Source organism: Crinia signifera, chromosome 4, assembly GCF_055691185.1.
Source record: "Crinia signifera chromosome 4, ASM5569118v1, whole genome shotgun sequence".
NCBI classification, from domain to species: Eukaryota; Metazoa; Chordata; class Amphibia; order Anura; family Myobatrachidae; genus Crinia; species Crinia signifera.
In genome coordinates, this window is record NC_139220.1 from 157432128 (window position 1) to 157552076 (window position 119949).

Sequence of the window (119949 nt, forward strand, 5' to 3'; positions counted from 1 at the left end):
AGCCGCATGAGGCTCAAGAGCCACGGGTTGGCCACCACTGCTCTAGATGTTTGAAATTGTACCAGGTTGAGTCTGTAATTTAGTATCTCTTTAATGCAGCTGCCATTTTCTGTTTAATACAGAATTTTGTCTTTACACCTGAAAGGTTATGTCAAAATATGTAATGCATCTTATAAATGCCATGCAAAACAGGATTAATGTAACACTTGTTGCTCTTTGATATGATTTCAAGCAATGTTTTTCTAAAGGTTGCTTCATCTGATAGATGTCAAACATAAAAAGACCAATCAAAAGAGGTTCATAAAATGAATAACAAATAAGAGATTCATAACAGTGTTTCACTGAATTTCAAATGGGAAGCTTTAGTGTAGAAAACCCATCTGACAACAATGAACTATATTTACCATGCAATAAATTCACATACAGTAACTAGAGTTCTGCAAATGATAGTTCTGATATTTCAAAATGTACCTGCAACCAAGAAGCTTTCACGCAGATACAAATAAAGGACCTTATTTGCTGGGTCGCCCGTACCCCTCCACTTCACACGCTGTGGTTGTTCGCAAGGGCTGCGAATGGATGCTGATGTGGAAGGCCCATGCACATCTAAGGTTACTCTCAGGTATCCTTCATCCGTGAGGAAGTGGGCGGGCAGCTGACATCTGGTGATGTCAGCTGCCCGCCCCCGGCACCCATATCACTGGGCGATTACCATGGGAACGCCCAGGGTTTTCATGAGAATGCCCAGCGTTTTCATGAGAATTCCCATGAATCGCTGGGTGTTCCCATGGGCCCACCTTTCCACTGCAACCCCCCACCCGCTATCTTGGATGCGTGCACCCGGTGAACACCCTGTTTTCCGTGGCAGCACGCAGCCGGCGAATGGACATGCGCAGAAATGCACCTGTGCATACGCCCACCATCGGACCCCTTGCGAACAAAGGTCTAAAAGACCAGAATAATCACCAAAGATTATTGAATAAAAAAAAAAACAAGCTAATTATCACTAAAAATTATGAGATTCCCAGGACTAAATGGAATGATTTTATAATGAAACAATGCTTTCTTTTATTAAAAACATACATACAGCCAGTCATAGATGGTAGACTTGCAGACATTTTGGAAAGCTGCATCAACAGCGGCTTCTGGTTCGTTGCAGGACCACCAGCTGTGATGGCTAGCGGCTGGTGCTACATTTAAAATGCAGCTGGCTCTGTATGTATCTCTATGGCTGGCAGCTATTTCTCCACCACCCCCTCTCGCTGGTCTCTCTACTCCCAACATCCCTTACTGTTCCCTGCTGCACTCTCTCACTGCTACCTACTCCCTCTCTGACTCGCTGTAGCCTACACCCACCCCACCCCCCTCACTGCTCCCTACTCAGCTTCACTTGCTGCTCCCTACATCCTTCTTCACCTCTTCTTACACCCACATTTCCTACTCCTTACAGCAATCCATTCCAATTCCTGGAATCAGGGGATTTAACGTTTTTCAATGCCAAATCTGGTGACTCCATCTGCCGAATATGGCTAAAAAAAACCCTGGGATTGGCCTCACTAGTGGTAACCAGTTATTTTATTTGCACCAAAGAAGATAAGCATGCCCTGATGACTACCATGTACAGCTGTTGCACATGTGTCATGCTTATGTTTCAGCAGTATCACCTTAGCTGCAGTAGTGTTGTTTGGGTAAATATGGTACCTAAGCAAATATCCATTTCTTCCCACAATGTGTGCCATCTCCCTTGGTAAACAACGTACATGATGCAGAAAACATGATTTATTGGTCCAGACCGTGCATAAGATCATGTACATTGGGACAAGCCAGGAGGTAGGGTGCAGCACATCACCAATCAACACTAGGCTGATACACTACAGAGCTTTTTATGGACAATCTATTGTTACAACGTTAATCATAATTATAATTAGTTTACATCATATAGTGTGTACGCATGGATGTAAACTACATCCTCTGTCATCCATACATGCAACTCAATCTGAGTATATCAATATCCTTAACGACATCATACACCCAGCTGTGACCACTGACAATATATTTTGCAAGATCTACGCTGGAAGACATAGGGCCTTATTCGAGTTCACTCTTTCTGACAAAATCCTTCTTAGATGGACAAAACCATGTGCACTGCAGGGGGGCAGATGTAACTTGTGCAGATCTAATTAGATTTGGGTGGGGTTTTACTTTAAAGTGAGATCTATATTGCAATGTAAAAATAAAGCAGGCAGTTTTTACCCTGCACTGAAACAAAATAACTCACCAAATCTAATTCTATCTGCACATGTTACATCTGCCCCCTGCAGTGCACATGGTTTTGTCCATCTAAGAAGGATTTTGTCAGAAAGAGTGAACTTGAATAAGGGCCATAGTGAGTATAATTTGCTTTCACAGGTACCCTAATGGATTACTACTGCAGAAGAGGACAGGCCTATAGTGGAACCTATAGGTTAGAAGGTATGGATGAATGTAGTGTGTATTAAACTTTTATTCTCTACAGTGTGTGTAATTTATTTCACTATTGTTTAAGTTGTAGAATTACAAGACCCAGCATTAATGCCAGCATACTGGGACTTGTGGTTCCGCAACTCAAACCAATGGGTTTTTATTCTATTTTTTTACACATTAATGGCTATTTCCCGGTACTCACAGTAAAGGGGCACCGGGGACAGCTCCAGGCTTCAGCCCAGGCAGGGGGTGCCCTGGAGGTTGTACCCCTTTATTGGGGAATCCCTACTCCCCCAGGGTCTCAGCCCAGGCTGACCAGTCAGGAGTTAATGCTTTGGACGGGGGAAGCCTATATAAACAGTCCCCTACCTCCGGCTGTGGAATTAGCTTGCTGGCTGTTTGAGCCCGGTGATGGTTTACAAAATAAGTCATTTTGTCCCCATATTGTGGGTACCTGGACCGGCCCATAAGCCTGGTTATAGAAATACAGGGGAACCCCGACTTTCCCCCCCTGTATTTCTGCAACCAGGACCAGGCTCAGTAAACCCAGGGCTGGTAATTGTCAGGTGGGGGGACCCCACACCATTTTTTAAATTCTTTATTTTTACTATTTTTTACACAGAGAAGCCTGCAACGGATCTGATTCAGCCAAATACTCCTGGAAAATGAGGAGTATTTTCCAGGTGTATTTTCAGGACAATTACCGGCTGTATATACCATGTGGCCTGATAGTACATTTGAATTCTTGGTGAAAGTATTCTTTTGATGGTGTATTCATTCATATTTGAAATTAATATATATGATTAGTCATATACCGTCCTTTGTAAATTACGAAAAATATGAATTTACAGCCTATATGGCTACAAATATGGGCATTTGTAGCCATTCGATGTTAGTAAATTTCCCCCATTGTATTGTTTGCATATCAAATAGTGTGTGCCCAGCTTAGGAGGCAAAGCAGGAATAGCTATGTATTTATTACCAGTTATTTATATGGCACATATATACCACTAGGCTTTACTGAAATTATTTGGTCATTAACATCAGTCTCTACCACATTTTTTTTTTTAATTCAATAATTTTTTTATTGAGATTTTTTGCATATAAACATACAGCAACAACCACCCACCCATATATAAGAGCAGTTATGGCAACAAATGTAAATTACAAATTAACAGGAGCAAATACAGTAGAAGTGTATGGTCATAGGTAAACGAACAGGATATACACAATGTAAAGATGCAGGATATCTCCAAGGAACATGATTAAGGAACTTCTTATCCCGAAGGCGCCATTCGGGCATAACCAAATAAAAAAAATGTAGGATATATAGTGAAGCAGTAATCGTACAGTTATGTAATTAATATCCTCCCGTTTAGTGGGAATCTTTTATAATATAATCAACAGTGCCTAAGTTGGCATAAATAAAGAAAAATATATGCCCAACTACCCTAAATAAAAAATAAAAAAATTAAATCCCAAAGCAAACCTACCTCAGAACCCCCCACCCTGCATAACCTACCCCCAACTCAGGCATACCTGGAGCCCCTAAACCAACTATCCCCTACCCCACTAACCAGGGGCAGATCCAGGATAAAATGACAGGGGGGGCACCATGATAAAAAAGGGTTTGGGTGGGGGAGGGGCGGTGTTAGTGGTGCCAGTGTACATGCTAAGAGAGCGGTAGGAGAGGGTGGGAATGGAATTAAAAAAAGGCCCTGGCATTTAAAGTACGTAGGCCCACCATGGCGACAAAAGTGAAGGATGTAGTTGTGCGCGCGCCAGAGGCGCGCTCCGGAAAAGGGTGTGTGGCCACACAACAGGGTGCGTGTCAACACCATATACAACTTCTACACATTATGCAACAAAATACTAGACCCCATTATACTTGCCCCTTACACATGATGCCAAATGGAATGAGCCAAAATTCAAATAATGCCACATGGATTGTGTCAAAATTCACATAATGCCACATGGATTGAGCCAAAATTTACATAATAACACACACAGAATTGAGCCAAAATTCACATAATGCCAAATGGATTGTGTCAAAATTCACATAATGCCACACCGATTGAGCCAAATGCATAAAATGCCATATGGATTGAGCCAAAATTCACATAATGCTACATGGATTGAGCCAAAATTCACATAATGCCACACGGATTGAGCCAAAATTCACAAAATGCCACACGGATTGGGAAAAAATTCACATAATGCCACACGGATTGAGCCATAATTCACATAATGCCACACAAATTAAGCCAAAATTCACAATACACTTCATAAACAGGGACATTGTCCACCAAAGGCTCGCATTAAACATTTACACCATAATGTCCATTACACGTTAAGATACACACCATTATGTCCATTATGTGTTATGCCAAACACCATAATGCCTATTAAAAATTATGCTACATAAGTGCTGCTTCTCTACATGCTCATTGCCAAGGGTTCTATGCTCATTGCCAGAGGTTCCATGCTCGTTGCCAAGGGGGAATACATGCTCGTGGTAAATGGGGGACAGCCACCGCCAGGCAGAAGTGATAGCCACTGACAGTGGCAGAGCCTGGCTGTATTCAGAGCACTGCAGGTCCCGGCTATTTCAAATAATACCCCTTTCACACCAGAAAATGCATTCCCGGGTTGGCCCCTTTTACACCAGCCTAGTCCCTGCATTTTCTGGTGTGAGGGGTAGAGAAAACCACCCCTCCCCCCTTTAACCAGTTATCTCATTTAACCGGCTATATCTTCGGAATCAACTGACCCATTTACATGAGACAAGTATTATATTGAAGAACTTTTGAGTGGGCTTTGAATGATTTTGGTCAAGTGAAACTGGAACGTTTGGTTCCAGTGCAATCTGTCCTCAAAGAACATGAACAGCCATGAAATGACATTTCAAAAATAAAAAAATCGGTTTACATGCAATATCTCTGGAACTGATTGACCGATTTAGACCAGCCTGGTATCATATTGAAGGCCCAGCGATTTGGAATTGAATGAAATCAACCACAAGCTTCTGTGATGCCAGGGCGGGAACTGACAGCCGTCGGAATTGACGGGTCCCATATTATCCTTTGGGGAAAAAACGTTACAGGATTGCCAGGCGATATCTCCGGTTCCCGGGGGGCTAGAAACACGGGGCTGGGCTCGTTGGAAAGCCCTGGTTCTCAGCTACAAAATAAATGACAGGGGGGCACGTGCCCGGGTGCCCCCCCCCTGAATCCGCCACTGCCACTAACTACACTTACCTTAAACTAAACTAACCTAATTAACCCCTCCCACCCCAGTAAGAAAGCGGTAAACTAGTGGTCCTTAGCTAGACTAGTGATACCTGCTGACACATCAGGATAAATACAACAACATCGTAGCTAAACTATACCAAACTAATTAACCCTTCCAACCCACCCAATTGAAGGATAACAGCAGTATGGGCTGATTGGGGCAACAGAAAGGATAATGGGACACATATCAAATAAGAATAATATACTAACGGCTCAAATCTAGGCTAGCCCCAGCTCTCCCTCAAAGTTCGGATATAGCAGCTATTGCAGATATAGTGTTACGATGACGAATATATCCACGCACTTAGAAATTAACTCAAAATATAATAGCATTTAAGGAACACAACAAAAGACATATAATGTAAAATAAGGGCTTCAGCAAAAAGTAGCTACTGGAAAACATTAAAAATAACAGAGAAGGCAGTGCTAAGAATATCAAATTAAATCAATGAAAACTATTTAATGACAATGATACACATTAAAATACATATATTAAAAAGAATAAATGAATAAATGATGGACCCAATAGTTATAGTCACCAATATATGGATAGTCCGACCTGCACTGATCCTAGTTGGTGTATAAGATGGAGTCCTTATTAGCCACTTTATGGTATCCTGATGATGTTGTAATGGACTAATTTGCCAACTCGGGAGTCCTCACTACTGGTGTCCATATTAATTTGGGCAAGGGACTTCCAGAAAAGAGCAGAGTCCAATCAGATGGATAAGCAGGTAAAAATGGTCCTTTGGTGTGGAGGAAATAGTATTTAAACCAAATTTGGTCCAGAAGGCAACAATTCTGCTAGGGTATGTAAACTTATGAGCACAACTGTAAAACTATGGCAAGACATTCTCAGATGTGTAGTTTCACAACAGCTGGAGGGCCACAGTTTGGCCATGCCTTGTCTAAGGCCAACGAGGTTAGGAGGCCTATATTTAAAGCCTGTCTGTGCTGTTTTCTGAAGGGAGTAGTACACACCCTTGTAGGAAATGTTCAGTTTCTATAGAATAGACTGTCGAGTTTCACAGGAAAATTCTCTTTTTCTGGTAATTTGAGAGTATAATTGAACCCACAAATGTGATGCTCCAGATACTCAACTAATTCAAAGGAAAGCCAGTTTTATAGGTTATCTAACAAGCAAACCCATTTTCCGCTGGGCTAACATAAAAGGGTTTTCTAATCATCCATTAGCCTTCTAACGCGATTCGCAAACACAATGTACCATAAGAACACTGGAGTAATGGTTGTTAAAAATGGGCCTCTATACACCTATGTAGATATTCCTTTAAAAACCAGATGTTTGCAGCTAGTATAGTCATTTACCACATTATCAATGTATAGAGCAGGCATGTCCAAACTACTGCCCTCCAGCTGTGAAACTACACATCCCAGCATGCTTTGCAATCATTTTAGCATTCCATAATAATAAAACTGTGGCAAGGCATGATGGGACTTGTAGTTTCACCACAGCTGGAGGGCCATAGTTAGGACATGCCTGGTATAGAGTCTATTTCTGATTAATTTAATGTCATCTTCATTGAAATAGGCCGTGCTTTTCTTTAAAAAATAACAACATTTCTAAGTGACCCTGCACTTTTGAACGGTAGTGTATATCCATAAGTATTTTGACTATATCAATAACTTTGGGGACAAACAAAACAAAGTGTATTATTTGGATCGATTTCCACACTGTATTGGTGATGTAAGTAATGAACATGTGGCCTGATTCTGGTTCACTTGCAAAAGCAAATTCTCTTTCTAATGGACAAACCATGTGCACTGCAGGTGGGGCAGATGTAACGTGCAGAGAGAGCTAGATATCAGTGGGGTTTGCACTTCAAACTGAGATAGAATTTGCTTTTGCAAGTGAACCAGAATCAGGCCCATGGTTAGAGATTTCATAAAAAAACACGTACAGATTTTTCTGTCTGATCTATCTGGTGGGAACAAAAACCTGGAAATGTAGGGGAGGATATGACAATCAAAAATTTCCACCCAAATGCAGGAAAACAGAAAAAAATATATTCTTTGATGCATTTGTTATATCAGAATAATTTAAACAATTTATCTGACTGAACACTGTCTGTTTTCAAGCAATTGGGAACAATTTTTTGATTGTCAGTTGCTCCCATACATTTCCAGGTTTTTGTTCCCACCAGATAGGTCACACAGAAAAATCTGTGCGTGTGTATGCACCTTTATCTTGATAAGCAGACCTGATGGATCAAAAATAAGTAATTTTCAGAAATTGTGAACTCAAAATACACCATATGTTGTGTTCCACAGTGTAATACTTTGGTTTATATATTTTTGTGTATGTGTCTAGCTTTTCATTTCATATAAGAAAGTGTCAGCATACAGTTCCAGCCACAGTATCTTTGTAGTTATTCTTATCATTATGATTTTGGCACCAACTTATGACAGATCATTAACACCAAAAGCATTGGCTCTTTGGGAATGTTCACAGCTTATCTACTTACAGGATATTTTGGCTATTTGTGCTACATGGGTGGTAATGAGTGACAGAAAATTAAGCTACTAGTTAGCACTATCTACTGCCTTGTTCATTATCTGACAACACAATCCACAACTGGTCCACTTTTTTGTTTTCATCATACAAATAAAAAGTATGAAAAGGGTTAAGGTGCCCATACACATTACATTTATTGTATACAATATTGTATACAATCAGTGGCATAGCTACGTTTTGGGCGCCCCCCGCCGTTAGGGGGGGCACCCCCCCCCCCCGCCGACGCCCTGCCAAGCACCCCCCGCCGCCCATGCAAACCCCCACCAATCCCCCGCAGCCTTACCTATCTCGCTGGTCCCGGCGGCTCCGTTTTTCTGCTGAGGACCACCACAAAATGGCCGCCCCCATTCAGCAGACAGTTTCAGACAACTGTGTGCTATATGGGGGCGGCCATTTTGTGGTGGTCCTAAGCAGAAGAACGGAGCCGCCAGGACCAGCGAGATAGGTAAGTCTGCGGGGGATTGGGGGGGGGGGTGTAACTATAGCACCGCAGCCCCCGGCGCCCCCACATGTGGGTGGCGGGGGGCTGCGGTGCTATAGTTATGCCGCTGTATACAATATCGCATCTCATCGCATCTCGGTTTTGCGATAAGATCATATGAGGTGAGATGAGATCTAGTACAAAAAGTATGTGCTGCACATACTTTTGGTACTAGATCTCATCTCATGTCATCTCATTGGGGGAGCCCGGCAGTGGTAATCAGCTGGTCACAGGAGCATGTTCCTGCGACCAGCGATCACTACAGGCGTAAAAACGGGAGCGCGCACCCGGCGATATATCGCCGGTGCACACTCCCATCGTGGGCAATATGGTCGCTTAGCGACCATATTTCCCGCGATATTGTACAAAATCGCCCCCGTGTGTACGCACCTTAACAGTGTAATTTGATTGACTGATATGGACTAGTATCGCAAGAAAATAGACTGTCCAGGTAGCACGATTTTGACTAGAAAGTGTATCCATAGTACAGTATAGTCATAATCGCTGTGTGTGTATGCACCTTAACTTTTGGTGTAGAGTAGACCTATTGACTGTCTAAACACACAGTCCAATAAAATGAGCAATATCATTCATCTTTAGCCCTTCTGAACAATATGGTTCATTTTATTGTACCGTGTGTGTGTGCAGCACCTGACAGCCGATGCACACTACTCTGGGTCATTTACAACCCCCTCCGCTGTCTGTACATGCATAGTTAACAAAGGGCCCCGCCCCCCAATCGACAAGCGTGAATGCACTTGCCAATGCCAGCACCCCATGGGCGCTAAAATAGGCGGCTGCGGGATCTCAGGTGTGTATGCGCCTTTACTAGACATAGGGCCCAATACAGACCTGATCGCATGGCTGCGAATTTGCAGCAGCCAGCGATCAGTTAAGACACCGCCCTACTACAGTGATTTTTACACTAGGCTCATCCAGGCTGAAGCTGATGTCACAAACCCTCCACTGAGCCGGCTTGGCACGCCTGCGGTTTTCCCCCAAACTCCCAGCATTTTTTTTAGGCACGTCCTGTGCATTTCTTAGCACACCCAAAAAAGGGTCGGTTTCTACCCCTACTACCTATCAATCTCCTTGCGAACAGAACTAGTTGCACAAGTTCATCACTGGACGGCCTCCACATGCATACTGTGAATCGCACACAGGCACAGTGTATTGATAATCGCTCACTGTCCCGAATTTGCAGGCGTGTAATCGGGTCTGAAGGGGGGTGTGTGCAAAGTGTGGGGAACGGAATCACCACAAATTACACTGTGCCTCTGGCGCTGTTTTTGAGGTTAGAGGGTAATGTGTACAAGACACATTTATTGCATTCCAAAAATCCTCCTGCGAACTTTTATTTGGATATGCGAGTGAGAAGGTACGTTCCTGTTTCAAAAAGAACGCTCCTCTTCTCCGCTTTCAGGTCAATACATGTATGGATAAATTTTCACGATGGGTGTATAAAATAGAGAGTAACGTCCCTGTATAATAGGGAACGCTCCTCTTCTCCGCCTCAAAATAAATGAATATATGGGCTAATTTTCACAGTGGGTGTAGGGATAGAGAGTAACGTCCCTGTGTAGTAAGGAACGTTCCTCTTCTCCGCCTCAGGAAGGTTTGAATGAATACAGATAAATTCACCGTGTGTTCTTATCTCATGCACTATCAAAACGAAAATGTGCACCCCTGCACCTCACTTTCTAGGAGTGGAAGAGATACCGTACGTCCCTTGTACGGGATTTAACGTCTCCTCTTCTCCGAAGTGATTTAACTTGGTCATACACTTGTCCGCATAGGTCACCTTTTGTCTCCCATATATATAGCCATGGATCGGGATACCATATGGAAATGAGATATGGTCGGATATAGTGTAACACAGTTTTATTTTAATGTAAACACACAAAATGATTAAAAGACAAATCGAAAGTACTGTGATGAAAATATTAAAAAAACAGCCGTTTGGGGAAAATCGAACAATTACCGGAATACGTGGAGAACTCGATGGGAAAAGTTCTCAAACAGGCGTGGAGAGAAGGAAGTCCCGGAAACTCCCTTACTTCAGGCAGGTGACACACTCCGTTATTCCGGCAACCGGTCCCCAATGCGGTAGTCAAAAGGATCCGACGCGTTTCAACCGCTTGCTGCGGTCTTTTTCAAGGATATGGTGGTGTGTTGTCGTTTCTTCTATTTAAGATGATGTGTGGCCAATCAGGAAAGTCCATCTGATCGCGCCGAAAGACAGTTCCTAGATGTGAGGGACGGAAGTAGTCGGCGCTGATGATGCCCCACTTCCGTCCTGTCTGGATGTTACGTCTTTTGCCACACTTCCGGTGTACGCTCTCGTAGCGCCTAAAGATCTCTGGATACGTCCTCTCTTTTATCTTTCACACAAATGTCCCCATCGGAGTGGGTGTTCATAAGAAGTCAAAACGATGTGAAGTTATATCATGCGGGAAGTTGTCCTCCAGAGCAGACGCCTGACAGCCCCAGAATCAGAACGTGCACAGAGTTCTGTGTGTGACTGGGTGACAGTGTTATACATGATATCAGCGTCTCTGGGAACTTTCTTCTGTTACTGGTCCAGGACCCGCCCAACATATCACCCACAGGAGGGTGTCCCCCAATATATCACCCACAGGAGGGTGTCCCCCCAATATTTCACAGACAGGAGAATGTTCCCCCTCTTCCTGCTGATTCTGGGGCTGTCAGGCGTCTGCTCTGGAGGACAACTTCCCGCATGATATAACTTCACATCGTTTTGACTTCTTATGAACACCCACTCCGATGGGGACATTTGTGTGAAAGATAAAAGAGAGGACGTATCCAGAGATCTTTAGGCGCTACGAGAGCGTACACCGGAAGTGTGGCAAAAGACGTAACATCCAGACAGGACGGAAGTGGGGCATCATCAGCGCCGACTACTTCCGTCCCTCACATCTAGGAACTGTCTTTCGGCGCGATCAGATGGACTTTCCTGATTGGCCACACATCATCTTAAATAGAAGAAACGACAACACACCACCATATCCTTGAAAAAGACCGCAGCAAGCGGTTGAAACGCGTCGGAACCCTTTTGACTACCGCATTGGGGACCGGTTGCCGGAATAACGGAGTGTGTCACCTGCCTGAAGTAAGGGAGTTTCCGGGACTTCCTTCTCTCCACGCCTGTTTGAGAACTTTTCCCATCGAGTTCTCCACGTATTCCGGTAATTGTTCGATTTTCCCCAAACGGCTGTTTTTTTAATATTTTCATCACAGTACTTTCGATTTGTCTTTTAATCATTTTGTGTGTTTACATTAAAATAAAACTGTGTTACACTATATCCGACCATATCTCATTTCCATATGGTATCCCGATCCATGGCTATATATATGGGAGACAAAAGGTGACCTATGTGGACAAGTGTATGACCAAGTTAAATCACTTCGGAGAAGAGGAGACGTTAAATCCCGTACAAGGGACGTACGGTATCTCTTCCACTCCTAGAAAGTGAGGTGCAGGGGTGCACATTTTCGTTTTGATAGTGCATGAGATAAGAACACACGGTGAATTTATCTGTATTCATTCAAACCTTCCTGAGGCGGAGAAGAGGAACGTTCCTTACTACACAGGGACGTTACTCTCTATCCCTACACCCACTGTGAAAATTAGCCCATATATTCATTTATTTTGAGGCGGAGAAGAGGAGCGTTCCCTATTATACAGGGACGTTACTCTCTATTTTATACACCCATCGTGAAAATTTATCCATACATGTATTGACCTGAAAGCGGAGAAGAGGAGCGTTCTTTTTGAAACAGGAACGTACCTTCTCACTCGCATATCCAAATAAAAGTTCGCAGGAGGATTTTTGGAATGCAATAAATGTGTCTTGTACACATTACCCTCTAGACTCTATTTCTGTGGTACGGGGTTTACCACACGCATTCCATACCCACCTGCAGAACTCTCAGCGCTTTGGTTCGGTTCACCGCCTCTGTGTCCATTTGCTGTTTTTGAGGTGATTAGTAAAAAATAAAATAATAAAACAATTTAATGGCTACTGCTGCTGCATGTGATTTATGTGAATTAGCTAAAATTCACAAAGAAGGAGAGGAAAAACTGCAGTGTTTTTAAACCACCTTGCGCTGCTAGTACACCAATTACACACTAATTTACCACTGGACAGAATGATACTGGACACACTGCTGAAAATGTAGAAAAATCTTTTTATATAAGAAAAAAAGAGTAATAAAACAATTCATACATATAAATTAATAACATTAATGAATACAATACAATAAATACCTAAATGGCCATTAGGTTTACGTTTGCAAACTATGGAGTACTCCGTGATGGGTTAAAAATAATAATAGTCACTGGGGATAGCCAGAATGATAAGGGAATGAAAGGAAAAAATGATGCAAATGGATGAGCAGCACAGTTAGTGGATGAATGAAATGCACATGCGAGGTTAGTGAAGCAGATAGACTAGTGCCCGGAATGAAGCACTGTAAGCAGTAGATGTTATCTCACCCTCCGTTGTGATGGTGTTGGGAGGCGTCGGGGAGCTTTGGTTGGTATCAGCTCATACCCGGTAGTTGTCACTGCTGGCGGGGAGCTTAAGTTGGAAAAAGCTCTACCCGCTATGTGCTGGGTCTGATGGTTTTGACCAGCTGTGTGGACGTAGCCAGAAGGAACTGCGGCTGGATATAATTGCTGGGTAGCGGGAGGGACGCTCGACCGCTGGGTGAAGGTGTAGTAACTGCTGCCAGATGACGGTGGCTTGTAGGCTGAAGACCGCGGCAGACCAGCTAGAAGTTGTGACTGGAAGGCAGGGGAATCACGGAGGTTTGCTGACGTAACCGGAAATGACGTCGACGCGTTTCGTCTCTATGGCAACGGAGACTTTTTCAAGACGTGTAATCGGGTCTGAATCGGGCTCTTTGTCAGCTGTCCAGATCCTATATATAGGGCCTTATTCTGATCGGAGCGGCCAAACGTGCGTACGTTCACAATTACCGCACGCTAGCCGTACGCGGCCGTTAGGGTTAAGTCCACCCACAAATCGGCCGCTTGCGTACGGGCAGATATAACGTAGAAGGGGAGTGGTGTACAAATGAGCGTACGGCAACGTACGCGGTCGGCCCAGCCCTTACACTCCGTCGACTAGCGTACGACTGAGCGTACGGCGCCGTCTACGGCCGTCTTTCCTCCGTCTCCCCACCGCCTTCTTGCGGCGATCTGAGCGTACGCCAGCTTGCACGGACGGGTCCCTATTGTTTTCAATGGAAAACTCAGCTTATGTCACCGCTCGTGAGAGTGAGCGTACGTCCGTGCACGCTGGCATACCCTTCACATATATGGACCTGCAAATCTTGCCTCTCAACTACTAATCTGACAATTGATTAATTAATCTATTTGTTATTCACTTATTGTTTTCTATTAACTCAATTGTCTACCTTAATAAAGACCTAATAAAACTACATTTTAAACCACATTACATGTATATTTGTTATGTTCTAATGTGGCATTTTAATCACTATCTATGTGTCCCCATATTGCTGTTACTTTTAAATCAAGTTATGTTGGTGTTTCTGTATATGTACTAAATTATGTCCATAATTAGTTTGTCCAAAATGTGTAACATGTATACCTACCCTGATGTTATGTGTGATGTTTTAATCGAAAAACATTAAACATTCATGCATTTTCACTATGTGTTATTTTACTCCAAAACACACACATTTACACATCAATCATTACCCCTCACCTCAAATTACTAATATAACTTACATTACACATCTGTATGTACCTACCCTTACAAGCCCTCTAACATATTTATTATTAAAAACACAGGCAATTTATAATACAATATCAACTTTTATTTATTACAAACATAATAAGGGGGGGGGGGGGATAAAAAAAAATTAAATGCGGGCCTCCAGTAGGCCAAAAAGAAGTTGAAAATAAAAAAGGGTCAGGAAGATCTCCCGAATAAGGGCTGCCACCTCCTCCTGCTGCTGTTCAGTGTCTGTAGTGAAGGGATAAAAAAAAAAATTAATATATAACATAAACAAATGTTTGTTGTATTTGTACATAATAAAAAGTTGTGAGTTATGTGTGAAGGGCACATACATTTTTAAACTACATTGAAGATGGGTCTGCTGTAAACACAGTACTAAAAAAAAATATGTTAACACACACATACTGTACATAGTAAATAACATTAATTCAATTACTCCTTCATCAATGAATGTATGCTGTATCCCAATTGGTACTTTGTTTTTGGGGGACTGTCCTCTAACCTCACAATTAGCCTGTGCTATTTAAGGGTTATGACATTGTTGTGGCTTAAGCACTCCTTACTATTTTAAATTTAGGACATTGCTGTACAAATTATAGGCCTACAGCTATGTTTGTAAAGCATGCATCCGCATGGCCTCACACACTATTACCAAAACAATCTCGACATTTAAGTTGCACCAGTGGCAGATTAAGCCTTTGGGGGGCCCGGGGTACTTTAGAGCGGGGGGCCCCCTTGCACTTGTCATTACTGGCCGCACACTGCATGGCCGAATATTATACTGTCAAAACATAGAGTAAAGGCAGAATAAACTTGGTCAATGGTTACCCAGGGGGTTGGCGGCACTCGGAATAATAATAGACACCATATATATATATATATATATATATATATATATATATATACACACACCACATGAAAAGCCTGTGTTTGTCCCTCTGCCCCTTACTCTGGAGGAGACCTCACAGTCCTAGTGCTGCCTCTGATTAAAAACCCTCCTATGACTAAGCTGCTGCTGCTGTTCTCCATGGACCTGAGAAGTATGTAATGAGCTCCACCAATCAGAGCTCAGCACAAACTTCTCAGCCTCTGTCCTCTGGTGCAAAGTGTCATGGGACTTAGTCAACTCCCAGAAAAGCACTGCACACTTGTGCAATCAGTGTGCCTTGCCTCCCGATGCTCAGCACCATAAATCATTGTCACATTGGCAGATAGGTGAAGCTGCAGCACTACCCCACCCATGCACAAAACATTTAGCAAAAAAAAAAAAACATAACTTAAACATTGTCTTTTTAAAAAAAAAAAATGACAACCACAGGGGGCCCATAGCTAGAGGGGGTCCCAGGGGCACTGACCCCTTGCGCCTCCATTATAATCTGGCCCTGTGTTGCACATCATGCTGGGAACTGGAGTTACCCAACACCACATAACTACCACACCACTAATGTCGGATATCTCATTGGTACTGTTATGTCAATTATTCAAGGGGTGAGGCATGGCCACACTCAAAAAAACCACCAAGGGGACCCTTGTTCCTGGAGAAGGACAGGACACACCTCATGGTCGCCCTGCAGTGATATGTTGCAACTAATGTTGATGTTGGATACACATATGTGGTTGTTGTGATTGCTTATGTGTAGAAATGTGTAGGTCAACATTAGACACATTATTTACTTACGGCTACTTGAGCCATCCTGGGCGCCGCTGGTTGGCTGTGGAGTGGTTGGGGAAGGCAGGAGCAAGGAGGATGGTCCTGGTCTTTGGCCCGAGGTACTGGGTGTTACTGGGGAGTGGAGAGGTTTGGGGGTGGGTGGTGGAGAGGTGTAGGGGGGTTGGAAATGGGGTGGGGAGGGGGGGGGGGTGGGGGTTGTGGAGGGGGTGTGGGTTGTGGAGGGGGGGGGGTTGTGGAGGGGGTGGGGGTTGTGGAGGGGGTGGGGGTTGTGGAGGGGGTGGGGGATGGGGAAATTGTGTGGGTGAAAACTGCACCCTGGGTCTCCTCTTCTTCCTCCTCCTCTTCTTCCTCCTCCTCCTCTTCCTCCTCCTCCTCCTCTTCCTCCTCCTCTTTCTTCTCCTCCTCCTCCTCCTCCTCCTCTTCTTCCTCCTCCTCTTCCTCCTCTTCCTCCTCCTCTTTCTTCTCCTCCTCCTCCTCCTCCTCCTCTTCTTCCTCCTCCTCTTCCTCCTCTTCCTCCTCCTCTTTCTTCTCCTCCTCCTCCTCCTCCTCCTCCTCTTCTTCTTCCTCCTCCTCTTCCTCCTCTTCCTCCTCCTCCTCCTCGGCTGCCTGGTCCCGGGCTGCCTGGTCCCGGGCTGCCTGCTCCCGGGCTTCAATGCGTGCCCTTGCCCGTGCTGAAATGTTCATGTTGATGGCATAGAAATCGAAGATTGGGTTTCATAAAAAAGGGGGAAAGAAAAATTCACATTAGTCATGCTCATAACCTTCAAAATTATCATTGCTGTGAAATTTCAGACATTTATCATGCAAACTATTTGATATCCTACACCCAAAAACTGATCAACTACTTAAACCCCCCTATACACCCCCATATACACCCCCTATACACCCCCTATACACCCATATACACCCCCTATACACCCCCATATACACCCATATACACCCCCTATACACCCCCTATACACCCCCTATACACCCCCATATACACCCATATACACCCCCATATACACCCATATACACCCCCTATACACCCCCTATACACCCCATATACACCCCCATACTCAGGAACATATTTATAAAAAGTACACCAAACATTGCTAAAAAACGCTGACATACTAGTAATCAAAACTTACATCGGGCAATATGGCGGCGAAGGCTGCTGAGTAGAACCGGCTGCCGCCGGCGCAGGTCGGACCAGCGCCGCTCAACCTGGCCCAGGCTTCTGCGGACGCCGGTTGTTGAAAATATCAGGCGGCGGGCAGCATTATACGCCCGCCGCTTGTCCGCATTAGATACATATGGGCCCCTGGGCCCCAGGTGACGATCCATCACTTCCACCAGGGCCAAAAGCTCACATGTAGAAAAGGGCCTGGCTCTTGTAGAAGTCATATTGGCAATGGCGCAGTTATTAATTGCAGGTACATATATCACTTTTGGTGCTTGCTGATTGGTCGAAAAAATTGTTTGTTTGGTATTAACTTTATTAATCCCTCTTATATTAACAAACTGGATGCGAATAGAAACTTACGCGGACCGTTCCGATATACACACCACAACCAACAGCATGCATTCAATGAAGAGAAGTACTGTATTTACAGTGTGCGGAAAATAATACACGCACCCCGTCTACTCCTAACTACGCTGCTTAAAGGGGGCTCAATACACCAATTGCCATGAAGAGAAGTACTGTATATATAGTAAGCGGAAATTAATACACGCAACCGTCTACTTATAACTACGCTGCTTAAAGGGGGCACGATACAGCGATATGCATGGGGAGGAGTACTGTATATACAGTAGGCGGAAAATGATACACGCAACACTCTACTTATAACTACGCTGCCTAAAGGGCCACAATGCAACATGTTGCTGTATGACAATTTCATACACATTACATATGTAAGGAAAGCATTATAACGTGATGTTTTGAAATGTGACTCACAAAGCATACACGAACTCCAACAGATACCAGCTGACAACACTCATCATTGGAATGACAGGTGCACACATTTCACGATGTAGCCCACAATGCTCCACAACCTGTGTAGATACATATACGGGTGATTGATCAGGTGCATTGAGACCTGCGTAATTTAAGCGGCAAATATCGGCGGGAAATATCGGCGTAAATTTGCATCTACCTTGCGGGGAAAAATATACGCCCCCTTGTTCGTGGCGGGAGATTAACATATAAATATTCAGTCAGATGCAGGCCACAATTGCTGCAAACATGTCTGACTCTGACGATTCAGCAGCAGAGGACGCTCTGCAGAGAGCACAAGCCGAATCCATGCTTCAAGCATTACAGAAGAGGGAAGAGGAGCGGAGAAGGAGGGCCCAAGAGAGGAGTCGCCTGCAAGATCAAGCGGGCCCCTCAGTAACAGGCCCTGGTGAACCTCCACCAGCTCCACAAGGGCCAAGCAGCCAGCCAGAACAAGAGGTTGCATCTCTCCAAACAGGTGTGACCCAGCAGGTGCATGGTGAGAGAGCTGGGGCCACCAGAAAACGTGCTGCAACATCTAGGGTGATGACTGAGCAGGATACCACCACCAGAAGGAGAAACCCTGCATTTGTAGAGGCCGAAATGCGAATTCTCGTGCCCAGGGCACGCGAATGGATTGAATTGGCAACCAGGAAGCCAGGTGCCAGTGCAAGGAGAAACCTTTGGGACAAGATCACAGAGGAAGTGAACCAGGTGTCACCAGTGGTCAGAACTTGGGACGCGGTGAAGAAAAGGTTAGTGTGTTTGTCAGGGCAATTTGTTCAGCAGTCTCCAGCAGGAACTGAGGCCCTTATTCTAGTTCTCTCTTTCTGGCCAAATATTTCTTAGATGGACAAAACCATGTGCACTGCAGGTGAGGCAGGTGTTACTTGTGCAGAGATAATCAGATTTGGGTGGGGTTTTACACCTGCCTCACCTGCAGTGCACATGGTTTGGTCCATCAAAGAAATATTTGGCCACACATGGCACAAAAGATCACCCACACTAGGAAATGTCACGTAGCTAGGGGTACCACCTAGTCCCTTTAATTCCGGACACATATTAATTACACAGGTTCTGTGGCTGGCTGACTTCAAGACTCCACTTCACCTAATTTTAAACTGCCACAGAACCTGTGTAAGTAACATGTGTCCAGAATTAAAGGGACTAGGTGGTAACCCTACACGTAGCACAGTGGTGCACATATCTCATGGTGATATTTGTATTTTTAAACTTGTAGGTGGACTGACTTCAAAAGTGCCCTGAAGAGGAAGATGACTGACCGGTACAACCACAGCATGTCCACCGGGAGCGGTCCTATGCCTGACCATTTGGAGTTTACCCCCCTGGAGCTGGACTCCTGTGACGTGATCGATGTGGGGGAGATCAGGGGGATCTCCAATATGGACAGTGAGCTCCCGGTGGAGGTCTTTGCTGCTGCTTTTGATGGTAAGTCACAGTAATGCATTGTATTTAGAAAGATATTTTTTATTGCGTATGTGATGGTGACATTGTTTTCAATTCTTATCCTAGCAGAAGCAGAAAGTCAGGATGTACCGGCAGCATCGGCCTCTGCAGAGCCACAGGTGGAGCAGGTGGTCCAGCCTCCAGCAAGACGTCGCCCCCAGCCCCAGCCACAGGAGACATGGGATGAGAGCCTGTTGGTGATGCTGGACAGGATCGAGCAGCAAGGGGTGGATGCTGCGATCCGTCAGCAGCAGGTGGCGGATTTTCTGGCGGAGTGGAAGGCCACAAACCAGCTGCAGGTTGAGGCGTTGAACCGCATTAATGAAACTCTGGCGGCTGGCATGCTAAGCATTGGCCAACACCTCAGCCGCCAGAATGAACTTCTTGCGGAGCAGCTGTCCACCGCCAGGTCCCTAAGGGACAATCCCCCATCTGCTGCCCCACCCCAAGCTGCTCCCCAACCTTCCACCTCGGCTGACCCTCCTGTGGCGACTAGGGGAAGACGCCGAAAGCCAGCTGACCCAAAGGCCCCTGTCCCCAAGGCCCCATCTAAAAGGGGCAAAAAAGGGCCCAAATGAGACCTGGGTCACTTCCTCTGTGGTTGGAGGCCAAAGGTTTAAATTGCACTGGACATCCGCTTCCTGAGTTGCCCATCGATCCATTTGCGTGCCATGGGCATGAAAGTTCGTATTTTGACCTCTACAAATGCAGGTTTTTTTTTTTGGTGGTGTGTATCTTGCTTAGTAGTCACCCTGGTTGTTGCAGTACGTATTCTGGTGTCCCCATTTCTTTCACCATTGCATTTGCAGGGTAACACATGTTTGGAGATATGCAACCTCTTGTTCTGGCTGTTTTATTATTTGTGTGTATATTTTTTTTTTTTTTTTTTGATTTCTCACATTAAAGTGTCAAGCTGTGATGCTGAACAGCAAATAAATTAATTTTACAAATTAAATCTAAATGGTGGTATGTGTAATTTCTTGTGTGAAACAAATACTAGATTTATGTGTACTTACTGACCAGGGTATTTTTGAACATTTGTTGAAGTGTGGTGGAAGTTTCCCATGTGTAACCCTCTCCATGGCCATTCCCATGTTCCTATCCAACTTTTCCCTGCTAATTAGTTTGTGTCAGCACATGTGCAGAGCAACTTAATAGGTGAGAAAGCAGTTTGTGTGCAGGTGAGGTAGCTCCTACAGTAGTAGGTAAAAGCAGGTCCAGAACAATGCTTTCCTCATGGAGTGGGTGAGGCAGACAAACAAGGGTGAAAAGGTACATTTGTGTAGGAATTCATATGTGTCCTCCCTAAAAAAAGATGTGTGAATGGGCCAAACATGATAAATTAGCTTGTGAACAAACATGCATAACTTTTAAAATATATATGATTTGACAGTGTCATAAGCAGATGTAAAAAAAGTTTTATTGTTCCTCAGTGAGAAAAACAAAATAGCAATCTAGCAAATATGATACCTTTTAATGGCTAACAAAAATAAATGTTGTTAAAATGCAAGCTTTCGAGACTTCTTAGGTCTCTTCCTCAGGCATGGTATAACAAGGTGTGTGAAGAACCACATATATATACACAGCAGAGTAGGAACAAGATGTGATAGATGGACATTCTTAAGATCAAAACAAAACAAAATAACAGAATGAGCTTGTAAATTGAGTCCTTAATTGGTTTGTAGATAAGTAGTGTGAAAGTTTTATTGTCTCTAAGTTGATGACAGACCAGAGTTAGAGCTCCGATGCCCTCACTCTCTCTGGGCCAGTGTCCTCAGATGTTGTAATGGGCCATAAATCCCTCGGATAGATTCAGTCCTGTGTTAAGGGTGTCAAACGTTGTCATTAATTTGTATTCCCAGACCCTCCTGTCTCTTTGTGATTTGAAATTTCCTTTTAGTATAATCACTTTCATATGATCCTGATTGTGTCCTGGGCTGCAGAAATGTTTGGCCACAGGAAAGTGTGTCTTTTTTTCCTTTATTGTGTGGCGATGGGACCTCATCCTTGCCTTAACTTTTTGTCCTGTTTCTCCAACATACAGACCCCCAATAGGACATTTGGTGCACAGAATCAGGTACACTACATTGGTAGTAGAACATGTGAATGTCCCTGGGATCTTATAGTCCTGTTGTGTGTTGGGGATCCGTACACTGTCTGTAGTGAGGATATGGGCACAGGTTTTGCAGCTCCTTACATTGCAGGGATAGGTTCCTCTTTGTGTAATGGATGGCAGTGAACTTCGGATTATAATATTTTTCAGGTTTGCAGGTTGTCGGTAACATAGTAGTGGAGGGTCTGGGAATATTGTTTTCAGGCGGTCATCTTTGTGTATGATGTGATGTAGTTTTTTTGCAGTTTTTCTTAGCACCTCAAGCTGTGGGTTGTAGGTGACTACCAGAGGTACACGGTTGTTTCTTTCTCTTTCTTTATATTGGAGAAGTTGATTTCTGGGTATCCTGATGGCTCTGATAATCTGATCGTTGATTGATGTGGGATGATATCCCTGATTTAAAAAGGTCCCTTTAAGTTGTTTTAAGTGGACATCTCTATCTGCTGGGCTGGAGCAGATGCGATGATATCTGATGGCCTGGCTGTAGACAATGGATTTTTTGATGTGTTTCGGGTGGAAGCTGTCCCATCTGAGGTATGAAGGCCGATCCACGGGTTTTCGGTATAGGGTTGTCTGTATTGCGTTGTTTTGAATTGTTATAGTGGTGTCAAGGAAGTTTATCTCGGTATATGAGTAATTCATTGTCAGGTTTATTGTTGGATGAAATCTGTTAAATTTTTCATGGAAATGTATGAGTTCTTGTTCAGAATCAGTCCAGATGATCAGGATATCATCGATGTAACGGAAGTAAGCCAAGGGTTTGATTGAGCAGGATGCCAAGAAGTCACTCTCGAGTTTGGCCATGAACAGATTGGCGTATTGCGGTGCCATTTTACTGCCCATGGCGGTCCCGGTGCGCTGTAGAAATATTTCTTTGCCAAAGGAAAAATAATTGTGTGTAAGGATGAATTTTGTAAGCTGTGTTGCAGGACCAGGAGCAATCCCATTGGACTCAAGATATATCTGGCATGCTGTCAGTCCATCTTCATGGGGGATATTGGAATATAGGGATTCCACATCCATGGTGGCAAGGATGGCTCCATTAGGGAGGGGACCTAGGGTTGATAATTTATTCAGTAGGTCCGTGGTATCTTGGAGAAAGCTGGTTGTATGTCTCACCAGTGGTTTCAGGACACCCTCTACCCATCCTGAGATTTTTTCAGTGAGGGTTCCCACGCATGAGATGATTGGCCTCCCTGGGTTGCCGGGCTTATGTATTTTGGGAAGCATGTAGAATATTCCAATTCTGGGACTGTCGGGTATCAAGTCCAAAAGTTCAGTGGACTCTGCTGACAGCCCCCTGATAAGCCTTCTCAACTCCCTTAAATATTTTTGAGTTGGATCTTTGTCTAGTTTGGTATAGTATTGGATATCCATCAGCTGTCTATTTGCTTCCTTAGTATAGTCCGATGTGTCCATGATGACTATGGCCCCACCTTTGTCTGCAGGCTTGATGGTGATTTTCTTGTTGTTTCTTAAGGTGTGAATATTTGCTAGATTGCTATTTTGTTTTTCTCACTGAGGAACAATAAAACTTTTCTTATCAACTGGCTAACACGGTACCAAACTTTTTTCTTTTGAATAAGCAGATGTAGGAATCCTTTGTTAGAGAGATGAGAGTGCAATAATGTGATTGGTGGCATCTTACATCCAGAGTGTAGTGAAATCCAAATCATAGCAGATGAGATAGTGGTACAGGTCATAATTTGGGGTACTATACAAAGATTGTGTTGAAAATAGTGGTCATGTGCTTCAAACATTGCAGAAACATCGTTTGTAGGTGTTAGATGTGGTTTATGTTATTGTATCCTAAATACAAAACCTATGTTAGTATTAGAGTGAACACGTTGACACATGTCGACTTGTGTAGATTGAGTGTGCTACTGCGTAAAGTCTATGAAAGCAGGTAGTGAATGTGTCTGTTTATCAAATACCTACCTTAGCGTATAAAAAGATTCTTACCTTAAATTAAACAAACCTTTAAATGTGGAGAAGTATAGAAACATAAGCTTCCAATGTGTTTGCGTGCTGCATGTGTGGCTTGCAGGCAGTGAAATCATGGTTTGGAGTTAATAGACTGCAGCATTGCTTATTACATTCAGGTGTATGTGTTTGAGTACTAATCAGCGTTAATTAGCCAACTCAGGCGCACGCTGGCAAGCGGTATCTGTAGGAGTGGTTTTAGCTGTCGGTTGGCGGCCGCCTGTTTGGTGTCCGAAACGAACGGTGCCTTAGTCGATCGTGCGGTAGTAGCACCGCTCATTTCTGGTGCACACCCCCGTGTACGCCCATATTTACGCCCATTTTCCCTCATTATTTCGGCCGCTCCCATCAACACGCCCCTATGCCGCCCCATTACCCGTACGCTCGCGTACAGGTTTTTTCGCACGTTGAGACACCGGCCGTAAGCGTTGTGGAGTGCTCGCGCCGGCGCATTAGCGTATCTGCACATGCGCAGATCGTAAAAAAACCCGGGACGTACGCGTACGGCCCGGACGCTCCAACCAGAATAAGGCCCATAGTTACAGTAAATATATTGGTTGAGTAGTGGGTATACAATATGTCAGTGGTCTGAGGAAATGAGCAGCAGCCAGTGTGAGGGAGTGAAAAGGCTGCAATCTAGTAGTACCACACACACACACATGGGGGTAGATTTACTAAGATGGGCGTTCTATTGAATATGGGATGTTGCCCATAGCAACCACTCCGAGTTCACTTATTTATTTAGCACTTTCTAGAAGCGAATAGAATCTGATTGGTTGCTATGAACAACATCCGATCTTCAATAGAACTCCCAACAAGTTGGACTCCGCAACACCCGGTTCCCGCCTCATTTCCAACTTTTCATACTAAACCCCTGCAAACTAATGTGATATTGATCAGCACATCTACACCTGCATTAAAAATGCCTGTCTTAAGCAGCTGATAGGCAGCCTAAGACAGGCATTTTTAATGCAGGTGTAGATGTGCTGATCAAGGTTTTTGTTTGTTGTTTGTGTGTTTTTATTATGTATCTGGCATGTTTTTATTCACATTGAGAAATTAACATAAATGTATTTTTCTACAAAAAAAAAAAAAAAAAAAAAAAAAAAAATGCCTGTCTTTACATAAACCTTTTACAGCTGGTCCTACATTTTCTGAAGCCTTGGCTAAAGGTTCACAGCAAGCATACAAACAGGGCCGGCGCTATCCACTCAGCAGCTCCTGCAAAGCAGGGAGGCGCCATGCTGAAAAGGTGCTGTCTCCCTTCTCTGCTAAAGCTGCCTCATCCCTCACTGCCACTGCCTCCTGTGCGCCGCATGCAGCACCTGTCTGACATCGGGCGGGCAGCAGTATAAAGAGCTGCTCCCTGCACCGCGAGTGCACACAGCCTGCAAGCCACCCACAGTGCCTGTCTGACAGCGGGCGGGTGGCAGTATAAAGAGCTGCTCCCTGCAATGTGCACACACTGTCCTCCTCCTGTGACCTGCCCCCTCTTGCTCACAGACACTTGCGCTGAGGCATGAAGCACTGTCTGTGAATGCCAGGATGACATGTCCGGATCCGCCCCCTACCCATTGCTTCCTGCGTCTGTCAGCTGTCAAACAAATGATGAACAGGCAGCAGCGACGCCCTTCCTTCCCTCTTCTCAGTGTGCTGTTCCAGTGCCACTGCCAGTCCTGAACACTCTGCCCCCTCTATCGCCTCTCCTCTTTTTCATCACCTCCTTCTCTCCCCTCCTTTCCCCTTCAGTCACAAGTGGGGTGTAATGGCTTCCTCCTCAGCGTCCTGCCTACACAGATAGAGTAGGAGGGACTGCACAAGAGTTAAGCAGCAAAAGAACAGTGAGTCTACATGTTTATAACAATTTTTTTTATATTAATTTAGACACTTTTTAAATAATGGGCTGGGTTATGTGCCTAAAGGTGGTCATACACGCTGCAATAGCAGCATGCGATGCAATGTGCGCTCCTGCGGGCATCAATGCGATGCGCACAGTACAAAAAGTATGTGCTGCACATTTTTTGTACTGCTTTCAGATCGCATCGCACATACATTGCATGCATGCCGTGCGATGCGATCTAGCCCATAACGTATGCGATTCCCATACCTCCCAACTGTCCCGCTTATCGCGGGAACGTCCCGATATTTTGGGACATTCACGCATCCTTCCCGCCGCCGGCAGTGTCCCGCGGAGGGGGGGGCTGTTGGGAGTCCCCCCTGTGGTCTGTGCATGCTTGCAGGCAGGGGGGCTGGCCATGCCCCACAGCGGTGAAAAACGTGGGCGTGGCCTCACGGCAGCGCCGTGATTATAGACCAAGCCCCCTTCTCGGTAGGCCACCCCCCCCCCCCCGAGATGGTGTATGATGCATACACCACAATCGGGCTGCAGCTTGTTGCAATGGCAATGTGAAAGGGCGCAAAATTTATGGTTTGCAGGAAGGCGCGGGACACCCTAGCACCGGCCCTGCATACAAACATGTTACAGCTGTGCCTCAACTCAAGTAATAGTCTTCTGTTCACATCAACAGTTACTTCTACCTCACCAGCATATTCCATTGTGCTATGCACTTCTATGTACAAAACCTTTGTGCATCTCTGGCATACAACATTCGTGACATTTTGCAAGCGAGGCGAGAAGCTGCAGTTCAATGAACACAAGTGTAAATAATGACAGAATTTCAGGAATATATGGATTGAAGGTGAAAGAAGGTATCTGTTTGCTCAGGCATTTAAATACGAACTCCACAACCTTGAGCCAGTATGTCTTTAGATGTGCTCTTTTGTACAATGATTTTATTTCACCCTCTACTGATGCACAAAGGAACGACAAGAAAAGGGGCCAGAGCACATGCCATTTTCTGTGGCATGTCAGACAGGAGCTGATTGGCTGGCTGTTTATCACTCTCCATTTTATCACTTTTAAAGCTTAGTGCATATGGCCCAATGTGCTTTCATTCCAAGGACAGAGCATTATCGGTCAGTTGTGGACAAAGTGGATGAAAATTTACTACCTGGTTGGTGCAAGAGATTCAAAATAATTTACTCACATCCCAGGTGCTGGTGTGGACTAAAAAATGAGCTGTTTAAAAGGACACAAACTGTTATTTTATTTAAATGGTTGTTCCTAAAACAGTGCACTTGGAGGTGTTGTGTGTATACCAAGAAAGAAAGGGACTGTGTCACGGGGTGCTGTCTAAACAGCTGTTCTTGAGGGGTGTGAACAAAAAAAAAAAAGATTAAGCAACAATAGATAAACAGAACTGGGTTAAAACAAATATATTGTAACATATACATGTGTGTTCCACAATTTATTTATTTACAGTTTCTTATATAGCGCAGCATATTCTGTTGCGCTTTACAATTGGAAACAACCGTGATTAAACAAACTGGGTAGAAACAAACTGACAGAGGTAGGAGGGCCCTGCTCGCAACCTTACAATCTATAGGGAAATATAAAAAGACTTGTTAAACCGGCATATAGTGTTGTTCCAGACCAGCTTACCAGTTTCATGGTCTCCATCCACTCACCAGCTGATAAAAGGTAAACTTTCTAATGCACTGACCACTTCAGACAGGGTTGACCTCTTCATTGGGTAAATACCAACCCCTGCTGGGTATTTTACCGGGGGAAACGGTCATCTGTCAGACCACACTTAGGTCGACAGTCATTAGGTCGACCCCGGAAGGTCGACTGGCCCCAAGGTCGACAGGGTTAAATGTCGACATGGGTCAAGGTCGACATGACTTAAGGTCGACATGGGTTTAGGTCGACAGTCATTATGTCGACATGAGTTTTTCACTGTTTTTTGAGCCGACATGTGCCGACAGGCGGTATTTCATGCCCTACCATCCAATAGGGCGTGGTGGGAGAATAAAATAGTGTGCCGAAAGCATCGCGAGCGAAGCGAGGGGCTGCGGTTCAACTCCAACTGTGTCCATGTCGACATTCTGGTAAAAAAAAACAGTGAAAAACTCATGTCGACCTAATGACTGTCGATCTAAACCCATGTCGACCTTGGCCCATGTCAACCTTGGGGCCAGTCGACCTTCCGGGGTCGACCTAAGTCTGGTCTGACAGATGTACCGATTCCTTTACCGGAAGGTTTCAACCCTACTGCATACCCTCTCAAGGAGGGACACAATGCTCTGCTCCTGGACTTTCCTCTTAATGGGGCAGATGTATCATAGCAGTGCTTATCGCGCCGCTATGATACTTCCTGCATCGCCTCAATAGCGAGGCGAAGCAGGAAGGGACATAGTCAAGATGTATTAACATCTTGTCTGCCGAAGCGGGGGAGCGCTAACTCCCCCCTCCGGTGATGTCCCTTTCTGGAGATAGCGCATCAGTATTAACTGATGCGCTATCTCCTGTCCACCGGCCGGCCGCACTGGGCATGCACGGGATCTCGCTGTTCACGCGAGATCCCCAGCGCAGCCCAGACCTAACAGCAGGGACAGCGCTGTCCCTGCTGTTTAGATAGGGCTTCGCCAGCCTGATGCTGGCGAAGCCAAACCCGGCTTCGTGCGGAACGGTCAGCGATGCTGACCGTTCATACATTCGGCCTGCTATCATTTTGATAGCAGCGCCGATATGGACAGGGGCGCATCCCGGCAGCTTCATACATGGGGGAGAAGCGGTATCAGTGCACATAACGTGAGCTGATACCCTTCTCCCCCATAGCGACCCATCATACATCTGCCCCATAGTATGATAACTAGTTCAAACAGATGAAGGTAAATTGATAAGAAAGGTGTTCCACCAAAGGTGATGACAATCATACATTACCAGGAAAGTGCAGGAGCAGAGCAATGTGTTTCTCCTGAAGAGGGTAACGTTGGGAGGTATGCTACTCGGCTACATACCCCGGTTCTCTTACAGGTTTAATCAAATACGAGTAAGTCTTGAACACTGACTGTACATTGGCCTTCCATCTCACCCTTCACTATAAGGGGGAGTATTTTCCACCCTTTTCAGATACGGCCAAGGAGCAGGGCTCCATTCCAATACCCGTATCTTAATATATGTGTACAAAAATGTTTTTATCTGTGAATTGCAGATTTTTATTTTATATATAATAAATATTTGATTGTGGAACACGTGTATAATACACTATGGGCCCAATTCGGGTTGGGTCGATAAGCATTGACCGCTTAATGCCGCACCACTGAACGGCCGCTGCCTTTTCTGCCATGTGTGGGGATGTGTTCACTAACACATCCCCTAGCATGCGGCCGCTAGCTGGAGATATCATTCGATGGTCACTGACCATCGAATGATTTCTCCTGCCTTCGGAAATAAAAGTCAGTCTAAACTGACTTATTCTCTCCGAAGACGGGGCAGGCGCTGACGTCACATGACATGAGCCGCCGACCCCGAGCAGGCATCGGACCGCCTGTGTTCCAGTGTTTTCATGGGGATGCCCATAAAATGCTAGACGTTCCCCATGCTCCAGCCCCGTGTCCACCCCCAGCCCGCCCCGCAACGTGTGTGTGAATTTGCTGAAGCCATTTGCTGCTGGGGTTTGCACATGCGCAGAAAAATGGATGCGCAAACCCCGCCCAGGGCTGGGGCCGAATATGGGTCACAATGAGCGATCATGAATCGGCCCCTATATATGTTTTGTGTGTGTGTTTATGTACAATAAATGTCACATGCATTTTCATATTTGTTTACCAGATCATTTGGTGCAGTAATGTTTAAAGGTGCGTACACATGTACAGATTTTTCTCTCCAATCTATCTGGTGGGAACAAATACCTGGAAATGTATGGGAGCATATGACAATCAAAAATTTCCACCCAAATACAGGAAAACAGAAAAAAATATCTGCTTTGATAAATTTGTTATATCAGATTGATTTAAACAATTTGTCTGACTGATCACAGTCTGTTTTCAAGCGTTTGGGAACAATTTTTTTATTGTCATTTGCTCCCATACATTTCCAGGTTTTTGTTCCCACCAGATAGATCAGACATAAAAATCTGTACGTGTGTATGCACCTTTATCTTGACACTCCAGCTGTTGTTGAACTACACTTGCCCTGCTACAGTTTTTCTATTTGGCCAAGCTAAACCGGATGCAAGGCATGCTGGGATGTGTAGTTCAACTGCTGGAGTGTCAAGGTTAGCCATCACTGATTTAGTGTGACAAATTATTTCGATTAAATAAGCAATTAACATTTTACATCAGTGTAGATACAGGTGATTGCCACTAGAAGGCATAATAACACTGTACACAGTGTAGCCATTTAAATAACAGGATCATTTGACACCAGATTTGTTTCTAGGTTGTAAACAATATTTGTGTAGACATTTAAATCATGCACAATGGACTGAAGACTCAGTTTCTCACTACTGTAGCTCTGTCCTAAAAGGAAAGTTAGCAGAAATGCCAGCAATGGCTTTCATGAAAATATTTTTCTGATAAAGACAGCATTTGCCATTAACCAATGTTGACAATAATAGATTATCAGTGTCCATTTATCTACACTGGTCCAACTTGTCTAAGACAAAATTCGGACGCAATTTCCCTTGAGCTTCCGGGAGTGCTTACATCAAATTTGGCACTTGAAGCGCCAAGTTTACATGCGATTTATCGTACGTAAAAGACTGCCATGGGAGTACAAGGAAAATCAGTACATCACTGGAACTAAAAAGCACCGGACGGCTGGACATACATTATTGCTGATCCGTGGACTTTCTGTCACTCGACAGCCGGACCATTGAATCCAGCTGCCGAGTGACTGTCGGACTAACGGAAAACGGCCTGGGATTCCGACTGTTGGAATGTTCAGATAGTCGGAATACCGGATTGAATACCCCCTTAGACCATGATTATTTCAGATTTTAATTAGCCATACCTGATAGTAACATTAAACATTGATAAATGCGGCATTAGTAAAGTAACAACTAGTAGGCTTTCAAACTATAGATACAAAAGGTGCCATTAATATTTCTAATGGCCCACAGAATTAAGTATCTAAGTGGCCATGATCTGTGGCAGCAGATACAATTCCTAAACTGCTAGTTTGCCAGCGACAAAGGCTTGTAATCACTGAGCAGTGCTACTGTGTTCGGGTGACCTTAGGTAACACAAGCACACTGCCTCCTTACAAGGGCCAATGTTTTATCGTCTTTGTTTTGACTACTGAATGGTCCTGTGAAAAACACATTTCACAACAGTACTCTGATGTGAAAAATGCATCAAAGAAGGGTTTCAGATTATTTAATGAATTCTTTTATGATGAATAATAGGCTTGAAAGTTTTGCATTACATTTAAAAAGAAAAAGCATAAAGAAAAAGCACACTCATCGAATACATTTTTTGCTTTATTATTTTAAATTGGGAAGACAATATAATAACATATGGCCCTTTTGACTTTATACAAATATTTACAAGTAGCAATGTCTATATTGGCCACTTCCATTGATTAGCAGGTGGTTCCTCAATTAGTGGCTCCCAAGGTTTCCATTCCAACATTTTCTTTGCCAGACTTAATTCATTTTCAGCCTGTTAAAAAATAATAAAATGAAGATTATAACCATTGATAATCTGTATTTCAGTACTATCTAAAATGTTAAGACAAATTGGTTTTATTTGCATAAGCTAAAATCTGGGTAATTCGCATTGCCACATAGATATTGGAAGCAGTGCATGAATATCAATAAGACCTGTTTCAGGATGTGCACACCTTACCTCTGACAGCAACAGCACCTACAGAAATATACTGCTGACAAGCTAGGCACACATGAAACATGAAGCGTCATCTCAGACGAACATGAATTTTATTCATATACCAAAGTGATCTAAAGTTACATAATCACTGGTCACCTACATTCTGCTGAAGGCCATTTGACAAAACTTAATGCCTCAAAATATCCACTGGATAGTACATCTAATTGTCTTATCCATATTCATTTTCTTTGGGTTGCGACTCTGTGAGAAACAGTGGGCCTTTTGCAAGGCTAAAAATGCATACACATATGCTTTAATGCTGGGGTAGCCAACCCTGGTCCTCGAGAGCTACCAACAGTGCATGTTTTGCAGGTCTCCTCACAGAATCGCAAGTGAGCTAATTAGCTCCATCTGTGGATCTTTTAAAATGTGTCAGTTAGTAATGAGTGCAGCTGTGCAGCAGCTAGGTTGTCTGGAACATGTGAACTGTTGGTAGCTCTCGAGGGCTAGGGTTGGCTACCACTGCTTTAATGCATATACAAACACACTATAGTTCTTTGGCGGTCCACTCAGCACTCCCTTCCACCTAGGGTTACCACCTAGTCCCTTTAATTCCGGACACATGTTAATTACACAGGTTCTGTGGCAGTTTAAAATCAGGTGAAGTGGAGTCTTAAAGTCAGCCAGCCACAGAACCTGAGTAATTAATATGTGTCCGGAATTAAAGGGACTAGGTGGTAACCCTACTTCCACCACACTGTAATGAGGCAAAAAGTCACACTGCAGTTTTATCTGGCAGATAACGCAAAAAACTGCTTTCTGATTAAGCCTCAGATGAGAGAAGGCAGAGAAATGTTTGCTTGGTACCAGGGCCGCCAATTACACCACCTGTGGTATAATATTGCAAGGATGGTCTCCAGACAAGGTGCGGTGGAGCACTAACCAGCATGGATTTTTACACCCGGGTGTCCCCTTTACTGAAGGCACTAATGCTTTGAAAATCACAGTGGAGCAGTACCTATGTTAACACCGATTAACCTTTAACGTGCATTTGCCAGTACTGTGCATATTGATCCGAACATCTACTAAATAAGAGGAAAATACTGTCTCACTTTCATACCAACGGATTGTCTATCTCTAATCTGTCTAACCTACTAACAAACTACAGCCTGAATGAGTAAATGTGCCCTTCATTGAGTTTTAACTTAGATATTGTTTTATTTCAATATTATTTTGTATTATTAAATAAGTCATTAGAATAGAGATCAACCAAAACCTTGTTTCATGTATGGGACACATAAAAGTCAATGGGTATGGATCATTAGGTCTCCACCAGTTAGGTCAACATGTAGAAAGATCAACATGGGTCTAGGTCAACACAAACATTAGGTCGACATGGGCATGGTCGACATGTCTTTTTTTTTTTTTACCTGAATGTCGACACTGAACTGTAGCACCACGTCCCCTGGCATGGCTTGCTGTGCTCATTATGCTTCGGGCACGCTGCCTCGCTATGCTCGGCACATTATTTATTCTCCCACCATGCCCTAGTCAATATTAGGGCATAAAATACCGCTTGTCGGTTCAAAAAAAAAACCATGTCGACTTTTTGACTGTCAATTTTGCCCATGTTGACTTAATGCTTGCGTCGACATAGACCTGTGTCAACCTTTCTGCATGTCGACCTAATGCCTGTCGGCCTAATGACCGTATTCCAAGTCAACTATGGCCTGCCTCTTTGGGACACGCAAAACACCTTCAGCCCATTCCCAAACTAATTTATGGTAATTTTATAGTAAAAAAGTCCAGGATTTAAGGCTATCCATGCTTAGGCAAGGGTGACTTCATTTGTACCTCAGTAAGCTTGATTATACCATCAGTGCATAAGCAAAAAGAAAGCCATAAAACCTGGACTGTTGGTGCCTTGAGGACCACTACAGTAAAAATATGAATAAGGCATATATAGCTAAATCGATTTCAATTTTAAATTAGTTAACATAAGATTTATTCAAATAAATCTGAAAAAGGTGTGAGCAACACCAGAACAGGTTGAGTAGCATTTGCACATCAGTTGCGGATTAGCGACTGCATCCAGAGGCCTATTCCACCACCATCTCAATGCCATTCCAACCTATTGCAAGGATGGCTTGCTAATCATTCGGACTATTGGATGGACTCCCATCATTTGTGGGCAATAGATCAGGATTATACCCTATTGAAATAATTTACAGAACACTATATTCCCCTTACCCCCAGGGCATTGGTTTGGACCAGTGGTAGCAACCCTAGCCCTCGAGAGCTACCAACAGTTCACATTTTCCAGACAACATAGCTGCTGCACAGCTGCACTCATTAATCACTGACACATTTTAAAAGATACACAGATGGAGCTAATTAGCTCACTTGTGATTCTGTGAGGAGACCTGCAAAACATGCACTGTTGGTAGCTCTCGAGGACTAGGGTTGGCTACCCCAGGTTTGGACTATGCTTACTCACCCATCAGAAAATTAGTGGTGGCATAGTGATAATACCACTAACAAGGCATTATATATGGATTTTAATATGATTGTTTTTTTGTATGTATTCATTGTTTTCTTTATAAGACTAGCTATTCCATTTTATTGTGATACATTTTTATTATGAAATTTTGGTGATATATTTTGTATTCAGTGAAACCGTGCACTATTCTACCATTCTTTCTTTGTTTATTCTGAATAGGGGAGCTTTACACACACACACACACACACACACAGCAGCGACAGCGCCTTAGTCCAGTATGCTCATTTTGTCTAGTAACGTAAGAGAACATATATATGAAAACCAAGAGAAAACGTAAGAGAACATATATATATATATTTTTACATTGAGTAATTTTTAGTAATGTTTCGAAACACAGAAAAACAGAGCAAACAAACAACTTTATCAATAAGAAATTAAAAAAAAGGGGCATTTATATCATTGCAATAATAATATCTAACTTACAACAGCAGTTATAGTTTTCCCTTTTCTAAGTATTCTTTATCTTCATAGCTATAAATATCAGAGGCTACATAACATATATTGAGTCCATCACATAACGAACAACATTAATCGATAGGGAACAATATAGTACAAAATTGTTGGTACTTGTGTATTAGCAGGGCGCCCGGCTGCGCTGACAACATACCCTAGCGTAGCCGGGCTCCCTGTTAATATGTGGCTTTATACTTACCTGGCGGTTGGTGTCTGGCGGGGCACTGAAGGGCGGGCGGCGGGGCTTGAGCAGAGTGTGGGCGATACCGCCAGGTACCGAAGTGTGGTGAGCACAACACTTTATAAATTAACTCCAGGCCCGCGTGGATACTGGGGGTATGACGTGGATAGAGGGGATATGAACTATTGTGTGTTATCACAGCTCCTGAACAAGTTACGTAATTTACGTAGTTTACATAGCCAGCATAGTGGTGTATTGGTATTCTCAATACACCGCTACGCAAACTACGTAATGGGCACCGTGATAATACACAAGTACCAATTTTTTTTCTTAAAACACAACGCACATCAGATTAAACTGGGCCGCTATTTTTAGGATATTTTATAGACCAAACATATGGCATTATTAAATTAACAGGAAAAGAGAATGATTTACAAGTATCTCTCCATGAAAGCAAAAAACTATACCTTAACCAACTGTATAATGTTGTGGAGATGAATATTTTGCCACCGAGACCAAATACGGTTAAACTTGAATTCAGCCTTAATGCTGTGTACACACGGGGGAGATATATTGCTCAGCCATATATGGCTGAGCAATATATGGCTGAGCAATATATTGCTCAGTTTCTCCTGTTCATCAGCGACCAGAGATGGTCGCTGATGAAAAAGAAACTACCGGGGGGAGCCCGGCAGTGGTAATCAGCTGGTCGCAGGAGCATGTTCCTGCGACCAGCGATCACCACACGGGCAAAAACGGGAGCGCGCACCCGGCGATATATCGCCGGTGCACACTCCCATTGCGGGCAATATGGTCGCTGAGCGACCATATTTCCAGCGATTTTGGACAAAATCGCCCCCGTGTGTACGCACCTTTAGAGTAATATATAAATATCTCTCATGCTGCACTGTTGCATTGACCAAGGAAATCCAGGCCTTAAAAAAAGCATTTCATTTTAAAATAAAGTATTTTTTTTTTAAATTGTTAATTTTTTTTACCTGTGAAATTACTTCTTCTATTTGACCAGAATTCAGCTTCTTCTCCAAATTCTCAACAATGGGTTCCTAGAATAAAGAAACAAAAATTACAAAATGTTGAATTGAAAATGTACAAATTAAAAGGAAAAAAGATTTACCTAACAAATAAAAAGCATAAAAATGTATTTGTAAAAGCGGTAAGGAGAGTAGTCCTCTCTCTCCTTCACTGCGAGTCAGCAGCTGAATTACTTTTACTAATTATGTTAGGTGCAAGGATTACAAAGGCATAAGGTGATGCCAAAGTAAAAACCCACCCAAATCTAACTCTCTGCACAAGTAACATCTACCCCACCTGTAGTGCACATGGTTTTGTCCATCTAAGAAGGAATTTGGCAGAAGGAGAGAACCAGAATAACCCCCAATGTATCTTACCAGTGAGGTATATTAAGAGCAGGATGCCGCTCACTGAACGTTTTGACATTTTAACTAAATGTGACAGCTGCCGCTCATTTCGGTGTAAGTCAGGGGTGGCCAAACCTGTCCTCAAGATCTACCAAGTTCATGATTTTCAGGGAACCTGTGGATCTATAGTAGGAATGAATGCAGCAGGTTTGTAAATGTGACAGTAATTACTACAGCTGTGCACCAGCTAGGTGATTTGGAAAACAGGGACCGTTGGTAGATCTTGAGGACTGGTTTGGTATGTGTGGTCACTAAGCTTGGACTTTCCGATACCATTCCATATTGGGCAACACCATGGAGTGGGAAATACATGTGCTGTCTCATACATAAACTGCTTTATCATTGGCTATATAAGCAACCTAACTAGTTCAGTCAAGAAAACTAACAATACTAAGGAGACAATTAATATTGTCATCTACAGCAGTGTGGGACATGCCAAATTTAAATTAAGTCTGTGTGTTTAAAGGTTATTCCCCCCCCCCCCCCCTCCAAACACACTTGCTTGCTTTGACTGCTGTAGCCACCCACAAACAAACTTGAAGCATTTAATTTTACAGTGTTTTAGTTGTGCATATTTTCACACATTAAAAGGAAAAAATATTGTTTATATTTTGTAGACAAATATAGGTGATTATTCAATTCAAATCAATGTTAACAGAACCAGAAAAGAGGTACTGGAATGACTCAATTGGCTGTGCTATTAATCCTGACCAAAGGATTGAGACTACCGAGGTAGCTCGAGAAGGCGCCACCAGAGATGTTTCGCTAATAGCTTCTACTAAATGGGGTTGTTAATCCCAAAACTAGAGCAAAAATACGAGAAAAAAAGTAGCGCTATTTTGATGAAAGATTTTTACAGATTTAATATCAGCATTAAAAAACAAATACACAGAAATCACTAACAATACAAATTATTAAAATTGAGATGCATAAATATTAGACCACTGAAAACTGAATCTTGACTGGAAAGACTGGGTCGGTATAAGGTGGATTTTGGGAATTAGTAACCGTCCCACTTCACATGCAAATATATATAGAGGGTATGCCAATCATACAGCTTGAAACAGTTATATGCCCTGTGTGGGCTGTTTGTTACCCAGTGCCGCTCGAGGACTTGAATCCCTTGGGATCGTGCTGCAGCAATTGTGTCCTCAGTTGTATATGGCCATGTGGTATAGTTTTTTTCACTGTAGGTGTATGGAAGATATGCCAATCGGCAATTTATGGAGCAAAAATGAAGATGATCTATATGTATTCCCAATCGGGTGCAGGGAGCCAACAGAGAGGCCAATGTGCTCACAGATGGTGAGTAGGTGGAAATGGCCAATTGCTATCACAATGTGGCGATGAGAGCTCCAAGTGTAGTGGTTGTCCAAATGTAGGTTATAGCAAAGATATCCAGTCCAGAATATAACTACTGATGCGTTTCACTGTTTAGAACATACAACTTTATCAAAGCTGTACCTTCAGTGAAAAAAACTATACCACATGGCTGTATACAACTGAGGACACAATTGCTGCAGCATGATCCCAAGGGATTCAAGTCCTCGAGCGGCACTGGGTAACAAACAGCCCACATAGGGCATATAACTGTTTCAAGCTGTATGATTGCCATACCATCTATATATATTTGCATGTGAAGTGGGACAGTTACTAACTCCCAAAATCCACCTTATGTCTTTCCAGTCCAGATTCAGTTTTCAGTGGTCTAATATTTATGCATCTCAATTTTAAGAATTTGTATAGTTAGTGATTTAGGTGTTATGTGTATTTATGTTTTTTAATGCAGATATTAAATCGGTAAAAATCTATCAAACTAGCGCTACTTTTTTTCTTGTATTAATCCTGACCAAAGGATTTCTTCTTGTACTCCCATCTGATTAAACTAGTGCTGCGATGCTGGTTTCTGCCTTTAATACGGCACATGCAGCATCGCCGTATCAGAGAAATGCCATTTAACCGACTAGTGATAAGGACAAATTCATTACCCCGGGACCTCCTTCGCTGCTCTATTCACATCACATTGAATTAAATCGCCCCCATATATTGGATAAAAAGATCTATAAACACTCTTCTTGTGCATCATTGTTATGCTCTGAAAACATTCTAAGAAACTACTTACAGCCTTTACAGCAGTTAATCGCTGATTCACAATCTGCTCAGTGTATTTCCGGTATGCCGCATCGTTGGGTATGGTCTGCAGTGTAGTGAGAATCTTTGTATATAATATCCTCAAACGCTAAGCAACAAACAGAAGGGAGAAACATTTTACAATTGAAGTTTCCAAGGAAACGCAAAAACACAAAGAAATACATGCGGATTTGTAATAAACAATTAAATATTTTAAACATACCTCATGTGGATTTTGAGCTACAGCTAATCCAACCAATCCAGTGGTCTGAAAAACAAATATAAATACGCTGTTTTAGATGCAGAAATAAGTTTGAAGCCACGACTCTAAAATGACCCCATACACTATGTGACTTCTCCTACAGAAGAAGTCGCATCCAACTCCCAGGCAGCAGGATCGCATTGTGATGTATTACATGCGATCTCGCTCCCTGCCGCCGGCGCCACTGACCCAGAATCATAAGTGTGATCTCAGGGTCCGATCCGATGCACGCGGAACCGTGCATCATGTCGGACATCAGAAACATGCTATTTGGGCCAATTTCTTAGCTGATCCGCCGGAATCGGGTGAAATCAGGCCCCTTTAGGGATCAAGTGTAAATCACATGGCCACGCTTTACTATAACCGTAATTTGCAGAAAAGAGCTTGCTGTCCCATAGGGTAGCAAGCAGTTTTGTGCAAAATTCGGGCTGAAACAAGCCTGCGAAAAGTGCAAAATTGGGTGCTGGTGTTTTAATGCACCCTTCACAATTAATAGGATCGACCCCTAAATACGTAAATTTGTCTAGCTGAAAAAATGTGGCAAAGCTGCACAGAAGCTAGGATTTGTCTCACAAATTTATGAGCAACATTCATGATTATCCAAAATCTTAGTATTAAGGAGGCCAATCCCGGGATTGGCGGGATCCCGGGATTTTGGCCGAGATTGGTGCGTCCAATCCCGGGATTTCGGGATTACTTACCGCACGTGCTCTGCACAAATGTTGGTTTGTTTTTTTGAAATGCCGGGCAGCACTGAGTAGCAGACGTTGCCCAGCTGTCCCTCATCTGTGCGCAGCGTGACCACAGAGATCACGCTACGTAGCACGACAGCCACATCCACCCACTGGGGGTCCTGTCCCCCCTATGAGTCTCCAGCCAACTCTGAAGAAGCCAGCCCAAGACAAATGGCTAGGTAAAAGCCAGCCGTGCCTGCCCTCCTGATCACCGTGCCGGGTCTCCAGCCAGCAGCAAGACACATGCCAGCAAAGCAAACATAGAGGTTGGTAGGTGGGAGGAGGGAAAGAGACATAGATAATGCCTGACGAGAGGGAGAGAGGACTGACAGGGGAAAGATAGAAGGACTGTGGGGGAGAGAAAGGGGATGTAAGGTCTGAGGGACATGGGGTAGCTAAGGAGGAAGATGCAGTGCCGCTAAAGAGACCTGCTGCTAACAGCTTTGACACCATTAACTCAATACCGGGATTGAGCATTTTTCAATCAGATGTCTTATTGAAAGCAGCAGCATTGCACTAGTATAATGCAACAGGTGGTTTGTGATAGGTAAATGCCTCCTGCTTGCACTAGTTAGGACACAGCATAAAATCCCCTGCACCACCATTGGCTGCTTGTGTGACCCTTGGAAACATGAAAGCCAGCTGCTACAGCTGCAACCAAGAGGCCAGGAAATCAATTTTAAATAATGGTCTTTTTCCTGGGTTAACAAAAAAAAACAGTAAAAAACATATTCTAATATGGTAGCAGTGGAATATGTAGAAAAATAAATTATTGATGTTTTATGATAAAGCAGCAAAAGAAACCAAGAAACCCATTCAGACCCGCTCATAGCAGGTGAATTTGGCCCCTTCCCCGATGTTTGGGGATTGCGCATGCATGTGCGTTTATGCACATGTGCAAACCCAGTTAGTGACCAGCTTCGGCAAGTTTCACGCTCACCGGGCTGTTCGCTCCAGAGAGGGTGGGAGGGCGTGGACAGGGGGAACGGCCAGCGTTTTATGGGCATCCCAATAAAAACGCTGGGCATTCAGCTGGAAATGTAGGAGTGGTCTGCTCAGACGGACGGCTAACGTCGCATCACATCAGCGCCCGCCCCATATTCCGCAATTAGCAGCAGAAATAAAAGTCCCCTTAGATTGATTTTTATTACCAAAGGGGAGAAAAATCATTTGATGGTCAGCGACCACCGGATGATTTCTCTCCCCTTCGGCTGCATGCGAGGGGATGTGTTCGAGTGCACATCCCCTCGCATGCTAGTGAGGGAATTTGTCTGTCATAATACACTGTTCTGCAACAGGAATCCAGCTGTATACAGATGTATCCTGCTACAACAGGACACTTTGTCCAGATGTATACATCTCAATATGCTGCCACCTCTGAATAAATAGCGTATGTACCCTGGTAAACCAGGGTTGCCGACCCTCCCGGAATTCCCGGGAGTCTCCCGAAAATCGGGTCCTCCTCCCGGCCCCCCGGAAGGGTGGGCAATCCTCCCGGAATCTGGGGGACCCCCCTGAGCCCCCCGAATCGCGGCATTTAAATGCCGCAATCCGCGGGTCTCAGAGGAGGGGGCGGGGCTAAAATGGCTCAATCGCGTCATTTTAGCCCCGCCCCCTCCATTGAGATCATTCATTTTTCCTGTTTCCCGTATTGGGGGCGGGGCTTAATGACGTCACAGTCAAGCCCCGCCCCCGATCGGGTAAGGAAAGTCTCCTCTCCGGGCTTCTCCCGGAGAGGAGCATTTATAAGTCGGCAACCCTGTGGTAAACTACCATTAACTATTTGCCCTTGCACTACAAAACATGCAAAATACGAACCAGTCGGTGTATATACACATACTGTACCTCCCAACATGACCCTCTCCAGAAGGGACACAGGACTCTATTCCTAAACTTTCCTCTTAATTCATGATTACCATCACCTGTGTTGAACAGGTTCATTTAAAGCTGTATCCCCACAGGTGATGGTGATCATGCATTAAAAGGGAAGACCAGGAATATAGCATTGTGTCCCTCCTGGGTCATGTTGGGAGGTATGTATATACAGTATATTGTGTGTGGTCTAAACACTGATAACGCCGTAGTCTCCACTCGGAGCAGGACAGTGTTGTCACCGGGGGCAGAGGCAGGGTATCTATGCGTCTATAGATCTAGCAGTAGCTGCGGACACACAGAGGCAGGGCAGAGCCCGTGCTGTGACCTCCGCCGTCTCACCTTTTTCAGTACGCCGGCCATAGCTGTCTCGCAATGCACTCTGGGTAGCAAGATCCGGCGTGCAGGCTGCTGCCGCCAGGCTAAAACAAACAATCGCCGAGCCACGTACATGCTATCAGTACTGGCCTGGGAGCGCGCTGCTAAAAACTTTTGCAACTGAAAATTTAATTTGCGTCACCGTCACTGCACCTTCAGCAATCCGCACTATTCTGAATCCATGTACTGGGAAAGGGGTCACGTCACGATAATGTTGATTCGCGACGGCTGCTGGTCCCCGGAATGGAGAAGATGCTCCATGACTGATTGCTTCCTGCCTGCAGTGTAGAGATGGGCAAAACGGATCTTTTCGCGGACCCGGCTCGACCCGGGTCGGTCACTGAAAAGATCTAGATCCTTTGGGCGGCTCTACGGATCAGTTTGTGTAAAAAAGACAGTTATTTATGGTTTGAGTTAGTGTACCATACCTCCCAACATGACCCTTTCCAGGAGGGACACAATGCTCTGTTTCTGGACTTCCCTCTTAATGTTTGATTGTTATTACCTGTGTGGAAACACCTTTCTTGCCCATTTACCTGTTTAGAACAGGTAATAGCAATCATTCGTTAAGAGGGAAGTCCAGAAACAGAGCAAAGTCGTAGGTCAGAGATGGGGAACCTTTGGCCCTCCAGCTGTTGTTGGACTACACATCCCAGCATGCCCTGCTACAATTTGCTATTTGGCCATGATAACACTGTTGCAGGGAATGCTGGGATGTGTAGTCCAACAACAGCTGGAGCCAAAGGTTCTCTAACCCTGACCTAGGTGGTGCACTTAACATAGATAGTCGTTTGGTCGACTGATCTAGGTCGACATTAGGTCAACAACACTAGATCGACATGCTGAAAGGTCGACGTGGAACAAGATCGACATGGTTATAGGTCAACATGAGGAAGGTCGACAGGTCATAAGGTCGACATGGGGATTTTCACTGTTTTTTGAGCCGACATGTGCCGACAGGCGGTATTTCATGCCCTACCTTCCACTAGGGCATGGAGTGAGATTATAATAGTGTGGCGAGCGAAGTGAGACACTGTGCCCAAAGCATTGCGAGCGATGCGAGGGTCCGATTCTCACTTCCAACTGTGTCCATGTCAACTGTGTTGACATTCGGGTCAAAAAACAGCGAAAACCCCATGTCGACCTTATGACCTTCCTCATGTCATCCTAACGTCCATGTCTACCTTTTCCCATGTCAACCTTTTCCCATGTCGACCTTTCTGCATGTCGACCTAGTCACTGTCTGACCAACGCTTGTCTGACGAACAATCCAGTTCCCAGGACCTGGGTAGAAGTCCCGTATAAAGGGACACGGCGTGTCCCATTTACACTGCCGCTGACAGGGGTCTGACCCGCTGAAGACCCGGGGTTTTGCAGCGGTGTAAAAGGGGTATTAATTTGCTCGTTGCCAAGGGAGACTAAATTTGCTCATTGCCGAGCCCCCCCTCCCCCCCCCCCAAATGAAAGTTAAAAGAAGGCCCCCTCCCCCTCCAAATTAAAGTTAAATGTACTACACAGCCCAGCAAACAGAGATCTAGTAAAAAAAAAAAAACACATGTGCACTGCCTAATTTATGTCTGTGTGTCTGTGTGTTCATACTTCTACTACACACCTTTCTGTGATACTACTGGTGAACTCAGGTGAAGCAATCTTGAAATGCCTGCCAGTGCCAATGCCTCTGCTCTGCTTAGTCTGCTGTTGATGTGTAGTCACCAGACCTCCCTCAGGGCTTCCAGATTCAGAAGAATCTAGATCTGCACGTGACACAGCAGCAGCAGCAGCAGCAGCACAAGCAGCCAATTAGAAGAAAATATCTCAGCTGCCAAAGGGGGCAGTGCTGAGCTCAAGCAATGCAATGTGCATTGTATTGTATGTAATGCTAAGCGAAACCGATCCGGATCACCATTTTGGGATCGGCGGCTCGCTCGTTCTTTTGATGGATCCGTTCAAAAGAACCGGATCGTTCGCGAACGACACATCTCTACTGCAGTGTGTAGTTCTCTGTGTGCAGTGCCTGCCAAGTTAAGACAGTGAGCCTGGCTGACTGTAGCTGTGAACCTGACATCTGTAGTACATCGGTTATGGTATATAGATGATATTGATGGACAATGTAGACAGCGACTAGGTCGACACCTTAGAATGGTTGACATACTCTAGGTTGACAGAAACAAAAAGTCAACACATTGACATGAACATGGTTGAACTTGACACTGAAAAGGGCGGCACAAGTTTTTCACTTTTTTGGTGGGCATAGAAGTGTACTGCATACCCTCGCATGGTAAAATATGAACTAGCTCGGTTTAAAAAAGGAAAAACATGAAAAACCCGTGTCGACCTTTAGCTTGTGTTGACGTTGTGTCATTGTTGGCCATTTTTAGGTGTTATCCAACTGACTGTAGACCGTTAGTGGTCAACCTAGTCATTGCTGACCCAGGAACCAGTATGAGGGTACTTGGTACTTCCTTATCTTTGCGGCCACCGCTTACGCTAGTTAGGTTTGCCGCTATGTAAGGATTTATGGCAAGGGAACCTGTGTCCAAGACTCCCTTCTTTGTCACCGTTTTGCCACCATGTAATACCTTTAGTAAAGTTGTGGCGAGCGGACAATATTACCTAGCGTAAGCAGTGGCCACAAAGATGAGGAAGTACCGGGTACTTTTTACCCGGGTCTGATGGAGGGTCCCGTGCCCCTTCCCCCCGCTGCAAAGACTGGGCAGTGGGAGTAGAGATAACAGGCTGCCACAGATTATTTGTTTTTTATATCAAATTCTTTTGATGTGATGGTTAGTTACCATCGCATTGAAAGATTTGATGATGAAGCCGAGCCATCATTTTATGCTGCAGTTTTTTTCTGTTTCCCCCAATGCTTTGCTCTGACCACAGTCATGCTACATGGCTCCCCTTCCATGGTTGTAAATAAAGGAGTGCTTTTAAATGTATGCTGAAAAATGAAAATAATGTCTATGATGTATTGTATAACATAAAATAGTATACAATCTGGGACATGTGCAAAACAATAAAAGTGAGGTAATAAAATGAAAATTGGTTTTTCTTTGTAATGTAAATAGCTCTTTGGAGTGTTGGTAGGAAACCAGTGCCTGCAGTAGTGTGGCAGATCCTACCAGATTGAGTACAGAACTATATTTAGGATGGCTGGTGGAAGTGACTAGTTTCCCTACCTTAAGGTGCCCACAGACGCATCAATTATCGAATGCGTTTTGTACTTTTTAAGCACAAATTGCATCTTATGTACAATTATTGGATGGTGTTTATGGGCTTGTGCGATGCGATGCGCGTTCCCGGGAGCCCGATATTGTATGTCTAAAAAAGTACGTGCTGCACGTACTTTTTAGACTACATCTGAAATTTAACATTACAAACATGGGTTCATCACATCACATCGCATCGCATGCATCCAAGTGCACATCTCATAGCAAGCTGGAAGAAAAATTGTATAGAACCATTGTACAGACAAAAACGCATAGCACAGTAAAATTGTAGCGTCTGTGGGCACCATTACACCCCCTGCCTGGGATGTTAAAAGTCCTTCTGTGCACTCAATCGGTGCATTCTCTCTACCTGCTGAAATCAGAAGTTCAGGATTACGTACCTTCCGGCATGATGGTTCCTGAATCAGCACGTTTCGAGGTTCTATCTTTGTCAAGGATACTACAGGCTTGATTGGGTCCTATATTTATGGTTCATTTAATTTTAAAATGTGAAAAAACTTTATTCGTAAAAACAGAAGTCATCATCCAAATTTGACGGCATGCACATGTCATATTTCTATGAGGTAATGAATAGAGTTTGTAAAACAAAGAAAAAAAAAATAAATGTGGATAGTATTACATGTCCAGGACTGTTTCAATGTATAGCATGTGGTATGTGTTTGTTAGGGGAAAGTGATGTTTTTGAATATTAAATAAATATTTAATTCAATGTCTTTGTTTAAACCTGTGGGTTGTAGAGTTTTTAATTCCTATATCCATTTTTTTTTTTTTTTTTCATTTTCTCAGTTTGATGAGAACTCCTTTATGTGTACTAACTGATGCAAAATCCTTACAGAGCTGCTTTTCTAACACACATTTTTGCCCTTCCATGGTTGGCATGCCATTTTTCTCTACCTCCACGTTGTATCTTTTAGCCTTCTCCTTTGACTGGTCCTCCTCTTCCCACATTAGAGGTGTTGAGCATTGGATGCCCATCAAGAGTTCAAGCCATAAATGTTTTCATGCCAGAGCAGTGAAGCCTTTCATGGAGATAGATAGATAATTAAAATAAATAAATATATATAGATAGAGGGTACCAGACATAGATATGTCTAGTGTCCGTGTGTAACTGAAACACTGCCATCTGCTGGCAGCGCGTGAAACTACACCTATTTCACACATGCAGAAACACACAGACTAGCTTTTGAAACTCTTGCTTTTGAGTGGGCTTAGCTAGTGTGTGTGTGTGTGTGTGTTCACCAAAATTCACATAATGCAGTCAGGCAAGTAACATTCTCTTGGTATCCACCTAATCCAGACTTGCCAACCTGACTGTCTATCGAATGCTTGGCATTGGGTTTGATTATTTGAGTCTTGTATGCAGCTGCTAGGCCATGGGATTCCATTCCACCTTATAGTTTTTATGCTTGCATTATTGCCAGTGGAATTTTGCAACTCTTTAGCTAAGGAATCGGGAGAGCGTTGGTGACCTTTATGAACCTTGCACCTTAGTAGTTGTTAACCCCGCTCTGTGATTTTAAGTGGTGTTCCGCTTTGAGGCTGCCATTCCTAAGCGCTTCTACTTTCTAATAATTTCAATGGAATATCCAGCAGGTATGAAATGTCACAAACTGATATATTGCAACGATGGCATTCTATCACAGTATGATGCTTTGAGTCACTGAATGACCAATCTTGTATTACAAATGTTTGCAAATGGAGACTGCATGCCTAGGTGATTGATTTACTACAGCTGTGGCAACAGGTCTAGTTGAAGCATTTTAATTCAATAATTAACAGGTGTGGTAATCACAAGGTTAGGGGAACATGGACCATCTCCTGGGGTAGTTGGATATCACAACAGCCAAGAGGATACACAAGTCAAAGTTTTCTGGTGCAATTGTCCTCAAGCAGGTTTAATAAGCAGCAGAACAAAATAAAATCCCTTTGCCGTCCAGTAGTAACTAAGCACAGGTTATTCCTAACTATAAAACATAAATGTCACCATAGGTCAAGCATAGGTCACTTGTTTAAAATGGCAGCTTCCTCTCCTAGACACTCTGCAGTCTCCACTTCCCCAGGCAGTGAGAGTCCTAATGATTGTGCTGCCAGCCTTATGGGCTCCGTGCCCAGTGTAAAAGAAGAAAATCCTGTACAAACGTTCATTGCCACAATTCAGGGGGACACTTCTGTCACTACTGCTGGCTGTACCGCTACACCTATTTAATTCATGTTACATGATAAAATATCTTGACATCTACAGTATATAATGCAGGCTTGCCTACCCTCCCGGAATGGCCGTGAGGCTCCTAAAAATCCAGTAAATCACTGCAAGTCGTTGGTCTGCGGAGAGGGGTCAGGGATAAAACTCTGAACTGACATTTATTTCTGTCTGTGTACACCGTAGAGGAGCCGCGGCTAGCGTCATGTGATCTCAGGTGCCAGCCCCCAGCAGGCATCGGCGTACCCGAATACCCAGGGGACGCCCATAAAACCCTGGGCATTCCCTTGCTTCAGTGCAGTTTCTGCCCCCGGCCGTACCTCCCTGCGATGAACCGCCGGGGTCTCTGGACCTCACCAAAGTTGTTCGGTGCTGGTGTTCGCACCTGCACAGGAATGCACATTCGCAAACCTTGACTATTGGGGCTGGGGCTGAAATCAGATCACACCAGTGACCCTGAATTGGCCCCTAAATGAGATGCCATACCATTAGGTGCCGGAAAATCGAGTTCAAATTGTACATACAAATCTATGCATGGAAGAATGAAACCCCTGTTACACTGGATACAGTCCATGTTCACATTTTATAATACCGCATTATTCAGCTTACAAAATCTTCCTAAAAATCCAATACGCCGTGCCATTGTGAAATAGAAAGGGTTTTGCCAGGCAATTTATTTACTGATCCTGGCATGTGTTCCAAGCAGCTCTCAGTAATCCACATGTAGTTCTTTCCTACAACAGTGTATGAACTTGGTCTGCTGATTCACAAGGTCATATCTATATTTAGCAAACAACTTCATATTTAATTTTAGAAAGCGTGTGTGACACATGTTCTGCAGGCTGCGGCTCGGCTAAAGGCCTCTAGCCACATTCAGATAAAGGCTGAAAAAAGGTGAGAAAAAGTCTTATTTGTTGACTGTAGATTAAGTGATAATCTTAATTATGGGTACATGTCAGTGTTACAGGCTCTGTGGTTGATAGGAGTCAGCCTATATCATTTAATTACACTATTTTCGGTACTTGTGTAGTTTCACGGCGCCACCGCGTGCACAGTGAAACTTTGAAACTTGGCAGTCTGGCAGACTCTGTGTTTACTGTGCTTGTGCCGCTCTAGCTGTTCTCAGCGCAGCGCGTGGCTGCTTTCCTTATGTAAGCTACGTTATCAGCATAGCGCTGGGCAGCAGCAGTGCACCCAGCGCTGACAGGTCACTGTGGTACTTGTAGTTCTACAGTGAAATAGGCAGTCCTGCGCACCGCTGACAACCCGGCAATTTAGACTCCTCCGGCAATTTAGAAGTCTAGATTTAGACGTCTAAATCCAGACTCCCTGCAGTCCTGCGCACCGCTGACAACCCGGCAATTTAGACTCCTCCGGCAATTTAGAAGTCTAGATTTAGACGTCTAAATCCAGACTCCCTGCAGTCCTGCGCACCGCTGACAACCCGGCAATTTAGACTCCTCCGGCAATTTAGAAGTCTAGATTTAGACGTCTAAATCCAGACTCCCTGCAAACCTCTAAGATGGGGGCATCTAAATTTAGATGGTAAAGCCTCTAAATTTAGTAGGGTCTAGGGGTACACTATTAAACCTGTTCACAATGACACTAGTCGACGTAACAGCTGTCGACCTTGTTAATTCCACTATCCACGCCAACCCGAAGCGTGGCGAGCGCAAGTACAAGTACCACAGTGACCTGTCAGCGCTGGGTGCACTGCTGCTGCACAGCGCTATGCTGATAACGTAGCTTACATAAGGAAAGCAGCCACGCGCTGCGCTGAGAACAGCTAGAGCGGCACGCGCACAGTAAACACAGAGTCTGGCAGACTGCCAAGTTTCAAAGTTTCACTGTGCGCGCGGTGGCGCCGTGAAACTACACAAGTACCCTATTTTCTGTGAATCAATAAATAGAATGAGTTGAACACTACTTTTGCTAGACTAGAAAAATTAATTTGGCCACTTTTGCACAATACGTTGAATGTAGTTTTCTGTTAAACGATTACTAAGACAGGCCCTGCACGGACCAAGCATGTTGTTTTTGTTGTTGCTTTGACCTTTTAATGCACTTACATATTCTTTAATTGTACTTGCGTGAAATCTGTGTTCTCTAAGTATGAAGTTCTACATGCTCTTACACAAACATAAGATAACGTTAGCATTCTCTTGATCGCGCCTTAGTTGAAGCAAAAGTGTTACAGTATATGGTGCTAATTCCACTCCACTCAGTAATTTTAACAATAAGGGTTTTCAACAATGCAGTGGATTCGCAGGTGATCAGGTGCTCCCTCCTAAGATCCAACATGGATTACAAAAGCAAGAAGAAGGTGTCTACTGAACCTGCATTACTATATTAGTGCATTGTGGGCTTGCTTCTAAGGACGCAGCCTCCTCCAACCACACTTGAATCAGGCTCACAGGGACAAAGAATGTATCAAAAGGCTTCAAGTGTGCATCATCTGTGGCAGTTGCATAAAGATGCAGCTGTGGCAAAAGATGTGTCCGCATCTAAGTCCTACTCAGAATCACCCCCTCAGTTCACATCAACACAACAGCAGGAACCTGCGTTTTCCCCTGCCCACAGGCTCATAGTCTAAAGCAGAACAGGCCATACACAGTTGGAGAAACTGCATCTGTCACAGGGCTGGTATGATTTGATGGTGCAAGCGATGGTTGCATCTAAGGAAACTCCAATTAGCATGCACTGGCACTAAACATGTGGATCACACAGATGTACACTAGGGAAGGCGTTTGTAGCAACTGTGGCAGAGTCAGGATTCCCCCACATGAAAGTAACTTTTTCTTGTATTCTAAAAGTTCACAATATAAATATATTGGGTCACGGGGAGCCAGAGTGTGACAGGGAAAAACAATGGGTTATAGGAAGAGGGTGACATTGGCAACAGTGGACCCCTTAGTCTTCAGTGCTACACCAATGGTAGTTCCACCTATGGGTATGAGAGCAGGAAGCATTGCAATATGCTGCATGGTACTGTGTAGGCTCATTACTGGGCATGTGCTTATTTGATGGGTACCACCTTTAATGATGTTGGGGGTTTTGTGTTTTCTCTAACAAAATAATAAATTGCTTATTTTTTACATTTTTCTTTATTTACCTTTTCTAAAGTTCATATTTTTCCAAAATAATGGAGGAAATGGAAGAAGACCAACTTAATAGTTATGAGATCCAATTTGGTATACAAGAATCTTTGCAAGTTATTACACCTTCTATCAGTCAAGATAGGTAAGAAAAAAAACCCATAGGATTTCCATCCGCTAAGCTAAAAGAATGTGTGTGTTTGTCATTTGTGCTTTTGATATACCCAAACAATTGAGGAATCCAGAATATAATCTCATGCAGTGTCTGTACAGCAGCTGCACATTAGAGCTAAAGGGAAGCCACATTCCCCTCAGAGGTCTCATTGGCTATGTCAGAAGTATAGAACTCACCCCACTCACCTCGTTCTAGAAGTGAGGTGCATCATAGCCAAGTGCCACAACCCAAGAGGACACTGACACAGAGGAGCAGGAGTCAGCAGTTTCACATGCATGAAGCTGCTGGCCTTTTATACGTCATGTCAGTGGAGATGAGCTATTAAGTTTTGCTGAAAACCAAACACACCCAAACTTGGGGGTTTTGATGAGAACTGAGTTCTGACTGTGGACTTCACATCAAGTTCAGATCTCAAAATGAGGCAAAACACCTTTTGTATTGAGTCCCTCCCTCGTGATCAGGCAACATTTCACACAGGAGAGTGTATGGAGAGGGCTTGGGCTGTAGTTGTTCTTCAATAGTTTCCAGTAGAGTGAATTGTAGGTAAATAGAGTGGCTTGGATGGGTGACAGTGATAAGGCATAACTGCTGTATTAATGTTCTTTGGTATTCATCGGTGGGATCTTATTCCAATTTTTTGTATGTATTTTAGTCATGCAGCAATTTTTCTGCTTCCTTTTCATAAGCATTTCTGTTGAGAATAATGACTCCTCCCCTTTATCTGCTGACTTAATTACAATTGATGGATCTTTTCGGAGGTTTGGAATGCTTTTTTCTCGTCTTTTGAAAAATGTATTTTTATTTTGCTTTTCTCTTGGATATTCGCAATGTCTTTTTTAATCAGGCTTTGAAAAGTTTCAATGGAGGCCTTTCATATGACTCAGAAAAAAGGAAGAGGGAGGTTTTAATTCTGTGTGCTTGAATTCAGACACATCGGTTGTTCTTATTTCTTTGTTTTTATTCTTTGCAAAGATTTTGTTGAGCAGACATTCCTTATAAATTTGTATGTACTGTATCAATGTACAGATCAAATTTGTCAATTTTTGAATGAGGGACAAACTTTTTTCAGCACTTGAATTTCTTTTGTTGTGAGTATTCTTTCACTAATGCTGCTTTCCCACTGCCTAAACAGGTTATGACCCGTTATTTTTAAATGGGTCATTAAACGGGTAAGAGGCATAAAGACCCTTTCCCACTGCAGCTTTTAAATGGTAAACTACTATAATTTCTTTTCCTTGATTTCTTTCTTCCTTCTTGATTTTTCCTTTCTATTTTATCTAAGATTTTTATATTATGATTATTCGTCTGCATTGGCTTTCTTTAGGCCTTCTTGATATGATTGCCTTACCAATTTGCATGGGTCCTCTTGATATGTTTTGTTGGTGTATGTTATTTTATACTGTTTTGGTGCTGGTTGCTTTCTTTGCAACTCTCCATCGGTTCCAGCCGACCACCTGAGCTTCCCCGCTAGCCTCCAGTGACAATCAGTCCAACATCGGATCACCATCATTCTATTTCAACTCTCCATTGCTCCAGCCAACATTCTCTTCCCATTTAGCATCCAGTGACAATAGGTCACCATCGGTCCAACATCGGATCACCATCATTCTGTCTCAACTCTCCATTGGTTCCAGCTGACCTCCTGAGTTTGGTGGCCTGGAAGGGCCCCTTTATTGGGGTGGTCCCATTTCCCCAGGGACCTGGCAGAGGTTAATGGCACATCCATGGGAGCTTGTATAAAAAGTCTCTGCTGGCTATGGCATTACCTTGATGGCTGTTTGAGCCTGATGGTAGTAAGGGGAACCCTACACTTTTTGTGCCATGTATTCTTGTAACCAGGATCGGTTAATTTATTTAAATTATTTATTTATTTGTCCTATTTTTACACAGTCAGATCTGTGCATGCTTCTGACATCACACACATCCACTGCATCCCGAAACATGGCTGGCAACCATGTATGGGTGCTTCACTGTGGAACGCGCATTGCAAGGAGGGAAATTTTGCAAATCAGATTTGGAAGTAAAGTAGGAATACTGTACATTACTCAAAACAAACCTAAAAAATATAGGTATTCCTCATTTGGAGCTAGAAAATGTGCACGGTGTACTATAACACCATTCCTGTTTACTGTTGGATTCTTGGTGCACTTACGGACCCCTTTATCAGTAAATGTGAAGACCCCATGGAATTTAATATGATGACAAACCCTAATCTATCAGTGAAATAATCATTTCTCCTGTGCTGGGGCACTTGCTCTGATAGACAGCTGTCCATGTGAAGCCTAACATCTATAGCTTCTTTGTTAATAGTGATGACCCCCCGGTGGGGGGTTGTGGTTCCAACTGTATGCACACAGCGGAACACCCTGTCTGCAAAGGAGGGACTTGATACAATCAGTCACATACAGTATATCTACTGTGTATAGATTGCAGTGACGAGCGGCACCCCTGAGGAGGGCACTGGTTTCACTGTAAGGATCCCCAGTGAAACCTAGCCGCTTTAAAAACCATCATTAAGCAATATATACCCCAATATAGGGACTTACTGTGATTTATACTGACTACGAGCAGATCTCTAAAAGAGTTCAAGACATAAGGAGTTCCAGTACTGTGAGGTCAAGTGACCTACTCCCTAATCACACTCCAAAAAAAATTCCGCTTCCAGCGATTGTACGGAATCAGAACAGCTACACACTGTCCAATTTGTGACACATACTGAATTCATAATTTGAATACTATAGTGCTACATGTGCCTGCCACCTTGGTTTTAACTGTGTGAAACCCCACCTATGTTTGTCCATTGTCATGTATCTTTTAATATTTTTTGCAGCTCTTAAATTGTGATAATAAAGGTTACATTTTATTTATTTTCTTGACGGTGCACCTACATAGGACATTTCTTTCTTCTCAATTACTATCTACTATTTCTCAATGTTCAATGGTAGGGTTACATAAGGGGGTCCGTTATTATACTCTAGTCTTGTGCGACTGACAAAAAAAACCTTTTTCTTGGGCTTTGGTTTTAGCCTGAAGGAGCTGTTGTGATGAGTAGCCTTTGCATAAAAATTGATCGATCATGCTATCGATTTATTTATTTTTATAATCGCAAATGTAGCGTATTCGCAGGAATTGCGAAAAAGGTAATCCCCTCTTAGGGCATTATTCTGGTCGGTGCGGCCGGATCTGATTATGCGGCCAGGACCGTGCGTGCGAAACCCCGCCTTCCATACGGATCGCCAACTCCGTCCGTACGCGGTAAGAAGCTGGCCGAACGGACCGCACGTGTATTTTACACGGAATACGCCTCCTCCATCTAAGGGAACCTCCCCCATCATTCGATGGTCGCAGACCATCGAATGCAGGACCGAGTGCTCCACCAGCTCCCGCAACCTCAGACCACACGGACATTTCTCCGTGCAAAAGCAGGGATCTGGGCGGGCAGCTGACATCCGGCGATGTCATATGTCCGCCCCCTACACGTGCGTCACGGCCACATTACCATACGTATGCCCAGCGTTTGCATGGGAATGCCCATGAAATGCCCCTCTCCACCCCCTGTTCGGAGTGTTCACATATCATGCGGGATTTGGCCGTACGCCCCGCTCGCACATGCGCAGAGACGCCTCTGCACATGCGCAGACACAAAACATCGGCGGGCCGAACGCACGCGGATATATCCGCACCGACCAGAATAAGGCCCTTAGTGAGGGCTGGATGTGCACTAGAGACATGAAGCAGTGTGTTCCTGTCTGTGGGTTTTTTGTAGAGGCTGGTGGTAATCTTATTATCGCGCAACACGATCTGTACGTCAAGGTAATGTACCGAGCTCTCACTAATGCATGCCCTCCAACATGACCCATTCCATTAGGTACAAAATGCTCTGTTTCTGGACTTCCCTGCCAGTGGCAGTTGCAGCTGTCAGGTTGCAGCACAGTCCAATATTCAAAAAGGGGAGCCACACCTAATGCCACTCCAAACATCACTGTCCTGGACTTACTGGCAGTTGATGTGACCCCCCTCTTTGAATACTGGACTGTGCTAGAGTCCAAGCTCTGTAACTGCCACTGGCAGGGAAGTCCAGGAACAGAGCATTTTGTACCTAATGGAATGGGTCATGTTGGAGGGTATGCTAATGTCAGCAGTGAACTTAATCATGGAGTTTAAGGAATTGATGTTATGAATGAGTTGTTATATATTCCCTGCACTACTGTTTGTTGTAATTTGTATAGGGTTGCCTAGCAACTCCCCAGACTGCCCGGACACACCAGTGGGTGTGCGTCTCCTACTGGTGACGTCATCATATCCCGACAGATGGGGAGAAGCCGGCGCACGCACACTTGGTATTTAGGTAAGATCATTTCATGTTGTCTGTGAGCTTGAAAAAGGTCTAATAAATCGACCAAAACATTCCTTGACACTGGTTGTCCTGTACTGATTCTGTTGAAGTCCTGTGAGTGCCGCCGCCGATTTCTTTCTCTCTCTCTCTCTCTCTCACTCTCTCTCCAGAGAACCCGGCACTCGGACCCCCCCCCAAGGGGTAACTGGCTCAGTTGCCTTCAGCACCAGCTGGACGCCTGGGAAGTATAAATCTGTATGACAGCAGCGGCACTCTGAGACTTGCAGTAGATTCGGGGAGGGGTATATTCCCCGAAACATGTAGACAATAAACTACATTCTTTTCACTATCTACTGCAAGTCTCAGAGTGCCGCTGCTGTCATACAGATATATATATATATATATATATATATATATATATATATATTTTGTGACATGGTCACTTGTATAGTGATGGAAGGCAGGTACATATTCCCCATTCCCCAAGTGTGTTTTAAAAACCCCAGGAGAGTTGCTGGTTCTGTTGTGAGCCATTGGGCTCTTTATAAGAATCAGTATTGTTTCCTGGGGTTGGATGGTTGAAGAAAGGGAAGGTTCACCATTCATTATGCCCAGTTTGGGTCTTTGGGCTGTAAGCCTGCCAGAAGGATAATTAGTACCTCCAGCTGTGGGAGTTTTGTGAAAAGGCTGCCAGAGTTCAGGGTCTGCCTACACTATGCAGTTCTCTATGTGGGTGACAACCTGAAAACTATAAACTCTGACTGGTATGCGTCTGCTATAGTTTTCTAGTGAGTTAGGAGATTATTCTGCATATTAGTTAGAGGCAGATGGCAAGGATTTATTTTGATGTCTTGTTTGATTCATCTGGTGGGTACTTTCAGCTTGTGTTTTTTTTTTTTAGTATGGGACAGAGGAATACCTTCTACACATCCTGAGTGCAGGGTGGAAGTACAGACACCCCAAATCTGGACTGTTCCACCAAAAAGGGCATGTTTTGGAGGTATGCTCCATGCAGCAGTCAGAAGTTTAACTCTGCATCAGCATTTTTGTCTTGCAATAGCTTAATGGAAAAGCCACACCAATGTTTCAAACATAGTCTAGCTATTAATCTTCTAGAGCTTGGTAGAAAATACAGGCCTGGTAGGAATTCAGTGTCATAGACCAATAATGTGTGATGACCAACTGGTTTACACAGAATAGTCTAAGCTGTAGAAGCTCATTTTCTGCTGCCAAATGATTGGAATAGTTTTGTCAAGATAAAATTAGAAGGAGAACATCCTGGTTTAAACATGTTGTAATACAAACAAAGCACCAGCTATTGTCCAGACAGTTTAGAGGGTGTTATGGATTAGTTGAAAGCTTGTTTTGTTGAGTAGATTATTGTTTTAATGTTTTGTAAGTAGCATAACACAGAATTGTAGGAATGGTGGAAAAGTGACAAAGGTGAACATGTTTAGTTGCCCATACACTAGTGCAATTTGGGCCCTTTTCACCTGATTCCGATGCATCCGGCTGAGTCAAATCGCATGTGTTAAACTCTGATCTGATACACGACCTTGTGGACATCGGATTGTAGTGGGTGAACGCATGGGCTGCCATAAAGGTTTTTTTTTTAATCCGGTGTGCCATATGCGATCCTGCCACCCGGGAAGCTGCTGTTCAAGGGAAATCATTTGTGACTCCCTCCGAGAAGTCTCATAAGTGTATGGAGGCCTTTTGACAGTATTAGCTGTACAGCTTCATTTGCTCTGCTACTGTAACTCACAAATGCTCAGTAATGTAATCTTAAATCGAATAGAATAGTACTAATTATTGATGAATCCACAAATAATTAGGCATGTGCACCGGCCACTTTTCATGTTTTGGGTTTTGGGTTCTGATTACCTTCAGGTTTTGGGTTCTAATGGGTTTTGCCAAACACCCCCTAAACGTTTTGTGTTTGGATTTTTGGGTTTTGGGTTCTGATTTATAAAAAAAAAAAAGCATAGAAACTGCTAAAATCGCAGAATTGTATTTTTTTTTTATTTTTTTGCTCCTACGCTATTATTAACCTCAATTGCATTCATCTCCACTCATTTCCAGTCTATTCTGAACACCTCACAATATTGTTTTTAGGCCAAAAGGTTGCCGGAAGTAGTTAGATAACTATGATAAGTGACACAAGTGGGCGGCACAAACACTTGACTGATACGTATAGAAATGGAAATTCTGAATCAAAAGGCGCTCAGGTGGATATGTAAAAAAAAAAGGAATAGTGATCAATAATTTACACATTATGAAATTTTTATTAACGTATAATTTTTTCAAGAGGGCGAACGCCTTGGGGAGAGATTTGGGGATTACATCCCGGTTTCTCTTTGAGGACATAACCCATATCTGCTTTCAAGAAAGTGATTTATAGTGAAAAAATTGCATATAAGCGATCTCTGTTTTATAAGGGATACTGTTACTTTTAGAAAACCTAGGAACGAGCATGAAAGGTAGCAGCATGTATACAAAATAATTGGGAGTACTATAAAGGTGACCACCTCCACCTAAGCCTTGACAAAGATCTCATCGCAGATCGAAACGCGTTGGCTGGCAGTAGGTGGACGTGGTCACCAAGTTTATACTGAACAGAGGATTTCCAATACCCCTAGTAACGTATGCTCAGCCTTTTCTCCGCATTTGAAAGATGCCCCGACACGGATGCACACTGGACAACAAAATCTGGCAAATATCGCTGTTGTGGCACATCAGCGTGAAAGCGGCTCAGTTTAAATAAACCCTTTACAGCACTACCAGCAGCCTCACCATAGTGACCTACACTAAAAATCTTTTGAGAAGGAGACGTGCACTGCTAAAACTGGAAGCCGGTTCCACGGCTGCGGCAGCAGGGACGGATCACATGTGGGTTGGTTGAGACTGACAGCCTAAGCATCCGTGCCACAGAAGTCGTAGACCAAGAGCTGGGAGTAGAGGTACTTATAAAAATCTAAAATTCCTACCCCGCTCTCCCTATTTTAAGCTAAGCATACATTCACATTGGGATTGGACCTTTTTTGTTTCATTTCTGATGCTGGTTGTTTTAAATTCATTGATGAAGATACAGCAGTATTTTTATGTATGTCGACTATTTTTTATGTATGTGGACTCAGGCATAATTTTTTCATATATCCACCTGAGCGCCTTTTGATTGAGAATTTCCATTTCTATATCTATCTATTACGTGCTAAGAAATAATCACACACCTTTTTCTTTCCCCTCACTAGACTGATACAGCACACTTTATAGCACCCCTGGACTGATATGTCACACTTAGCATCACCCCTGGACTAATACAGCACACTTGGCAGCACCCCATGAATTATACGGCAGACTTGGCTCACCCCTGGAATTATTTGGCATACTTTGCTCACCCCTGGACTACAGCGCATTTAACAGCCCTTGCAGTAAAAAAAAAAAAAACACCTTATTTTAATTTTCATTAAAAAAAAGGGCAGCTCCCCTGGTCTGATACGGGACACATAGGGGCACCCCTGGAATTACACGGCACACATGCGGGCACCCATGGAATTATATGGCACACATGCGGGCACCCCTGGACTGATACGGGACACATGCGAGCACCCATATAATTATACGGCACACATGTGGGCACCCCTGGATGGATACAGTACACATGCGGGCACCCCTGGACTGATACAGTACACATGTGGACACCCCTGGACAAATACAGCACACATATGGGCACCCCTGGATGGATACAGTACACATGCGGGCACCCCATGATTGATACAGCACAAATGTGGGCACCCCTGGACAAATACAGCACACATGTGGGCACCCCTGGATGGATACAGTACACATGTGGGCACCCCTGGACTGATGCAGCACACATGCGGGCACCCTGGGCACTGGCAGCAGTAATTACATCCGTGCTGTCTGAAATCACCAGCCTGTTTGAAAATGGCGCAGACCACCGGGAACTATATATCCCAAGGTCTCGTGAGAATCCGACGCGGGATGATGACGTTTTAGTCTCGATTTGGACTTCGCTCGGGGCGTGGATGCAGCCACCGCCGCCATCGCTTCGCCCCGGGGGGGGGGTCGAGTTGGCGGTGGGAGATGCGGTGCGGGAGGGGGGTGTTAGAGATGCGGCAAAGGCCGCAGCACTGGGTGGGCTCCAGGAGGGTTTGTGCGGGCGCTACCCCCACCACAGAGGGACGCAGACAATGACCAGCATGGGGGGGGGGGGCATGCTCCAGGGGGGGAGAGGGGGTGGCTCACTTACCTGCTCCCAGCTCCTTCCTGCTGCTCTTCTCAGACGGAGCTTTGCCGCTGCTCACTACCGCCCTCCAGCGGCCGGCGCCCTGGGCAAATGTCTAAGGTGGTGGCGCCAGCCCTGGGCGGGAGTCCAGCACTGGCACCATCTTGGTGCTGTTCCTGCGCTGAGGGGGCGCTGTCAATCAGAGCCCCCGGCCAGCGGCCGGACGATTTTCCACATTGGCGGCTTTACATCCTGCTGCTCTGCACGCCCCGGCCCGCTGTAGTTCCAAGTCGCTCCTTGCCGCCAAGGCCCGGCGCAGCTCAGCCGCACATCGCAGAGGTGGGGGAGAGAATGCAGCCATCTTGAAACTTGCAGGGCAGCGCCACCCGGCGACATTCCCTGCTCCTGACCTGCACGGGCCACCAGCGCAGGGCATCACTGCTGCGCTGTGGTGGGAGAAAGTCTGTGCCCATCCTAAAAGATACTATCTGCACAGGGTGTCATCATACACCTCCTGTCCTGTAGTGGAGAGTGCTGCTGCAGTGGAGAGCCCAGTACCCAGCGGACCATTCTGCCTGCCTGTGGCTGCCCCTTCAGTGAGGACACCTTTACTATTAAAGGTACCTGCAGCCCCTGAAATGCACAAGAGTGCTATTGTAGCAAATAACACTGGAATTGCATACTGCTGAGCTGGATATTTCCACACTTTTCCGGTCAGGAACGAAGAGACTGGTGTGTTAGCACATTAATAAGCTTCTGTGAGTGGGGGTGAGGTGTGCTGTGATCTCTCAGAGTTTTTAGCGTAGTGAGCGGGAAGCAGTCTCATTCGGGACACGCTGCCGCGGCCTGCACTGGGGGAGCCGGCGCCATCTTGCTCTACACATACTTTTGCTGGACTGCGGTGCTTACTGTGGGCTGCTTTGACTCTTGGAGCTGTCGGCTGTTGTCAGGGTGATTTGGTGGTCCCTGTTGATTTCTACACTACTCCATGTTGCAGTTGTTAGACAATCCTGCAGTGTATCTCCTGAGAGCTGCCTGGCTCCGGCATTGAGGCAGCGGCCATCTTGGAATCCTCGAGTTATTAAATGTACCTCAGCAACTACAATATCTCTGGACCTGTCTGCTATATATCATGTGGCGAGGCTGCGAAGTGACTTGCAGCTAGCGGTCTACCCTGTACAACTGGTGATGTGCTAGCCATTGCCAGTTTCTATTGACACTGACCTTTGGTGGTGGGATTGCTCCTGCACCTTTGTCCTTACTGTCAAGTTAGTGTGTATTACACACAAATATGGAAATCGCACTATATACAATCCTGCAGGCTGTCAATGCCTCTGCAGACAGGCTTGTCAGCAGGTTCATAGATGTACAGAGGGAGATCTTCTCTCCCCCCTGCACCAGTGTGAGCTGTGTTGAGGTGACTGAAGTGTCTGAGGACTGTATACCTGAGTGCCCGTGCTTTTGCAGGCCCTATGGCTCTTATGCCTCTACATACAGTATCCTGGATCTGTCCTCTGTCCATACTGTATCTCTATTTGTATTTGAGATGCCTTGGTATATCCTACCTGATTGCTCTGCAACTTGTGAAGCTCACCCAGGATCACCTTCCTTCCATCTGACGACAACTGCACATGCTAAAACAAAAATCTCAGCCGCTTCTTAATACTGGCCGGACTAAGGAGAGATATTGTGCTCTGATTTGATGTTTTGGATGCTATGTTTACTGATTCTTCTCTTCAGAACGATGTTGATGTACTGCCTTGGTATAAATTAACCCCTATTTAGTATATGTTATCCTGTTTGTTTTATTAGAGCTGGAATTATTATAATTGGGATCATTAATATATATCCTGGAAGGAATGTATTTATTCTACTGCATCACTTAACAGAGAGGTCTGGCCCTACCTTTGATACAATATCCGGCCTTTTTATGTGCCCCAGAAAGTTATCCGTTCATTATCCTTTACTTGGATTGGGGATGGGGGGGGGGGGGGGCGGGAGTATAGAGTTAGCTGTTTAGTTAGCTGGGTGGGGAGAGTTTTTCATGATCCAGGTATACCTAGATTGGGGTTAGGTCATACAGGGTGGGGGGTTATGGGAAGGTTTGTTTTTGGGTCCTTTTGGGATTTATTTTGTTAGCAATAAGAAGGTTTACTTTGGGTGTTCTATTCCGTTAGTACTTAGCTGGGCATTGTTCTCATTCTCTCTCTCCTAGTTTAATATTGCTGGGATGTTTAGATATTCATACCTATGTATTGTCAGTATTAGATAGATCATACTCAGGGGTTAAAGTGAGGGGGTACGGGATGGAACGGAGTTCCACCACCTCTAATGGTGAGGTGGAACAAACCCTATAATTTACCCTTTCTCTGCCTAGTGGGGGGAGGGGAGGGGGTGTAATTAGGTGGCATAGAGAAATGAGTTCCCCCACCTCTGCATGACCACTTTAAACCCTGGTCATACTCCTTTCAATGTATAGTGTTTAGACATCTTACACTCTAATCTGTACTATATCTGCCCGAATGGCGCCTTCGGGTTTGTGCTCTTTAACTATCCTGTATGTGGAGTGTACAGATATTATTTCTTACATGGAAGCACACTTCACCTCCTATGTATGTCCTTTTGTGTATATCCTTCTGCGAGTGTCTGATACCCTATATGCATGTTTGCATCGCTCATATCATTATGCCCATGTACTTTGGTTTTGTAATTATTAAAACTTTAATAAAAATTAATGAATTTAATCTAAATAATAGCAGTGCCAAAGCAGAGTATAGCACATACAGCAGCGTCACCCATAGATTCCTGGTTAAGATCCGGGAAGTTACCATACATGGTTGTTTTGTTTGCTTTTTAATTGCAAGTTTGATCTGCAGTAAAGCTGGCCATACATCTACAGATTTATTGTCTGATCTGGCTTTTTGGAACATAAACCTGGTAATGGCTAAATTACAGTTTGGCAGTTTTCTAGCATTTTAAAGCAAATGGTAAACTGTCATCTACTCTCATCCATTACCAAAACCAGCCAGATTGGACAATAAATCTGTAGATGTATGGTCAGCTTAGTTGAATAACTCCTGTCAGATCTGCAGCCAAAAGGCTTATTAAATCTGCCTGTTTAAGTGAAATATATTTTAGAGCAGACATGGCCAAAACGTCAATCGTAATCTACCGGTAGCTCCAGAGCTCTTGCCTATAGTTTGTGTCCAACTTCTGAATACAGAACCTGCAATTAGCCTCTTTAAAGCTGCTTCAGATACTTCACAGTATGCCCTCCACGGCTCCTCTGTTGTCTGCACATTACAGCAGAAAGCAGAGAGGCTATGTCGGCCTCCCCGCCAAACCTGCAGTCCGGAGGTTGTGCTCCCCCATATGCTGTAAATGGGACTCTGCATTTACACTGCCCACACCCAGGTCCTTCCTGTGTTACACCCTGGTCAGGACCAGGGTAGGATTCACGGGGGAAATTGACCCCTTTTACACCGACGCTGAATATTCCCGTGTTGGCACCATTTACACTTCACACGGATGCAGGGTATGGCGCTTGGAGATGGCATCATCTACAAACGCCAGGATGACAGCGATGGGGGCAGGGCTAGCCCTGGAGGTGAACGGATGCCGGACACAGGCATCCATTCAACTCCTCCTGTCTCCTCTGCTGTTTGCACAGTACAACAGAAAAGGCAAATGGACCCCTTTTACATTGACCTGGGTCCACCCCGGGTTTTTGCCTCAGTGTAAAAGGGGTATAAGTAAGCATGCTGCACATGGGGTGTGGGTTGGTATTCTCAGAATAGGGACATATTTAAATATGTTATGCACTGGGAGGGGGACCTGTGTTTTTGTACTAGGGAATTTCTGCACGGGGGGATTATCCAATTATCTGCACAGAGGGAGGTATTGTACATGGGGCACTTTTCTGCACTGTGATGGTGGTCTGCACATGGTGGATTCTGCACAGGGAGGAATTTAATGAGTGGGCTGGGGGTATTCTGCACAGGGGCAGATGCCAATGGAACACAGGCTAGTAAGGTCCCGGGCCACAAAATTCTGGCCACCCCCATTTTAGGCTATAGGAAAAAATTCAAAATGTTATCACTTGCATTTTAAGACTAAAATACAAAAATAATCCCATTATTATAAATAGGATATATTGCTACCATAATTAGTATTGAAGGGATCCGGGAAGAAAATAATATATAATGGATTATTACATACCAATGATTCTCTAAGCAACAGCTTTCACACCCATGGGTCATGTTTCACAGTGTTCATTAAATTGTCTGCATTTGTAGCAAGTTATTATGCAGCCCAATGACCATCTCTTCACCTTTGCCAAAATGTCCACATACAGTGTATCATTGTTTCTGGAGGTATTGTTCCACTGTTTTTATTTCCTTAGATACTGTTACTTAGAAATAATCAGTCATGTCATGGTTACTGAGTATCATGTCCAGGCTCTCCCCGTTCACAGAGGCTTCATCCGGCAGCCGTCCTAACCCTAATTCTAGGTAGTAAGAATGTCTCATTGCACACAACCATAAAACTTGTTATGTGGATGCCCATGCTAGGATTGTCATCACCTCTCACAGAATGCCCACTGTTATTGAGACTGAGCCAACTTTTTGTGCTACTGTTCCCATAGACCAGACATTACTACTAAAAGGTTCTATGATAACAGGTGGGTGATATGCTGAGTCCTCCCTCAGGGACTGCACCACTAGATACACTCACAGAGAAATAAAGGCAGCACTCACAGGCTTCTGCTGTGTTATAGCAACTAGCATATTCTGAACATAATATCTTCCTTTCGGAGACCCGTTCCCTCTGCATCAGGATGAAAGGGAGCTGTGGAGGGGAGCTGTGTCCCCCGAAAAGTAGATATTGGGTAATATTTACTAAGATGGTAGTTCTATTTTACATGGGATGTTGCAATGGGCAACCAATCAGAAGCTGCTACTTATTTATTTAGCCCCTTCTAGAAGATAATAGATAGAATCTGATTGGTTGCCCATAACAACATCCCATGTTAAATAGAACTCCCACTTAAATTTCCCCCATTGTGTATTGAATACACTACTTTAACACATCAGAAGCCTGTGAGTACATCTATTTGCAGATAGCGTGTGGGGAGGAATTCATTTGAAGGTCGCCTACAGTGCATGCAGATATCTGCGTGCTCCCTGTACAGGAGGACGGCAGGCAGCTGACATCCGCTGACGTCAGCTGCCCGCCCCCCGCACCCACGTCATAGCCCAATTATCATAGGAACACCCAGCATTTTCATGGGACCGCCCAGAGCCGGCCCTAGCCTAAATGACGCCCTAGGCAAGATTTTGGCTGTTGCCCCCTAGCACCGCCACTAGTTCCGCCTCTGAACCTGCTCCCCTTTCCCAGCACCATCAACCCTCATCATAGCAGTCATCATTTTGATGCTCTTACCCGCAATATTTTAAATAGAAACAGTGCACACATTCGGTGCGCGGCCCAAACAGGAGTGTGTTCTTGCTGAGAAGGGGCATGGCCACACAATAGGACCCCCAATTCAAATTATGCTACACAGAAGTGCAACTTTATTCACATTATATCATGCGATGGTGTCCCTTATTCACGTTACATCACACAGTAGTACCACTTTACCTTATATACATTACTCCTCACATTATTCACATTATACCCTTAGAAAATAATCCTGAGAAAATATTGTATTTTAAGCACCTCCATGGCCACACTGCAACCCAGCACAAGGCAGTGTGTGCTGGGCAGAGGAGAAGAGCTGCTGCTGTCACTTAAAGGGAGGGGGCCCAGGGCCCCCACTGGGCCCTTCCATCAGACTTTGGCCTGGGTAATTTATACCCCCTACCCCTTTCTCTCGGCACCCCTGATAATACCACACAGTAATGCCCCTTACACATGACACACATTATTAATGTCCTTATAAACATAATGCCCCTTACACATTTTGCCAACCTTTATTAATGCCCTTCATACACATAATGACACACATAATGCCCCTTACACACATATATCCTTATACACATGACACACATAATGCCCCTTACACATGTTGCACATTATTAATACCCTTATACACATGAAACACATAATGCTTCTTACATATATGCCAAACACTATTGCACAACCAACTTGCACAGCCGCTAACACTGTGACCTCTGCTTGGATACAGATGTTTCCTCATACATCTTGCCTCAATAGGCCATGCAGCTCCTGGCCAGTTCTGCTAACGTTGGGTGCCTTTTTTGCTGAAAATTTGTCTTATTTGCATTGTTATGACCAGCACACACAAGGAGCTTCCGATGACTAAAATGATATGCGGCATGCCTATACTCTGTGTGCGACTGTGGCTGTACCTGCATACGGGATGCTATGTTACAGTGATTTCCATGAATACAGTTCATATGGAGATACAGCCTCACTCACACACAGAATATAGGCATGCTGCATATAATTTGAATCAGCAGAAGCTGCTAATGCCCCTAGGCATTCCAAATGCCCTAGGCAATTGCCTAGTTTGCCTATGCCTAGGGCCGGCTCTGGGACCGCCCATGAAACACTGGGCATTCCCATGGGCACAGCTTATCATCGCCGCCCCATGCCCCCAGCCCACACTGCCCTGTGCAAACGGATAGACGACTATGCAAGTCGCCGGGTCAGTTCGGCAAGAGACCCTGCACATCAGTATGTGCATGCGGAGACTGAAAAAATATCTCCCCGTGAAAATTAATTCCGAAATACCTCCATTGTGTATAATCAGTTATGCACTTCAGTGTTAAAAGGAATTCTCTTAGAATGTGTTGTACAACAACAAATATTTTTACATTTAAATATTTTTTTTTTTTATTAGATTTTTACCAACAAGTAACATAAACAGAAAAATTGTAGCAGCCATAAAACAAGGTGAGTGCATAAAATGTAAAATTATTCACTTTTGTCACAGTAATAAAATGGCATTTATTGATAGGAAATTTGTACTTTTTAGGTGAAATTACTGAACTGCAGACATACATGCAATATAAATATGCCCTCGATGAAGCTGATGAGAAAGGGTGGTTTCCTCTACATGAAGCAGTAGTTCAACCAGTACGTCAGATTACAGAAATCATTCTTGATGGTAAGTTTGCTTAAAATAGAGAGAATAACACAAATGCATATGCTCATTAATATGCATGGGTATAAGTGCAATGACAAGCTTCACCAAAGCAGGCATGATGTATATCCGTGAAAGGGGTCATCTAAACGGGACTAATCTGTCGTAAAATGAATAAATTCACCTAAACTTCTATTTTATTGTCATTATTACTATTCTATGCTTATTCCATGAAGATTTGGCCCCAAATCTGACACCTTTAAATGACTCCCTTATTTATTGTAAAGTATCTCAACATACTGTTAGGTTTTGGTGTGAATTTGTTTCCAGTGATGAGAAGGAATCAGTGTAGGGTGAAACTAAACAATGTGGTAATAAGTATTACATTATTTATCTATAGGCCCTTCTCATGTATACTCTATTTGCAATACCTGATGTTACCATAGGAGTAACAGGTACAACAGTGCAGTCAACCAGGAATATTTGGATGTTATTTAATGATGCAAAGTACACATAGATGCATCAAACATAGAATAGATGCAGGATTCAGGACATGGGCCCTTATTCTGGTTGGTGCGGTCAGAGCCGCACACGGGGCTCCGACCGCACAAACCAAGGGCCGCCCACCGGACGGATCGCCACGGCCGTCCATACACGGACGGCTGGCGATCCGCACAAAAATGGTGGAGGCTACGCCTCCACCATGGTGGGAGCTGCCCCCTGCCTTCGATGGTCGACGACCATCGAAGGCAGGCCCGCACGCCGCGGCAGCTCCCGCAAGCTCAGACCACACGGACAATCGTCCGTGTGGGAGCTTGTAAGAGGGCTGAAAGCTGACATCCGGCGACGTCAGCTTTCCGCCCCCATGTCATGGTAATGAGGGCGTCATGCCCTCATTACCATGCATACGCCCCGCGTTTTCATGGGAACGCCCATGAAACGCGGGGCGTACACATAGGGAAATGAGGGGCTGAAGCCCCTCACGCCCCTATACGCCCCCTTTGCGGCGGACGAAATCCGTCTGCGGCGAAGGGGGCTGCACATGCGCAGAATGACCTCTGCGCATGTGCAGACAAAAAACATCGGCGGTACGGCCGCACGCGGGCCGTACCGTGCCGATCAAAATAAGGGCCAGTGTTTGGAAAAGAGAATCAACTGTGCTGTGGAATAATGTCAATACAATATATTGGTACAGCACCGGTCGCTGTGGATAGAGGGAATCAACTGTGTTGTGGAATCAGTACAACACATCAGAACAGCACCAGTCCCTCCAACAGTCGAGATTCCAACAGTCATTATACCGACATCGGAATCCCGTCCGCAGGTACTCTGACATGGTGAATGGGTACAGAAAAGCCCCTTGCAGGCTTAGGCATTTTACAGTCGGGATTCTGATATTGGTGTACTTACAGTCGGACTCCCAACTGCTGGGACTTTATCTGGCACCCACGGATACACTTTGAAAAAGGAGATCAACTGTACTGCGGAATAGTTTCGGAATCGGTACATCTGTCAGAATGAACTTAGGTCTACAGTCATTAGGTCGACCCCACTAGGTCGACTGGCAGGAAGGTCGACCTGACTTAAGGTCAACATGGGCCAAGGTCGACATGACTAAAGGTCGAATTTGCATAAAGGTCGACATGAGGAAGGTCAACTGGTCATAAGGTCGACATGGGTTTTTCACTGTTTTTTTATCCGAATGTCGACATGGACACAGTTGGCAATGAGAATCGGACTCTCGCATCGCTCGCTTCGCTCGCCATGCTTCGGGCACGGTGGCTCGCTTCGCTCGCCACAGCTTTAATAACCTCCTCCGCACCCTAGTGGATGGTAGGGCATGAAATACCACCTGTTGGCACATGTCGGCTCAAAAAACAGTGAAAAACCCCATGTCGACCTTATGACCAGTCGACCTTCTTCATGTCGACCTTTATGCAAATTCGACCTTAAGTCATGTCGACCTTAAGTCAGGTCGACCTTCCTGCCAGTCGACCTAGTGGGGTCGGCCTAATGACTGTAGACCTAAGTTCATTCTAATAGATGACCGCATCCCTACACCAGTACATCTGGATACACTTTGTAAGAGGGAATAGCCTGTGCTGTAGAATAGTGTAGTATATGTTTAATACAATGCACTGGCACAGCATCTGTAACTCTGGATAAACTTATCTGTAGTATGGATGCAGGTGCATGTCAACTTCTTGCTGTGAAGCGGTAGAGCAGTTGCAGGTTTACAGGATGCTGTGAAGCTATAGAGCAAGTGCAGGTTGACAAGATGCTGTGAAGCTGTAGAGCAGGTGCAGATTTACTTGATGCTGTAGAACAGGTGACAAAGCTGTAGAACAGGTGAAGGTTTACAGGATAACTGCAGAGCTGTGGAGCAGGTAAATGGTAACAGGATAACTGCAGAGCTGTGGAGCAGGTAAATGGTAACAGGATAACTGGGAGAAGTGATTTGTTGGACTGGCGCCTTCCTTCTGGGCTGGATATATTTTATAATCACCATGATTGTTTCAGGAAACCCTCTAGCCAGCCAGTAATACTTGTAGTCACCTGATGGTCTCCATCATGGTGGTGCCCAGTATGCAGACACACAGAAACGGAGCAACTGAAAGAGAAAGGAAGGGGGAGATTTCCTAAGAAGGCAGATTACGGCTGATCCTGTGTACGAACAGGTAGGACCAGGATCGGGTTTAATCGGCGGATAATAGGAATGGAGAATACAGCATATTTACTAAGCTACTATACAAACAATAATCAGGCGCAGACTATAAAAATCTAATTAATTGCTCTGAATAAATACTTGTAGGATAAGGTAGCAACTGGTATGCAGCTCCCAGCAAAGGTTAATAGAATAGAAATACACAAATTATTGAGAGCGCATAAGAACCAGTAAAAAATTAAACATTTATTAAAAACAACAGTATTAGACACTTAAAATGGTAGATACGGTAATTAGGTAATAAATATGGGCAATAATCCCTTATAGTAGGCAAGGTCCTATGGACCAGAGTCCTCGGACTAATTAAGTCTCCAATTGAATTTCCATTGAGTAGGAAATAAACGGTATAAGTTCCAGAAATATTGATCTCACCACTCGTTGTATTAGCGCATGAATGTCCTTGTAGTTCCACAAAGGTGGTCCGGAGCTTACCGGGTCAGTTGTTTGGCAGCTGGGTTGGATAGGCTCCAAGGGGGGATCTGCAATCTGCGGTCGCCGGACGCTGCGGTCGATGTTGTAATCGCTGTGTCAGGAGGAGATGGTTCAATTGGAGACTTAATTTGTCCGAGGACTCTGGTCCATAGGACCTTGCCTACTATAAGGGATTATTGCCCATATTTATTACCTAATTACCGTATCTACCATTTTAAGTGTCTAATACTGTTGTTTTTAATAAATGTTAAATTTTTTACTGGTTCTTATGCGCTCTCAATAATTTGTGTATTTATATTCTATTTACTAAGCTACTGTATTGTCCAGATTCGTATTTAACCACGACCAGGCCATTCGTATTTGGCTGCCCAATTTTCGACAGCAAAATACTTACAAGCAGCCAGCATCACACAGATCAGTCAGATCCGTGCGATGCTTCTGTGTCAGTGTCCCTTGGGACAGTGTTCTGTCCTTGGCCCCAGGGATGCCATCAGGAATTTTGGGGCCCGTGACTCATTTCCAGCCCCCCCCCCCCTCCTCACTTACCGTAACCCGACACCTGCTCCCTCATCTCCTCTTCTGCTGAGCTGCAGCCCGGAGGTCCTGGAGCATGGGCTCTTCAACTCATGTTGCCGGTGGCCAATTAAAATGCAGCACCGGTTGGTGAGCCAATCAGAGCTTGCGTTTCGGCAGCTGCTCTGATTGGCTGCCGAAACGCGAGCTCTGATGGCTCAAAAGCCAGTGCAGCATTTTAAGTGGCCGCCGGCGTCCTGGGTTGAATAATCCTGGCTCCGGGACCTGCTTTGTTCAGCGCACTGAGCGCAGTGCAGCGGAGGCAGTCGTGGGGGTTGTGGTGGGCAAAATGAGCTGCCTGGGCCCTTCCAGAAGCCAGGGCCCAGGACCGCTATACCCACAGCACCCCCCTATTGGTGGCCCTGCTTGGCCCCCTTCTGTTCTCCCTGTATACCTCTTCCCTGGATGCACTCATTAACTCATTTGGCCTCCAATACCACCTCCATGCAGATTACACACAAGTCTACCTCTTCTCTCCTGATCTGTCCCCCACTGTTCTCTCTCAGGTTTCCAACTGCCTCTGCGCCATCTTCTCCTGGATGTTTGAGTGCTCTCTGAAACTCAATATGGATAAAACTGAAGTCATTATCTTTCCCCACCTAGAGCTACACCCCCTACTAATATCTCTATTACTGTTAACAACACCATCATCTCCCCCTGTCTCCAACTCAACTACCTGGGTGTCACTCTTGACTTCCCTCTCCTTTGCACCCCACATCCAAGCTTTGGCCCATTCTTGTCGTTTCCAGGTATGCAACATTGATGGCATCAGGCCTTTTCTCTCCCAGAGTGCAAAAGAACTGGGATCCCCCTTTAATTGTATAACCAGCACCAGGCTCTTGGCCTGGTCCTGGTTTCCAAAGTACGGTTGACAAAAGGAGTAGGGGTCCCCCATATTTTGGAAACAATCAATGGGCTCAAACAGCCAGCGCTGTCATGCCACAGCCGGGGACACTTTTTATATAAAGTCTCCAGACCGAAACATGATCACCCTGGCTGGTCATCTGGGTCCAGGTCATTAGGAGAGTGGGGACCCCCCTAATAAAGGGGGTCCTCCCATTCAAGGAAACCCCATCCTGGGCTGAAACACGGAGCTGCCCCCAGCACCCCTGGGCTGTGGGTGGTGGGTTGATGGCAGTTAAAAGTGTTAAAAAAAATTGAAAAATAATGGGTTGTGTTGTGAAACTGCAAGAAGCAGCAACCCTCCCCACATGCAGGGACTTGGGGAATCACAAGTCCTGGTATGCGGGACATTAATGAGCGCCTTGGTTCTTGTAGTCCACAACACAACCAATACCAAAATTAAACACACACACACTGAATAAATTAAAACTTTAATACACACTACATATACACATAGATACTTACCTATAGGGTCCACCATAGGCCTGTCCTCTTTTCCATTAGAAATCCACAATGGGTAGCTGTGAAAAGAAATTATACTCGCATTCCCCTCCGGCGTAAATTACGTGCTCTTCATTCCGTGTAGCATCCCGGATGTAAAAAAAAGTAAACAGATTGCCCCAGCTCCAGCGGACTGAAGGGCCGCAATGTGTTGACACACACTTTGTCAATTCACTAAGCGCAGCCATATTACTTTTTCTTGATGACCACTTACAATGTCTTACTTTGGCAGAACTGTGGAAAACAAAAAGATGATGGTTTCCCAGCGCAGGTCCAATTTATAGATTTGAATCACCGATGGTATCAGGATTCTGAAACTTGAACTAGTGAAACCACACTGACCTTGGTGTTGGTCCCTATGGGCACAAAAAGGTTTCTTTACACTGCAACTAGTATGTTCTTCAAGAGACAGCTCACAATATTACCGATGTTAATATAACTGACCTGGTAACTAATCCCTATATGCACATCAAGGTATCTTTTACTCCCATCAAATGAGGCACCTCGCACACTCTCAAATGGACAGTACTGACCTGGGATATGTTCCCTATGTTCACATCAGGGTTTCTTTTCCATCCGAATAGATCAGTCAAATTGGAGATGGAAACCAGGTCGTCTTTCAGCAAAAATATTTATTTTTTTAAATATTTCCAGATAAAAACATCAAAGTTAAAAGCGGGAGTGTATGACAGAAGACCCAAAGCAGCAACCATGCGTCCCGCTCACCCAGACTGAGTGGGATAAGAAGGACTGTGATGACCCGATGGAGGGGGTCCGTATGGGTCCTAACTGCCTGCTTTCTCCCTTCACACCAACGCGTTTCAAATATAATCCTTCCTCAGGGTGTGGAAGCCTTTGATTGGCACAGATACTCTTTGATGTTATGGTTTTTTTGCAAATAGATCTGTATATACCTAATGTTTGGTGATGCATGCTCAGTTCTGCAATGGGCATTTTGTTCTCTATTTCTGGATGGCAACTACTTGATCGCAGAAACTACGTTTACCTTAATTTAGCAATATATGCTAAATTAGGCCGAAACTATGAAAAGCTAAGCTTTTGTTATCTTTTAGAATTACAGTACTGTATATGTCCATCCTCATGGGTCATCATAGCTTATGCAATCTATTATGTACAGAACAAAATATTTCATGATAGTTACATATAGGAACCCAAGTATTTTAAGATTTTCCATAAACCTAAAATGCCCACAGCTGCAGTGGCTATCTAGCACCTTATGCCCCCATTCCCTATTAACTAGTTTTTGTTAAGCTGTTACTGGCATAATGCACAAAATAAATAAATGGAGAAACATTTTATAGTTGTTGTTATTGCTTTAAGTTTTATGCTTATTTTAACCTAGTTTGTTTTTGTTTTTGCTAAATAAAATCAATAATAAAGCTTTTATCTTTATTTTGTAACGGGAACCTTTTACAGCCGTGTGGCAGGGTGGTTTCACACTGGCCCTTACATTTTTCAATGTCAGCCTGTGATGTTTGTAGTTTATCAGCCACTGAAATTGCCAGTAATAACCCTATTACCATGTTATATATTTGATGAAATTATGTATTTTCTTGGTTAACTCATTTAGCCCTGCATAAAACACAGTGTGAACAAAAGACTAATGACGGTGAAACTCCACTGACTCTGGCTGCAAAATCTGGTCTGATCGAAAATGTGAAAGCACTTCTAGAAAAGGGTGTGTGGCCAAACACCAAGAATAGCAGAGGAGAGTCTCCTCTTCTGATTGGTAAGTTTCATTATGACAATAATATCTGACAACAAACTACTAGTATACATTTTTTACTAGTATACATTTTTATCCAAAATGTCCAAATCACTGAATATATAAACATGTTTATGGTTCTGGTATTTGTGGATGAGTATATGGGTATGAGTCATGTCATAGGGTCGACACAACTAAGGATGACCACTGAAGGTCGACATGGGCTTAGGTCTACACCTCAGAAGGGCGACGTGGGCTTAGGTGGATACTTTTTTGTCCCAAATGTCAACACAGGTTGACATGGACTTTGTATCGGTGCACCCCATCTCGGTGCAAGGTTCGCTGTGCTAGCCTTGCTTTCGGCACGGTGCCACACTATTTTATTCTCCCTCCACGACCTAGTGGATGATAGGGCATGAAATACCGCCTGTCAGCACATGCAGGCTAAAAAAAAACGTGAAAACCCCATGTCGACCTTTTGACTGCCAACCTAAGCCTAGGTTGACCTTTGTTGTGTCGACCTAATGACCGTATACCAGGTATGTGTGTGTGTGTACAGTATGTGTGTGGAGAGGTGGGGGTGGGCAGCATCATAAGCTGACAACGTTATCCTTATCTCCTTATCTCTCCTCTCTGTCCTTCTTTTCCCATCCCTAAACCTGTATTTATCTTTCATATTTACCCTCATTTTTTATTTCACATGACCCCCCCCTCTACCTTCTTATCTAGCCCATCCTTACCTTTCACTCATCTGTCGCCTCTGCCATCTCTTACTTTTGTCTTTATCCCTAGCCTCTCTGATTTTACAGTGCAGGCAGCCAGTGAGAGCTGGGAGGGGACGGGCCATCCTGCAGCTCTCTAGTGTTCAGCTATTAGGCACAAAACTTAAAGCATTTCATAATGAATACAGGTACTTGTTTAGTTTCACGGGAGCAGCACGAGGACGCTGAAGCTATGAATATTGGCAGCTTGCCAAACTGCCTTAAGCCACACTATCGGCGTAGCGACTGTTTGCATTCTGGCAGCTTGCCAGCTGCTTAGTTTCAGGGCGGCAGCGCTGCCGCCTTACTTCTGTAATGTACGTTATCAGTGTGCTACGCTGACTCCTCCAAGGCAGCCCAGCGCTGCTACTCCTGACCCCCTGTGGAGTGAGTGCCTCTCACACAGCGCTTGTGCCCGCATGATATCCTCTCTCCTGTGGAGAGGGGATCATGAGGGCACCGGTGGAGAGGCGCTCCATCTTAGTGATACGTTGGAGCGTCTGAGACGCTCATATGTAGGAATGTCTCAGAAGCTCCAGCAGCAATGCAATGATACCCTCCTGCCTCTGACCTCTGAGTAGCTATTGCTCAGATGTATGATGTGGCAGGTTTGAATGTGTTCCTGAAACACCCCCACCATCCCAAAGCGTGGCGAGAGCAGCGAGCCCCGTGAGGGTCGGCGTTACACGTCCTACCAACCTTTTCATACCCCCACGATCCACGTCAGCGTGGAGTTGATTTTATATAGTGTGGAAAGCGCAGCGAGCCACCGAGCCCGAAGCGTGGCGAGCCTCGCTGCGTTTCCCACTCTTCGGGCTCGGTGGCACGCTGCGCTCGCCACACTATATAATATCAACTTCACGCCGATGTGGATAGTGGGGATATGAAATGGAGGCATTTGCCAGTATGTAACATGGAGCACTGGCAAATGCCTCCTTCATTGTGCATGATAAGCAATTGCATCCGCACCCGCTCTTTATACAGGAGAGGCACGCGCTGCTCAGACACAGGAGTCTCATTGCTAGAGCGCCGACGCCCTCATGATGCCCTTCTCCACAGAGAGAGGATATCATGCGGGCACAAGTGCTGTGTGAGAGGCGCTCACTTTACAGGAGGTTAGGAGTAGCAGTGCTGGGCTGCCTTGGAGGAGTCAGCGTAGCACGCTGATAACGTACATTACAGAAGTAAGGTGGCAGCGCTGCCGCCCTGAAACTAAACAACTAAGCAGCTGGCAAGCTGCCAGAATTCAAACAGTCGCTACGCTGATAGCGTAGCTGGAGGCAGTTTGGCAAGCTGCCAATATTCATAGCTTCAGCGTCCTCGTGCTGCCGCTGTGAAACTAAACAAGTACCGTCCTGAATACATACTAGTAAACAGGCATGCGCACATTGAGTGTTAGGGGTGCACAGGGACCCCCTAAGGCTGTGTCCACCCTTATGAACACCTCCCTGCTGCTATCAATACCAGCAATACCTTTTACCAAAGAGCTTTTTAGAATTGTATACCATTAAAATAAGCATTAATCAATCAATCAGTCAATGATGTGTGTTTGTCATTGTTAATTGTACTAGACCTTTGTCATAAAACTACATACAGTACCTGCATCATCCATATATGTTTTTGACTTTATTTGCACATGCTGTTACACAGATCATGGGCCAGATGCACTAAGCTTTAAAATTGATAAAAATAGAAAGTGATAAACAACCAGCCAATCAGCTCCTAACTTCATGTCACAGACTTTATTTGAAAAATGTCAGGTAGGAGCTGATTGGCTGGCTGTTTATTACTCTTCATTTTATCACTTTTGAAGCTTAGTGCATCTGGCCCTAAAACTGAAATAGGCAGTTTATGGTGTGGCTGAGAAATGTTTTATATTGCAGCGAGTGCCAAAAAATTATGGTAGACACGCCTGATTGGTGGTGTTAGACACACCCAATGGGTGGTGCTAGACACGCCCAATAGGTGCTGCTAGGCACACCCCTTTGACAGTTCATCCCCTAATGTGCTGTGCAAGCCTATGCTAGTTTAGGAACTTGGCCATCGTGGCTCACCTCTGTCCATCCCCACTCTGTTCCCTTAAACCTGCTGCATATTTACCCCATTCTTTGCGCAGTATTTGCATCTGTACCATGCATCATGGCCGTTCTGTCACTGCAGTGGGAATGGTTGGAGGGGGAGTCAACAGCTTACATTGCGCATGTAAGAGACAGGACCAGTTTAAACAATAATATATATACAGTATGCAATGAATTGTTATATTTCACTAGTGACATTGATACTGGAGGAATATTTTCTAATCTTTATAATTTTGTATAATCTTTACATATTTTTGACTATCTTTTGTTTCAGCTGTTAGAATTGGCAGTTATGATATGGCGACTACTCTAATCAGTTACAACTGCACCATTAACCAGCCCTGTGTGAAGAGGTGGTCAGCAATGCATGAAGCTGCTAAACAAGGAAACAACGCTATTATTTCTTTACTTTTGAAAAATGGCGGAAATGTCAGCCTTAAAGATGGTTTTGGTGTGACACCATTGGGAGTTGCTGCTGAATTTGGTCACTGTGAGGTTTTGGAACAACTAATACACAAAGGTATGTGAAGTTACTGTATCTAGGGGTAGAACTGCTACAATAGGCTATTACCCTTTAAAATCCATCAGTCAAAGCTCCGATCAAAGATGGACATGTCTACTTGGATGCTGTCACTGTAATAATCCCCCACCATTCGTTCAATGGTGTCAGCATCATATGCATTGACAGTAGACATCTCAGTAATGGTAGCCAGTGTGTTTGGAAAATCTACATTTCTTCCTGTTGCCAAAGAAAATAAAGAAGGAGATGTTGCCATGTCATGTTCCGCTTGAACAGATATTTTTATCACCAACAGCTCTTTGCACCTCTGCAGATTTGTGTCTATCGGAAACAAAGATAGAGGCTTAAACCTGAGATCAAGGAAGGTGGCAACAAATTGAACACCCTTTAGCATTAGGTCGACATGACTGAATGGCGACATGGGGTTAGGTTGACAGGGTAATTATGTGAACATGTGGTTTTTCACTTTTTTGTGCACGCCGTTCCCTCGCATGGCTCACTACATTTGGTGCACACTTTTTTATTCTCCCACTATGCCCTAGTGGATGGCAGGGCATAAAATACCGCCTGCTGGCACATGTCAGCTAAAAAAAAAAAAGTAAAAAACCCCATGTCAACCTTTTGACTGTTGACCTTACCCATGTCTACCTAATGACCATGTCAACCTAACCCCATGTCGACCTAGTGGTGTCGACCTAATGCTTGTTGACCTAGTTGTTGTAGACCTAGTGACCATATCCCCCCCAAAAATATATAACATATAATACAAAACATAACATAAATTATCCCTACAATGAATGTGTTTGCGTAGAATACATGTGGTAAGGAAATATGGATAATAAGCGAATTTGTTTCAGGCATTTGCTGTCAGAAATAAATGACTGATCTATCTAGTCTACCAAGTTCCATCAAGTTTCATTCCTTTTTTATCGTAACACACGTTTCATGCTTTGGTTATGTACAGTCAGTTAATGTGACATCTCCTAGGTGGAGACATCAATATTGAAGCAGATGATGGGTCCTCCGTGCTCTCTGATGCAGCGGTTGGAGGAAATCCAGATTGCATTGCTCTTCTTTTGGAGTATGGAGCTAGTGGAAATGTGCCAGATAAAGAAGGATACCTCCCTATACACAAAGCAGCATATGGAGGACATTATCTGTAAGTAATAGTGTTCGATTTTTATTTTACCTAATCATATTGAGGTATTGGTAGAAGAAAACAAAATCTAACCCAAGAACATACAGAAGTATGCAGGGGGGAAGAGTGTGTGTGTATATACAATGCTTGTCACTTTTCTTACCTGACTATTGAATTGCTAGTTGTCCTTTGAACAGTTGCAAAGTACATATTCTGTTGGAAAAACCATTTTCCACAGGCGTTATATGAATCCTATCTATAATGCAAATAAGCATTTTGTACCTTCTTGTGTACTCTCTCCTGGAATGTCCATGATCTTTTGGAATAGTAAACAAAACTCCCAGATCCCACCCTCTTACCTTCGAAGTGGGTGGCACCATGATTACTTGTTTCGCTGTGAATCACATTACCATGATGCTGCCTCTGATCTGGTTGAAGCATGCTTGCATACTATAATTGTAAGTCTCGGAGACTCCTGAATTCCGTGAGGCTCTCCTTTCTCTTGGGAAGCGGGTTGTGCAAGCTTGCTGATGAATTATTTATTATTTATTTACAGTTTCTTATATAGTGCAGCAGATTCCATTGCGCTTTACAATAGTAGACAGTGATAAAACAAACTGGGTAACAACAGACAGACTTGGCGGTAGGAGGGCCCTGCTGCAAGCTTACAGTCTATAGGGATATAGGAGGGAAACACAAGGACGGGCACTAGTAATAACATAGCTTGTAGGTCCAGAAGGGAAGCTATATTATACATAAGTGCCTCAGAGGGTTATGCATTATGATTTGAGTTCAACTTTGTGTCAGCCCCATAGTCTGCCCGCTATGGAGTCTGGCGATCTCTTTATTATGCCAAGTGCAAAAACACTTTCTAGTCCTAATTTGGCAAGTTACTGCCAGGAATGTGAATGTGAATCCCCAAAGCTGTAATACTTAAAATGTATTATCTTTGAATATACTGTACAGGTTCAAAAACAATATGATAAAAAAGTCACGTTTGCATTGCTAATAAACATATAATCAGCTGTAAAAAGGCTATTGTTAACAAACCTTAGCCCTGTTTCTAATTTAATTTAATGTTTTGTGCCATGCACATAATCGGTTATGTGCATGTGCAGGGCTTCTGTGTGAGTCCCCTCGCTGACCTGCACTGTTGGCATGGCGCTCGCAGGAGGGTGTGTGGCAATGGGGTGCTCCGACCTGGAAATTCCCAGTGTTTCATGGGTGTCCCCATGCAAACACTGGGCCTTCCCATGTAAATGTAGCCATGATGCGGTGTGCCAGTGGCGGTCAGCTGACGTCACATGAGGTCAGCCACCAGCCCTGTCTTCAGTCCGGAGGCCGCAAATATAAGTCTGTCTCCACTGACATATCTGAGAGCCCAGGAGAAATCATTCAATGGTCGCCAACCATCGAATGTTTTCCCCTGCTGTGGGACATGCAAGGGAATCTGTTTTTAGAACATACGGCGGTGAGGGCATTTTATTGTTGGGGCGGACACTCGGGAACCAGAATCAGGCTCATTTACCCTTTGTTTGTACAGTCAAATTTCCATAAAAATCATCTTGGAACTTATTATTTAACCCCCTAAATGTGTTACAATTATTCATCTTTGCTGTACAATATTTACCATCAACATCACTTAAATTATATTTGTTTAAAGCATGGGTCTTCAAACTGCGGCCCTCCAGATGTTGTGAAACTACAACTCCCTTATAGCAAAACTGTGGCAAGGCATGCTGGGATTTGTAGTTTCACAGCATCTGGGGGGCCACAGTTTGAGGACCCATGGTTTAAAGCTTCAAATTATAACCATGCCAGATTTTTTTTTTATCAGTCACATCATGGGGAAATAAATTTATATGGTGGAATCACACTTTAAGCGAAATTAGCTTATTGTTCTGCTCATGTTGTTTTAATAAAAAAAATTGACCCTATTTATATATATTATTTCCTCTAGTGCATTAAAGTACCTTATTCCTGTATCATCGCAACATGCAATTAAAAGAAGTGGAATAAGTCCCATCCATTCTGCAACAGATGGACAAAGTGTACAGTGCTTGGAGCTACTAATTGAAAATGGCTTTAATGTCAATGCACTTTTGGCTGAACATATGTCTGATAATTATGGTGATAAAAGGAAAACTGCATTATTTTTTGCCATCTCCAACAAAGATGTTTTGTGCACTGAGATGTTATTAAAGGCTGGTGCTCATCCAAACGTAGACCCCCTAAACTGTCTCCTTGTGGCTGTGCGTTCTGGGAACCATGAAATAGTGAGGATGCTGTTAGCTCATAATGCTGATGTCAACTGCTGTTTTATGCTAGTGAATGACACTCATTTCCCTAGTGCAATACAGTACGCCCTCAAGGATGAAATCATGCTACGATTATTGTTAAATAATGGATATCAGGTTGAGAAGTGCTTTGATTGCCTGCATGGGGACATTTATGGTGGCTCTTTCATATGGTCAACGTCTGAAGAAGAAGTACCAGGTTGGACATCATGTGTTATAAAAGACAGCCCTGTAAGTATCAATATACATGTACAGAACATTCAGTATTACTGCACAGGAGGGAAGCAGCAGAAAATCTGTGTAACATATACATATAATTCAAAAGAAGTTACCGCGCTCCTCTGTCAGGATTTGAAGAAAGATATGTTCTTATAACAAATCTTGATCCCCTTTCACATTTCACATGAAAAGCAAATTTCTCAAAGGTTTAAGTTCAAATGTTATATTTCATGGGGTTTCTGGTATTCAAATTTCCAAGGGATGTGCCAGTGGTATCAATAGGGTCACCACGTGGATGGACGTAAATAATAATGCTTACTTAGTTGCTTACACAAAAAAATATATGATAACATGCATCAAGATATCTTTGTAACCTGGATTTAGCATGTAATCTTCTATGAAATGGTGCTCACATGAATGCTTACATGTGTGCCGGATCTGGTACTCCAGTAAGGGTTTATTTTCCTATATTTCTCTTGGAGCACATTCATAAAAATTAATGATGGGTCCGTATAATCACAAAAACCGTTTATTACTAATAGTACCAGCCTTTATGCAGCAGTAGAAGCAGCTCCTTGTGTAGTCCAGGGTGCTGGTTGCTGTAGCGTACCTGTGGGCAAATACATATAGTGGTGGGAGTTATAAATAAATATATATATATATATATATATATATATATAATGTCCAGAGTGGAGCTGCACATCCTCTTCAATATTCATTAATCGGTGGTGCCATCCACAGACCCCCTCAGGGGTATAACAATAGCGTACAGACGGCGGCACTCAGCGCAAATCATAGGCAGGAAACAGCAGTAACTTCAACGTTTCGAACCAGCTTTATTGGGTTCTTCTTCAGGATGATATATATATATAGTTTAATAGCCGGCACTCCTCTGCTTACAATGTGTGATGAGCGCCCGGTGCCTTCCCAAGCTCTAGCCCGGCAGGGTTGACAAATATAAACTGGAAGACTGGCGGCACTCGGACGACTTGAAATAACAAGAGACCACACTGGTTCAAGATCTTTCGAGATTCAATCTGATGACGAGATTAAATCTCGAAAGATCTTGAACCAGTGTGGTCTCTTGTTATTTCAAGTCGTCCGAGTGCCGCCAGTCTTCCAGTTTATATATATATTGTATAGCAGTGATGACAGTGGTATTTGGGGTCTCTGCATAGTTTCAGTTAATGGAGGTACTCGGAGGCATGTCCTACACACTAGGGAAGAACTAACCGAGAAGTGTGCAATAACACGCTTGCCAGGCCTCACCTCGGGCAGTCTGGGTCCTAGTGTCCAGAGGATTTAGGAAGAGACAACACAAATTTTTCACTCTAAGAATTCTTACCTAATAACAGCATGGTTTCCCATCATCAACTCAACCTATAACAGCCATTCGGAGATAAGTCCAGGAATTAAAACGTCACTAAAATGCTGAACTATGATGGATTTATCACCAGTGCAAAAAAAAAGCATTTTGCTATAAATATTGATGAGCTAAGTGGTAGAAAATTGTAGGCAGTATTTAAGGGAGTTGCCAATATTTCCGAAATCCCAAGGAGGAGGCCACTCTGAGTTAATGGAGTCAACAAATTACATTATTTTAAAAAATTACACTATTTGGAACCAAACCCTGAAAAACCTTGAAAATCACTCAATCCCAATCACACCCTGCCCATTTTACTAGTACAGGGAGCCTCAAAAATCAGAATTGGCAGGGATTGCAGTGCACCCATATACATAGCTGTATATGAAGTAGCTTCAGCCTCGCTCTGGCTTACATGTAATGCTCCAAACACACTCACATTGCAGAGATGAAGGAAGATGCAAGCTTTACTTTAATGTCTACTATAATTTTAATGACTGGCTAATTACTGGTATTTATATAATATTGAATTTGTATTTACCTAGTTTTGTGATTTCATCACTGTATCCTGGATGAAGCCTTTGGTTGGAAAAGTAATTCGAGTATTGGTGGACTACATGGATTATGTTCCAATTTGTTCAAAATTGAAAGCCGCACTAGAAGTTCAAAAGGAGTGGACTGAGATCCAGGAGATTATAGGTAAAAGAGCTAAAAATGATACAGTAGAGAATTATGTCTGGGTGTGGTATATTAGGTCGAGGATGAAAAGGGCAACATGATTTTTTAAGATTTTTTTCAGATTTCAGTACATGGACCCCATGCTTTGGGAACGGGTTTTTGCTCCGCTACTGCTTGGCACATTTTTCCGTTCCCCATTTGGAGTCCCTGTCGATGGTATGAAATATGAAAAAAAAACATGTTAAACTTTTCATATGTCAATCATTTAACCATATCAACCTTTTGTCCATGTTGACCATGATGTCCACCTAGACACTGTTGGCCTATCATCCAGATACATTTTTTTTTTTTTTATGTACAGCGCTTCATTCAACATGAATTGGTTTACATAATTGCCAACATGTAATCTGACAAAGTTTTAATAGGACACATACAGTAAAACACCTGTATTTCTCCAGGATCCCACATTGGCAGTGCAGCAGCAGCAAAAATCCCCCATAAGTTGTATGCATTTTCCTGGTGATTTAGTCACTGTCAAAATGGCATGTGCTGATCCACATGGCAGATAACTTCACCTCTGATATGTGATACGTTATTACAAAATAGGTAGAACTGCATAATATTATAATTGCAGCGGTAGCAAATATTATTAAAATTATGAATGCAAGGCTTTATATTGGGACATGGGACATTTTTATTCTAAAAACTATAATAGATTGATTTAAAAACTTTATTTTTACTGTTACAAATTTATTTTAAAATGTACTCTCTATTACTAATTTTTAGAAAATCCTCGTCCGCTAAAGCACTTGTGCCGGCTAAAGCTACGCAAAATTATTGGGCTGGAGAGATTACAGAGTCTGGCCTCAATGAAGAGATTTCCTCTGCCACCTCTTCTGAAATCATTTTTATTGTACAAAGAGTATGATTTATATGGGAAGGGATTACACTTTGATTTTTGATACATTGCACTTAGTGGGTGAAATTTAAAAGGGTGAGAGATTCAGAAAGTGAGATATTTGGTAAGAAATCTCTAGGTTTTTTTTTTAAAGCGGCAATCATTTACACTGCAAAACCGAACTGATTTTGCAGTGTAAATAATTGCTGCTTTAAAAAACCCTGGAGATTTCTTACCACATCTCTCACTTTCTGAATCTCTCATCCTATTAAATTTCGCCCTTTTAGTTCCATATTTAAAAACTCATTGTTTAATAACACCATGGAAATATTCTGCTGTGTTTGATGTTAAGTATTCAAGAATGATAACCTCTACAAAAGTAGCAGAGACAGAATTTAAATGTTTTTGTATTGCATAATGTTTTATGATGTTTCGATGCTATTTCATGTAATTTTTGCTCTGTAGTAATACCAGTGATGTAAATAATGAATGGCATTAAAATCTTTAAACATCGCTTTTTTTTGCACATTTTAATTAAAAACATTATTTTCCGTGTGGAGGAAAACAGTCCTCGAATGGGAAGGCGCTACTGAGGGCTCTGATTCATGAAAACTTTCAAGTTACCATTGAAAAAGCTGGTTACACCCAATTAAACGCATTAGGTATTATTCCTCAGCCAGTAACTGTGACCCACTCGACTTCAGCCTTATCGGGACTACAACTTTGTGTCATCAACACAGCACCATTGGCCCGAAGCTGACCTCCAAGCTAACCATTGTCTCCACTCCAGGACGCTCTCCACCAAACAACCATAGCAGGAGGCCTTTCAAGTTAGTGTTGAGTTTGTTGAATTAGGACTGTTCTTGGTGTCCTCAACGGGATCCTTGCCAACTTACCAATCCAGTTTTTGTATACATTTGGGATCACATTGCTTTTGTCAAATGCAGTTATACATACCGGATTGAGGCTGTACATGATTTTATTACTTGTAATTTATGCAAATAAATTATTTTTATTAATCCATCCCTTGAATTTATTAAAATTGTTCCTTAATATTAAGCGCCATTTACAGGTACCCCCTTTTAATTTACAGTTTGTTTTCACAAACCGTAACCATTTGCAAAAAGCAAAAAAGATAGAAAGTATACTGTATAACCAGTCTACAGATACACAATGATGAACAAGTGATAAATCTTATTTGTTTAGCATAAAGTAGCAAACGTTATGTCAAATACTTGTGCCTGGGACCGCAATTGGCAAAGAGTGTGAGAATAAAATTCTACAATATGTATAATATTTTATGTGGGGCAAGGGTAAGATTGGGAAGGAAGGGCAGAGAGGGCTGTTGAGGTCGAGACCAGGATGCCCATGACATCTGTTTAGTGGGGATATAGAAACACTGTCATACATAAATGGCTATAGTACTTCACTATTTAGAAAATGCAACTGTAGTGTCGGCAGAGGAATTTTTTTGCAGAAAAGGTGGGTAAAATAACTCTTTAAATATCAGGCAGTGTAGATAGAATGTGTGCAGTGCTGTACAGGTGCTGAGGATACTGTTACGTGTTTGTTTCTGTATGGTACAAGATTTGTGTAGGATACCAGTAAAAAAAAATTGAGAAGCTACACAATTTTATGAGCACTATTGGTTTCATAAATGTTACTTATTAGTTCACTCTGACATGTATATTTAACATAAGAAAGGTTTGTTGCTTGTTTACAAAATGATAATTATCAGTATTATAAAGTTGGTTAAATTATGGATTTAAGTTTGTATTGAAAAGATATTTCTGCACCTCCAAGAAAATCTCTTTTAAGAGTACAAGCCTAGATTATTGCTTTATTTAAGGAAGAATTGATCTTGTTTTTTTTCCCCTTAAAAATGATAATATTTACTGCGCAATATTTGTAATTTTTGCAGGAAAGGGGTTCCATATGGATGGAACCCATGGAACAGCGTATATTGCATTAAATATTTGACTAAATGAAGTTCCTGTCTCTCCGATAGATTTTTGTGTCCCTGATATTACAGTGATCATATCAGAAAGGAGCTATAAATTGTTAAATTAGTTTCCAGAAATCAGATACCTTTCTAGAACACCCAGTACCTGTGATACATTATTAAAGTAGTTTCAGTCATTTGAGATCCTGTTGTCCTCGAAATATACAGTAACATGGAAGACAAAACATGATGTTCTGAGCGAGTCTATAAAAGGCATCATGTTCTAATAGCAAATGACAATATCTACTTGTGTCAGTTATAAATACAGAACATTGTTTTCTATCATCTATTCAGTATAATACATAATAGATTTACAATTGTAGCAGCACATTTCCAGTTCTACTTTACACTGAAGAGACCTTATCGATTAACTTATTGATGACTTTGCTACTGTATTTTCACTTAACTAGGGTTTTCATATTTTCTAAATGGAAAACTGCAATGTGTCCAATGTATTAAAGCCGTTTTCTTACCATTCTGTTGATCTAAGGGGCCAATCCAATTACCTGTGAAGGGTGCAATTTATATACCTTTCACACTGGCCCGGTTGCAGACGGATCCCATTCACACCACCCGCAAAAGAGGAGACATATTCAAGACTATGTTTGTGTGTACCGGTACTAGGTAAAAAGACACAACGCATGCAATTTTGTTATCTCATATATTTATGTATACAGTATGTTTGAATTAATACGCATTACATTTTTTATTTTTTATTTAATCATTGGATCCCTTTTTATTCAAAAACAGATCTATCCGAATAATGAATTGTTGATAGACTTTTAATAATTTAGCATTATTAATTTAGCATTTTTAGATATTATCTTAAAGAGCATTGTTGAGTTTTATATACATCTAATAAAAGTATTACTTATTATATAAAACAGCTCCTATAGAGTCCTATTTATACACCATCCAGAGGTGGGTCAAGCGCAAGGTATCACCGTAAGGTGAATATCCCCTCCCCACAGCTTTTGCATTCAGGTATCAGTTAGTGGACCTGCTAACCTGTGCAGCTGACCCACCAGAGGTCTACAGCGCAGCACCCCAAACATTTTTGTCTCACCAATAGAGCTGGGTACGTTGTGTCCATACTCAAAATTAAATTGCAGTGTTAAAATAAAGCTGTTCGGCATGTGGGCTACAATACCTGCAAACGCAGACAGTATTAACCCTGCATGCAAAAAAATATATATGTTTGCACCCTTTGCATTGCAATTTGGTTTGTTCCATATTCAAAGTTACTTGCTTGCTTTAGTTCCACCGCACGGGGGAGCAGTGTTTTCCTAATGCGCATTTCTGCACATGTGCATGCGCTGGGTGTGAATGGGCATGGCAACACCAGGCGTTCCCATGGTAATGAGGCAGTGATGTGGCTGCCGGGGGGCGGGCAGCTGAAATCCCCACACTGGGTGCACGCAAAGCTAAGACACCTGAGAGTGTCTTAGTTTTGCGTGCTCGTTCCACATTATTCGATGGTCAGAATTCGGCATGCAAGGGGGGGTGGGGCGGGTTCGCGGCCATGCGAGCACCGGGCGGCGTTAAATCCACACGCAAAGCTGCAAACTTCGTAGCATTGCTTGTGGATAAAAATAATCCCCTATGTCCACTATAGGCGTAATTCAGCATGGATCTCTATTTAGAGACTTAGCAGTATGGACAATTATCAAACAAATGCATCTGTGCAGCTTTAGCCAAGCACATGCAAGTTTGCAATTGCAAATAAATATCTGTACACAGTCACAGTTGGATAGATGGGAAGCCAGTGCAGAGGCAGCACTAGTGAGTTGTGGGCCCAGGTGCAAAAATATGCTTTGCCCTCCTCTCTTGGAGAATCGCACCATGTGTACATCCCTTCAGCTTCTGTCACCTCTGATGGGAGACTATGGGCCTTATTCGAGTTCACTCTTTCTGACAAAATCCTTCTAAGATGGACAAAACCATGTGCACTGCAGGGGGGCAGATGTAACATGTGCAGATAGAAATAGATTTGGAGATTTTTTTGGTGATTCTTTGCAGGGTAAATACTGGCTGCTTTATTTTTACACTGCAATATAGATCTCACTTTGAAGTAAAACCCCACCCAAATCTAATTAGATCTGCACAAGTTACATCTGCCCCCCTGCAGTGCACATGGTTTTGTCCATCTAAGAAGGATTTTGTCTGAAAGAGTGAACTCGAATAAGGCCCTATTTCACTACCCTTTCTGTGAGGTAATTTTCCCTTAAACTTCCCATGAGCTCTCCCCAGTTTCAGCGCATGTCCTAGTTGTTAACAATGTACGCAGTTACTTGTATATGCATCATTAACAACCCTGGGAAGTGTACTTCCTTTCCGATATTTAGCATACACACTAAGCAATATTTTAAATTATATTGCTCAGAAGGGGAAAAATTAACAATATACTAAAAAAAAAAATAGCTTAGTGTGTATGGGGCTACTCCTCTGACACCCCATGAGCCCCTGTTACAACTATCACACCTGTAGTCCTAGCATTGTAACACCCCTTTTTCCCCATGCCCCTGTTAAATCTATGACTCGCTGTACCGCTGGCATCCCTTTTGCCCCCTTTACCTTTGAGATTGTTACCCCCTTTCATCCCATGCTCCTGGCAATTACCTGTTTAACACCTCCTATACCCTGTGTTCTTTGCACAAACACTCCATCCCTTTTACCCCCTCCACTTGACAGCTACAAGCTGGGGATCGTGCACCACACATACAGTAGCAAGGAAACACAGCCCCCTTCCCCACAGCAGGGCTGCCATTAGGAATTTTGGAGCCCGGGACTGATTTCCAGGCCGGACCCTCCCCCCCCCCCTTTTTTTGGCGCTTGCGCAGTAGTCTGACCTTCCTGGGACAGAAGCAGCCATGCCGTTTACCGTGGAGTTGCCCACAGTGGATTAGCTGTCAGTGCGCTCCCATCTCCCCCCCCCCCCCCTCATCTCCCCTCCCTTCACTTACCGCCCAACTCAGCAGGTCCCGAAGCACATGCTTCTTCAATGCAGGATGCCGGTTGGCAAATACAATGCAGCACCAGCTGGTGAGCCAATCAGAGCTCGTGTAATGGCAGCCATTTTGATTGCCTAACAGTACACGAGCTCTGATATGTCTAAAAAGCCGGTGCAGCATTTTAATTGTCAGCCTGCATCCTGTATTGAAGAAACCTGTGCTTCGGGACCTGCTGAGGACCAAGCGCAGCATAGGAAGCACAGCGGAGGGTTGCTGTGGCCAAAATGAGCTGCCCGGGGTCTTCCAGAGGCCACGGCCCGGGACAGCTGTATCCACAGCACCCCCCTTTCGGACGGCCCTGCCCCACAGCAGGGGTACACAGTCCCTTTCCCCACAGCAAGAGAACAAAGCCCCTCTCCCAACAGCAGGGGTACACAGCCACTATCCTTAAGGGCACACAGCTGCTCTCCCCACAGCAGGAGTACACAGTTCCCCATTTAGCCCATTCATGAACTTAACGTGAATTTTGCTAGATCCAGCAAGACTGTGGAAAGCAGGCAGGCTGCACAAAGCTGGCTCACTTCACTACCTCAGGCTAAGCTCTGCCATGCAGCTGCGGCCCTGGGGTGTATAAGCAGAGGCAGGACATCTTAGGCGCCTCTCCGTGCCGGTTCTGACAGCTGTGGGGATGGATGCAGGGGGCTGCAGCCACTGTAATGTAGCATGTAGGGATGCCGAGGGCTACTGCTATGGAAGCATGGAGGAGCCGCGGGTTCAGGGGGACCGGGGTCTCTCAGTGGCCGGCCAGCCAGTCAGATCCTGCCCCTGCAGCAGCAACCACCCTCCCTCCAGAGTCACTCCCACGGCTGCACTGCTGCAGTGCTGCTGAGCTAGTACACACTAGCCATAGCAGCTGAGTGCGGTGGGACTACAGGACAGGCCCATAGGGTGGGCCAATATGCTGCTGTACGCCACTTCCCCCCCCAGTGTCCACGCACATTATAAAAAAAATGGCAGAGCCGGGCCCCTTTAACACCTTGGGCCCCGGTGCACTGCACCGTCTGCACTGGCAGTGGTTCCACCCCTAAGCCAGTGCTTAGGGGTGAAAATGTTGCATTTCCTGGGTGTGTTTGTGAAAAAGTCAGGTGTGCTCAGATGTTTTGAGGTGGGTCTCTGACGTTAGTGGTGACCACTTCCAACCTGGTTCTTTAGCAGATTAGTGGAAGTCTGTACTCGGATGAAAAGAACTCTTCGATGTTCTGAACTTTATGAATGGATCTGCGTATGCATCGCCGTTTGCAATATTTGCAATGGGTGTTTATCCTTTGTTCCTGGGCGGTGACTTTTTGTTTGCAACAACTTTTTTTATCAACTTAGCGATCCATGCAGAATTAGGCCCAATGCATGGAGACAAAATAAACATCTGATCTGATTATAAGCAATTGATATTTTTCTCATAATGCTTTAAATGGGGTGTTAGTCTCATCACGAAATGATCATACTTTGTGAGCTCTGCGGCCCACTGTACAGTATGTAAGTAAAACTGGATTCAGATCTGGCTGATTTAATAATCCGCAAACAAGATCTTCTAAACTTGTGCATAACTAGTAGTGATATAGGGGCTAATTTAACCCCGTTTGCTGGGCTGTGAATTCACAGCTTGAGCGATTATTGAAGGACTACGCAAGTGCGCGGCCCGCAGTGCGCATGCACGTGCCCTCCATGTGATCACAGCCAGCAGGCAGCCGGCGGTTATTGTGGGCGGCATGCCAGTGTTTTCTGGGACTGCCTTCAGAAAATGCAGACGGCTCTTGGAAATGTGGAGGGAGGGAGGGATGCTGAGGTCATCAGAGGTCCTGATCTCCCCACTGTAATCACAGCATTAAGTAGTGAGACTTACTCGGCGGCTGCGAACGGGGGGGGAAAACCATTTGATGGGAGTGATTGCAAATGTTTTTCACCCTGTGCGCATGGCTGTGAATTAATTCGCAGCCAAGAACAGCGCCGGAATGAACTCTGGCTGGGCAGCATTTGCCTGATCATTGGGCTCCAAAGATTCTCAGCCCAGCAATCAGGTCTGAATTAGGCCCTTGATAAAATAACATTTAACTTGCACTTATTCTTCACAAACTTTTTAAACATACAGTGAAAATAACAATCAAGATGTGAGGAGATACTGCATTACAATTTTTTTTATTTTTACTATTATTTTGTAAGGAGGTGAACACAATAATTTTTAATTAAGGAGGGTATCTATGAAAGCATGGAGAGAGATAGAGTAGAGAGGGGTAGAGAGAGACAAAGCACTAACCAAATACAGTAGTTAACGTGGAAGATGATAATGCGCCAGCCAATCAACTCATAACTGTCATTTTTTAAACAACTGATTGGCTGATGTGTTATCACCTTTCACTTTATCTCTTCACCAGGCTTAACACATCTGCCCCACAACCTGTAGCATGAGAGTTTCAAGCTTATTGGTCAATGTTTTATCACTCTCCACTTTATCCCTCTACATGGGGCAGATGTATTATGGCGGTGCTTATCGCACTGCTATAACACTTCCTGCTTTGCCTCATTAATGAGGTGAAGCAGGAAGAGTCATCGACAAGATGTATTAACATCTTGTCTGCTGAAGTGGGGGAGCGCAAACTCCCCCCTCCGGCAATGTCCCCATGAACGCATCAGCTGTTCCCCACGGCCGGCTGTACTGGGCATGTCCGAGATCTCGCTACTCACACAAGATCTCCAGCGCAGCCCAGAGCCGGCAGCAGGGACAGCACTGTCCCTTTTGTCAGGATAGGGTTTTGCCACCCTGCAGCTGTCAAAGCAGAGATGGGCAGGGGGGCGGAACGATCAGCAATGCTGACCTTCATACATTTGCCCTACATATCAGCCTGCTATCATTTACATAGCAGTGCCGATATGGACATTCCAGAATTAAGGTGTGTACACATGGTAAGATATAGTGCACAATCTAGCTAGTTTTAAATAGCATACTAGATAGTGCACTATATCTTACCATGTGTACACACTATCCGATGTACGATGCGCTCTCCCGCCGGTCATATGGGAGGGAGCTGCTCAGATGAACATGCTACTCAATTCTGTCTAGAAAGCATAAGTGTAGTATAGCTGCGACGTCATATCATATATGATATCTTATGCACATTGTACATTATTTTAAGCACAAATCTTATGCTTTTGACCACTGGGACTTTCCTGGGAAATAGCATACAATATGATACGGAACATAAATCGTACCGTGTGTACGCACCTTTACTCACACACTGTTTTGTTTCAGATACACTTGTGGCTAACACTGTATATTACTTGTAGCGAGGTAATCTGATGACAGCATGCACCACAGTTATAGTGATATCTCCTTTCACTTGTAGGAAGGAAGCCCCGTGGGCTTCCATCTTACACTACTGTACTGTGATCATGATGGTCATTTTACAGTATGCAGCTAAGATTCCATTTGACAAGGAAAACAATGTTACTCTTTGGAATACAATATTTAATTTTGATATTTGATAACATATGGGAATTCTTAACTAATCAGTGTCACCTTTATATGGTAAGGTGGAGTGTGTTAATAATCCCTTAGTAAGTCTGAGAGCCTGGATGTCAGTCGTGATGTCACTTTGTAGCTGTCCAGCTGACGTTTGCGGCTGAAATAGAGTATGCTTTCATCCCTTTTTGTATTATGGGAACACCCATTGAGCTTTTCTTAAAAGGCTGCCTCTTCTCATCTCACTTGTCAGTTGCTGCCCACACAATACACAGCAAACAGTGCATCTGTTTGCCTTTTCTCCCTTTAGAATTGTTAGCTGTTTGTCTTGCTTGGTTTTTTTTACTTGTGAAGTGCCCAAGGGGACCATGTCTGCCTTTGGATACAGGAGAGAGATCAGTAAATATGAAGATATTGATGAAGATGAGCTACTGGCTTCTCTATCACCAGAGGAGCTACAGGAATTGGAAAGAGAATTGGAGGACATTGAACCTGATCACAATCTGCCAGTTGGAATGAGGCAAAAAAGTTTGACGGAAAAATCTCCAACAGTCAATTTCAGCAGAGAAGCCCTAATGGCTTATTGGGAAAAGGAGACCAAAAAACTAATGGAGAAGGAAATTGGCTCATGTGCTGAGGTGGGTTGGAATATTGCTTTCACCAAAATAATTTAAACTTGGAATGCACTTAAAACATTATTGAACAACTTGTCAACTACTAATTGGATAGATTGTGCTACATGTAATTCAGACAAATTGATCAAATGCAAATGATAAACAACATGGGGGGTATTAAAGAAACAACATTTCCACTTTAAATTCTGCAGCTAATTCGGATAAATATCTGCTCTGTTACCCATATTACATTGTCCCATAGCGTTTGTGAAAATGTTTATTTTACCCCATTATGAATTTGAAAATATTGTTATGTTTTACCCTTTACTTTTGGGGTATTCAATTCCGTGCCAATTTTTGGACTGTCAAAAATGACATGCCGATCCACACATTTTAGTTGAAACTGTGTCAAAAATTTTTTGTCATGTTTCACCGATGTAGTTTTGACTTTAAAAAAAGTGAAATTGCAGCAGCAAAACATGTCTACAAACCGTCTGAAACTGCACGCAAATGAATAGTAAAGAAAATAGCATTATTCTTGTACTATTTCTACTATAATAATGTTACTGAATTAGGTAACAAATAGTCTTTTTTATTCTGAGTCACATATATATGTATATATATATATATATATATATATATATATATGCTATACTCTACACCCTGCTGAACAGTCTGTAGACACTAATAGCACACAATTGTTTTCTTAGTACATTACTGTTCTGTGAAATTTCCCTACACATGCATATGGAAGCTCTCACTTTTTTGCCTTTCAAAAAGATTTTAAAAGTGCAGAAGTTTAGATAGTGTCCCTGATAGAACTTGTTGGATTTCCCTGTGTTCAGTCAAAGCCCAGCACTTGTCTTTGGTATTTGATTGTTTTCCAAATAAGGTAGTTATCAACACTTATTATATTGCTTCTATATTTAACCATCAGACACTCATGCTCCAGCCCCAGGGGAATGACAATGTGTCGGATGACTGTTTGTTGCTTTAGTTATCAGACATATGGTATGCTTGACTACTTGTTTATTTATCTGTATTGTTCTCTATATAAAAGAACAATATCTCTCTCTCTCTCTCCTACACAGACAACAGACACACACACACTGTGAAAGTGATTTATATATATATATATATATATATATATATATATATATATATATATATAGTTCAGTATTTCTAATCCAGGGGGCACTCACCAGATCATCCAAATTTAATCCAAAAAAGTATTCAATGATATATCACCAATTCATGAAGAAAGTCGACATTTCGGACCAAACAGCCCTTTGTCAAGACATACAGCATAACTGTCATGGTTATTCTATATACGGTGCACTATATGTGTGGCCATAGTGGTGCACCCCACTGTTGATATAGATTGGATGTGTGTGTGTGTGTGTAGGTCCTCTCACTATAGTGACTCCAAACATAGATAATTATTACATATTGGTTATAATATCAAAATGTATTAAAAACAATATACAAATTATATGTCATCCATTCATGAAGTGTTTGACGAATTCCAAACCCAAATGTGTTTTGTCTTTACGACTTCATCGGGGGGTAAACGGACAGACAATGTTGGAGATAAGGTAATAATAATCGCAATGGGTTTCATAGTGCAGTATATCTCCAATTAAATCAAATGTTGGTATAAACTTTATACTGTATGCTTTCTGCTTAGAAGAGGTAGAGTCCTTAAATGAGTTCAAACATACAGTAATATTCCTTGCATCTTACTGAATTACATAACAGGAGGCTTTGTCTGCCACAGTGCAAGCTCTATCTCCTGGTATCACTTCTCCTCTCTGAAAAAGAGCCTAGAAATTGGGAGCAGTCTCTCAGTTTGTACAAACAATGTATTTATTAAAATTGTATAAAATGATAACATACATCATTGGTTTCCAAACTTGGTCCTTAAGGAATCCTTACAGGTCATGGTTTTCCAGGTCAACGGCAGGTACACTGTATATAACCAACTGTGTGAGGTCCGGAGGACCTAGTTAGGGAACCACTGAAATAAACCATCTTTACATAACATATAAAATTATATATGACATCATGGGGGAAATTCACTAACCCTAAATCACCTATTTTATACGTATTAGTATTTTCAGGATTTACCATCCCGAAAATACGTTCATTCGTATTTGTATTTATGGCCCATTCGTATTTGTATTTGCAAATACGAATGTATACCCCATCGACAGAATACGAATAGGAATCACCATTCAAAAGAATGGTGATTCCTAATTTACTAAACGGCCGTATTTTCAATATGGTCGGTAATTACTGGCAATTAGCGGGATACGCCCGCTAATTGCTGGCCAAATAAGCCTGGAAAATATGATTCATTTTCCAGGCGTATATGGCTTCAGCCTGCACGGATCAGTCAGATCCGTGCAGGCTTCAGTACATTGTCTGAGTGACACTTTCAATTCCATTCCAATTTGGGAAACAAATTACTTAATTACAAATTACATTTGCTTCCGTCCAGTACCAAGTTTTTATTCCATCCATCCAACTAGTTGGATGGTTGGAGGAAAGTTGGTCTGATGCGTGGCCAGCATTATTAGTCTAAAAGTGCATTAAACACAAACTAATGAGATGGTTTACCCAGGATTGGTTGAAGAATTCCATATTCCTCTCTAATTGTAGTCATCTCCAGTCCAAAGTTGAAAGTTGAAAGACTAGCAGAAAAGGTAGTATCAGAAAAAAAAAAATCTGGATGTTCTGTTACAAGTCCACTGGTATTTACCACCAACACATATCATCCTAAAAATGACAAATTTATTTTCTTTAACAATTGTTTTTGGGATAAACCATTATAAAGAACCAAGATAATACAGAATTATTCAAGACAAGTTAGCCATGAGTGCTTATGAGTATTATTTATTATTTGACAAATGTTTTGGGGGAATTAATACCTGAATCTATACATGAAACTTTGGGATGATTCAGGTTGGCTCGCTATTTCCCAAATTCGGTCCAGGGACTGATGTTGTGGATGGGCATGGACCCATGGGATGCACATGCATATGCGCGAAAATATGCATGTTCAGACCCACTGTGCATGCTCCTTTGGGGAGTATCGCACTCGCAGAGGCTTTTGCACAGCGTTTCCTGGGCGTACCCACAAAAATGCTGAATGCCCCCAGAAAAATGCTGGGTATCCCCATGTGAATGCAGGCGTGTTGGAATTGATTTTAAATTACAATATTCCACTATGGTTATTTTTCTCTCTATATATATGATTTTACCAACATAAAGAACACTTTTTAAAATAATAATGTTTCTCAGTAGTTGCTATTATCAATCGACTGTAAGGGATCTTAACCACCAGTCACTTGCCAGCATTCCACCATTATCTCTGAATTCCTCACTAACCATGACAGTGTGAAAGTAGTTTTCATGCCCGATGATTGCTAAAGAATTTGTCTACCGAACCTCTATAACCTCTTCTTTGCATTCTGTTATCCTTCTAATTTACAGTAAAATGTACATTTACATTTATATACAGTGACTATGAAAAGTATTTTTTCCTTTGGAATCTTTACATTTTTCCTTTTTTTAGTGGCATTCTTAAAAGAATCAGCAAAAATAAGTCAAATAAAAACCCAACTATAACCTATATGAATTATTGCTAGTTCAATTTTTTTATATATTTTGCTCTTTATTTTTCCATGCATTCCCATAAAGCACAAATGTGCCTAGGCTATTGGACAGTTTTTGTCTCCTCTCTATACCATGTGCTAGACATTTTGGTGCCCTGTGATAAAAATCTAGGGGTGTGGCTTCATGGGGAAGGGGTGTGGTATACACATTGAGCCAGGTAGAGCCAATTAGGCACACTGCAACTGGAAGAGCCCCTAATACACACTGTGCCAGGTAGATCCTCTTAGACACTTTGCCAGGTAGAGCCCCTTAGACACACTGTGCCATGTAGAGCCTCTTATGCATGTTGTGCCCCTTAGGCACTGTGTGCCATGTAGTGCCCCTTAGGCACATTGCACCTGGTAGAGCCCCTTAGACACACTGTGCCAGATAGAGCCCCTTAGACACTTTTCCAGGAAGAGGCCCTTAGACACCTTGTGGCAGGTAGAGCCTCTTAGACACACTGTGCCAAGCATGGAAAAGCTATGGAAAAATCTACTGATTCTTTAATATGTGTATTTAAAGAAGATAACATTTAATTTAACTACACCTACTTTTGTCCATTAGAACTCCAGGGAGGAGGAAGAAGAGGGAAGTGAAGATGATGATTTTGTGGGAAGCAACAGTGAGGTATCTGAGGAAATTTATACAGAAGAAGAAGAGGATGAGGAAGAGGAGGAGGAGGAGGATACTGAAGGAGAAGAAGAAAAAAATAAGGAGGATACTGAGAGAGAAGATGAAGAAGAGAAGGACCCTGAAATAGAAGATGAAGCAGAGAGTGACACAGAAGGCGAAAAAGAAGTTGAGAGTGAAACCGAAAAGGAAAAAGAAGAGATTATATGTACCAAAAACAAAGAGCGTCAAGCCATAAAAATTCAGATTCAGACACCTACTATAAAATGCAATGGTGTTAGTGTTGATAATCCCACCTGCAATGGCTTCAGCAAAAACAGTGGCAAATATAGCAGACAAGCAGATGAGTCAGTAAACCATAAGATGCCTACAAACCTTGCCCTCTCAAATCCCACAGTCATTGAGGACGCTCTTGAATGTATTAAAATCAATGATCCAGAGACTTATGAAGTTAACCTCAATAACATGGAGAATGCTACAGGTGATACATTGAGAGAATTCTCAGAGGCTTTAAAAAATAACACCAATGTTAAAGTATTCAGTTTAGCAAACACCCATGCTGATGACAATGCTGCAATAGCTATTTCTAATATGTTGAGAATTAATAGAAGTATTACATGTCTAAACATAGAATCAAACTTTATAACAGGGAAGGGAATATTAGCTATCATGAGAGCTCTTCAGTATTCCAACAGTGTATTGACTGAATTAAGGTTTCATAATCAAAGACACATAATGGGAAGTCAGGTGGAAATGGAAATTGTGAAATTATTGAAAGACAACACAAGTATTGTCAAGTTAGGTTATCACTTTGAGCTTCCAGGACCACGTATGTCCATGACAAGCATCCTTACTAGAAATATGGATAAACAGAGGCAGAAGAGAATGCAGGAACAAAAGGAATCTGGTTATGATCCAACATTAAATGTGAGGACCAAAACATTGCAGAAAGGAACTCCCGGGTCCTCTCCATATCCTTCCCCTAGAAGCTCACCATGGTCATCTCCAAAAATTCCTAGAAAAGTTCAGCCTGTAGCCACCTTACCACCTCCTCCTCCACCACCACCACCGCCCCCTCCACCTCCACCACCTCCACCATCTGCTCCTCCATTACTTTCATTAATTCAGGAAAAAAAGGTTCCAACACGAAATATTGCTGAAGTTATTAAACAACACGAGAGATGTGCAAAAAAAATCCAAAATGGACAGAGTAAGACAAAAGGAAAAAGAAGTAAAAAAGAACAAAATAACATCTTGAAAGAAATAAAAAATTCATTACGATCAATTTCAGACAAGAAAGTGGAAGAGGGTTCAAGACCATCTACACCACCAAGATCTGCTCATGATGATCTTATGGAAGCTATCAGAGGCAGCAGTTTAAAGCAGTTGAAAAAGGTAGATATGAAAATGTCTAAATAATCATGTGCGCAGTCTTCAGAGCATATTCCAATGTTTTATAATGAGGAAACATATCTAGGAGGTGGATTAAAATAAATACATTACATCTTGATATCAATGCTTTAATGAAACTTCAATAAAAAAACAGTGAAATAACATACCAAATATGATCTTTATTAAAAATGTCTAAAATTGTTAATTCAGAACAATCCAAAAGCAAAACACATCATACAATATTAATCCATATAATCTAATTAATATAATCAATATTCTTTCATAAACCTGAAAGAGATATACAGTATATAGACATCTCAGTAGAGAATATGCATCTCCTACCCCCAAGTCTGTCTGTTGTTACCCAGTTTGTTTTTATCACAAACTATCACAAAATGATCACAAAATTGTTTTTATCTATTGTAAAGCGCAACGGAATCTGCTGCGCTATATAAGAAACTGTAAATAAATAAAATAAATAAGGTGCAAGAAGATCCGGATATCAGTTTAATTAGCTTAAATATAAATGTAAAACAATGTGTGAATGGGGCCTGTATTGTTATAAGCAATAAGTACATTTCTGTTGTTGCAAAGTGTTCATAAAGATTGTTAGATATGTTATCATATGAAACAAACATCGATGATCACATTCCCAATTAGCAGATTACATTTTCCCCAGGTTGTTAATCTGGATAGTTAAGGGTAAATTTACTAAAGCTTCTAAAAATTAAAAGGGGCAATGCTGCTGATAGCAACCAATCAAATTTTGTCTATCATTTCCTAGGTTGCAACCGAGAATTGATAGACAAAATCTGATTGGACGCTACGGCCAATATCACCTCTTTTAATTTTCAGCAGCTGTAGTAAATATAGGTGTCAGGTGTCTGTGAGCGATGTAAATCTACTTGCTGTGCCAAGTGCAACCAGCGCTTTACAACACACTCCTTGAGTTGATGCAGGTCAGATATCCATACAGGGCCACTGACAGCGCTGATTGTCCACGGTATAAAAAGGGGCATGGCCAATGGAGGGGGCGTGGCCATGCCCCTGTAAAAAAATTTAGTAAGGGGTGCGCGAGGCCGACCATCCGGCAGGTGGGACACTTGCTCAGGGAGAGAGAGGACAGGCTGCAGATGCCAGCCTCTCTCCCCAGCTCAGCACAGCACTGAGCAGCATGTGCTGGGCTGGGGAGAGAGGCTGTGCTGCAGTGGCAGCCTTTCCTCTCTACTCCCACTGCCTGGCTCCCTGCAATGGGGGAGTGGGCCCCAGTCCCCTTCATCAGACTTGGGTCCAGGTAAAAAGTATCTCCCCCCCCTCCCCCGACGCTACTGGCTTTATACCCAGTGGTGCAATGTTGGCAGAAGATATTTCAGCAGGCACCTGCTTCCGCAGGACACCAGCAGTTCTGCGTGCTGAGCCTCTCTGCTTATTTTAATGGTTTAATTAAACTTGCTACAATTAAATAACATTTTTGGGACCCAGAGTGACAATATTTTTATTTTGCAGGTGGAAGTCCCAAAATCACCCCGATAATACTGACTGTAGAAAGTTGGGGAAAAGCTTTTCTGAGTTGCCTGCAGTTTAGAAAACGTTAGCAAATTGCACTCCTGCATTTGAAACATACATTACTGATCATTTCATGCAACTATGAAGACAAAAACATTATATGTAAATACTGAATGACTTTACTTTTTTTTAAATATTTCATTTTTGTTATTATAGAATAAAGGTATATTTATCTATGCTGGAACATGATCACGAGCCTTGTGTTTTGCACTAAAATGTTTTGTTTCTTTTGCTTGTATTTTTTAAACAATATCTAATAATAAAAAAAGTGTATCCTTGGGAATATTATTTTCTAAACAAAAAAACACTGATATACTATACAATTGCAATCAACATAAAAGAAAGCAAGCACAACATTTTATTAGCATTTATCTGAATGTGTAACATAAAGCAAATGAATGTTTTATGTACTTTCATGTTGCCACTGCTTAGTAAGGTATAAATAGTTTGTTGGCCTTGCAGCTGTTTAATGCTGCATTGTGGTGGCACATATTGAAACACTAATTACATTTCTTTCCATTGCCTAACTGACATATTACCGCTTGATAAATGAAACATTTGCCTGCTACTGGTAGTGTTTTCAGTGTATACATTCTATTTAAGTGTTTCATTTGTGACAGTAGCAAGTAACAATCCCCGGTTCTATATAACATTGGTACCTTGCAGAGAATGCAGCGTCCTGTCATTTGCATTTGTTCTCAAGCCCCATACACACTAGAAGATATTGTGAACAATATTGCTGAGAAAGGGTCTTCTGAGCGATATCGTACACAATATTGTGTAGTCTGTACGCTCAATATCGTGCATTCCCTCGTATCGTTAACGATAATTTATGTCTTCTGAACATGCAGGTCAATGACCTGCTAGTTCAATGGATCACGGTGACGTTACTGAGCGATATCAGCGCCGATATCGTTTAGTGTGTACACGCAATATCAGGACCCAAGGTGGATATTGTTAATTACAGAATATCAGCCGCGGAACCCTTTATTAAGTGTTTATGGGGCTTCAGTTTGAAGTAAGTTGTGTAGTCTCTACAAAAGTCTTTATTTTATTTTTCTACCAATAAATATAATTACAAAAAGATCCTGCTAAAGTTACTTAAAAATCACTCTGCAGATAAGCACTGCACTTACAGAAACCACCGTCTTTCAAATAAATAGTAACAATAAAAAAAAATGCTGTTTCATTGTGTTTGTGTTGTCATTTTCTTTTTTTTATTCAGTCACTTTGTACATGATATAGAAGATCCAGACATCATCACCTCACCATGGTCTTTCACTTGAAGTCACTTGAGAGCGTTATAAGTATATATCAAAGATGAATCCTTTCTGATTGTTATAGACCGATGGTGCAGCCAATATTGGGCCAGATGCACTAAGCTTCAAAAAGTGATAAAATGGAGAGTGATAAACAACCAACCAATTAGCTCTTACCTGTCATGTTACAGGTTGGGTTTGAAAAATGTCAGGCAGGAGATGATTGGTTTGTTGTTTATCACTCTCCATTTTATCACTTTTGAAGCTTAGTGCATCTGGCCCAATATTGGCTGCACCATTGGTCTATAACAAGGAGGGTATTCAGATCTGGTTGCTGCTGTGTGAATTCGCAAGGTGGCTGATTATCAAACAACTGCACATGCGTGAGGCCAAACAAGCAACAAAGTCCAGCATCTATTCTGATTGATAACCATTCGCAAGTTGATTAACAGGAAGTCGCTGTTTGTGAGTGTCACGTGGCCATTTTCTGGGAGTGTCAGATAAACTGCAGGCATTTTCAGGGAGGGTCTGTTGCATCAGCTCCAGGCTGGATTAGCCTGTTTCTATCGTACAGGTAGAGGAGGCCTAATCGTACCCCAGCATTTGTCTGTTAGTAAATTAGCAGATGCTAATTTACCGGCTGTATTTTACATTGAAAGGGCACGAATATGTGCATTGGTACCCATTCGATCTTTGTAAATTTACCCAATAGTCTATTATTTGGCTTTCTTAGAAGTTTACATAAATGACAGATGCTGGATTAAAGATAAGCTCTCAGCAAAGTTTTGAATATATTACTAAATTCCAATAGAACTGTCTCTATAATGCTGTGTACACACGGGGGAGATAGGGGCTATAATCGCTGGGAATATGGTCGCAGGCGACCATATTGCCAGTGATTGGGAGTGTGCCCCGGCGATAAATCGCCGGGTGCGCGCTCCCGTTTTCTGCCCCATTGTAATCGCTGGTCGCAGGAGCTTGCTCCTGCGACCAGCTAATTACCTCTGCGGCTCCCCTGGCAGAGGTTCGTTTTCATCAGCAAAGAATGGGGGTATACTCGAGATGGGATACTCAGAGTAGGAATAGGCGCCCTGTGGGGTGTGTTGCTAAGCTGCTCCTACTTGAGGGATGTCAACCCTCTTGTGGATGCGAAATGGGGGAAAAAAGGTGGAGCGCTAGGTGGATCAATTGGATATCACAGTTTTAATTTAAAAATATTTTAAAAACAATTTATGAATAGACAATAGCATTTATGTCAATGACAATAACAGTAAAAGAAATGGACAAGGAAGACGATACTTATGTCTCTGCGTAGCTGCCGTTAAGTCCCTGATGAATGGGGGGCTTTTACTCGCTGAGTGTAGCCCTAGAAGATGAGGGTTAGCAAGATGCTGTCCTGGATGGTGTAAATGAACGCTGGAGGATGATCTGATTCCAATTGTGGGGTCCTCACTATGTTGCGCTGATTTCAGGACGGGAACTGTAGTTGGTTTCTCGCTGGAGGAGGATCTGATTCCTTCTGATTGAAGGGTCCTCACGATGTTGCGAATGATGGAGTCCATGGTGTAATGGTGGAAGGTTCCCCAACTGGGGTAGAAATTTGGAGGGCAATCCGGAGTGGTGACAATGAAAGGGAAAATACGAGGGTGGGGGGCCAGCAGAGGCAGAGATTCTTCCTGGTCCAATTAAAAGTAGCAAGTGCTGCCTAACATGTTTCGTCGTGATGTCACGACTTTATCAAAAGGTATGGCACTTGGTCAGTGGGCTAGGTTTAAATACCCTTAAACAGGAAGTATACATGCACATGTAATTAATTATCCAATTGATCCAAAGAACGTATATTTAAAAATAAGATTAAGATGCAATTAATGATATTACTAATAATGATATAGGAGGCAAACCTAGTAACAGTATTAAGCAGATTGATAAGATTTATTACCTTACATAAAGCGGAGAAAGCTGTATATTACAGTGGCGTAAGCCGGCTGGAACGCACGCCGCGTCCCAGCTTCCGGCTTGTGGAACGCATGTATTGCGAGTCCACTGAAGATGATGCATGTCCGGATAGACCGGCTCATATGAATATATTTCCCCACACTGGGCTCTGTGGCACGCATATGCGTGTCACGGCGCTAAAAACCCGGAAATCGGAAGTCCTATGATGTTTGAAGAATATACAGATCGCCGTGAGCCACATATGCGTGTCACCGCCTTGGTGTATGAAATGCGGCAACCTTAGTGACACTAACTGGTAGAATCCCAAGGTTAGGGGGACACTTAACACACATATATAAAGGGGACAGTTTATATAAAAAGAAGTGTATATATTAAATAATACATGAAAACGACTGCATATATGTTGCAATGCATATAAGATCTAAAAAATATAAAAAAGACACAAAAATGTATTTCTACATATATACAACATGTTGGCAAATAGCCATGAATTTATCATGCACGTATATTTAAGGAATAGTGGGATATGATTGAGAATGACACTTAGTAGTGATAGGAGATTTTGATTGTTATGAATTTTGGGACAGATACATGATAAAAGAATACATATATTTATACATATAAGAATACAAATACATAATTAGTGAAAATGTATATGAACATGTGGATTACATTAATGCATATATCCCTAATAGTTTGGCAATTTAGACCACCTATCTATTCATAAGAGAGGTGTCCACAATGGAAAGAGGTCTTGGAGGGTGTAGGGGTTTACATACAGATTTCACCTACAGTTACTTAGAGTATTCCGTTCTTAATCTTGAAAAATACAGAAGGAGAAAAGTGGGGCGAGAGTATAGGGAAGGTGAAAAAGGGAGATACCAAAAGCTAGAGACAGACATTAAGTTCAACCTGGTCATTAAGTCCTTCAGGATGGATGCTGTTCATTTTGTGCATCCAATTGATTTCTTGTTTACACAATAATTTGAATCTGTCTCCTCCCCTCAAGGTGCATTTTATGTGTTCTAATCCCAGTATCCTCAGACATTGTAGATCACTATTGTGGTGAGTGGAATAATGTCTGGAAACACTATGTCCAATAAAGTGATTAATTATATTTCTCCGATGTTCTCGGAATCTCTCTTTTAATGATCGGGTTGTGCGTCCGATGTATTTCAGACCGCATGAACAGGTCAGTTGGTATATGACATATATAGTGTCGCAATTAATAAATTACTTAATTTTGTATGTTTCGTTTTCAATAGGTATTTCCTGAATTCTGTTCTGAATGTGTTTACAGGTGATACACCTGTTTTTATTGCATCTGTAGCATCCTGATAAGGGTTGTAACCATGTTGTTTTTTCTTTATCTGTTTTGGCTTTTCCTGTGTTTTTGGGTAGACTTGGAGCTAGAATGTTTTTGACTGTGGTATTTATTTTAAAAATAAAAGATGGTTTGGTGGGAAGATGATCTCGCAACACTGGATCACATTTGAGTAAGTTGAAATTCTTATTAATGATCTCTTTTATTTTTCTATATCCCCCATTGAAGGTTGAAATAAATGCGATCTCATTCTCATTTTGTTTTCTAGAACTCATATTATTTTTATTATTTTTATTTTTGTTTATTAGTAGTGTTGATCTGTCTAGCATTTCAACTTCCTCAAAAGCTTTCTGAACCAAATTAGAGGGATATCCTCTATCCAAAAAGGAACTAGCCATAATGCTGCTCTGTGTTCTATAGGTTTCTAAATCTGAGCAGTTTCTGCGTAGTCGCATAAACTGCCCTTTTGGTATGTTTGACTTCCAGGGGGGGTAATGTGCACTCTTAAAATGTAAGTATGAGTTGGTGTTGACTTCTTTGGTGTAATTGGATGTATGTATTCTGTTATCATCAATCAGACAGTTATCATCATTTTTATCCACTATAGGTATAGCCACCTCTAAAGGCTCCTTTTTTGGAAAATTGTTGTTCAAAGGGAGAAAGGAATCTTTTATAGCAACATTTTAACCCCTGATGAAGTCCCGCTAAAGGGGCGAAACGCGTTGCTTTACTTTCTTCTGCTGTTTCCATGTACCAGAGATGTATCAATGACATGTACAAAGATCTGGAATAACTATTACCACTGTGTGGAAAGAAAAGACTTTTTAATAAATATTTAAAGATTGAATGGACTTTTTTCCTATGTGCTAGATTTATATTGTCTAAGGCTTGGTTGATCTAATTGGAGTGATCAACATTAGGGGCGCCAACCCACTATTGCTCTCCATATTTTCCCCCCTATCCCCCATCCAACAGGGGATTTAGTGAGTAGGGCAGCCCCGTATAAATTGACCATAAATTCTGTGGCGCGACACAAGGGTCTGTTCACCATATATATATATATATATATATATATATATATATATATATATATAATCCTAATAAAAACATTACTATTAGCATAAAATGTCTGATCCTTCCACATATCTGTATGTAATGTGCCCCTCTCCATGGTCTGCATTGTACCCTCTATATATTCTGTACAGTGCCTTTCCCAAGTTCGTATTTTCTTTACTCTGCTTTTCACCCCTGTTTTCCTTATGCTCCACATATTGTCCCCCTTTTTTATTGTACCACTGTTTTTCTTTACTCTAGTTATTGGTGTCATCAATTATTTAGAAATGCCAACAGCAGCTGCAAGTTCTTATCATCTGTTAATATCAAGTGAAACCTTAGTCTATGCAATGTTTTGATGGGAAATTGGCCGTAGTGGTGCTGGATAAATGATCCTAGTCTTATCATTCCTGGTTTACTGAGAACCTGACCTGCGAGAAAGCTGAGAGAACTGATTTCCGGTTTCTCCAAAATACACTTAATATTAACCATGCTTATAGAGGGCAGGCAGAATTACGGTAATACTTCAGAGTTCAGTCATTACCCACGGTGAATACACATTTATCGGCTCCCGGTGTTTTCACTTACTTTCCTGAAGCTTTATTCAGCCAAACAGTATTCCAGTCACTTGTATTACATCACTGATAAAATCCAGTCTATTTATTAATCAATGATAACCAGATTTTTGCTGAAGAAATGGGTTATCAGTGCTTCTAAGATTGTCGGAGAGGAAAAAAACTCTTTTTTTGTTGGTTGCTACTCCCTATTTATCAAGTGGGAAACTACAAATATATCACCGATTTCTATTTTGATCCCTCCCTTTTTGCCATGTTACTGCAGACACCCTTATCCTGCTATGGTGATTATAAAGCTATCAATTTAATAACTGCAGACTAATGATCATTGGGGCGGATGTATTAGGCCTGGTGAAGAGATAAAGTGGAAGGTGATAACGCACCAGCTAATCAATTCCTAACTGTCATTTTCCAAACATAACTGATTGGCTGGTCCGTCATCACCTTCTACTTTATCTCCACCAGACTTAATACATCTGCCCCCTTGATCCTTATGACTAAAGGTGTATATTGTTTATGGTGCTGTTGGTGACCTGATCAAGACCCAAGGACCACTTCAATCCTCAAACAGTTCCAACAATTCTTTTCCACTCCAGGACATCCATCACTCAATAAGAACTATTCACATGAGATCTGTTGAGTGAGTGTTGAGACTGCTGAAATAGGACTGTGTATTACCTACTACCAGCGTCCGTACTAGAGGTTACTATATGAATGGGACTTTTGCTGTTTTCAGGTCCAACCATTGCCTCAGATAGATCCCATTGCATTTACGCTGAGATCCATCAGGATAAACCTAAATTAGGTTATGAGATTTATTTGCCTATTGTGAATGTTATTTTAATTAATTAAATGTATCTATAAAGTCCATCCCGTGATTATTGATTACTAATCATTTCTCAATATCAGCACTGTGATTTGTTCTTTTGATTATTCTATTGTGTGGGATTGATTCTCCCGTTTCTACACAGCAGCTCGAGATAGAGCCCATAGCAGCACCTGTATCTCTCCCTTACTTAATCTCTCTGTAAGTGATTGCATGTGTGTATGGCCAACAGGTGTATCTAACTTGGCTTTAACTAAATTGCACTGTTAACAGGTATGCCTGTAAATCCAATAAACCAACAGCTATAATAGTATGTGTGTACTGTGGTCATTAACAGACAGCACTTCATAAATCACATTATCACTATACTGCTGTACTTCAACCACCTGTCACATATTCCACAACATTTTTACTGACACTTTAATAATTAAATTTTCAATGTTATCAGAAGAGGGAATGCAGTAGCATCAACACTACGACAGAGATGAGGCACTGATAATAAATGCTTCATAATCCTATTCAGATCCATTTGCATAGCTCCCAACATGACCTTGTCAAAGAGGGACACAATGCTCTGCTTCTGGACTTCCCTCTTAATGTATGATTGTCATCACCTGTGGTGAAACACCTAACCCTATATACAAAGTCCTCTCCCTGATCCAGGATTTAGAACAAGGTACCAAACCACTTGAAACCCTTTTTACACCACGGTGCCAGTCCGGGATAATCTTGGATCAGCAACATTCACACTGCACCTCTGTGGAGATCTTCTGCTGACGCTTGGAGATGATATCACCACTGTGAAATTCTATCTACCCATGCTACAGTATGGAATCCCAGACAGGCGGTTACCCAATTTACACTGCCCCATTATATGGATCCAACCCTGCTTGCTACCTGGCTTGGAATGCTGGGTCAGTAGGTTAGGGTTTTTCCTCAAGGACTCTTTTACACTGAAGGGCAACCCAGGTCAACCTGGCAATAACCCGGGCTATTTGGGCAGTGTAAAAGACATATTGTCATTTATGTGGACTCACTCAACGCTCAATTGTCAACTCTTTGTTATACATAAACCTAAGCATTTAAATAGCTAAAAAAATTAGTGTATTGCAATTATTACCACTAGGCCAGTGGTTCCCAAACTGCGTGCCTAGGCACCCTGGGGTGCCTCAGGACACTTGCAGGGGTGCCTTGGGTTGGTGGACCTGGACCAAGATCAATTCATATTATTTATGGTCAATGTACCAGGTAAAAACAGTGCTTGTGGCTGCCAATCATAATATATGTGGACAAACAGAAGCAAATCCTGCCCCTCACCAGATAACTGTGACATATAAACACAATGCACTTAATTTAATATATTTTTTACTGAATTTCTCGATAAGAAGCATTTGGCCTAGGGGTGCCTTGAATGCTCTAGGGCAGGCATGTCCAACCTGCGGCCCTCCAGATGTGCTAAAACTACACATCCCAGCATGCATTGCCATCATTCTAGCATTCCCTAATAGCCAAATTGTGGCAAGGCATGCTGGGATGTGTAGTTTTAGCACATCTGGAGGGCCGCAGGTTGGACAAGCCTGCTCTAGGGTGCCGTGATTCAAAAAAAGTTTAGGAACCACTGCACTAGGCTATAGCAGAAAGCCTCACAGCCCAGTCAACGCAAGGCAGAATTCCCTAGGGAAATCCCCCTATATTTTTCCCTTATTCCTCATGTATTATATTATTGCCCCTCTACCACCTAATTTCCCCATCACAATCCTGGTTAAGCTCATAGTATTTGGTGACTTAAGCCAGCCATACATCTACAGATTGATTGTCAGATTGGGCTGGTTGGAACAAAAACCTGCTAGTATCTGAATGGCAGTTTGGCAGTTTTCCAGTATTTCAAAGCAAATAGTCAAATGTCATTTGCTCTCATCCATTACCAGGATTTTGTTCCAACCAGCCCAATTTGATAATCGATCTGTAGATGTATGGCTGGCTTTACACTGTTTGGAAGTGTGAGCTGCTGACAGTCTGCACTCTGTGCTGATTAGCCACCTGTGTGAATTCACCAAGTCTCTTCAAGCTGTGCCTGCACAGCAATAATTATTATTCCTACTGTTGCTGTTCAACAAGACTCCAGTGTTCATCAGACACAGCTCCCCAAGCTCAAAAAACCTGTGACCATTACTGATTGGTGGCATTACCGGACTATACAGTGTTTGAAAATACCCGTCATTGTATAGTCTGGGAACGTCACCCCTCTGGACTCTGGTCTTAATTACCGGACTTTCCAGAGTAATCCCCTATGGGTGGTGACCCTATCTATACAGCATGCTTGAGTTTCCCTCCAAATCCAGGCATGGGCATCTCCATGACAGTTCTGGTCAGCTGACCACCCAGAGACCAATCCTGATCCCCTTCTCTGTCATGTGATCTTCATTAGAAAGACAGGGGTATAAATTCTATGAGTCAGCGCTGTCTCAGGCCAGTGCAATGATGTCTACAGCCTAGCTGTATCCTGTGTATTTGATCCTGTGGATTCCTTGTATTCACAGACTCTGTGCAAACTACCATCCTGCTGCATAGCCTGGCTCCACCAGTGGCCACACTTGTATATTAACCTCTTCAGGTTCCAGCCGATTCTAATTGCTCATGTTTCCATCTATCATCGATTGCCATTAATCATGTCATTACCAATCTCTATATACCGATCTCTATATTTGCTTCCAAGCATTTCAGGTCATCACCTAAGAACCATTTTTTACATCAATTGCTGTTGATCACCATCAGTCACTACCAATCTCCATTGTTTCTTCCAGGCATTCCAGGTTATCACCTAAGAACCATCAGTCACTTCCCATCTCTACTGTTGCTTCCAAGCATTCCAGATCATCACATAAGAGTCATCGGTTATATCAGTCACTGCTTATTTTCTTTCAGCTCACTTACTAAAGTACCATCCTCTGCTACCATTCACTATTCAGAGAATCATGATCGATATCAGCCACCATTGGTGTGCCCCACATCAGTAACTGACGTCATTGGTGAACTTTTATTAGTGCCTGTGTTAAAGGTACCTCACTAGAGCTTTAGCTACTTACCTGCAGTGCATCCTCCCGTTTACATTCTTGGTCAACATCGGTCAGTCCTGATAATCGCAATCCTTTCATTCCAGACGAATCTTGTATGTGAGAATACAAGATTCGTTCCAGGAGAATTGAAAATCCTCTTCCATTCGGTTCCAACCAATTCACAGTGTCTGTGCTGATCCTATTGGATTTGTACCCACCTGCTTAGAACTCTTAGACACACCTTTGGGTCCTGGACTCTGCCTGTAATCTTAGGATTACTCATCTATGTGGGCAAAGCTAATAAGTAACCTTAGCTTCCATTTTTGCTCCAGCCCCAGAACAAGTCACAACAGATCAGGTTCTACCCTCAGATGTAACACCATAAAACCTCCCTCTCTTCCTTTTCCCCAAATTTATTTTCCACAATTACTCCCTCTCCCTTTGTCATCCATTTTTCAGTTTCCCCATGTTCCCCTGCTTCTCCTCATTTTCCTGTGTGCCCCTATTTTCCTCATTCCTCCCTCTCCCACCTTTAGGTGCTCTGTTTTTTTCCCCATTCCTCCCTAACTCCTTAGTTTGCCCTTTTCTCTATCTTCCCCTGTTTTTTTCTACATTCTTCTCTTTCCATTTTTTTGTCTTTCCTCTCTGTCCCACAATTTCCCCATCATCCCTCCTGTTTTTCTACCATTTCTCTTGTATCCAACTACTTTTCTCATTCTTCTTTCCCTATTTTCCACATTTCGTCCATCTGCCTTTTTTTCTAATTCTTCGTACCAATTGTTTTTCCAATTTTTACTTGATTGAAGCATTAAAGAGTATTTCAGTATAAATGAGTTGTGCAAGAGTAACATATAAAATGTATAGCAATCTGAAAAAATAAATGATCAATCCAAAATCTTACAGCAATGTGTTGTCATCATTTATACAATAGATATACATATATAAAAGGAAAAAGAACAAATTTAAATAACAATAAACATCATGTGGTGAGTCCGAGTTCACCATCTGAATAACATATCCACCACAGACTTACCCCAAAAGAAGAAAAGGGATAATTGCAGACTCAAATACTATAAAGTGAAATTGGGGGTCTCGCCTATACATTCGTGTATTGTACCACAGTGCACTGCCAAATCTTATTTTTCAATGTACAAGACAGAGTTTCTATGTAACTCTCCCAGGTAGCAAAAAACTTTTCAGTGGATAATTCTTTCCGCAAGGATGCTTCAAGCCATTCCATCCTAAAAATGTGAAACAATTTGTTCAAGAGCGGGAGAATGGAGGGGCTATAGTGTGTAGCCAAAGCTGGAGTATTCATTTCTTAGCAACAGCAGACACTGTGATTGAGTTTTTTGACCACTTGCGCTAAATGAGTCCCTTCCGGCAGGATGCCAAATATCGCCCATTTGGGAGACAAAGACAATGCAGTCACCAAATATTGCTTGGCATATCGCCATACTTGTAACCAAAAACCAACCCCATAGGCAGTGATATAATTCTGCTCTTTGTATGTATAATATTAAAAAACAATTCCATATAAGAAACAGCAGGGACCAACTTAATAGAAGTTTCAAGGGTTCTCAATAGTGTTTTTGTACTTAAAGAAGGAAAATGGTCTTTCCGTTGCATCTTCCGTTATTAAATGATCGTGTTGAAGTGGAGTTTGAAGAAAAGGTAATGAACTGATATTTTCTTAAATGGAGCATTTTCCCACCGCAGTAGGGTGCAGAGCCGAGCTGGGCTGGGGGGCTTAAAAAAAACTGAATATCAAACTTTTTGCACATAAAACCCCACATGTGCCTATTTAAACCACACCCACACAAGTAACACCCTCAACATTATGGTCACCTTGAAAATCTGGGCCACTTGCTTGTGTCTGTCCCCCAGGCTTAAAGTTGCCAGCCAGCCCCTGATAGGGTGTCTAATGGATTGTCATAGCCCTCACCAAATTTTTGGAACCCATTACTCCCATCTTCCACTATTTCCCCATGCTTTCTTCTATCTTCCATTGACCCATTCTTCCTTCTCCCCACATCACCCCCTATTCTCCCTCTACCCCTATTCACCCTCCAAGCAAGATGCAGTATGCTGGAAGGGAAGCCAATGACATTGCTAAGAAAAGGGGGAGGGAGAGAGGACTCAGAAAGCAATGGGACTGTGCAACTATTATGGAGGGGAAGCAATGAAATATGAAAAGGGGGTATTCACTAGAAAGTATACTGATATGAATTGGTGATAGAGCAGTATAGAAGATATGGGAAAAGGGAAGCCATTAGAGCTATAGGGGCAATGACAGATATTTAGGAGAAAATCAGATATACAGTATAGAGGAAAGGGATGATGAAAAAGACCTCTACATGCAATGTACCAGTGTGTCAATGATACCAATAATAGCAGTCAAAGAATTTTGCACAATAACCACATACAGTTGTAACTGATGACTCACTAGCAAAATATTCATTTTCTGCGTGGGAAGTGGGCTAGCATGATCACTTACTGTTTGGCTTTTTAAATTACTTATCTATTTTCCAAACAGCTGTGCAACTTCTCTATTTTATACAATCCACAACAGATCTTTAAACACTACCTGGCAGTTTCAGCAAGTTTTTTATAGCAATTGCAGGTAAAGACTTTTTGTTGTATGGTTATGTTAGTATTATTTTTTATGTCAGGGCTGGTTGGTGGGAGGAGGTACTAGAATGTTTATTTTTGCATTTGAACAGGTGTATTCATGATTGAACTTGCCATCTGGTAATTCCGGCAAATGTCAGAATTACTGATTCTGGCATCTGGTGGCCTGAATAGGTAGCTCCTCTTCAAGGCACTATCCTCAGTAAGAAGACTTTCTCTAATTTGCAAGAGTCTCTAATTTGCAAGAGTGGTGTCATGTTATGATAACATGTTGAACAGCCACATAGTAGGGGAGCCGCTGAAAGGGGGCATAACATAAGGATTCACCCCAATGATTTTTGGCACGACATACTGTATGACTCATGGATACACACTCTGATCTGTTCACACATGCCACAGCATACAGTATGTACAGAATGAATGCTGGGGCTGATTATTAGACCCATTCTGTTCCTAATTGCTTCAGATTATCAATGTTTCACCTAGAAATATGAGAAACTGACAAGGACCCATAGCCCAGCAACTGTTGGAAGACCCTATATTCACAATGGGTTCATGGTGATAGCCCCTTTGTTCACTTAACCACACCCTTATGGCTCTGTCCCCCCTCCCAATGAAAACACCCCATGTATAATACCATAGAATATATTACCACTTTTAGAAGCTCTTAAGCAAACAGCAGGCAAACCTTGGTAGGAAATGATACTGTATTTTCATTCTACATGACGTTTGACATGTATTTGTACTAAATGATCTATTCAAACTGTCTAGAATATATTTTTTTTATCCTAATATAAAGTTTTGCTTATATTGTTGCCAAATGAAGCAGCAGCATGTTGGATTTATGAACATTTCAAGCTGATCCTTTTGTACCCTGGAAACAATCCAAGTTAACAAGATATCATGTATTCTTAGGAGCTATGTCTACTGCTACCACTTAATCTCAGACAGTACAAGACTCAGAAGCTATACATAGAATAGAAAATATTATGTTGCATATTTATTTTAACCTCTTAATTGACTTTAGAGCTACTCTTTACAGCAAACCTGGCCAACCTTTGGCTCTCCAGCGGTTGTTGGTGCTTCTAGGTATTCAAAGGCTTCAGATCACCATGTTAAATAGCAAAGTTTCTAGGGTGGTGACAGTAAAACACAATGCCATTGTACTCTACAGTAATGTAAACATGTTCTTTGGAGTAATGAACCACATTTCCTTATTGCCCAGTTTAAGGATAAATCAAGGTTTGGCTTGTGCCAAGAAAGCACTTCCTGCAACATTATGTACTGTACTGCAAGTCTGCTGGAGGAGGTATAACTGGGAAATCTTTTTATTTATGGCTCTGCTAAACCAAAAGAGGAACCAGCATTGCTGTTGGGTTCTGGTGCTGTTTGAAACCTGGGTGTGGTATAATCCTCAGACAGTCAGGAATCCAATGGTCATTAGTTTAACATCGGAATCCTAACTGCTGGGACTCCGGCAGGGGGGAGGAGGCGAGCACTACAAAGCCCGTTGTGGGCTCGGCAGCTCACCACAGATTCTACTCTCTCTCTCTCTCTCTCTATGGGGGGATTGCAACGGTCAGGAATTTACCAGTTGGTATTCCAATGTTGGACTTATGACCTTCGGAATCCCGGCTGTCAGAGCATCATCCGTAACCATGAAAACTTTCATGTTTGGGCAGAATGCTCCTGTGCACAAAGCAAGGTACATCATGGTTTTCAACCATGTACATGTATTTTAACATCATTTGTGTATTAACATTTGTGATTGGTCTGAAACATACTGTATATGTATAGTGTGGAAGAAACCAATATCTGCAGGCATCTATTAAATTAAAATGAGTATATTTCATTCGCAGTCATGTTTGATGGCAAACCTTTACATCAGCATAAAATGACTTTTCCAGTAACGTGAGCTCTTTCTCATTCACTGTCACACAAGCCTTCTGTATTCATGCCACTGTTGTCTTTCTTAGCATGTAAAGTATTGTATGTACTGTAGCACTCAACTCATTATTTTAGCTTTAATCTATCCTAAGCAAGCTCAATTGTCCTCCACCTCTGATAGTTGTAATCAGGGTCATTAAAGAAAAAACTACTTTATTATACTGTAATAATGGTCTCAATCTAGATGGGTGCCGGACGGGATCCCGACTGTCAAAACGCCGACAGCAGAGTGCCTGATGGCCACCCGCTATTTTCCCTCGTGGGGGTCCACGATCCCCATAGAGGGAGAATAGAATAGGTGGCTCACGAGCCACCGTACCCGCAGCACGGCGAGCCCGCAAGGGGCTTTTTTGCACTCGCCATGCTGTCTGACTCCGAGCAGTCAGGATCCCGACGTTCGGAGTCACATACCACACCCATCTAGATATATCTGATGTGGAAGTTGGCTGTAACAAACTTGATGTGGCCTCACATACCATCCATTTTCTCAATAACACACTGCCCATATCTGATTACTGTGTTGTAGGAAATTAGGCATTATGGAGTTTTCCAACTTTATTATTAGCTCAGAGAAGAGATACTTGCTCTAAATATTCCATTAGATGAGCAGCAACATTCCCAGGCTTACTTTAAGTACAAGTGGCAACCCCAGAACCTAAATAGTATGTAATTACCTAAGGAATATGACCAAATGTTCACTGTAAACTGATCGTAAAAAAAAGGATGTGCACACAAGGGATTCTCAGCAGATCTCCTGTAATGGTAAGGTACATTAGCTCCCCTCTGTTTTCAGAAACTTCCACAAAAGCAGAGAGTCCATTTATGGCATGGGAGCAGCAGAAAGGTATGCGACATTGAGTTGAAAAATAAGCATTTAAGGAAATTGTGAGCAGAGCACATCATTTACTTTTGATAGTTTATGGGATCTTGGGTATTTATTAATTAGATCAAAATTATATTTTTGGGGAATTCCATTTAATGACTTTTCTTTACCACCACGAAGAGGGTAACTGCATAATGTTGCAAGGGCATGCTCTATCTTGCAGTTCCAAAGAATGCTGACTCAATGTGAATTTCCCAGTTACAGTGCAGCCTGATCCGGTTTGAATCTACCACAATTGCTGCTAAAAGACCATATTGCTACTAGGCCATGCACCAATCAACATACACAACCCCACTAAATGACTCTACCAGTCCAAGCAAGGAGTGCTGATATCACCAGTAGGGGCGAGGCCCACCCTTCAGATAACTGTAACAGTATATTTTTAAATTCTGACTCAAAATGCTCTTACTATGTGCTAATGTTTTTACTATATTGAAAGACAGACCCCACCTCTTTTCTTCATGCTTCCACATCTCGAAACAGGTGGTCAGGTACATATTAAATTTCATATGGACCTAGAAGTATGTTTTTTTTTTCTTGTGCAAATGGGCAGTAAAAAATAAATAAATAGCTAAACAAAAAAGCCTTGGTCAAACTCAGCATACAACTTACCAAGCAAGTACCAGAATTGTACATTTAAAGGCCCATGCAAACTGGGTGACTTTGAAAGTCGCCCAGTTTTCTCATCTAAGCGGCTTTCAGCATGAAAGCCGCCCAGTGTGTACAGGGCAGCGATGGTATTACCAGCAGATGAGCGGCTTTGTGGACGGCTTTCCAGACATCGCTTGGCGGGGGGAAGCCGCTCAGTGTGTATGCACTGAGCGGCTTTCCCCCCAGCGATGACAATTATCGCTGTCCATACAAGCTGGTCAAAATCACCCAGTGTGTATGGACCTCAAATGCCAAAACAGTCTGGTACCTCCTCCTTTGAATATGGATAGGATTTGAGTCGGTGTCACAGTCTGTTACCACACACATTTTTGGTCATTCACCAGTTTGATTTGAGTCAGTGTCACTGTCTGTTACCACAGACAATTTTGGCCATACACCACTTGTCACATTCACTAAGCACTTGTGGTAGGCTTGTGCATAGTCGTTGGTGGGTATGATGCTTTCCATCATGTTTTCCCAGTCCACAAGTGACACTGTAGGTTGAGGAATGTCAAATGTACTTACAGATGCAGAAATGAAATGTCCCATCTGTAGAGCATCTATCATGCCCTATTCAAACTCTGATTATTTACCTCACCTTACCATGGGAAGCCTAGCTGGTGTTCAAACTGTCTCACACAATATCAGATTGCAACTGATGCAGGTCTGGGCACTTCCAAGATGTCACAATACAGTAGTATTACCTTTACATACTGTTATCCCTAGACTTTTGGAACTTCATTTATACAGTACATTTATCAAATTGTAATACAAGTTCTTTCTTTGAAGACATACTTTACTTGTTTGTCATTGCTCAACTTAGTCATAGGATCTGATTTAATTGTCTGCGGGACGTGCTGTAGGTCAAGTCCCCAAAGCAATTCAATCATTTGCTCTAATAAGCCATAGGTGCCAGGCTGCGATTACATACCCAGAGCTATGAAATTACCACCTGCAAATAGATGGTCCCCAAGCTTTTTGGAATCACTGCTCCCTGAGTATCAGATTTTTTTCACAGCACCCCTAGGCCAAAAGCTTCTCATAGATAATTTAATATTTCTTTTTTGATTTTAAGTAAATTGTGTTTATAGCTTCACTTTGGGGGTCAGTTATGGGATAAGGAACAGGATTCACTTCTGTTTGTCCACAGTTTGCCTATTACATTGGTCATAAATAATTGGTCATGCACCACCAAAACATGGCACACAGGGGCAGATGTAATAAGCCTTAACAAGAGATTAATGCAAGGATGATAAAGAGAGATAAACATCCAGCCAATCACCTGCTAACTGCCATGTTACAGGCTGTGTTTGAAAAAAAAAAAGTCAGTAAGCAGCTGATTGGCTGGACGTTTTTCTCTCTATCACCCTTAAGGAGCCTACACACGCACCGTTGCCGGCGGTGCGATGCTGTACGATGGGGTGCGCGCTCCCGCGGCACCTTTTCATACAGTACAAAAAGTATGTGCTGCACATACTTTTTGTACTAGCTTTTTCTAGCATAGCATCGCATGCACAAGGCATACAATGCTATGTGTGCTAGTTAAGCCCACAACGCACGCCGGGATCGGTGCATGTGTGGGCTCCATTACATTTATCTCTTGTTAAGGCTTAATACATCTGCCCCTGTGTGCCATGTTTTGGTGGTGCATGACCAATAATTGTTTGAAAACCACTGGCCTAAAGTACAAGTTACAGTACCTTAGATTTTTGTTTGCACAGGAAGGTGCAAGCAGAAACCCACATGAAATGCATCCTCAAAGCTACTCATGAGTAGTAAGTGTATAGCTCAAAATTTAGCGCATAATGCAGACGTAATTGCAGGGCTGCGAATTTGCATAGCGCGTGATAATCGATATTCTACATACACATGAATCACAGTACGCATGCGCAAGGAGGTCCTGAAATGAACTTGTGCAACTAGTTCTGTTCGCAGGCCATTTGCAAGGTGATTAACAGGGAGTAGGTGGATGGTATTTTGGGAGTGCTAAAAAAAACCCCCAGCTGGGAATGGCAGGGAAAACGCAGGTGTGCTGAGCTGGCTGAGGGAAGGTTTGTGAAGTCAGATTCAGCCTGGATGTGTCTGTTTTTCTTTACAGCGCCTGCGATGACTTGTGTCCTATGTAAAACTCATTTGATGGTGAGACTGTTACAAAGGATTTTGGATACATTTACATGGGTGCCAACAGATGTGCACCGTACACATCCATTCACACAGCGAGCACATTCATTTGAAAGGTGGTATTATTCTGGATTAGGGCGGCGGCTTAACTAAGCACTGGCTGCTGCAAATTCGCAGCCGTACAATGAGGTCTGAATGAGTGCTTAATGCAGTAGTCAAGACCCTGTGGTAAGTTTTGGTTCTGAATGGATCTGCCCTTTGCTTTTTTCCCCCATGGATTGAGATTGTCAGAAACGGGCTAACACGTGTCGAATTTGGCCCAGTTTGCTACAAAATCACCTGGATTGGCAGCTATTCCACCAACCACGTGGTTTCCGGTAGGTCAGAACATTCCGACCGGTCAGAATTAAAAAAATAAAATTTATTGAAATAGTGGAATCATGGGTTTGACAAAGATGGTAGATGTCACAGACTACTTTAAATCATCATGATTCCAAAAAGGTTGTCCTAACCTAATTCCTGGTGTAATTAGAAACAATTTTTCCTATTTTTGCTGCTTTTTAGTGCATGGTATATTTTATCCATACCGAGACTGTCAACATTGCGGAAAATCAACATTGTGAGAGTTACAACAGGCTTTCCTAACTGACTGCATAGTGTTTTACGGAGGTGGTTATCAAACATTTTCTTCACATTGTGAGAACAGTATTCTTAGACAGCTTATGTTACCCATTTTCGTTCCGTAACATAACACTGGAACACTATCTGAAAAATTTACTAGAGATTAGATAAATCTTTTTGAAATTTAAAGGCGTTCTCTTGGTCTCTCAATTTATATTTTTAGAACAGTCATTTAAACAGTCACTTACTATTATCCCTATACATCAGAGGTTCTCAAGACTCGGTCCTCAGGACCCCACACAGTTCACATTTTCCAGGTCACCCGGCAGGTGCACTTATTACTCACTGACACATTTTAAAAGATCCACAGGTGAAGCTAATTATTTCACTTGTGATTCTGTGAGGAGACCTGCAAAACATGCACTGTGTGCAGTACTGAGGACCAAGTTTGAGAACCTGTGCTATACATAAATCAACTTTAGGCAACCTATTCTCATCTTCCTAGCTTATCGAGACTGTATGCCTTCCTTAAGCATCATATTTCTACTAGAAACAGAAAATACAATTAATGACTTTTTTTTTTTACACTTTTCTTAAATTTGTAAAGTGAATTAGGTACTTTCCAAACGACACATCCCAGAGTTTTGAGAAAACACAAATTACATTTTCAAAGTCTGCTGTCTCTGACATTCTGCAGTATATATAAATTGCCATCTTAAAAACTGAGTGATTAGATTAACTGCAAAGTCTCTTTGCCATGGCAATTAACTTAATCCCAAAAACAACATCTCCACCGCATTTTAGCAGTGATTTTCTCACAGGTGAGTGCGTTGCAAAAGACAAGGCTAGACATTATTACAGTAGGTCATGCTGATTGAGTTGGAATAAAAAACTAAGGGGTAGATTTAATAAATTCGGTAAAGTGATAAAAAGTGTCTGGTTTTTATCACTGGCCAATCAGCTCCTACCTGTCATTTTTCAAACCACTTAGTTTAGTGTCTGATATTTTTCATCACAGGCCAATCAGCTCCTATCACTTCACCGAGCTTAATAAATATGCACCTAAGTTTTAAAAGGAGGGTGGTTTTTTAAATCATTGTTCTTCCTCTGATAGCCATTTACCTGCAAAGAAACACGTGCAGTTATCACTGCTTTGCAGAAAAGGGGTTTCACAGGAAACAATATTGCTGCTCGTAAGATTACACTTCTATCAATCATTTATCAGTTCATCAAGAAACTCAGGGAGAGAGATTTAATAATTGTGAAAAAGGCTTCATGGCACCAAAGCACATCCAGCAAACTCCAAAACAGTTGATTCAGCTAAGGCAGGGGTGGGAAACCTTTTTGTGCCAAGGGCCATTTGTATGGGGAAAAAATCCTTCAGGGACCATATGTAAAAACTTATCTTACAAATTGTCTTGCTGCAGCCGTTCCACGCTCCGGCAGCTGCCGCTGAATATGACTGACAGTGTCCGGCTGCTGTTGATTGAGGAATCTCGCGAGAACTACCGACCTCTCGCGATAATTCCCCTGTACTTTACTCCCGGCAAAACTGCCGGGCGGGTGGAAGGGCCACTCAGACCGGCTACGGGGGCCGCATACAGCCCCCGGGCCTGAGGTTCCCCAGCCCTGAGCTAAGGGATATGAGCACCACCAGTGCAGCGCTTTTGGAGGATAGCCTGGTGTCCAGAAGGACAGCAAAGCAGCTAATTATTTACAGGAAAAACCTCAGTGAAATGGTAATTTTGCAAAAGATACCAGGATTGGCCTGTTGAGCACTAGGGTTGAGTCATTTTCTCTGATGAATCCCCTTTCAAATTGTTCGGTGCATTTGGATAAACATTCAGAGATGGAAAGGTGAATACTACCATCAGTCTTGTGACATACCAACAGGAAAGCATCCTGGGATAATTAATGTGTGGGGTTGTTGCTCAGCCAAGGGATTGGGTTCACTCACAATATTGCCTAAAAACACACTTATGAATAAAGAATGGCACCAAAACATAACATCTTCCAAGAACAAATTCTCCAAACCATCTAAAAAATAGTTTGATGAACAATGC

At 42.9% G+C, this 119949-nt stretch overlaps 3 protein-coding genes across 3 annotated transcripts; 2 read left to right on the top strand and 1 right to left on the bottom strand.

The window, feature by feature from the left end:
- Nucleotides 1–31076: 31076 nt before the first annotated feature.
- NDUFA5 (NADH:ubiquinone oxidoreductase subunit A5) lies at nucleotides 31077–41528 on the bottom strand. Its single transcript, XM_083182849.1, has 5 exons — nucleotides 41414–41528; nucleotides 38427–38471; nucleotides 38196–38312; nucleotides 35633–35698; nucleotides 31077–31275 (listed from the first exon to the last, which is right to left on the bottom strand). Exons 1-5 carry the CDS (start codon nucleotides 41522–41524, stop codon nucleotides 31174–31176), a joined length of 441 nt encoding a protein of 146 aa, XP_083038975.1. The 5' UTR covers nucleotides 41525–41528; the 3' UTR covers nucleotides 31077–31173.
- An 8476-nt stretch (nucleotides 41529–50004) lies between these two features.
- On the top strand, nucleotides 50005–82750 carry ASB15 (ankyrin repeat and SOCS box containing 15). The gene is made up of 9 exons (XM_083179685.1): nucleotides 50005–50119; nucleotides 65600–65652; nucleotides 65735–65866; nucleotides 72568–72726; nucleotides 75816–76061; nucleotides 77049–77220; nucleotides 79160–79727; nucleotides 81624–81777; nucleotides 82543–82750. Exons 1-9 carry the CDS (start codon nucleotides 50022–50024, stop codon nucleotides 82716–82718), a joined length of 1758 nt encoding a protein of 585 aa, XP_083035811.1. The 5' UTR covers nucleotides 50005–50021; the 3' UTR covers nucleotides 82719–82750.
- Nucleotides 82751–91327: 8577 nt separating this feature from the next.
- LMOD2 (leiomodin 2) lies at nucleotides 91328–100152 on the top strand. The gene is made up of 3 exons (XM_083182850.1): nucleotides 91328–91759; nucleotides 95960–97420; nucleotides 98924–100152. The coding sequence occupies exons 1-3, from the start codon at nucleotides 91490–91492 to the stop codon at nucleotides 98948–98950; spliced, it is 1758 nt and encodes a 585-aa protein (XP_083038976.1). The 5' UTR covers nucleotides 91328–91489; the 3' UTR covers nucleotides 98951–100152.
- The last annotated feature ends 19797 nt before the right edge of the window (nucleotides 100153–119949 follow it).

What these genes read in the sequence shown, in the direction of transcription:
- NDUFA5 (XM_083182849.1), bottom strand. Translation starts at nt 41,524, where the DNA reads ATGTACGTGGCTCGGCGATTGTTTGTTTTAGCCTGGCGGCAGCAGCCT. An exon ending in TGGCCGGCGTACTGAAAAAG is followed by an intron (nt 38,472 to 41,413) that starts GTGAGACGGCGG and finishes TTTGTTTTTCAG; the next exon opens with ACCACTGGATTGGTTGGATT. An exon ending in TAGAAGAAGTAATTTCACAG is followed by an intron (nt 31,276 to 35,632) that starts GTAAAAAAAATT and finishes ATTTTTTAACAG; the next exon opens with GCTGAAAATGAATTAAGTCT.
- ASB15 (XM_083179685.1), top strand. Translation starts at nt 50,022, where the DNA reads ATGGAGGAAATGGAAGAAGACCAACTTAATAGTTATGAGATCCAATTT. An exon ending in TGTAGCAGCCATAAAACAAG is followed by an intron (nt 65,653 to 65,734) that starts GTGAGTGCATAA and finishes TGTACTTTTTAG; the next exon opens with GTGAAATTACTGAACTGCAG. An exon ending in TACAGAAATCATTCTTGATG is followed by an intron (nt 65,867 to 72,567) that starts GTAAGTTTGCTT and finishes TAACTCATTTAG; the next exon opens with CCCTGCATAAAACACAGTGT.
- LMOD2 (XM_083182850.1), top strand. Translation starts at nt 91,490, where the DNA reads ATGTCTGCCTTTGGATACAGGAGAGAGATCAGTAAATATGAAGATATT. An exon ending in AAATTGGCTCATGTGCTGAG is followed by an intron (nt 91,760 to 95,959) that starts GTGGGTTGGAAT and finishes TTTGTCCATTAG; the next exon opens with AACTCCAGGGAGGAGGAAGA. An exon ending in GTTTAAAGCAGTTGAAAAAG is followed by an intron (nt 97,421 to 98,923) that starts GTAGATATGAAA and finishes TTTATTTTGCAG; the next exon opens with GTGGAAGTCCCAAAATCACC.